Source organism: Canis aureus, chromosome 11 (genome assembly GCF_053574225.1).
Source record: "Canis aureus isolate CA01 chromosome 11, VMU_Caureus_v.1.0, whole genome shotgun sequence".
NCBI lineage: Eukaryota > Metazoa > Chordata > Mammalia > Carnivora > Canidae > Canis > Canis aureus.
Window position 1 is genome coordinate 22,847,446 of NC_135621.1, and position 138,890 is coordinate 22,986,335.

Below are 138,890 nucleotides of genomic sequence, written 5' to 3' on the forward strand. Positions count from 1 at the left end.
TGGATCGTCAAAGAAATAGGAAAGTGTGTCTCACAAAGGAAGCTGACAGATAGGAACTCTGAGTGGGTCCAGCTCTCAGATTTAGCAGGCACATACCTCAAAGCAGTTACTGTAAATATATTCAGACTATTAATGGAAACTATGTTCAGAGGAAAATAAGTTCAATGAATTAAAGGAAAATATGACCTCAATGAGTAAACAGATAGGGACTCTCCATGGGTGAATGGAAATTCTAGAGCTGAAAATACGAATAGCAGAAAGTTTAAAAATGCACAAGGTAGGCTCCAGTTCTATAGATGGCAGAAGAAAGGAGCAGTTAAACCTGAAGACAAGTCAGCAGAAAGTATTCATTTTTTTTAAAGATTTTATTTTTATTTATTCATGAGGACAAAGAGAGAGAGGCAGAGACACAGGCAAAGGGAGAAGCAGGCTCCATGCAAGGAGCCCGACATGGGACTTGATGGTGGGTCTCCAGGATCACGCCCCGGGCTGAAGGTGGCATTGAACTGCTGAGCCACCTGGGATGCCCAGCAGAAGGTGTTCAACCTGAAGAGAAAAGAGAATTAAGATTGGCCAAAAAAGAGGCACCTGGGTGGCTCAGTCGTTGAGTGTCGCCTTCAGCTCTAGGTGACATCCCCTGGGATCGAGTCCTGCCTCGGGCTCCCCACAGGGAGCCTGCTTCTCCCTCTGCCTGTGTCTCTGCCTCTCTCTGTGTGTCTCTCCTAAATAAATAAATAAAATCTTTAAAAACAATTGGCCAAAAAAGAGAATACATAGTACTTTGAAGGCCTGTGGGACCATAGCAGGTGGTCCAAATTCATGTAATTGGAGTCCCAGGGAGACAGGAGGGAGATGTAGGTGGTTAAAAATTTTGAGGAAATAATTTGTGAAAACATCTCAATATTAATAGAAAACATTAGCGTATAGATCCAAAAAAAAACCCTCAACAAAACCCAAGCAAAAGAAACCACTTCTGAAAGCCAGAGGAAAAGAGAAAAATCTCGAAAGGTTTAGAACAAAAAGACCAACTGGCTCTGTGAAGGAAAATCATGATGTCCTTGACATCTGGCATCTCATCGAGAAGGACAAATCCAGAGTTGTATTGTATATATCAGAAGAGTCCCATGAACAAATACAGGGAGAAGGGCAGGGAATTAATAGTCGTGTACTAAACAGGAATTCCCGACAACTGAAGGGAGATGCAAGAGCTTAGATTGGAAATGCCCGGTGAATGTCAAGCAGGATACATGAAAGAACACAAAGAAAAATCTCAAGATTCCACACACAAGTACATCATAAGGGGATTTCAGGTCATCCAGGACAGAGTGAGGAAAATTCTAAAATTATTTTAAAAAATCACAACTCTGGGGAGCCTGGGTGGCTCAGCAGCTGAGCGTTGCCCTCAGCTCAGGGTGATATCCCAGGGTCCTGGGATCGAGTCCCACATTGGGCTCCCTGCGAGGAGCCTGCTTCTCCCACTGCCTGTGTCTCTGCCTCTCTCTCTCTCTGTGTGTGTCTCATGAATAAATAAATAAAATCTTTAAAAAAAATCGCAAACTCACTATGCTAGCAGTTTTTTTTATTTTTTAATTAATTAATTTATTTTTTTAAAGATTTTATTTATTTATTCATGAGACACACACAGAGAGAGAGAGAGAGAGAGAGAGGCAGAGACACAGGGAGAGGGAGAAACAGGCTCCATGCAGGGAGCCCGACATGGGACTCAATCCCGGGACTCCAGGATCAGGCCCTGGGCCGAAGTTGGAGCTAAACCGCTGAGCCACCTGGGTTGCCTGGCAGTTTTTTATAATTATAAAAATACTATAATAGTCGTATGTAGTAGTATGTATTACAAAAAGTACCTATAAAAGTTTATGAGGACCAGCTCCTTCAGAGTAGATTGAGCAAAGGTGACTGTAAGGCAGGTAGGTGATTACTGTCCACGGCTCTGCAATGAATTCTGTATGGTAGAGACAGAGCCACCTGCCTACACAGCAGCGTCTCAGGGCGCCAGGGGTCCCATGGTCCGGGTCTCACAGAGGCCCACTCAATCTTCTCCACATGCCCCAGCCCCTCCTCCTCTCGGCCTGGCAGAAACACTGAGTGGGGCTTGGGGTTGGGGCAGGGCTGAAGATGTGGGTGCAGGAAACCTCAGAGAGCACCCAGCGGGCTCTGAGAGGCCCAACCACGGATAGAAGCTTCCAGAAGGAGGCATGTTGACTGCATCACAGGCCTTGGAGTTGGAATCAGAGGCAACCTTGGCTTTGGCGAGAAAGAGCTCATCACTGATGGGGGCCTTTCAGTGGAGAGTGGCCGAGTGGCCTGTTGGATGGGACGGGGGCTGACAGTGGTGGCGGGGGCGGGGGGTGGCAGCCTCTGGGGGCCGGTGTGGCATGGCTGGTGGTGTTCCCTGCAGAGAGCACCTAGAGCTGGAGGCAAGCGAGGGAGCGGTGGCAGATGTTGGCAGATAGGAGGCTGCCAAGGAGGCAGAGGGGACACGCCAGGGCCTGGACGAGCAGGTGGGGACGCGGAGGGGAGGGCGTGGACTCCCGCACCGCAGGTTTGGTGGCTGGAAGGTGAGAGAAGCCTTGGAGAAGCAGGTGGGCGAGGCAGCGCCTGGCCCCGGGTCAAGGGACTGCCTTTTACCACCACCGTCCCCCACCCCTGCACCTGGGAGGAGGACTTATCCGTGTGACGATCTGACGGGCTGTGGCAGCACCGTGGGAAGGTGGCTGGGAGGACGTCTAAGTTCGGAATCATACAAGTCCCAACACAGGGCCTTGCCGCGCGGCGGCTGGGGCTGCAGGGCTTGGCTGGCGCTGGGATGCCCGGCACGCACCCCCGGCCGGTGCCCCGCGGGAGGCAGGTGGGCGGCAGAAGCTGCTGCAGGTCCCAACTCAGCAGGGCTGCCACTGGGGACGAGTCCGGGGGGGTCCTGCAGGATCCGCGGGTATCACGAAGCTGCTCAGCCCTGCCCCTGAGAGCCCTTCTTTCCTGGGAATGTTCCAGAAGGCCTCTTAGTCCTAATCGGAGGTGGCTTCTTTCCTCCTCCCAGAGTTCAAAGACGTTTCCTGAGCTGGGCCATGGTCTCTGGCGTCCTGGGCCCTACAGGGAAGCTTCAGTGTGATACAGCTTGTCCACAGTCACCCCGAGGTCACTCAGTCGTTCATGACATTCTCTCTCCATCCCTCCTTCCTTCCCCGGGCTCACGGAGGGCCTGCTGTGCCCCAGGACCTGCTCCGGGCACGTGGAGGACGCAGGCAGGGCCTGTCCCAGAGCCCAGCTGTTACCCTGCCCACAGCAGCAGAGCCCGCAAGATGCTCAGGATGCTGATTTTGGGCCAAGGCCCGGGGAAGGCCTCCCAAGACCTCAGCTGTGGGCTACAGGGTGACTCTGGGAAAGGGCGAGGCAGGGTTTTAGGTGGCAAAGGTGGAGGTGAGCAGGATGCCTGGTGCCTGGAGCAGGGGGTCAGTGAGGGGACCAGGGACAGCATTTGGAAAGGTCACTTGGGCTGGGAGTGGAGGCTGGGTTTCGTGGGGTCAGGCCCGGAGGTAGGGGTGAGGGTGGACAGGAGGGGAAGAGGTGCTCAGTGCCAGGCTGGCACCTGGACCTGGGGCTTCTCCTGGGCTGGGAGCAGCGGGCAGGAGGAGCCTGGGGAAGGTGACGGGCTTAGCCGTGGGGGGGCTGCATGGGAGGGGCTGGTGGGAGGACGGGGCAGCTGGACAGGATGGAGGCCCCAAGTCAGCGCCGGTCTGTGGGTGCTCTGAGCCTCCCTTCCCCCACCGCCAGGCTCCCTCCAGCATGGAAGGCCCTGGGTGCTCGCCCCTTCGGGTCAGCTGCAGAGGCCTGCCTGGCTCAAGGTCACGGCCTCTCCGGGCCGGACACACCCAGGGATGGATGCGGGCAGGAGGAGCTTGGCCAGCGCAGCCAGCTCTAGTGGCCACTCTTGTTTGAGGGCTCCTGTGGGGTCAGTGCTCTGTCCATGCCTGCATCCTTACCCCACCTTCTGCTCCCTGGCCACAGGACTGACCCCAGACTCTTGTTGTTCTTCTTCTTCTTCTTTTTTTTTTTTTTCTAAAGATGTTTATTTATTCATGAAAGATACAGAGAGAGAGGCAGAGACAGGCAGAGGGAGAAGCAGGCTCCTTTCAGGGAGCCCGATGTGGGACTCCATCCCAGGTCTCCAGGATCACGCTCTGGGCTAAAGGCAGATAGATGCCCAACTGCTGAGCCACCCGGGTGTCCCGAGACCCAGGCTCTTCCTAACTGACCCCCTGCTCCCTAAAGCCTGCCTCCGAATGGCCTCCTGGAAGCCCCACTGCCACACAGGTGGAGTGGGGCACACCCACCCTTGTCAGCTGTGGGGGCTGAGATCTGAGCGGGTGAGGGCTGCAGGGAACCCCCAACCCCAGTGGAGGGCCATCAGGGGGTCCTATGGGCCAGAGTGCTGCTATTTGGGTGGACCTGTTGCTCTAAGCCCCTTCCACACCTCCTCAAACCCAAAACCCTTCCCTATAAGTGCGCCCCAGCATCAGGTGCTTGGCTGATGGCTTCAGGTGCTTCTGACCTCAAGGCCCTCCTTGCTGAGGGGCTTCCCACTGCCCTAAGATTCACCGCTACTGGGATAACATGGCATTGGCTTCCTCGGTCTCTGAGCTTCTGGGCAGCAGAAGCCCCCGTGAAGTGCACCCAGAGACCCTCTGGGAGCCCCTGGTCTGTCCGGGGTCTCCCCAGAAGCCACCCTGAAGCCCTGATGCATGTGAGCCCGGCCTCTTGGGAGGGGATCCCAGGGGACAGGAGGAGGGATCAGAGGGGGGTGGGAGGGAGGGGACACAGCCAACACAGAGTGGGCCACTGGCAAGTCACCTCTGAAGGTGGCTGGGACACCGTCCGTGGCTGAGGGGCAACTGAGGGGCCTTCGTCCACCTGCCCCACCCATCCCTGGGGTGGGGGGCTGCCTCCAGGGCCCCAGCACGGTGCCACTTTGGGTTTGCCTGGCTTGCGGCCAGAGACAGCGTCTGTCCACGGAGGAGCAGAAACACACTTCCCACATGGGCCCGCGTTGGGTCACCCTTCGGGGGTGCCCCTTGGACGGTGGGGGGAGGCCCACAGGTGTGTGGCTGCTGACACCCTGGTCTCTTGGCACGACTCTCAGAGATGGAGGGAGAAGTGCTGTTCCTGCATCCTAGGAGCTTCTGCAGCCTCAGTCTCCTGGGAGGCCTGGCAAGGAGGGAGCTGTGTGCCTGCCCCCCACCTGACCCCCTGGCCCCCCCCAGGCCCCCAGCTGCAGCCCGCTCCCCAGGGGCCCAAAGGACCGGCTGGGGGCCTGGCAGCTTAGCCATGCCGGCCTAGTCTAAACCCCTGTACGGCCAGGCGGGCCCAGCTGGCGGCCAGGAGTGCCTGAACAGCCCAGCCTTTGTCCTGGTGGTCACAGCCGCCGCTTGCTCAGTGCCCGGCTTGTTTTTTCCAGGCCAGGCTGGGCAGGCAGGGGCCCCGAAGCCATGGAAACGACACAGACCACCTGTCCCACCCGGGCTCTGCTTCCCTGTCCCCGCAGACCTCCTGGTGTGCTGGCCCCGCCCCAGTGGCCCTCGTCCTGCCGCCCGCCCAGAGAGCCCCAGAAGCTTCTAGCTGTCCAGGACTCCCCACATGCAGACTCTGAGGACCGGGGTACCACGGGCTCCTTCCTCTGCCAGTGCTCCCTCCCCCTGCTCAAGCCGCCTGCCGTGGGGCCCCAGGAAGGAGGCCGGCTCTGGGAGATGCTCTCCTGTCAGAGCTGCCCCAAGAAGAAATAGGCTGCCTGGAAAGGTGGTGAGCTCCCCGTCACATGAGACATGGGAGAGCAGACTGCTGGGAACCTATCGTGGGAGTGCAAAGTGGACGGCTTGAACAATTCTCCCACTCATTCCTTCACTCAGCAACTCATTCATTCATTCAGTAAACGGCAGTGGCATCCTTGTTTTGGGTGGAGGCCCATGCCGGGTGCTGAGCGTGAGCGGCGAGGTCCGGGCAGCGTCCCTGCCTCCTTGGGAAGCAGAGTCTGTGGATAAGGGGATGTGAAGGAGAGACACGCAAGTGAACAAATGCCCTGTTGGTCAGATTCACGGGCCAGAGAGACGGCAGAGAGTAGGAGTTCAGTGCCCTATGCCATGGGTGGGGAAGCTGAGGCAGAGGGCACCAGCCACGCCACAGGGAGCCTGGATAACCCCCCAGAGCTTCTGAACCCACCGTTATTCAAGCTGCAAAGGCCTGTGGGAGCTCCGAGGAAGGGAGACCCCCGCCAGGTTTGGGGAGGGACTCAGGAACAGCTCTGTGATGAGGCTGGGGCAAGGCCAGACATGATCCATCCATGTGATGAACCTTCCCCCGTATGGCTTACGTATGGGGCTGGGCTGCGAATGCCTGGGGCATCTGGGGACACTTCTCCCTGGGACCGACTGATCGAATTTCAGGCTCAGGCAATCTTGCTGCATGCCTGGCTTTAGGGGCTGCGTGGCCCAGTTAGCTAGTACCGCGTAACAAACCACCCCAGAAGGGCGACGTACAACCATAGCCATTTTATTCTGCCTGTGGAATCCGTGGGTCAGGTGTCCCGAAAGCCATAGTGGGGACAAGTGTCCTGTGCCCTATGACACCCCAAGCAGCTGGGGCTGGAAGGGCTACGGCTGCTGGAGTCCCTCTCCGTCCACACGTCCAGGCCCGGGTTCAGGTGACTCGCGGGCTGGAGCTGTTGGCCGGCACATCTCCCCGTGGGCTCTCCGTGCAGCGTGGGGGTCTCGGGGGCGTTGAACCTCCCCCTTACTCAGCAGCTCGGGGCTCCGGGGAGGAAGCCGTGCGGCCCTTTATGACTCAGCCTTGGACGTCATCCAGCAGCCTTGCGGCCACTCTCTGCCGGTTGAAGGAGTCACAAGCCTTCCCAGATGCAAGAGGGGAGCACACAGGCCCCGCCTTCAGCAGGAGGAGCACCGAGGAATTTGCAGCCATATTTGAAACCACCGCGCAACTTCCTATTCCTAGCCCGCAGCGTCCTCCTCTCCTCTTTGAAGAGTCAGCCATCTGCCAAGGCTGGGCTTAAACCCCAAGCCAGAGACCCTTCCTGCTCACTCCTACCCCAGGAGCACTTTCCGGGTCTCTCTCTAACTAATAACAAGGACAGCCATGAGTGTGACGTCCTCGCCTTGGAGCCAGGCCCGTGTATCCACACAAGTGTTCTCAGGGCAACTTTGAGACATCTCACAAAGGAGGGGGCCCCTCACCTGGAGTTTTGCAGGATGAGTAGGAGTTCTCTGGATGTACGGAGTTTGCAGAAAGCTCCGGTGAGCCTGGGCACATGCACAGTCAGTTGTGGCTGGAGGATGGAGCTTCGGCTACTCTAGGGCAAGGGCTTGTTCAGTCGGGAAGTGCACCAAACGGACTTGTGTTTTGGGAGGACCCCTCTGGCCCTGACAGTCTGAAGGCTGGAGCTGGCCCGGAGGAGCTGGTGCTCGCCCACAGGCCTCCCACAGGAGCCTGTCTGCCTGTGCCTCTTATTTTCTGTTTTGCATGGTTTCCGGGGTCCTTTCAACCATTCTCCAGGTCGTGGGGATTTTACAGATGAGAAACTGAGGCTGAGAGCTCTCTCTGGGATGTAAGCTGGGTGTGTGGGCCGGGACCAGTGTTAGGTGCCCCCTTTGTCTGCCACGGACCCTCACCCTCGGGACTCACCCCAGGCGGTCAGTGCGGGCAGCTCGTCCGCTCTCCCCGGCACCCCAGAGGCCCCCCCCAGCTCCCCACCCCTCTCGGCCCCCACCACATGGCCCAAAGAAGCCCATTCAGAGCCAGCTGCAGGCAGCCGGGCCTCTGGTTTACATCAGCAGGCAGCGGGGAGCGTGGTCACATGCTCACTTCGGCCCAGTACTCCCCGTGGCCGCAGGACGGGGGGGCAAGAACTCGGGGGATCGATGCTGGGCCGAGGGGAAGCCGAGGCCCAGAAGGGGCAACGGCCGGGCCTCTGCCATTAGCTCGACCCTGGGCGTTCGTTTCCGGCCCTTGAAATAAAGCCTGTGCCGGCCGGGTGGCCAGCCGGCCAGGGGACCGCCACGCTGCCTGCCTGCCCCAGCCTGGCCGGGTCACCCCGAAAAGCTGACAAAAGCCAGCTGCCGTCCCGGCGGCCGCTCGGCAGGCAGACACCCGGAGGCGTGACGCCCGGCCTCGTCTGGCACCCGGGGCTGCCAGGAGGGCCCTCGGAAAGCTCGGCTCCACTCCCACTCCCAGGGGCTTTCAGCTCCTTTCCGGAATGGCTTCCTGATGAGGTAATGCCGCTCGGAGCGCGGGAGGAGGCCACCGGGAGACGCTGCTGGCCGGGCCCCAGCTCGGCTGGAGGAGGCCCGAGGCCGCCCAAACGGGGACCGAGCGCCGCCGCCCAGGGGGGCGCGGGACCCCGGCCGGACCCCCGGCATGTGTCCCCGTGTCCCGGCCTCGGCGCGCAGCCTCACACTGACCCCCGAAGAGTCCCCACCCCCGGACCACGTCACCCCCCCCCCGCGGGATTCAGCGCACCCCTGGGGAGCGGGGGACCCCTGCGGTGTGGATCATCCGGGAGCCGCCCGGGGAGCATGCTCCGACCTGCCAGGCTGCATGTTCCTGGAACACGAGTCTCTTCCGGCCACGGAGCCGAGAGCTCGAGGCCGCCCGCCTCCCTGTGCCGGAGCCAGGAGGCCGCGAGGAGCTGGCGTGTGTGGAAGGCGGCCCAGGCCGGCCACCCGGTGTCCCCACGGCGCCTCCCTGGGCCCCTGGAAGGAGCGCCCAGCTCCCCTTGTTGGGGCGCCCTGCCGGGCAAGCCGGTGGGAGCCGGGAACTGAGCAGGGAGTGTCCTGAAGGGTGACTCACCTGCCTCCCCGGCGGCTCCCCCCTCCCTGCCAGGCCCTGTGCTGGGGGGCAGGGCTGGGGCGCTGGGGTCACAGGCCCAGCATGACCCGGAGGCCCCCACCCTCCCAGGTGGAGGAAGGGGCCAACAGCAGCCCCACGGAGGCCTCCTGGGAGACAGGGAAGGGCACCTCCTGGGGTGGGCCCATCGGGACCCCTGCTCTGCGGGAGTTTGGGGAGCTGCTGGGGTGCAGAGGGAGTGGGCGGGCCTTGGGTCTGCAGGCCCCTCCGGTCCTGGCCTCCCTGAATGTGGTGAGTGACGTAGGCCAAGCCCTGGGTCCTGGCTGGGCCTCAACTTCCCCATCTGCAGACGGGAGGCGCCTGGGGGTTGGGGTCGGAGAAGGGGCCTCCGCTGGATGCCAGGAGCCCCCGGGTCTGTCGGCCCAGGACTGCAGCTGCGTGGGGGAAGCCTCAGCCCGGGCCTCGCCCCGAATTTCCACATTGGAAGGGACCCAGGGACCACAGAGCAGCGCCGGGCACAGAGGAGGGCCAGGCGGGCCGAGCCGTGCGGGAAGTAGTGGCTGGGCCAGGAGCCGAGCCCAGACTCCTCTGCTGGCCCAGAGTGACCCCGCGGGGCCTCCTCCGGCTCCCTGCTGCTTTTCCTGCACAAAGCTGCAGGCTGGGGAGGGCGGACGCTGCGTCGGAGCCCAACCGCTCCCCTCTGCTGCCGCCTGGTGGCCATGGAGACACAGGCGGCCCAATCCCCAAGCCTCACCCATGGGCCCCAGGCGCCCACGAATAGGGCCCCCGTGGGTCCCAGGTACCCACAAATATGGACACCTGCAGGCCTCGGGCACCCACGAATAGGGCCCCTACAAATACGGGCACCCACAGGCTCCAGACACCCACAAATATGGGCCCCTGTTGTGCCAGGACGCCTACGGGGCTGGGGCACCCACAGACCCAGAGGTACCTACAACGCACCCACCAGGCGCCCTGGTGGAGACCACCACCCGCTTTGTTTCATGGAACCTTCTCCACCCCTGGAGGTGGGGTATTGTCATGTCTACCCCTTTACAGACCGGGTACAGAGGTTCGGAACGGTCAGCGGGACAGACAGGCGGGCCCCTCAGGGAGTGATTCATCAGGTGGCCTGTGACGTTTGCAGTCAGACACCTCACGTGGAAAGGTGCTCCACCCCAACCAGCGGCCACCTGGGGCTTGATGAGGACCTGAGGCCTCCTATTCCAGGGGGTGGGGTGGTCACCCAGCTGGAGAGGACAAAGGCCCCATTCATGGGAACAGGAAGGCGTGTGTTTGGGCCCTGGGTGCAGGGGTAGGGATGAGGTGCCACGATCCTGAGACCCGGGCAGAGGGGAGCCAAGGGCCCATGTCCGCCCCACGAGTCCCCAGAGCCACCCACTTCTCCAGCTTTTAGCCGCCAGGCCCAGGCCTGATCACCGACAGCTCTCCCACGAGAGGCACACGGGCTCAGAGGGGTCTAGCAACCTGCCCGAGGACGCATGGTGGCCACACCGTGGAATGCACTTCCAGGGACACGCATTTCCAGCAGCATCACGGGGGCCGAGGTGGGAGAACCAGCGGATCCCGTCTCCAGGTGCTTGCTCACGTGATGCCCTCCAGTCTCTAAAGTCTGACACCCTTCACCTCCCTGGTATCCACGACGCACCCTCAGGCTTTTCAACCAGACTGCACCACCCACCCGCTCCCTGGTTCCTGGCGCCCTGCCTGGGTACCCATCACAGTGGGCATGCTGCTGGCACTGGGCTGGGGATGACACGGGGATCCAGCAGAGCCATAGGGTTTTAGAGGTAGAAGGGACACCATCCAACTGAACCCAGGCGTCAACTGTTGCTGGTGCTGGAAACTGAGTTCCAGATAGAGGGAGGATTTGACCAGGTGTAGGATGGGCCCGACACCAAGTCTGGGTGGGGCCAGGGCCAGAATCCACAATGTCTGATCACTAGCCTCACATCTGTAGCCCTGAGTCTCAAGGGGGACGGGGCAGGTGGAGGGCAGGTGAGCATCTCCCAAGCACCTCCACATCTCCCCGGATTTCCCACCAGGAAGGAGACAAGAATGGGCACCATCCTATTTGTATGACTTATGGGCAGCAAGACTGGCAGGTGGGAGGCTTAGCCTGGTCCTGGCAGGGGGCTGGGGATAGGGACTGAGGCTCCAGGCTGTCCCTGCAGCACCCAGCTTCTGAGCCCAGGGCCTGAGGGCCCAGCCAGGCAGCCAGTCTTGCTATGACTTCTGATGTCATTTACGTGCCCTCAGCCCCCCTGTCCTGGGAGACTGGCCTCAGAAGATGCTGATGCTCAGGCAGAGAGGGTGTGAGGTGGGTCCACTGGGAGGGCAGGGGCGGGTCCACTGGGGGTCAAGACCCTGGATCAGATGCTCTGACATGGAAGAGGGAGTGCATGCAGGTAACCCAGGTGCAGCTGGCATGCTGTCCTGCGACCTAGGCCATCATGGCAAGCAGAGGAAACCAGGCCCAGGATGGTCCTGCCACAAACACACCAGGGCTGGGCCTAGCCCCTGGTCCTTCAGCTGCTGGTCTGGCATCCCGGGGCAGCCCCCACCCCCCATCTGGCTGTGGGTCGCTGGGCAGCTCACTCAGCCTCTCTGTGCCGTAGCGGAGTGATGACGGTGCTCACATCACAGAGCATGGTGAACGCACAGAAGACGCTGGAAGCCTGATGGGCAGGAAACACCACGTCGTCTCCAGCAATGTTGGTGGATGGAGACAAGGGATTTGGAAAGGAAGGAGATGTAGCCCTGCTCTTGGGTTCTCCCAGTCTGGGGGGCAGACAAGTGGCTGATGTCAATCCTCTCGGTTGGGCAGCCAGGAGCAGGAGGGAGGGACTCATTCCTGGGGATGTGGGGCTTGGCGGGGAGATCGTGGGAGGGACCAAAGTGGCCCTGAGGAGGAGGGTGGCATCACGGAAGGCTTGGGTGGGGGTGTCGGAGGCCAGGAGTGAAGGAGGGGTCATCGCTGGACCGGCAGGCTCCAGGAGGTCTGACCTTGCACTGCGAGTGGCCCCGGGGACAATGGCCGGGAAGGCCATCCATTCGTCCCCCCCATGGAAGGCCACAGTGTCCCCACGGGCCCGGCCAAGGTGAGCTTTGCCGCCCTGGGGCCTGGCACCCAGCTCTCATCACCCCCAGGTCCCAGAGTCTCCCAGGCCAGGGGTATCGAGGTGGGAGGGAAGCCACCATGAGGCCCGGCAGCCCTGCGCAGCTGGATGCAATTAGGAAAGCTGAGAAGTGATTATTTGGGGGTTAAATCAAAAGGAACCTTGTAAGGTGAGGGCCAGGCCTCCTCAAGAATGCATTCTCGCGACGCGGCCCCCGAGGCCCCGGGGAAGTGGGGGCCCTGAGCTCTAGGGATGTGAGGAAAGAGGACAGGAAGGGTGACACCCCCCACCAGGCCTAGCCTCCCCGAAACAGAGTGCTTGGGCGCCTCCCACTCCACTCTCCGAATCCCAGCTCCATCCTCCTCCCCCAGGTCCCCACCCGGTTCAGGCTGCACCCCCACCTGGCCTCCCCCCCACCCACAGCCTCCACAATCTGTCCCTCCGTCTGTCCTCTGTCCCTCCCTCTGGCTGCCCACGACAGCGCCTGCTGTGGGATGAGGAGCTGGGATGGATGTGGAGGGTCAGGGGGCTGCCCCCACCTCTACGAGGGATATTGCCCCGCTCTTGGCCTTGAGCGGCCTCCAGAGTGCGGGGCGGCCAGGCTGCAGGGCCTGCAAACGGGACCGACCGGGACGTGGCTGTTTATGCAGCTGAGTTGGCTGGCGCCGGCTCCCTCCCAGGCCTGGTCTTTCTGGAGTTAAAACGCTCAGCCTTGTCCCCACCCCTGGGCAGTGACCTCTGCAGAGCAGCCTCATCTGAAGGAGGCTGACCTGGCACCGTGGACAGCGGGGCCCCGGAGGTGGGGACACCTTCTCAGAGTGGACACCTCCTCTCTGCCTGCGGTTTATGCGTCGGGACAAGGTCCCTGTGCACAGGAAGCAGATGGCACCCTTGGGTTGGGTCACTTGAGGAGCATTTAACAAAGGGACACAGGTCTGGGCAGAGCTGAGGACAGCTGCAGGGAAGGAGGAGCTGGCTGGGGTGGCCACCGGGGTGTGTGGGTGGGGGGCAAGTGTCCCAAGCCTGGGGCCTCCAGCCAGCACCTTCCACCAGCGGAGCCCAACGTCAGGACGCGGGGAGCCTGCCCACATCCGTCCAGACCAGCCTCCAGGGCCGGCGGGAGTGGGTGCGCTGTGGGTCTGGCAACGTCAAGGGCAAGTGGCCCGCAAAGCCCCCGAGAAGCAGGACGGCAACTGCTGAGTGCCCCTTTCGAAAAACTGTCCAGAGCAGCCACGCGTATTCCTGGTGCGGAAGCCCAGAGGATACCGCCTAAAGCCAATGACCGGTGGGAGCGCTACAGCATTTCTTCTAGAACTTTGCCAGGCCTCGCTGGGGGCAGCATCTGGTTCCCCTCCTCTCTGTGGGTAGAAGGTGCTGGAAGGGCACCATGAGAGTTCAGGGCAGGGCTGGGCAGCCCCATGTTTCCACTGGCTCCATTTGGTGCTCACGCTTGGGAGCAGCCAGGCAGGAGCAGCCGTGTGCTAGGGTCTCGGCCTCGGCCGCCAGCGGGCAGTGGTCAGCCGACCCTCCTGCAGGTGGTTCCTGCTCCTGACCCCGAGCCGCCTCCAGCTAGGCCCCGACTCGGTGGAGCGGAGGGGAGGCGTTCCTGCTGTGCCTGCCAAATTCTGGACCCAGGGAGACCGTGAGCACAATGCAAAGGCTGTGCAAAGCCTCCGTCTTCCGGGGACACTCTGTTAGTGGCAAAGGCGGAAACTGGCACAGGTTGGCAGCCGGCATCTGTGAGCGGTGTGTCTGGACACCTACACTCTTGTCACAGTGAATGACACCTCCCGGCCTCCGTGGGCTCTGCACCTGCTGGCCTGCAAGGGCCCCGGACTGCGCAGTGGCTCGGGAAGGGCGGAGCGGGCAGTGCTGGGAGTCACGCGGAGGGCCACAGCCTCGGGCCTGCCCACAGGCACCTGGCTGGGATCATGAGGTGCCAAGGACATGGCCCAGGGCTCAGGGTGCCCGGGGCGGGCTCACGGGGTCGGTCAACGCTGGGAGAGGGCGCTCCAAGGACAGACGGACCGGCCGCAGCCCGAGGGTCAGCCTGCCTTTCTTCCCTTTCTGTACTTGCCCGGTTGAGGGAGTGGCAAAGCGGGGGCCAGGCCACCATAAGGACGCAGCTGGGTGTGGGGACCGGCATGTGCTGAGGGCCTGGTAAGCAGGAGGCCAGTATGTCCCCAGCGGCCTGATCTGGGGCTTCACCCAAAGCCCGGCCCAGCTCTGGCCCAAGCTGCTGCTCGGAATGTACACAGGATGGAAGGAAATTCCACACTGACCCCCAGTCCCCATGATACCTTCCCGGGGAGGGAAGCTTCAGGAGTAAAACTGGATGCCTTCAAACTTGGATAAATTGCCAAAGGCTTTCCCTTTTTGCCTTGACTGCCGGGGAGCTCTGACCCAGAGTGGTGAGCCGGTCTCTTGCTCCACTTAGATCCAGCTTCTTGCCTTGGCTTTCCGTCATTTTTTTTTTTTTTACCTCCACTTTTAATTACACGTTCTGTGGCATCTTTGTCATACCCCCAAATCTTTGCTGGGCAAGACCTGATGCCTTTCGGTCCTTTGACGTGACCTTGTGAGCTGGTACTACTGGGGCAGAGAGGCCCATGTTGGCAAAGACTGGGAGGCGGGGCTTCCCTGGGCCCAGGGAGTGGGGAGCAGGGAGCAGGGGGGGAGGCTCAGTGGGCCGAGCCTCTGGGGATGCAGTGCGGGGAGTGTGTGCCAGGCCCTCAGAAGCTCACACCGAGCACACAGGTCCGATCTGCTCAATCACCTGGACGCAACAGCTCATCTGACAAAGGGACATAGCCATCCTTGCCTGGCGCCGGGGTGCGTGGTGCCCGCCAACACGCAGCCAGGCAGCGGCAGGGAGAGGCAGACGTCTCATGGGGGAATCGCAGACACTCTTGCCAGCTTTAAACATTAAAATAGACTTGGGAAAGCACGGCTGAGACATTTTGAAAGAAACACAACAAAGGAAGCTTCTAGAAGCCAGAGCCCTGGCCAACATGAGTTCTTGTCTCCGACAGCGGCTCTGGGGAGATGATGAGCCCGTGACTCGAAGCCGGCGCCGCTGCAGGCTTGGCGGGGTGAGGGGTGGACCCGAGAAGGGTGGGTGACTCGAGGACAGGGCCGGGCTGGCCTCTGCCTGCTGTGGTGGCCCCGCAAGGGCAGGTCTGCACTTGAGGCTCCCCAAGGAGAGCATGCCTGCCTGGGTGCACGGTGTCAGAGGCAGGGCCTTCCTGGCTGTGTCCCTGAAGCCATGAGGCGCTGCTGGAGAAGAAGGACGCGGAGCTGACTCACTACCCTGCTGAGCAGCATCGCTGAGTCTGCAGGGCTCTGGATGCAAATTCAGCTCCGAAATCCATTTCCCTGGGCTGGATGTGCTCATCTTTCCTCCAGGATGCTCCAGGCACAGAGCGCTTGCGGGGAGGGTCAGGCTGACGTCCCAGCCCCTGCAGACCCCCACCCACCCCACAGTGGCCCATGGGACCAGCGGACGCCTAGAGGTTCCTGGGTTTGACCTGTGCACCCCCTTCCCCCCCGATCCGCACTGACTAGACTTGGAGCCTCAGATGCGAAGTCCCTCCCGTGGGGCCGGGACCTGAGGCTCCGTGGCCGCGCCGGCTGAGCGGAGCCTAAGAGCTGGACTGTTCTCCTTTGGGGAGGACGGGGTGGCCGGTCCCAGAGACATTTCTCTTGTAGCTTAGGTCTTGGCCGAGGAGGGACCGCCATGCGCAGTAAGGGCCACAGCGGGTCGGTCACCTGCCCGGTTGATGAGTGGGGGGCCCAGGGTGGGCGCAAGGCTCCGGCGGCATCCCGGCCTGGGTGGCTGTGCTAGGAGGCAGGAGCCAGCCTGCCACGTCCAGCTGGTCAGCCTCGGGCCCTGGGTGGGCCCGGGGGCCCTGGGTGGGTGACCCTCCCTCAGCCCCCGGGTCCAGGCCGGGCAGAGGGGTGCTGGTCACGGAGAGTGGCGCCGCCAGAGGCTTCTGGGCAGACAGGAGCCGGTCACTGGTTCACTGTCCCCAGGCCCCGCCCGCCTGGGCCAGGAGCTGCTTCCGGCTGCAGCACAGACAATGCGCCGCGGGGGAGGGGTGGCCCAGGGCCAGATTCCTACCCCCCCACCCCCATCGCAGCCACACAGGAAGGCAGCGTGTCCTGGAGTGAACCCGCAGCCAGGCGCTGTGACTTAGGGCGCCAGATTCCCAGAGGAGGCGTCTCCGTTGGACTCGAGCCTGATTCCTCTCAGCTTTAATATAATGAGGGGCTCTAAGCCCCTGCCTGGGGCGGTGGGGGGGCTTTAGAAAAATCTCACCCTCCTCATTTGTGCCTCTGAGGCAGTCCGCACCCTTGGGTTTTGCGGACCTTCTTTCTACCGCAGGGCCTTTGCACGAGCTGTGCCCGCCGTCCAGCAGGCTCTCCTCGGGGCCCCCCCCGCAGTGCTCCCCCTCGGCTTGCCTTCCTCTCTGCCCTGGCATAGGGTTCCTTCTGTCGCCAGGTTGCTGTTGTGTGGTCTGCCACCGCCACCCCCACCCCCATCGCCAGCTCTGGGCTGTGCCTGTCTTGGTTCCCGCCGTAGCCGCTGGGACTGTGTACGTTCTCCCCAGTGGCACACACCTTGCCGTCCCTGCCCGAGCCCCACCTGGCAGGGCACCTCCCTCTGCGCCCCGCCCGGCTTGGTGATCCTGACGCCCATACAGCACCCCAAGGTGTTGGTCTGCTGGCTGGTCTGCTCACCCTGGAGCCGCCCCCTGGCCCAGGCCCAGGGAAGCCCGCAGGGTCTCTGCAGAGCACCCTGAGCAGGGAGGCCGTGACCTGGCCGGGCCTGCGCTCCTCGCCACAGACCAGCCTCCCTTTGGGTGCAGCCAGCAGCCAGGTGAGGCCCCTGGCACCGGGGGCCCGGGTACTCCAGCGACCGTTCAGGGGCCCCTCCCTCCGAGACACCAGGGCTGGCCGCTGGGGACAGGATGATGGCCCGGCCGCCCGGCCTACAGTGCCCGCTGGGAGGGCCAGGGCCCCAGGGTGGCACAGGGAGCTGCCCTCGCCCCCAGAGGTGCAGCGACGGGGCCTTCCCAGCCTTCCTGCTCCCTGGTCCCTGGCCGTGGACACAGCTGCTGCCCAGGCCTCGGCCCCGCATGCAGGCCGCCATCCCCAGCCTGTGGCGCTCCCCCCAGGGCCCGGCCCAGCCACACCCGGGCCCGCGGGTCCTGTACCCTGTACCCTGTGCCGGCTGCACTCTGGCCTCTGCGCCTCCTCCCACAGGCTCGGCCAGGCCGCGCTGCCTCACGGAAGCCCTCCGAGGTCCGCTCTCCTGCAGCCCAAGCTCTTCCAGTGCCGAGAAGCGTGGCTTGAGCAACTCTGGGTTTCTCTCCTGCTAGACTCCGTTCTGCTGGGTTTTTGTTTTGTTTTCCCAAGGGGAAGGTGTTCGAGTTTTGGCTTATTTTGGAATCTCCAAAATCTCTCCGCATAAAGCTGGTGTACGGCAGGCTGCGAGAAGCCCTTGCTGGTGGGCATACCGCTGAGTGAGTGAGCTGTGACGGTGGCACGGTCCGCGGTCCTCGGAGACTGAGCGTGTGTGTGTACGTGTGCACATGCTCGTGTGTGCAGGATGTGTATGTGGGTGGGGTGTGTGTTTCCCTCTGTGGTGTGTGCACGTGCATGGGTGTGTAGTGCGTGGGGTGTGCACGCGTGTGCCGTGTGTATAGTGTCTGGGGCGTGCATGAGTGTAGTGCATATAAGGCATGTGCATGTGGGGTGTGCATGCGGGTGTGTGTGTAGCTCATGCCCCCTCCTCCCACCCTCTCCGCCACCATCAAGGAGGACCACCCATGCTCCACCCCTGCTCAGGTGTCTCCAGCCTGGAGCTCAGCAGACTCACACCTGCTCTGCTGGCCAACCCACCTCACTGCCTCCCACGCCTTCCAGAAACTCCCCTGAAGTGATGACTTCTCCCCAGCCTCGGCCCTACTGCTGCCCTGGCCACAGGGCATTAGGTTGGCTTCAGGGTCCCTCTCCCCCGCGACCACCAGGAAGAGCACAGGGTGTGTAAGTCAACCATAAAAGGACACGAAGTGCAAAGAGGCACCTCACATCCACGAGGAGGCTAAAACCATCATAATACACATAAAAACATGGGGGAAGTACCCAGAGGAGTGGACGCAGGGCCCCTCCCAGATGCAGGCCCCCCCCATGTGCACGGCCCAGGCCCGGGGAACACAGCTGGGCAGCTCCTCAAAGGGCGAAACAGAGGGGTGCCGGGGGCCCAGCTGGTTGAGCCTCTGGCTCTTGGCTTCAGCTCAGGTCACGGTCCCAGGGTCTCCCAGGGTCTCCCAGGGTCGTGGGATCAAGTCCCCGCATCGGGCGCTGCGCTCAGCGGGGCGTCTGCTGGAGGTTCCCGCAGCCCCTCCCCCTTTGCTCTCTCGCTAACAAATAAATCTTAAAAAATGGGGAAAAAAAAGCAAAACACAGTCTGTGGCCGACAACTCCACGCGTGGGTGAACCCCAGGGGAGCGCAGGGCAGGCAGGGGCCGGCACCCACATTCACAGCAGCTCGAGCCCCGGTGGTCGGGGGCCCACCGACGGGCGAAGGGACCTGCCCAGGGCCACCCAGGCCCCCCGCCCTCTGGGCGCCTGGCCCTCCCGCTGGGTCCTGAGCCCCGCCCCCCCGCCCCGTCCTTTCCCGGCTGCAGAGCGCCCTCTGGTGGGCACACTGCGCGTAGTCGGGGATCCGGAGGAGAAACCCCAAGGTCAAGGGGGGCCGCCTGGGGAGGGTCCGGAGGCACACAGGGCAGGGCGCGGGGGGCGACAGAAAAGTCGCATTTTGCAGGAGTGAGGGGTGTTACTGCCCCAAGGGGCTAAAGAGGCTGTGAGCCCAGGAAGGGGCGGTGTCACCAGGCTGGTCACCTTGGGTCCCCATCTCACAGGGACCCACTTCCTCCCAGTTGCCTCTGTCCCCACCCCCCACCGTGGGCCTCCGGCAGAGGAGAGGATGACCACACAGCGAAGAGGCCCAGCACTGGGTGGGGGGAGCTGGGAGGGGTGAGTAGTGATTTTTTTTAAAGAATTTATTATTTTTATTATTTTTTAAAGATTTTATTTATTTATTCATGAGAGAGAGAGAGAGAGAGAGGCGGAGACACAGGCAGAGGGAGAAGCAGGCTCCATGCAGGGAGCCCGACATGGGACTCCATCTCGGGGCTCCAGGATCACACCCTGGGCTGAAGGCAGACGCTAAACCGCTGGGCCACCCTGGGGTCCCCTTGAGTCATGATTAATAAGAACCATGGAGAGTGGAGCGGGTCCTCAGGCCACCTCTGCTGCAGAGCCCCCTGGGGGTTTCCTGAGTGTCCTCTGTCATGCTAACAAAGTGGCTTCTGGCCCACCCCTGAGGGTGGGGGCAAGTCCCCAGAAGAACCCACGAGGTGGCAGCGGGTTGGAATTCCCAGCGTCCTCCGCCTCCCCGCCCCCTTCCCCAACCCCTGGAGCAGAGGGGCTGGCATGCAGGTCGGGTGGGTCCCCAGTGGTCCCCAGTAATGTTATCCCTGGGCCTCAGGAAGGAAGTGGAGACCCCGGAGGACCTGCTGTGAGAGCATCCAGGCCCCTCCTCGCAGCCTGCCCTCCGCGCGCGCGTCATCCCCTGCAGGCCTGCGGCTGCTCCTGGATGCACCCCTGCCTGCAGCCCTTGCTTGGGACAGGGGCGTTTCTCTTTGAGCCTCGCTAGCAAATTCACGGAACCCAGGGAGGGGTCATGGGGAACCTCTGCTTTGTCACCGTCGGCCAGGAGCCAGGGGACGATGGGGACTTGTGTCTGCAGGGGGTGGGGGGGCAGATTTGTGAGACCGGGCCCTTAACTCAGTGGCACACTGAGTCCAACTGTAGGACGCCCAGCTGGTGTGCAAGGATTGCTTGGTTGGGGGAAAGAACCTCGTCAGAATTGGGTGCAGAACTTTTTAGAGGGTGACTGGGTCACCTAACACCTCTTCTTCCATGGAAAACTGAGGCAGAGGTGGGTGGCTCTTGTCCAGGGCCTGGAACATGCAGTGGAAGATCCAGGTTCAAAACAGGATCCAGTGGGTGGAGAGATTTTCCTTCTTGTTATATTTTAAAATCACCCCCACTGCGACACCCTCCCCCCGCCCCCAGCACACTTCACCATCACCACCACTCCCACCACCCCCTCTACCCCCACCCCCACCATCACTTGCCAAAGAAGCTGTCTGAGTGGTCATCACTGGGCAGCCCACAGTAGCCTCGGCCATAGGTCACGCTCGTGTCCCTCCTGCACACACCCCAGGCACCACTCTGGACTCAGGTTGCTGGGGGTAAGGCAGGGTGCAGGCAGCCATTAGTCCCAGATCTGCTCAGAGGCTTCTCTTGGAGGGACAAGTGACAGAAACAGCGCATGGGGCCCAGGCTGACATGGAGGCAAAGGGGCTGTACAGGCCACGGGCAGGGAGTGTCTCAGGCTGCCTGGGGCAACCCAGAGGGCTCCCTGGAGGAGGGGCCAGCCACCAAGGTGGGCTGAAAAAGATTTCAGGAGTCTTCCTGTGAAGAAGAGCTGGGACAGGATGCTCTGGGTGATGTGCCCAAAATGGACTGTGAGGGGGTCCCTGGGGACAGTCTGTGTGGTGGGGGGATGATGGGGGGCTGGAGGCTCTCGATGAGGATGGGGCGCAGGGACAGTGCTCCTGGGAAGCACAGGGAGGCGCCTGCAGGGACTTTGTGGGGACAGGCAGGCACCTACCCCATTTTACAGATCACAGCCCCGGAGCTGCTGAAGGGAAGCCACTGACCTCCCGCTGGGGGCCCCCCAACTCTGCTCAGCTGCCAAGCCTTATTCCCGCTCAGCTCCAAATTTTTATTCAAGCTGCTCCCTCGGCCCAGAAGACTGCTTCGTGGACTGTGCACTGGCTCATCCCTCAGGGCTCAGCCACCCCCCGAAGCCTTCCCTGGACACCCCTGCATCTACGGCTGTCCCCGGGGCCTGGGCTCTGGGCCACCGTCACACTCGGCGGGTGGTCTCCTCCCTCCTCTTGCTGCCACCAGGCCTCTGTCCCAAGTGACTGTGGACGCTGCGCCCCGAGAGGCTGCCGGCAGCCCCCCACCTCCCTGCTGGGCCGGGACAGCAGGCCCTCGGCCTGTCCGCAGCCCGGGGCGTCCACACTTGCCGTCCTGGGCCACAGGTCCTGGGGGATAGCGAAAGTCCCGGGGCACCCCTGTTTCTGGGCTCGTAGGAGCTCAGCCCGAAAGGGCACCTCCCTGGCCGGAGGACGATGCATCTGCCAGGTGGACCGCATCGACCAAGCCGGCCCAAAATACACTTGCTTTATGTGTTTACATATTTGCTGCCGCTGCCGTCCCCCTGTGAGGCGCGGAGATTCCACGTGACTCTTTTCTTTTTACAAGATTTTATTTATTCATGAGACACAGAGAGAGAGGCAGAGAGAGAGAGGCAGAGGGAGAAGCCGGCTCCCTGCGGGGACCCTGGTGTGGGACCCGATCCCAGGCCCTTGGGATCACGCCCTGAGCCGAAGGGAGATGCTCAACCGCTGAGCCACCCGGGGGGCCCTGATCTGATGTATTTCAATTACTGAGCCACCCAGCAGCGCCCCTGGGAACTGTCATTCCGTCCACACTGGCTCCGAGGGCCTGGGGCAGGATCAGTCCCCACCCCCCCCCCCACCCCGCCAGCTCTGAGGGTACTTTAACCAGCCAGGGATGCAGCGAGACGGTGTGTGTTTGAAAACACGTCAACGGGTGAGAGGGCAACTGTTCTGCGGGGGGCGGGGGCTCCTCTCCAGAAGAACTGTGCCCAAGGGAGGGAGCCGGTGGCTGACTCCCAGCCCTAGAATCTTCCCCACGCGGGGTCCAGTCTCTGGGGAGCAGGCCCTAAAAGCCCAGCCTTTATAAAGGGAAGGAGGAAGGGGATTGAACTTGACTTCCTGCGGCCAGGCCTCTGTTAGCCATCACTCACCTGCAGGGAGGGCAGGGCTCACCAGGTGGGGAGGGGAGGGTTCACCTTGCAGGGAGGGTAGGGCTCACCTGGCAGGGAGGGGAGGGCTCACCTGCAGGGAGGGGAGGGCTTACTAGGCAGGGAGGGCAGGGCTCACCAGTGGGGAGGGCAGAGCTCATCTGGCAGGGAGGGCAGCAGGGCTCACCTGGCAGGGAGGGGAGGGCTTACCAGACAGGGAGGGCTGGGTTCACCTGGCAGGGAGGGCAGGGCTCACCTGCAGGGAGGACCGGGCACAGTCACCACAAGCCCAGAGGAGGAGCCCAGCAGGCGGAGAAGTGAATGGTGCGAAATGCAGGCAGCATCCCCGTGGTCGGGGAGGGGGCAGCAAAGGGGCACCCTGGCCGGACCCACTTTCGCAGAGGTAGGGCTCTGTGCATGGCCCGGCCCGGATCCACCCCGGCCCTCCCCGGGGGACCCAGCTGCCCACCTGGCGCAGGAGGAGGAGGAGGATGTGGGCAGGCCTCCCAACCCCAAGAGCCACTGGCTCCCTCCCTTGGGCACAGTTCCTCTGAAGAGTGGCCCCCGCCCCCCGCAGAACAGTTGCCCTCTCACAGGCACCCGAAAGTGCCCCCGATTTGCGGGTATTGCCTTCTGCAGGGAAGCGGCCTCTAGTTCACTGGGCACCTAATGTGTGCCGGGCCCCTGCCTAAGGGCGTCGTGCTCACCCCAGAGAGAAGGCGGCCAGGGTGCCAGCAGACCCCCCTCCAGATCCCGCCTCTGGCCCCACCTCGTGGTCTCCCGTCCAGGGCCTGGGACCCAGCCCCCAGGAGCCCCCAGTGACGTGGGCGTTAGCGCCCTTCGGGTGAGGTGCCCCGGGGAGGAGTGGCGCCCCCAAGCCCCATGGGGAGCATGGGGGGCGGCCGGGTTCAAACCTACTCGAGCCTGGGACCCCAGGTGCCTTAGCAGCAGCTCCGAATGGGGTGTTTCCCTCAGTGAAACCCTGCTGGAGGCGAGTGGGGAGCAGAGGGAGAGCCCCCCAGGTGCCAAGGAGGGAAACAGGTTTTGATGAGCCAGGGCAGAGGCATCACTTCATTCATTCATTCATTAATTCATTCATTCTGCAGGGTGGGAATGCAGCCCAGATGAAGGGTCACAGGGCAGTAGGGCTGACCCGGGCCTTGGCCTTGGTGACAACCTCCCATTTCACAGCTGACCAACCTGAGGCCCAGAATTTGAGCTACAAAGGCATTTTCTGGGCCGAGGACTGGATCCCGCCCTGACACCCTGGCTGCTGCCTTCTGGTGGCCTGCGTGTGTCTTGGGCCGAGATAAGGAGCCCCCGTCATGGTGGGGGGACATGCTGAGGGGTGGGGTCAGTGTGCCCACCTCCTGGGGCCCTGAACTGGGGATGCACCCAGGCAAGGAAGTCTGTGTGGCCAGGCCGGGGACCCCAGCCCACGGGGAGGATGCTGGATCTGCTTGCTGCAGCTGGAGGAGAGGGTGCAAGAGCCCCCGGGGGCCCCCTTGGATGCTGGGGCCGCGGGGCAACCCTGGCAGCTTTCTCCCTTCCTGAGCTACTTTCTGCCCACCCCTAAAGCCAGGGCTCTGACCTGATAGTTGGACTATGAGTCACGTGGGGCGTGGATGTCGCCGCAGTCAGCGGTCAGCCCTGGTGCCAGGGTTCTTGGTATCTGAGGCAAAGAACAAACACTCCATTAATTTGGGGAGACCAACCTGGGAAATAGGATTACAGCTACAGCCGCAATGCCAGTGCAGACAGGTGACCCGGCTTCTTTAGGCCGTGGCCTGGTTCAGTTTCCCACTCCCTGAGGGCTTGGGGGCAGCTAGTGACTCAGCCCCGTTTTCTAAAGAAGACACCCGGTTTTGGAGACCCGGAGAGCACGTGAAGTTAAATATATGACCGAGGCCGTGACAAGGAGCAGAAAACAAAAGTGTCTGCATTAGCTAACGAACCCCTGTCCTGGGCCTCCCTGGCCCTGGGTCGGCCCACAGTGGGTCCTGCTCCACGCATTTCTTGTGAACAGGAAGCCAGCAGTCGGGGGGGGGGGGCGGGGCGGGGCGCCCACCTATTTCTTTATCCTTTGGCACAGAATTCCTGGACCTGGCTGCAGGCTGGGCTGAGCTGACCCCCCACCCCCTCCAAGGAGGAGGTCCGAATAGTCAGTTGCCCACAGGCTGGGTGGATCCAGGCCGGGGACATCTGAGTAGATCACAGGGTGGAGAGAGGTGGGCGATTCTGCGCCCCAATATCCATCACCCCACCTGCCTTCAGGACAGAGCTCCAATTTTAGCTGGGTGTATGCCGTTCAGCTGGAAGACTACATTTCCCAGCCTGCCTTGCTGCTGGAGATAGTCACATGACCCAGTCCTGGCCAGAGAGAAGGAAATGGGAGTGTCCAGGGATGGGGAGAGGCAGGCCCTTCTCTGGCGCTCCTTCCATCTTGCAGCCTGGAACGTAGACGTGATGGCAGCGCTCTAGCAGCCATATTGCACTCAGAGGGGAAGGGACACACACACACACACACACACACACACACACACATGCACGCGAGGAGGCAGAGCAATGAGCTGGCAGGAGCCTGGGGCCCTGATGACGTGTGTGTTTTTTTATTTTTAAGATTTTTATTTATTTATTCATGAGAGACACAGGGAGAGACAGACAGAGACAGAGACACAGGCAGAGGGAGAAGCAGGCTCTATTCAGGGAGCCTGACATGGGACTCGATCCCGGGACCCCAGGATCACGCTCTGGGCTGAAGGTGGCGCTAAACCGCTGTGCCACCCATGGGTCCCCATGTATGGCTTTTATACCTACTTTTCTTACATTGAGATTTCTTTTTATGAAAAATACACACGTATCTAGTTTAAGCAGAGCTGTTTGTTTTATTATAATATGCAGGCAAACCTAATCCGGACTGGTGGAGGGGGGAAGCATTTGAGGAGGAGAAGGGGTGAGAAAGCCAGAGGTGTGGTGAACGTGGGGCGGGGGGAGCACATAGGGTCCCAGTGCCAGTGGGATGACTGGGCAGGTCGGTGCAGGACCTGACCCTGGGTATAGGGTCTCCTGCACTAAGGCTAAGGAGCTGGGGGCCACACACTCCCTACCCGAAGCTGTGAAATCAAACGCCTACAAGGGGCCCATAGAAACATAATGAGCAGCCTGGGCCGTGTCGGGCAGGGGTGTGGACAGGGCCACGGTGTGACGGGAATCTAGAGGGCGAGGGACTGCCAGTTGTGCTCCAGAGTCCATCCTCCCCTTCTCCCCTGGTCAGACTCTGTGTGCCATCCTGTCCTGTGCAGCAGAGGCCAGTCCTGACCAGCAGCCCACCCCCACCAGGGCCCGCAGCCCCCCCACAAGGGCCCGCGGCCCCCACCCATTAAGGCTCACAGCCCCCATAACCTATCAGGGCCCCCAGCCTCCCCATCAGGACCTGGAGCCCCCCCAATCAGGACTTGTAGCCCTCATCCCCAATCAGGACCCGCAGCCCCCCCATCAGGACCCGCAGCCCCCCCATCAAGGCCTGCAGCCCCCCCATCAGGGCCCACAGTCCCCCCCATCAGGGCCTGGCCACAGCCCCGGCCCATGGTTGGAAGGTGGGCAGACACCACAGGGATGCTGCCTCATGGGCTTGAAAAGAAGTCTCTTGTTTGGGCCTCCTCGCTTCCCCAAGAGGCGGCTCCCATGTGTCTGCCACCCAGCTGGAGCCTGGGCCGTCCATGCTGCAGGATGGACAGACGGCATCCTCCACACTGGAAAGTGCGAGCCTCCTCAGCTGGTTCTGTCCCCAGCTCCCCCAGGGGATGCTGGCAATGACTGGAGACCCCTGTTGTCACCACTGGGGTGAGGGGTGCTCCATGGGTCTAGCAGGTGGGGCTACAGGGCGCAGCCCAGCCCCCACCGTAGAGAAGGATCCAGGCCCAAACGGCCACCGCGCCGCTGCTGAGGAATCCCAGCTCACTCAGGGCGCTCGGAGCCTGGCCTTGGCCTAGGGCAGGCTCCAAGGTCTCACCTGGCTCTCAGTGCCCTTCACGGCCGGACGGGCCTAACAGCCCGAGAGGTCAGGGGTCAGGGGTGTAAAATGTAGTGGAAAGAAGAAGGAAAGGAATTCCAGATGGGGAACAGCATGCAACAGCATGAAACAGCCGGGGAAAGGCCCAGAGGAGGACCGCACCGAGGCCCACAGACGACTGCCCCAGATTCCAGGCTGAATGGCATCAGGGGGGCACATCAAGAGCCCAGAACAAGCGGGGAGCAACTGTCTGGCCTTGGGGAGGGGGAGGCAGCACTAGTGAAGTTCAGGTATTTCCCATCCTGTGGGTGAGTCTCTGGTCCCAGGTTTCTATGTTTGTCGGTGGCCTGCTTGTTTTTTCTTTTTCTTTTTCTTTTTTAAAAAGATTTTATTTATTTATTCATGAGAGATGGAGAGAGAGAGAGAGGCCGAGACACAGGCAGAGGGAGAAGCAGGCTCCCTGTGGGGAGCCCAATGAGGGACTCGATCCCAGGACCCTGGAATCACGTCCTGAGCCAGAGGCAGACGCTCAACCACTGAGCCACCCATCCCCTTGCTTGTTTTTTCAAACCAGGAAAAGGCCTTGAATTTTTCTCAGGGCCTTGCTGGCGTCTCTGGAGATGCTCCTGTGGCCTTTCTTCTGTGGCCCTACTGATGGGACACATGCTGTGGCAAATTTCCTGCACTGCCCCCCCAGCCCTGAGCCCCAGCCCGTCCCCTCTGTGCCTCAGTTCCCTCCCCTGGATGGGGGGGCTGGCACCCAGGGCCATGCTGAGGTTGAAGGAACACATGACTGGAGCCTGTGCTGTGCACGTCCATTAAATGCAACATCTGTCGTGTGTCACAGACACTGGTTCTCTTCTTGCCTGGCACTCGCTCACCTGCTCTCACTTTCCTCCAGGGGCCACCGCCTGCCCTTTCTGAGGCTATGCCATCCAGATGAGAATGACCCCAACCTGAGCTCCAGAGCTGTAGGAGACCCAGGCCCGTGCTCCCCGCCCTAGCCCGGGGTACTCGGTTCAGGGACAGGCCTGTGACCCAAGCCAAGCACTCGCAGGCAGCAGCCGCCAATCTTGCAGCTTTGTGGGAAGGCGGAAGGGGCAGCTTGTGGAGCTGCAAGACAGACGCCTGGGCCAGGAGGGGCCGCTGCGTGGGGTGGAGAGGGCCGGCCTGACACCGAGGCTGACTTCTAGGTGAGCAGAACTGACCGCAGGAGAAACAGAAATCATTGGTGATTTCATCTGAGCCCTGAATTCAGCTGCCTGAAGCCACCCTGGCCTTGGGCGCTTGTTACAGGAATCAAAGGTTCTCCTTTTCCATTCGGTACAGCTTGGCCTCTGTTACCTGCCGTAGGAAAAGTCCCGGCTCATCGAGGGCTCAGCAAGCTCCAGCCCGGGGCCAAACGGCCAAGCTAAGAGTGGATTTGATATTATTAGAACAGGCTGTAGAGGAAATGAACAAAGTACAGAAGACTGCGGAAGCCGTGCAGAGCCAGAACCACTTGCTGCGTGGCCCTTCCTAGAAGTCTGCTCAATCCTGGATTAACACAGTTCTTACTCCCGGTACTTGTTCATCTTTCCTTTTCGCCCACCTTCTGCAAATGTGGCAGGTGCAGCAGGGGGACCCTCGCAGCGGTCTGCGCCTGCTCAAGCACCAGTGTGGGGACTTTTCCTTCCATACTCACTGGCCATCCCTGCTCCCGCCCTCTGTCCCGAAGGGCTTCTGAGTGTGTCGGGTCTTTGGAAAGAGGGAGGGGATGGTGTTTGCACAGGGACATCTGGTAGAGCGTGGAAATCCCTGGTTCCCAGACGTCTTTCCAATGGAAAATTCATGGATGATGCCAGCTGCCGAGAACCTGCTGGAAGGTTGAAGGTTGAAGAGGTGCTGTAGCTAGCTAGGGTGACCCAGGTGGCCCAGCTTTCCGGGGACTGTCTGGTTTCAGAATTGAAAGTCCCAGGATCCCTGGGTGGCGCAGCGGTTTAGCGCCTGCCTTTGGCCCAGGGCGCGATCCTGGAGACCCGGGATCGAATCCCACGTCAGACTCCCGGTGCATGGAGCCTGCTTCTCCCTCTGCCTGTGTCTCTGCCTCTCTCTCTCTGTGTGTTTGACTATCATAAATAAATTAAAAATTAAAAAAAAAGAATTGAAAGTCCCTCATCCTGGGGACCCCATCTGTCCTGGTGCGGTCACTGCTCAGAACCGTAGGTTGTCCACATGGTCGCACATGTGACCTTCTGATGGTGGCTTATCCTCAGGCACTGGCTGAGCCTCCGTGTGATGGATCATGTCCACGCAGCTCTTCAAAGACTGGTCCCCGCTGTCCCCAAATGTCCCCCCAGTGCTGGCTTGGGGAGACATTTGCCCCCTTCTGCCTTTCTGGCTCCAAATCCCTAGGGTCCCAGGTCCTTTCCTCTCCTGCTCACCCAGCCCAAGCAACCGTCCTCCATTAGGTGGCGCCTGTCCTCCCCCTATTGTATTGTTACCATCATTACACTATGTTGGCAAATGGAATTTATATAAACAATTAAAAAAATTTAAAAAACCCACTTTTTTAAAAATAAAAAAAGAAACTCCTGCCCTCGCTTTTTTAAAGACCCTCCCTTTGGGTTGCAGAAGCCTGGTTGGGAAGCCTCCAAATGAAGAGAGGTTTCCTCTCTTTTCTGTAACAATCCCACTTCCCGATGGGGCAGGTGCAGACTCCTGGCTACTGACCAGCCAAGGGGAAAGCAAGTCACTGGTGAGCACCTCACTACGGGGCTTTGCTCTGAGAGGCTCGTTGCAGGTCAGCGGAAGCTGGACATCTGAGCAAGGGCTGCTAGGCCACATCTCCCCACCCTGAAGCTGAGCCGTTGGTTCTGGGCCAAGGGCTCCCCCATCTGGGGGTTGGGGGAGTCAGCCCACCTGTCCAGGCAGGTGAGTGCTGCACCGCTCAGGGTACAGCATGTTAGCAGCTATAGCACATGACCTCCGGGTCACCAGGGAGGGGTACGGGCTATGGTAAAGGTGGGTCTCGCTCTTGAGTCACAGTTCAGCCGGGGCTGGTGGGGCTTCTCTCTCTGCTCTTCGGTCTAAGCAGCAGCTGTAAGTGGAGCTGATGACACTGATCCGATTGTTGAGACAGGTGGAGGAGACCAGGTCACCAGGGTCACAGTTGGTGATCTTCCCTCTGCAGGGCCCGACCTGGCTGCTGCTGCCACCTCTGAGCCAAAGAGCAAGGTGGCACTGAGCCTGCCCGGGAATGTCTCAGCTCCTGCCTCCAAAGCCCCCTCCCCCCAGAGGTCAGAGGTCAGAGGATAGCCTGCACATTTTATTCTTGGTGAACAGACACTGGCCCAGGATGCTCACTCCTTCTGGTTGCCCGGACCTCTGGGCACCCCATGCAACCTCTGGGACTTGCCCTGGGTGGGGTGGAGGGCGTCCTTGTTCTCCCCCCTGGGAAAGGGGAAGTTCCTCCTGCCCCTCTCCGGGGGAGCCCTGGGCAGGGCACAGAGGGTGGTCAGGAGGACGCCCTGCAAGGCTCGCTTGGCCTTCTGCTGGAACCCATCCGTCCCCCACAGCCTCTTCTCCCAGGTGGGCTCTGGTGCCCACTCATCAGAGGCGGCTCTGCCCCTCCCACAAATGGGGGGCTCCTCTGCCCACAGGAGCCCCGGAAAACCTTGTGCACAGAGAGGATCTGGGAAGTGGACTCAGAACATTCAACTGTTTATACGCTTGTCCAATAGGAGCATTTCCCAAACGTGCGTGTCTCCAGAGCCACCTCAGTGTTTACTAAACGTGCGGCATTCCCAGGTCCCTTCCCCAGGATGTCGGGAGAAGTAGGTCTAGAGTAACCCTAGGGGTGGCTGGTCAGGCCAGCTCGGGACACTCCATCCAGGGCCCACCTTGGATGGGCCTAGCTCCCTCACGAGTCTTCAATAGCTCTTCAGTGCGCATGAAATCGAGTCCATGTCCTGAGCCTGGCATTCGGGCCTCTCTGTGTCTGAGCCCCCGTCTCCTTCCGGTTTCATCTTTTGCTTTGCTCCACGACCTCCCAGGGCCCAGCCGCCCTTGTTCATAGGGTTCAATCATTTGGATTTCTGCTTCCCTATCGCTGCATGTCCAAATCGTACTGTATTGCCATGCGGTAGATTGTGCCCTGAGGAGTGGCTTAAAGCACCATGCATTTGTTACCTTACCGGTCTGTGGTCAGAAGTCCGGCAAGGTGTGGCCGGGTCTCTGCTTGGGTCCAACGTGGAAACACACGTGTGGGGGCACCTGAGAGGCTCAGGAGTTGAGTGTCTGCCTTTGGCTCAGGGCAGGATCCTGGAGTCCTGGGATCGAGTCCCACATCGGGCTCCCTGCAAGGAGCCTGCTTCTCCCTCTGCCTGTGTCTCTGCCTCTCTCTCTGTGTCTCTCATGAATAAATAAACAAAATCTTTAAACAAAATCGCAAACTCACTATGCTAGCAGTTTTTTTATCTTTTAATTAATTAATTTATTTTTTAAAGATTTTATTTATTTATTCATGAGAGACACACAGAGAGGGAGAGAAAGGCAGAGACACAGGCAGAGGGAGAAACAGGCTCCATGCAGGGAGCCCGACGTGGGACTCAATCCCGGGACTCCAGGATCAGGCCCTGGGCCGAAGTTGGAGCTAAACCGCTGAGCCACCTGGGTTGCCTGGCAGTTTTTTATAATTATAAAAATACTATAATAGTCATATGTAGTAGTATGTATTACAAAAAGTACCTATAAAAGTTTATGAGGACCAGCTCCTTCAGAGTAGATTGAGCAAAGGTGACTGTAAGGCAGGTAGGTGATTACTGTCCACGGCTCTGCAATGAATTCTGTACGGTAGAGACAGAGCCACCTGCCTACGCAGCAGCGTCTCAGGGCGCCAGGGGTCCCATGGTCCAGGTTTCACGGCGGCCCACTCAATCTTCTCCACATGCCCCAGCCCCTCCTCTCGGCCTGGCAGAAACACTGAGCGGGGCTTGGGGTTGGGGCAGGGCTGAAGATGTGGGTGCAGGAAACCTCAGAGAGCACCCAGCGGGCTCCAAGAGGCCCAACCATGGACAGAAGCTCAAGAGGAGGCTTCTCCCTCTGTCTATGTCTCTGCCTCTCTCTGTGTCTTAAATAAATAAATAAATAAATAAATAAATAAATAAATAAAATCTTGTAAAAAAAATAAAGAAACCCACATGTGGGCAAGGCAGGGGGTCACCTGTTGGCTCCGGGAACTTAGTGGCAAAATTCAGGACTGAGGTCCCCAGTCCCTCACAGCTGTCAGCTGAGGGCTGCTCTGAGAGCCTAGGAGCCACCAGGCCCTCTTCATCTTCAAAGCTAGCAAGGGCACATCAACTTTTCCCCATGCTTCAAATCTCCTGGGCTGCTCCTTGTGCCTCAAGCCAGAGAATATTCCTTCCCCGTTTGTAAAGGGGTGGTGTGATTAGGACAGGTGCACTGGGATGACCCCTTTTGATGAATTCAAAGTCAACTGATGAGGGCAGCCCTGGTGGCGCAGCGGTTTGGCGCTGCCTGCAGCCCGGGGTGTGATCCTGGAGACCCAGGATCGAGTCCCACATCGGGCTCCCTGCATGGAGCCTGCTTTTCCCTCTGCCTGCGTCTCTGCCTCTCTCTCTCTCTATGAATAAATGAATAAATAAAATCTTTAAAACAAAACAAAGTCAACTGATGAGTAGCCTCATTACACCTTTGCCCTGAACCGTAATGGGCACGATATCTTGTCTTATTCATGGTCCTTGGGATTAGGGCAGGACATTTTTGGGGGCCATTCAGAATTCTGCTACCATAAATCCACTCCTTTCCAGGTCCTTCTCATGTACCCTACTACCTGAGGGGTTTGCCCAGTGCCGGTGGCATCTTCCTCAAGGCCTCTGGTCCTCTGGCCTCTCACCACACCAGGTTCCCCCATTGAACTGGGGACTCCCAGCATCAGGATGTGGATGGTTGCCCTCTATCTTCCACTTCACCAAGCACAGGCCCCGTCTCCCTAGAGGCTGAGATGTGCAGCGGAAGGAGCCCAAGCTCCGGGCCTGACTGGCCTGGGTCTGAGTTCCAGTTTTACCAACTATGTGACCTTGGCCAAGCACTTCCTTCTCTATTTCAGTTCCTCATTTTGTGCAATGAGTCTGATGGCATCATTGCATAAGGCTGTGTGAGGTCCCGTAGTCGGGCACCTGCTCCTTGTCCAGACTGTGCCCAGCGCACACTCAGTGTAACCTGGGTCGGAGTTGTGGGGGTTCAGGAGACACTTGTCAGCGAAGCCAGCGGCAAGACGCAGAAGCAAGGCAGGAGCAAGGAGGCAAGAACGGGGTGTGGCCGATGCTGGAGATGTGCTTGAGCTCAATCTCAAGGTTTTGAGGGAGTCAAAGTCTTTGCCTTGTAACCTTACGGGTCGTGGACACCGGCTGCCTCCTGGAAAATCATTTGTTCATTTGACAATTGCTTATTGAGCACTTAACTGAGTGAGAACCAAAGCAGATGTGATGATGGTCCCCATGGAGCCCACGGGCTGGCGGGAGATAGCAAGCAAGTCATGGCATATTATCCTTAGTGTCACAAAGGGCACGCTAGATTGTTAGCATAGAGAATACCAGTGAATATGTTTGGGAGGGGGACGGTGTGGGCTCCTCCAACGTGAGATATTTACGCTGGGGTCACACAGAACCAGGGGCCGAGCAAGAAGATGGGGTGGCGAGCGGAAAGGCCTGGGGGTAGGTACTAGTTGGGGGGTTTGGAATGTGTTTGACCGTGGGCAAGCCCGCACACACAGGGAGGGGACTCATAGAGCTCTTCCCACCCCAGGTGTCCCCCAGCCTGGAAGCCATTCAGGGACTCCCCTGGAGTGGCGGCGGGGAGACCACACTCTGGAGGGAGAGACTTAAGGTCTTGAACCAGGCCCAGCGATGCCTGCTGCGCCCCTTTGTCTCCCGCGTCGCCTCCCCGCCACGGCCGGCAGGGGGCAGCACGACGCCGCGCCGCGGTCCCTCTGCATCTGGAGAAGCGCTACGTCCCGGTCCTCCCGGGGGAAACTGAGGCACAGAGCGACAGGTTGAGATCCAGAACGAACCCAGGCGCCCCGCCGCTCGTCCGCCGGGACCCTCGCCCCCCCGGGCAGCTTCGGAAGCCAACCCGGTGTGGGGCTTGGGAGGCCACCGGGGAGGGCGGCTGGGGGTTCGCGCAGACCCGAGCCGGGAAGCGCCATCCTCGCCCCTGAGACTCGGGCTGGCGGCGGTGTGGGGGGGGGCGGGGTGCGCCCCGGACTCCGCGACGGGTCGGGGACGCGGCTCACCTCGCAGCCCCGCCGGGCGTCCGCGCCGTGGCCGCCGGGTGGCAGCATTCGCCCGCGCGCCCGGCTCCTCGGGGCTCCCCACCCCCCGGGGCGGCTCCCGGCCCTCTGCCGCACTGACCCGGGCGACCAGGGCGCTGGGGCGCAGGGGACACCGTGAGGCAGGCTGCCACCCTTCACTGCTCTCTGTGCCTCAATTTCCCCGCCTGTGATTAATCTCCAACGTCCCTTTCATCTGGGGACCCTTCCCATCCGCAGGCTCCCAAGGCTGCACCCGCGGGCCTCCGATGGGGAGCCAAGGAATGGCCTGCCCACCCCTGTCCTGGCCAAGCTTTAGGGAACTGAGAAGGATTAAGGGGCAGTGAGTTGAGCGGGGACAGGGGACGAGGGTAGGTGGGTTCTGAGCTACTGTTCCCCGCCCTGGGCTTGGCTCTCTGGGACTCAGGGTGGCTGGAAGCAACTGCCCTCCCGGGGCGCCCTACACCCACCCCAGCGAGTCTCCGGTGGCCCCTGGTCCTCGGGAATTAAGTGCTTCCCGGTTCCATCCACTTGCCCAAGAGGGGCCAGCTTGAGGGCGTCCAGGGCTGTGACCCCGTGGAACAGGAGAGGAGCCTGGGCAGGACAGCCGTTAGGAGGCGGGTCACTGGCACACCCCAGGACAGACAGAGCAGGGCCCAGCAGGGTCTGCCGCCCGGCCACCGACTTGCAGGGGCTGTGCCAAACTGGACCGCTCTGGGTATGCAAGGCACCGCGGCCCAGAGAGCTCCTGTTCTGGGCTCTGAAGGTGAACACTGGGCCCCTTGCTGCGGAGGAGACTGAGCAGGCTGGGGGGACCAGAGGCAGTGGAGGGAAGCAGAGAACCCTGAGGGAAGGGGGGCCGCTCCTAGAGCCAAGGACGCCCCTTAACATCCTGCCATCCGTCCCCATCCTGGTGATTAGCCCAATGGCTTCTGCAGGAGGTACTCGAGCCATCTGCCTGCATTGGGCCAGGCCGTCTGTCCCTTCCCTGTCCCCTCTGAGTTAGTCTCTCTGGCAGCAGTGCTGACAGGTAGGGGTGACCCTGGGTGCTGGAGGAGGGCTCCGATGGAGGTCTGCAAGGGAGGCAGCGATACTTGGGCTAAGGGTGTGGCCTAGGGGGACCCCAAGTGCATAGTTGCTGCCGGGAGGGGAAGCACGCCAAGAACGGCTGTGGGGGTGGGTGGTCTCCACTCCACCTTCCCCACTAGAAATTGGAAGCCGAGTGGCCACCACGACCTGTACAGGACGTTCCCCTGTGCCCCACCCCCCCTTGCTGGGGGCAGAGGAGCGGCCAGCCCCACTGCAGGTGTCTCTTCCCAGCCGCACCCTCCCCGGCGGGCCACCCCCCCAACTCCGCGCACCCAATCCTCCTCCCCCCGCCCAGTCCCAGGAGGGCAATAGGAAGGGAGCGGGCCTGGGCAGGGGGGTGTGGATGGGGGGGTGGATGTGTTTGTGTGTCACGGGGGAGGGAGGAGAAAAGGGAGGGGAGAGCCCGCGAGCGAGGGAGAGAGAGCGCGCGGCGAGCGAGGAGGGCGGGCGGGAGGCGGATCCTCCTACCTGGGCCGCGCTCGTTCTCTCGCAGCTCGCTTGCAGGGGCCGCGAGTCACCTGGGGAGGCGGACAAGTGCGGACACATTGGCCGCCGCGGCGCTCGGCGAGGCGCGCACGGCCCCAGGCGGCTGCGCCCAGTGGAGGCAGCGCCCGCCCGCCCGCCCGCCCGCCCGCAGTGCTCGGGCCGCGGCCCCGCCGGCGCTCAGCGCGCCCAGCGACCTCTCAGCCCGGCTCCGAGGTCGCGCTTCCCGGCCCAGGTCACTGCCCAGGCGCACGCGGCGGGGGCGGCGGCGGCGGCGGCGGCGCCCAGCTCACCATGGTGGCAGCGCGCGCCCAGTGCCCGCGCGTCGCCGGCCGCCCGAGCCGCAGCGCTGGCTGAGAGCGCTCCGCCGGAGCCCCCCGCCCTTGCCAGCCCCCCGCCCGGCCCGCGCGTCCCCTCCGGCCGCCGCTGTCTATGGCGCAGCCCCCCTCCCTGGATCATGCACAGAAACTTTCGCAAGTGGATTTTCTACGTGTTTCTCTGCTTTGGCGTCCTCTACGTGAAGCTCGGGTGAGTATCCCCGTGGGCAGGGGCCACAGCCCCGCGTGGGGGCAGCGGCGAGGAGCGGGCTCCAGGGGCTCTCCGCGGACACGTAGGGCCTGAGGGGGCGCAGGCGGCTCCCGGGGACCCGAGGCTGGCCTGTGCGTGGGACGTCGGCCCCGACCCCGGAGCGCCGGGTCCTCGCGAAGCGCGCCGAGTCGGGGCCGCTCTAAGGAGGGCAGAGCGCGCAGGCGGCGGCGGCCGGGCTCGCGGGTAGCGGCGAGCGTGCCCGGCGCGTACTTTCACCTGTTTGGGCTCCAGGCCCCGGGGGTGGGACGCGCCTTCCCTCCCCCGGGCTGCGCTGGGCGCCGAGCCCGGGCCGAGCGCTCGCCGTCTGGAGGGCGCGCCGGGGCGGCAGCCGGGGGCGTCGGGCGGCCGGGAAGGCCCCGGCGGGCGGGGGGCGAGCGCCCCGGCCCCGAGCCTGCAGGCCGGGCACCTGCCTGGGCCCTTCGACCCTATCCATCACCCGGACGTGTTGAAATTGCCTTGACAACTTGTCCGGCTGGCTCGCGATGGGCCGCGCGGAGGGCCCGGCCGCCTGGGGCTCGGTCCTGGGCCCGCGCCCCCGCCCCCGCCCGCCCTGGGCCCTCGGCCGGCCCCCTCTCGCCGCGCTCCCCCTGTGCGGCCCGGCGGGCGGGCGGGCGGGCGGGCGCCCGGCGGGCCGCGCTCGCTGCTCGCTGCAGTAGCTGCTCCGAGTCGTATTTCCACATTCCTGAACCTAGCCGAGTCCTTACCTGTTGAGCCGCGATCTCCTTTAGACAGAATCTGTCTCGGCCTCGCTCGAAGTGGGGGTGGGGGGTCGATGTGACCGCGACGGGGGTGCGGTGCACCTCGCCCCGGGCGCCCGCACCCCGCGCCCCTACGGAGCAGTCGGGCTGGAGCACAGCCGGTGAACAGCCCCGCCGGAGGCGGAGACGCGGCTTCCCCGGCTGCCAGGTAGAAGCCCCACCTGAGACTCACCTCGCCTCTCACCCGCCCTTCTGTCGCCCCCTCCGCCATTTTACAGATGGAGAAACTGAGGCAGGGTGGGGGCTGCAGAGGCAGGGCTGGAAGACCCCGTCCTAGCCTCACTCTGCAGGCCTGGGCGCCTGGTTTATTGTGGGTCCCTATAGGCTGAGTCCCTCGGTGTTTGTTTATGGAGGTGAGGGTGCCAGGGGGTGGGGGCTGGGAGGGAGGCACGGCTTGGGATCTCCAGCAGTCCCTGCAGCTCCTCTCCCTGTTCCCCCAAGTACTGGGCAGCCCCTCCTGAGGCTCTCTCTGGTTTTCAGCACTTGTCCGCTCCTGGCAGTCCTAGAGTTCAGTTCCCGTTTTAAGGATCAGGAAACTGAGTGAGGGAGGCCAAGTCACTTGTCCCCAAGAGTAAAAGGCAGAGCCAACCACTCAGCCTAGCACCCTAGCACCCATTTCTCAACAGGAGTCACTGAAAAGAACTCCTCCCTCACCCCCCACAACTTGTGGGAAGCGCTCTATGACCTTTCCCTCCCCACCCAGGCAGCAAAAGGAGCTCCTGCTGGTGCCCAACCTGGTCTCCTGTGGCTGGTTGAGGGGCTCAGAGGCCTAGGGCCCCCCCCCCATCCTACAGACACAAGGCAGCTTCCCTGTCCCTTCTGTAAATGGGAGTGCAGCTCTGGCCATCGTGAACATGGTGGTGGCTGGTGTCTGCGTAGAGATCAGTGAGTGTGACCCAGCCTGTGTGCCCAGGCACTTGTACTCACTTCTCTGGGAGTGTGCAAGAGAGCCAGGCTCTGCTTTCTGCTTCCATTCAGGAACCCTGGTGTGGGCGATCCTTCCCCTGCTGTGCCCCCTAAAACACACACTCCTGGGGGGAGAGGAGAAAACCTAGTCTCCAAACACCCCTGCAGAACCACATCTGGGAAAAGCCAGGGAGCCGCCCTGGGATGTGCTCAGGCGATGGGTCTCAGCCTCTGCCACCACCACAGCCCCTGCCTGCCTGCCTGCTCACCTGCCCACCCTGGAGCAAGGGGCTTGCCTTCTTTGCAAGCCATCTTGGCTGCACAGGGCAGGGAGGATCAGGAGCGGAGCCCAGATGTGACCTGAGGGGTTAAAGACTTAGGGGCCCAGTGCGTTAAGGATGAGGTTTGGGACTCATTCCTCCCCCTCACTCCTTATTGGTGGCTTTGGGTGGGTGCTCCCATTCTGCCTCTCTCATGCAAAAAGTGGGGTCACAGCATCTCATCCTTCATCGGGTACTGTGAAGATTTGTTCTGGGTGACTGTGCCCTGGGGGGAGAGGTGGGGCTCCCATAAACACCTGCATGCACCAGACAAGCTTTTCTCACTGTTAATGACTCTAGCATCACCACCCCAGTGACTCCTCCAGATAGTGGATTTTAGGGCCATAGCAGTTCCAACCAATGTCAGGGATTGCATGTATTGGGGAGATATTCTGGGGTCATGCCCCCCGCAGCCAACACCTGTGTGTGCACTTTTGTGAATGTACACCAGGAACCTCCCTCACTGGTGCACATGCAGCCACCACACAGATGTGAAGCCCCTGGGGGGAGCTCCCAGACCAGCAGCGATGGTGAACTCAGACCTCACAATCCCTTTGGGGGATCAGGGCCCCCAAGAGTAGGCTTGCCTTAAATTTTGAGCAATTTCAAAACAAATGACTTTGGGGAGTCACAGTTCCTCACTTTTGGACTGAGCAGCCTCCAGGCTGTGGCCCTCGGGAAGAGGCTAAGCCAGGGCAGGAACAAGCCATTGGGATCTGGGCACCCTCTACCCACAGGAAATGGGGTCAAGAAGTCCCAGGATCAGCCCTGCTCCATTCCTGCCCTGGGAGAGGCAGAGGGCCCAGCGGGATGAAGGTGAAGCAGGCAGCTCCTTCCTTCTGGATGCCGAGCATGAGTCTCCATGCCAGATCTAGAAGCTGGGAAACACCTCACCCCTGGGCCACTGGCCATATCATATGGACCTCTCTTGTCATCATCCCTGCCTTGTGCTTTCCCCCCAGCTGAGAGGGTCTACACTGCATCTGGAAGATCATTCATAGGTAGACAGGCTTGGCAGACAATAGGAAGTGGGTTTCTGGCCTTAAAAAAAAAAATCACTGGAAGAAGAAGGATTGTTTAGAATTGTGTCTTTGAGGATCTGCTCCTCCCTACACCTATCCCAACCAACCCCTCAAAGGAGAGCAAAAGAAGTGCGATGGGGAAGCCAAAGCTGGGGACCTCTGTGAACCAATTAGGGGTGCCTTCTCGCTGCCTCCTCCAAAGAGGCCCTGAGGCAGGACCCTACAGAGACACCAGTGCGCATGTGCACAGGTGAGCCCTGCCTGGCAGGGCCTGGTCGGCTAAGGTGAGAGCGTGCGACTCACAGCCAACCTAACCAAACCCAGGGGCGCACGCAGGCAAAGGTGCAGCACACACAGTGCATCTGTGCGCACACACCTGCGCCCTCGCAGACGCGCCCACGCTCCCGCGGGCACACACAAGCACATGCAGGCACATGCAGGCGAACAGAACAGACTCCCCAGCACAGCCCCCCAAGAGGAGCGAACGCCCCGCGTGCTTGCGCCGCGGTGCCTCCCCCCAGGTGCACCCTCCAGAGCAGGCCAGAGCTGTGTGGTTCCCCGAAGTTGGGCGGGTGTGTGTGTGTGTGTGGAGGGGTGCGGGCCGAGGCGGTTCGGGCAAGCCCTGGGGGCGGCTCCTGTCGCACGCTCCGGTCAGCCTCCCCTTTAAAAAACCCGCCCGCAGAGGAGGCGGATGTAGGGGCGGCCCGTCCAATGGCAGCTGCGCGCCTCGAGAGACTTGGAGACTCGAGCCAGAGCGAGCGACAGAGCCGGTTCCGACCGATCGACGGACGGAGGGCTAGACGGCCGCCGAGGCGCACCCGCTGCCCCCGGCCGTGCCCTCGCCCCGCACTCCGGCCCCAGCGCCCGCCGCGGCCCCAGCCCCAGCCCCATCGCGATGCTCGGCCCTGGCGGCGGGGCACCGACGAGAACCGCGCCGGGGCCCGCGCGCCCGGGTCCCTAGCACCTGGTGTCGCCGCCCCGCCGCGGGGAGGGCCGCGGAGACCCCGGCCGCAGCTGGCCCAGGAGCCCTGCCCGCCGGCCCACCATGCTCCTGCTGTCGCCGCGCGGCGCGCTCCTCTCCGTGTACTGCCCGCAGATCTTTCTCATCCTGTCCAGCGGCAGCTACCTGTGAGTGCGGCGGCCGCTCGCGGGGCCCGGGGTGGGGGGCGCTCCTCGGCCTCCAGCGCAGGGGCCGCGCGGGCAGGAGACTCAGCGGAGTCCCTGGGCGGGGCACCGGGCGCCCGACGCGCTCGGTGGGCTGGGGACGTTGCGTGTCCTCATCTGCCCAAGGCACCGAGGTGGAGGACTTGGGGGGCGGCTGCGTTAGTGAGAAGCGACGGCTTTGGGGTCCGAGAGCGCGTGGCCCGCGAGAGGCCCTGCTGCCCGGGTGGGTCGGACTGCGCGCACCGAGCGAGCGCCACGAGGGGAGGGCGCGCGGCGGCGCGGGGATTCCCTGCGCATCCCACCCGCGTCTCGGACGAGCGGGATCCCCCGCCCTGTAGACGTCCGTGGGGCCCGCCGGTCGTGCAGCCCTCGAGAGAGCCGCCCGTGCACACCCGCTCCCCGCGCACACACCGGCGCACACGTGCACACTGCGCCCCACCGGACAGTGCCCAAGCGGCCCCGGGGTGGCCGCTGCCTGTCGCGCCTTCCCGCTGCGCTGAGCCGCCCGGCCCCGCGGCTGCCCACTCCTCACCTGGGGGCGAGGGGGCCGCGCAGCGCGGGGGCGGCTGGCCGGGGTGCGCCCCTATCCAGGCCGAGGCAGCCCGGAGGGAGCGTGGGCGCGCGTGTGCGCAGGGTCGGGCAGCGCCCCCCGGGCTCGGGCAGCTCCCGGCAGGGCCCGGCCGGGCCCAGGGAGCCGAGGGGCGCGTCGGCGCTGCAGTGGCTTCTCCTGATTCCTAATGGGACGCATATGCTCTGGCCTCCGATTTAAAAAGAAGTTTGATTTATGGAACCGCCGTTTGGGGGAATTTAAGCTGGATGCTACTGATTAAACCTCAGAGCTCGCTCTCCCTCCCCTCTCGCCTCCCCTCCTCCTCCCCCTCCTTTACACGCGGGCCACGTCCGGGGTCGCCTCACGCGGCCAGAGGGGGCAGGCGCTGCCTCCCGCTCCCCGCGCCACCCCCACCTCCCGCGCGGCCGCAGTCCTAATAAATCGCCGCCCCCCCCCCCTTTTAATAGGGGCGCAGCCAATTTCTCCTCCAGCTCCTAGGAAATTACTATCCTACCAGTTTTCCTTCTATAAATAGTCGCGCATCTTGAAACAAAAGTTCGCAACCGCAGCCAGATGCTGCGAGGCCCGCGGTTTCCCGGGCTGTGGGACATAATTACAAGGTCCAGGCGCAGAGAGTGCTCCAGGCCCGGCGGGCAGCCCCGGCAGCAGAGGCTTCGCCTGGGGAAGGGGAGGGGGGAAAGGCCGCCCCAGGCAGCGCAGGGGCCGGATTGGGCCGGCCCCATCAGTTGGGGAATCAGGCTAGGGAAGTGCCGGGCCAGAGAGTCCTGCTTCTGGCATCCCTCCTGGGAAATGGATCGAGCTAGGGGGGCCTTGGAATCCCAGCCTCCAGTTCTCAGAGGTCAGAGGTCAGGAAGCCTCCCCCTCCCCTGAAAACTGCGCATTTCAATGTTAAGCTAGAGAATCCACCGCTACTATGGCTTACGAAATCCTTCTTGGAGCTAGGTGGCTGAGGTTTGGCATCAATGGGGAGGAGTCCAAGGGTAGGAAACCGGGAGCCCTCCGGGGGTTGCCTGGAGTAAGAATCTGAGAGCAGGAGGTGGGCAAGGTGCTGGAGGGCTGGAGAGGACAGAGGACGGCCCAAGGCAGCAGTGAGGGGCTCTGGGGCAGGTGGTGGCCAGGATGCTTGTGTAGACCTACAGAGCTGGCCTGCAGTAACTACCATCTGCGCCCACACAGGCTCGCTCCTTGCATATTCACTGCCAGCTTTGTTGGGAAAAATTCTCTGAGGGCGATAGTTTTCCAAACGTTCCTGGGCCAGCGTGGAGTCCCAGGGTGGCGGTGGGGGGCAGCAAAGCGCATTGTGCCCCAGCACCAGCCCAGCCTGACCTTCAGCCCCCCACCCCTTCCTGCCCCTGGGGTCGGGGGAGAAAGTGCTGATGCCAGGCTGTCCTGAGCAGACTATATTAGCTGTTCCCCTGAGCAAGAGAGGGAGGCTCTGGGGTTTCCCTGGCCCTGTCTGGTGGGTACAGGGCTGGTGGGGTGTGGAGGATGCCGTGGGTGGAAGCAGGGCCCTGGTGATGCAGATGACAGTGAGAATGGTGGGAAGACCCTCGTGGGTGGCTATCTGCCCAGGCTCGGGATGCAGGTGAGGCGGCCTGTGCAAAAGTGCTTTGTGAGCAGTTGGGAATCAACAGTAAGCCCACCTCACGTCCGCAGGAATACTTAGGAAGGTCGGCCCTGTGGGATCTGAGGATGCCAGGGGCAGGAGGGGCCCTGGGCGGAGGCTTCTTTCTGCTCCAGAGAACTTTCCAGAAGGCATCCCACTGCTGGGATCACAGACACTGGTGGACAATTGATCCTGCCCTTTCCATCTGGGCTGCTCTCCCAGCTCCTTGTCTTGGGCTGTGGTCCGTGCATAGCGAATCCCAGATGCATGCCTGGGCCCCTGCCACTGATTGGGTCGGACGGGTGTGCTGGCCTGGAAGGGCCTCGAGCCCCCGCCTGATGCTGAGCTTGGCTGGCTGGGTGAGGCAGCTCTGGCCAGCCTTGCCCTTCTCTGCGCCACTGTTGTCAGAGCAGAAGCTTCCAGGGCCAGTGGGGGGGTCAGTGAGGGCCCAAGGGAGAGCAGGTGGGGGCCCGCAGGCCATGACGAGGCTGCGGTGCTGGTCAGCTGGCACGGGGGCCTCGTGCCAGGACCGGGCTGGCCTACTGTCCAGGGCAGGTCCCTTCCGGTCTTGTTTCCTTCTCCCAGATGTGGAGGTTGGCTGCAATGATCCCCCCAGGTCTTCCGGTACGAGCTCTCATGGTGACCGCCCGCTCTGGGTTGCTGAGTGAGTCATGGGTGACGGGGTGGTTACTCACCGACCACCTGGCTGCGGGGGGGTGGGGGTGGGGGGCGCTCACCACTGTCCTGCCGAGGCTGGGCCTCTTCCCGGCTCCGCCGCTGTGGCTTTATTGGTGGTGCCAACCGCAGTCCCAGAAACCCTGTGGGCATGACCCCGGAGGGCGGGCGTTGCTGAATCAGGCCCCCTCCCCTGGCACCGAGGCCTGAGTGGCAGCAGAACGGGGCCACCCAGTTTAGCGTGGATTGGTTTCCCCTTGGGAGCGGCAGCTGCCAGCCTGCAGGCTGTGGCCGTCCAGGTGCGGGAGCTCTGCTGTGTGGCCTGGAGGCTTCTCTGGGCCACAGTCCCCTCGTCCATCGCTGGGGGATGGAGATTCTTCCTTTCTGCAGGTGCAGGTTGGACCCGCAAGACACTGGGATTCCAGGGCGTGCGTGGCTCGGTGCAGCGGTGTGCACACGGGGGCAGTGTGGCGTGCACATAGGGAGTTAGCGCCGGAGCTGCCCAGGGACCCCTGGCCTGGCTGCACGAATCCTTATTCGAATCACAAAGTGCTCCCAGAGCCTTTGCCACATGGTGGGTCCGACTAATCAAAGCAGGGATGGTGCGCTCTGGGGATGACTTCTTCCCACCGTGTAAGGGAGGAAGGGCCAGGAGGGGAAGGCGGGTCCTCAAGTGCTTCCTCCTGGCCCTGGGGTGCTCCACAGCCGCGTTAAGGCCCGCAGCGGAATGGCTTGTTTTCAGACCGAGTTTCCCTGGAGTCCTCGCTGATCAAGGGTTCCCATCCCTGCCCCTTCTCCTGCTGCCTGGGTGCCACCAGGGCCAGTGGGACTCAAACTTCTGGAGTGGCCGTGGGGATTCGGCGAGCAAATGCGGAGACGTGCCCAGCTGGGTGCTTGTTGTACAGTAGGTGCTCGAGCGATGGGGTCACTCTCAGCCATTGGGAGCGGGGAGGCTGGCCACCTGTAATGCAGAGGGAGGGCTGGCGGCTGTATTTGTTCAGGGGTGAGTGTTGAATTCCCCGGAGGTGTCTCAGAGGGCTTCCGGGAGGAAGTGGCCCCTAGATAAGCAGAGAGGCTCTCTCGAGGTCACACAGGACCCAGCGTACTAGGCAGGTATGAGATGCTCTGCGGGAAGGAGACCACCACCAAGAGAGATGGTGTTTGAGACCCTGACCACTCATTGTTTCCACACTGGGCTCCTTTGGGGATGCCGTGGACACAGACCTAGCAAATTGCATTCCCCGCCCCTCATGCCAGCCTCGGGGGTCAGGGGGCCAGGGCTGCATCGCCTGTGGGGCACCCAGAACTCCTCCTGGGGGGTCTGGGCCATGGCTCTATGGTCAGACCTGAGGGTGGTGGCAGGGGAGGGAATGGGATGGGATGGAAGTCTTGATTGGAGACCCAGGCCCTCCCTCCACTCAGGTTTGGGGGGCACCCAGAATAGGGCCCCTTTTTGTGCGGCCCATGGCCAGTCACCTAACCTCTGGGGGCCTTTCTCCCCCCAGGACAGACGGAGGGGCTCAGCTAGTTGCCCTGGAGCCTCCATTCTGCATGGCCGGGGGTCGGGCTCAGATGGGGCTCAGTCCCCCCCCCCCCCACTCCCCCAACAAGGGACAAGAGGCCGGGAGCTCTCTCTTGTCAGATGAAACCTCGACCCAGGGCTCCCTCAGCCTGATGAAAGGGTCATTGTGTGGTGTGGGCCGCCCGCTGGCCAAGGACAAAACCTCCGTTTGTCCTCCTTCCCTGGCGCGGGGCTGGGGCCTCCCCTTGGGCTGGCTAGCAGGGTGGGGGTGGGCACAGGTGCGCTCCTTCCTCCCTTTCTCCATCTTCCCGTCTCCATCACAGAGCTGCTCAGCCTGCCTGGGGCCCCTCCCGGTCCTGCCCTCAACGCAGGGTGTCCTCGCCCTCCTCCCTCCCTCTGAGTGGGGAGCCCCAGGCCTGGGCCAGCCCAGTGGTTGGTAGGGAAGCGGTGAGCTCTCCAGCCCTGGAAGCATACAAACAGGTGCAGGAGCGAGGGCCAGGGATGCCAGGCCAGGGCCCTGGCTGGAAGGGAGCCAGCACTCCCGGGGCCTCCGTGCAGCGCGGCCATGCGGTGTGGTTGGCCCTCTGTGACTGAGGGCACGCAGGCCCCGCGCAGGCCATCCGGCAGCCAGCCGTAGCGGCGAGCTCGAGCTCGAGCTCGGTGCAAGCCTCTCCCAGCCTCAGCCTCACGCCACAGCAGGTGGCTCCTGAGCTCTGAAGATGCCACGAAGCATTTGGTCTGAGGATGTGAGTGGAACACACTAGAATTGTGCAGCCCAAGTGGCCATCCTCTGCGGACCCTGAAGCCCACTAGGTGCCCAGAGCAGGTTGGATAGGACACCACCCTGGCCACAAGCGGCTCCCCGGGCATCAGCCGCAGCCTCCAAGCCAGCATCCCCTTGCAGTCCCGTCCCGGTAACGCGGTGGGCCTCCAGAGCTTTTCAGACCTCATCCCCCCAAGGCCACCCCCGTTCCCGACCCTCCTCCATGGCCTCCCAGATGGGAGGTGCTTCCTGTGCTGGGCCCAGCGGGAGCTGTGCAGGAAGCAGCCTTGGGACAAGCATGGGTGGTGTCTCGGCTGCCCTCCCCGAGGCAGGCGTTGGTGCCGCCAGGGTGCCAGGGGCCAGCATGCCCGGGGGTCTGGAGCTGAGACCTAGGCCCTCGCTTCCCAAGTGGCAAACAGACTACAAGCCCCTTTGAATGGGAGTGCCTCTAGAAGGAACTGGCCGCTCACCAGACCCCTGCCTGGGGGCACAGGGCTCTGCGTTCCACTCTGGAAGACTCCGGTGGCCTTGGAGAGGCCTTCTGTCGCAGGATGGATGGGTGCGCGCCAGCTGGGGTCTGCTCCGGGTTTGTTTCCTCCCTGGATGCTGGAAAAGCTCCCCGAAGAAGGGCCACCTCGGGTAAGGGGTGAAGTGAGGAGTATGGGGGGCAGAGCGCCGAGTAACTCCCTGGGTCACGCTCGAGGTGGCTGAGCTCGGACTCGAACCCGGGTCTGTCTGGCTCCCGGGCCCCTGCTGCTGCCGCCTTCTCATTGGCTATAAGCTCATGGGGGATGAAACCAACTTCTCCCGCCGGTTAGAATTGTCTGGTGCCCAGGAGTCGTGAGGCTCTGAGTGAGGGCTCTCTCTCTCTCTCTCTCTCTCTCTCTCTCTCCCTCTCTCCCTCTGTCTCTCTCTGTCTCTGCCCCCCGCCCCCAAATTTAGACTTGGAGCCAGACAGGCAGCTTTCCCTCCAGGCGTGTGAGGGGACCAGGCACCCCTCAGGTTTCTGCTCCTGGGTGCCCCCTAACTTGGGCCCTAACCCAAGGGCCCTAACCTGCTGACACTGGCTCAGTGGAGAGCGAGGAGGTGGTCCCAGCAGGCCAGCTCATGACCCTCTAGGTTGGGTCTGCGTGTGTGGGGCTGCCTGTGCCGTGGACCTCAGGGCTCCCTGTCCTGCCGTGGGCTGTCTCTGTGGGTGATGGGTCTGGATGCTTCTGGCCCCTCCTCCCCCCATTCCTGCCCAGCCTCGTCACTACCCTGAGCTCGCTCTTCCCAGCAGCTCCTGAAGCCTCCATGCCAGTGACGGGGGCTGGCCACGTGTACAGGGGTACCTGGGAGACCCCCTCCTTCCCCGTCACGTCCGCAAAGCCCTGTGGTGTCCTCCGGGGCAGGGGCCCCTCACGCATCGGCAGTGAGGGTGGATCGATTGGGGAGGCCTCTCACAGAAGGTGGCCTCCGGCCTGGGAACCCCGGGAGAGTGGTGTTCTTGGCCGGGGGACAGTTATGGGGCAGGCAGGGGGCTTGGGGAGTGGGCAGCAGCCGTCAGGGTGGGGTGGGCCCGTGGGAGGGGAGGTCAGAGGGGTGGCAGGGAGCCCCGGGAGGGAAGGTCTCAGGTAGAGCAGGGTTGAGTGGCTTCATTGCCACCTGAGGAAGGATGCTGGATGGGATGGGGCCCTGCAGGGGAGACGGGGAGAGGGCGGGTCCTGGCCCCCCACCAACATGGGGGGATTTCCCTGAGGCAGGACCCACAGGGTGCACAGGGGGCAGAACGTGGGTGAGGGGGGCTATCAGCACAAAGCCCTTGGGGGCCAGGCTGTGGTAGTGGTCGCGGGATGGCCCAGCTCCCTGCCCCCAGTCTGGCGCCCGGCACAGCACTTGGTGCTAACTTGGTGCCCAGTAAACACCTCTCGAGTGGGCAGTTGGCTGCCCCTGCATCTGGGCCCCTGTGAGGCCTGTTGACCTGGTGGGGCCCGCCTGCCCCATGGATGCCAGAGGCCGCCAGGGCAGGGGGTGGGCACAAGGCTGGGCTGGGGGCTGGATGGCTTCTTGGCCCCTGGACTCCGGTCTTCCTGGGGTGACTTCACGGCTGGCGGGGGAGCACCGGGAATTTCCAGGTGCGGCTGACAAGCCCGCCCCCTTCCCCCATCCCTTCTTCCCTGGGGGCCCATCCTGTGGACCGTCCACCCGTGTCAGGGCCCGTGGGGGGCTCAGGTGGCACACGGATAGACCCGGCCCCCATCCCACCCCAGTAGGGTTGTCCCTCTCCCGCCTTGGTGGCACTGCCCCAGGGTGGAGCACGATGCCGCGGCCCACGACATAGGCTAGGGTGCCAGCACCCTGTGGGGGGCACCAGGGCTGGCAGGGAGCACAGGACAGGGAGTTAGCAGCCCGGCCCTGGTTGCTCATTCTGTCTCCAGGAGCTCAGAGCACGGGGTGTGGGAGACCCCAAGGGCACACGCCCTGGAAGTGCCAGGTCAGGGCTGCTGTTGGCTGATGGCTGACGGCTGAGAGCTGCCCCAGGCGCCTGTGGGTCTAATGTCTCAGACCCTGGCCGGCTGTGTAACCCAGCGGGGCTTCACTCCAGGCTGTGGAGCCCGGAGGTGTGTGGGACGGAACCCCTCCCTCACCCCTCTCCCGTGATTTCCTTTCCAGCAGCTCTAAGAGCCACGAGGCCAGGAGGGAGGTGTGGCGATTGCACTTGTTGGGACATCATCTTTGCTGTCCAGAGTCTGCCCCGGGAGCAGGGGGGGCAAGGGGAGGCTCCTGCTGCCCCAGGGGACCTCAGCCACACATTGTTTCCAGTCCCTTCTAGAGAGGTGGGCAGAGTGGATGCTTCCAGGCGAGTCTGAGTATGAGTTCGGAGGGACCCTGGCTCCCCCTCCCTGCCTCCCTTCGGAGGTAGAAATTCCTGCAGGGGGGCGAGGAAAAAGGGAGGCTGAGGAGACAGGTCCTTAGGGCCTGGAGCAGGGAGCCCAGGAGTGGGGAAGAAAGGCCGCGGGGCTGGTCCTGCTCCTGGCCCTGATTCCCAGTCTCTGCCTTGTGTCTGTGTGGCCTTGGACGGGAGGTGGAAGCCCGGCTATGGAAGGCAAGGGCGGCGCTCAGGACTCCAGGCCGCTGAGGCAAGGCTTGGGGTGGGAGGGGGGTTGCTGGGTCCTGTGGGTCACCGCAGCCAGCCTGGTGAGGGCTGGAGTGGGCTGCTCCTGGGGGGGAGTGAGCACCCTGTCCCATAAAGCATCCAAGCTGAGGCAGCTGGCTGGGGCACCCTGGTGGCCCAGGAATTCTCAGGGGGTGCAGTGCGACGCACGGTGAAGGAGTTGTGCCCGGGCTGTTCTCACCCCAGCTTTGGTTAGGGCACATGGCAGGGCCGCAGAGCTGGGGAGAGCCTGGGTGGGGGTGGACTCGAACTCTGCTCTGAGAGGCCCTGTGGCCCAGGCAGGCCCCCTGCCATCCGTCATCCTTTCCTGGAAGCCCTCCCCCTACCCCCCCAGGACGCCAGCCTGGGGCACGGTCTCAGGACCCAGAGCGCTCTGCTCAGAGGTGACGACTCAGTGTCCCTTGCCTACGGGGACGTGGCCCCCGAACCCACTGCTCACACCGTGTCCGGAGTAGCCCGGAAGGCTGAGGTCCTGCCCGGCACATCAGGCGCCCAGACTCCCAGCCTGGCCGCGGGCCAGACTCCCTGCCAGCTTCTTCCCACCTGTTCCCCTTGCCTGTCTGTCTGTCCATCTGCCCTGAGGTTTCAGGCTGACGTCCTGGTCACCCAGGCCTGCAAGGTGGCCCAGTGGCTGGCAGATCTGGGGCACGAGGGCCTAGGCCCAGGCCAGGGCTAGGTGCTCTCATCCCTGCTTGGGCCTCAGCTCAGCATGTGGCCTCAGCTGCCACGCACCTTGAGGTGTCAGTGTCCCTACCTGTCCCATGGGCAGTGGTGGGAAGGCTCAGGGGTAAGGGCTGGGAAGGTCCCGAGTATAGCGGAAGGGGCGGGAGTATGTCCATGGCCTGGCCAGACAGGATTGTGGCCTCCTCAGGAGGCTGGCTTAGCTGTGACCGCGCCGGGAGTGGGGACAGAGGGGAGACCGGGGAAGGCTTCTCGGAGGAAGAAGCACCAAGCTGGGCCTGGGATCTCGCCCAACTGCCAGACGGGTCTGGGGCCTTTGTCTTTGCTGGTCAGTGCATCTCGAACCCAGGAGTGTCCCGACGGGCCCCGGATGCCCAACCAAAGTCTGGAAGTGGCTGCGGTCGGAGGTCAATGACCCGGGGCTCTGCGGTCACAGTGACTGGATGAGGTGCCGATTTCACTGACCCACCAGATGTGGGGGCCGATGGGCCCTCCCGGCCCCGGGCGCCCCTCATCCACGGGGGAGAGCCCCCGGCCGCGCTCGCCCCTCTCCAGCAGCCCCAGCCGAGCCCCAGCCCCCTGTGCACTGCCTGCTCGCTCCCAGGACTGCCTGGTTTCCCTCCAGGGTGGGGTCCCAGAATGCCAGGCCAGGAATGCCAGCTATGTGGGGAGGGCGGGCGGCGAGCACCCGCCGGGGGCGCGAGGGAGCAAGCGGACGCTGTGCTCTCTTCCCCGGGAACGCTGCGGGCAGTGAGCTGAGCGGGGCAGTGGGCTGGAAAGATTGCAGCAGGCGGCCCCACGGTGGAGGGAGCCGGCCCGCAGGAGCCCCCCCGCGGGCAGGGGCTGCTCTCCCCACTGGACAGATGGGCAAACAGAGGCCCACGAGAGTCCGCAGCCGCGCAGACCTCGAGCTCAGGACCCCAAGCCCTGGGAACACTGTTTAGGAAACAGACACAGGTAATGCTTCGGTCCCTCACTACCTGCAGGTGGGGGGCGGGTCTGGGGGGAGCAGAGGGATGGCTTCATTTCCCAGCAGGGCCCCTTCCCGCCCCCGCCCTCTCTCTGCACCTGCACCTGCGCTGGGGACGGCCTTTTTGCCACCCCCGCGGCTCCCTGTCTGTCAGTTAGGCTGGCCAGGCCAGCCCCGAGGAGCCGCAGCGGGGACGGGGTGGGATGGGGCAGGGGGTGCCACTCGGGAAGGGTGGTCATCCTCCTCCTTCCAACTTCTTCCGGCCCAGGCCAGGAGGGGAGATGCCATTTGCCCAAACACGGCTCATGCTCCCTGTTTGCAGATGGGAAGATTGAGGCTCAGAACAGACCCTGAGGGTGGCCTTCCCGAGGTCCAGGGGTGTCCCTGGGCCCCACGTGGCATGCTGAGCAGGGCCGAGGGCCCCAGCAGAGGCAGGAGACGGACAGACTGAAGGAACCACCAGGAGGCCAGGTGGGCCCAACGCCCCCCAGGGCTTTGTGTAGCTATGTCTGGCTCTGTCCCACCTGTTACCCTGTCCCTCCCCACAGAGGAGGCCTGCGGGGACCCCGCCGGTGCCAAGCTCCGGCACCGTGCTGGTGGCTTGGTGGGGGACGGTCTGCAGAGTGACCCCAGACCTGGAAGACATCCTTATGCCCATTTGACAGGCAGGAGCAGTGAGGCCACCACCAGCTGCGGCCCCGCGAGGCCGGGGGACAGCCCCTTCCGGCCCACCTGTGGCTGGGAAGCTCTGGCCCCCCGCCCACCTGACGGAGAAGCTGGTGGGACGTGGGGCGTGGGGCGGGGTGGGTGGGCGTGGGGGCCAGCTGCCATCTTCCCAGGTATTTGCCCAGTTACTTCCTGGACGAGTGGACCCAGGCCCGCCTCCCTGGCTGATCGCAGATAATTAGAACATTCTTCAAATATTTTGCCGGAGGATGCCCGAGAAGGAAGAATTATAAAGCGCCCGGGGCCAGGAGCGTGGGCTGCAGGAGCTGTGGGCAGCTGGGCAGCCGGGGCCAGGGCCAGGGATGGGGCCCCAGAGAGAGACCGGGGATCTGGCCCGAGCCCCACCAGCCTGCCCCCACCTCCCAGGGAGCTGGGGCCGGGTGGGTGCTGGGCCGTGTTGGGGATCCCTGCCCTGGGGAGCTCACAGCTCGTGAGGGTGGATAAAGCTTACCCCAGACGGCCTAGGAAAGGCCCGAGGGGGTCAAGCACAGAGTCCTGGCCCCCCTGGGGGGCGGGCGGGTGAAAAGGCCTTGGAGGATGGGCTCTGCCATGGGGAGGTAAGCGGGGCTGGGAGGAGCACAAAGGTGCAGGGGTGGGGTGCTGTGGGAGGATGGTGAGCGATAAGGGGGGCCTGGGGCCAACCTCATGGCTGGAGGCCTGGCTCAGGTCCGAGGCTGCCATCCTGCTGTGTCGGGCAGGGACGTGGGTGCTCCAGGGGGCAGAGGGGGCACAGAGGGCTGCCCAGGGGGAAAACCTCTGTCATCACTGCCGACCTCCCTAAAAGTGGTACGTGCCACCTGAGCAGTGGGGGTGGGGGGGCAGGGAGGGGCACATGTCCCCGCCCCCCGCCCGTGGCCCCCTCTGGTTCCTGTGGCTTGTGGGGGAGGGGGTCTGGGATGCTGAGGTCCAGTAGGCTCAGTCATGAGGTCTGAGTTCTGGGAAGTACTTGGATGCTGCGTCTGCCCCATGGAGTGCTGCCCTGGTCCTAGCCTAGGGAACATTCCCAGGATTCTGTGGTTGGTTCGGGGCAGGGGCTGCTCCTGCCCAGAAGCCTGGGAGTGGGGGCGTCTGCATCACGGCTGGTGCTCGGCCCAGAGGGTGGGTGCAGAAGGAGAGCTCGGGCCGGGCTGGGTCGGGGTCCCGCTGCCGTGGGGCCATTTCCCCCCTGCTGGGACGTGTCGATCCTGGGCTGTGGTTTGTGGGGTCGGTTGCTGGGGAGTTGGTAAGAGAAACGGGATCCTGAGGTGGAGGTGGCTCCTAGGACACACGGCCACATCAGTGCCCATGGTTTTAGGGCCCTGTGCACAGATCAGATGGCTCGAGGCTTCCTTGGGGGCTGAGAGGCATATGTGCCACGTGGGCCTGGGCCTGCAATGACGCCCTTTCTCTCTGGCTCTTAAATTAAAAAGGCACAGCTTGTGCCGTCACTGGTGATGCCAGTGGAGCAAAGCCCTTTGGAGGTCCACTTCGGGGTGGCCTTACCCCACGGGCCCCAGCCCCACTCTGCCCACCTCCCACAGCTTGATGTGCTGGTCCTTCACTGGGAAGGCTGACATTTCCACGATCGTATGTAAAGTAGGAATAAAAGCTAATTTTCATTCATTTATTTATTTCCTAAAGATTTTATTTATTTATTCATGAGAGACACAGAGAGAGAGGCAGAGACACAGGCAGAGGGAGAAGCAGGCTCCCTGCGGGGAGCCCTATGTGGGACTCAATCCCGGGACCCGGGGGTCACGCCCTGGGCCAAATGCAGACATTAAACCGCTGAGCCACCCAGCATGCCCCCCCAAAACTAATTTTTAATCAACCTGTAGAAGTCTAAGTGAAGGTGGGGGCCTGCCACGAGTGTCCGCGGCCACCTGCCTCACTGAGGACGTCCCCGCGGCGTTGTGCTCCCCGTGCGAGCTGGGGTCTCTGTCCCTGGAAGGGCCCCTCAGTGGGTGTGAACGATTCCATTCCTACATTGTACTCATTCGCTCTGTCCTTCATTCATTCCCGTGTTCCATGCTGACCGCGGAGGGTCGGCCGTGCCTGGCCTGGTGCCGCATGCGCTGGGGAATAAGACAAGGCCCCAGCCACCCTGGTGCCAGCAGCAGGGACTGGGGGTTGGCCTGCTGGAGAGAGTTTGTGACTCAGCCCCTGGCACGAGTTGGGGTCCTCCAAATGCAGCCTTCTGCCCCCTGGGGACCAGCAGGGGAGGATGGCCCTCCAGGTAGACGAGTGACCACCCCCCAGCTGTCTCTGAGGGGCAGGGACAGGGATGATGAGGCACGGGCCAGTCTGGGGGCAGAAGTGTGGGTCCCAGCCCCTGTCCCCTACTTTCCTTCCCTGAGCGACTCAGCAGGTGGCTGGACCTTTCTGGACCTCTGGTTCCTATTCCGAGAGAATAATAATAATGATAATAATAATAAAACACCTTCCCACTGAGGGGAAGAATCCAGCACATGCCAGGTGCTCGCTCTGCCCTGAGGCGCTAATTCTGAACAGCTTGGGGGTCTACGTTAGACTCTTGGCTGCTGGGACGGGATTTGGAGGCTCGTTACCTCCTGAGTGACGCAGGGGTGTCCTGTGTGGGACGAGGGAGGGCAGGATGGCTCTAGTCCTAGGCGTAAATGAGATGCTGGCTCCCCCATTGGACTCCTCTCTGGGTCTTGGGGTCCCTGATCATGAGGTGACCTGGATGCTATTCTTCAAGGAAGTTGATAGAAGGAGGCTGCCCCAAGGAGCCCCTGGGCTGGGCCTCGGCAGGAGGGGGGGCTTGACCTACACGGGGTCTTAGCCAGAGTGGCCGCGGCCCTGCACTCTGTCCTCTCCCAGCCTCGGACAGCCCTGGGAGGCTGCCTGGCAGGGCCTGGCCCCGCTGGTGGCCCGGCTCCTCTGGGCACAGGGACGGCGGCAGGTGCGCAGCTCTGCACACGGGCCTCCAGGGCTGGGAGGGTGCAGGCTGAGAGCGGGAGGGCACCGTCTGGCACAGGCCCAATTATGAAGCCCGCCACCCCCACGCCAGCCCCCAGGGGGTCCTGTCCACCCTCCTCGTTGCCCCAGGAACCGCTGAAACAGCCTGTCTCTCTCCTCTTTTTTAAAAAAATTAATTATTTTATTTATTTGAGAGAGCGTGGGGGGAGGGGCAGAGGGAGAGAATCTCAAACAGACTCCCAGCTGAGCACGGAGTGGGATGATGATGACTGATGATGACGATGACGATGACTGGGCTCCATCCCAGGGCCCTTGAGATCATGACCTGCATGGAAACCAAGATTCGGATGCTTAACCCATGGAGCCACCCCAGTGCTCCAGCGTGTCTCCTTTGGGGAGGGGGGTTCACAAAGGCTGAGGGCCCAGTGGGGACAGGCTGGCTGCATCTGTGGGTGGAGCCTGGCCGGGATGGGGGTGGGGAACTGGGCAGGTGGGCAACCCGCAGAGGATCTAGGCTGTGAATGCCCTTTGGCTTTTTGTTTGTTTGTTTTTTAGATTTTATTTATTTTCTTTTTACTTATTTGAGTGAGAGAAAGAAAGCAAAGAGGATGCAGCAGAGGGAGAGGGACAAGCAGACTCTGTGCTGAGCGCAGAGCCCAATGTGGGGCTCAAACTCATGACCAAGATCATGACCTGAGCTGAGATCAAGAGCCAGACGCTTAACCCACTGAGCCACCCAGGTGCCCCCTGAATGACCTTTGATCCTGGGGCCTCTGTGAGCCTGGATTTGGGCTGCACCCTGGCCTATCTGGCTCTGCTTGGAGCCGGGGCGGGGGGAGGTGGTGGTGGGGGGCTGGCCCAACCCCGCAGAGGCCTCCCCAAGGACCTGCTGCTGCAGGAGGGGCCAGCACCCCAAGGCCGGGCGCACACCGACAAGGCGCAAGGGGATGACTGTTAACGTTCCTATTGAATTTCTTAAATGTGCTTTCCTTAATTTATTGTAAGAAAACTTTTCCTTCTGATTTTGCCAGCCCTACAAAGTTCTGGATTGCTATATTTTGCTTTTTGTTGAGATATAACTTACGTAAAGTGCAGAAGTCTCCAGTGAGCTCAATGAGTTCAGGTCAGTAATGAGTCCTCCGTGAGGGTTAATAGTGGCCAACCGTGACAACCGTGACACCCGCTCCTCATAGGCCCAGCATCATGTGCTCTCCCTGCAGCCTGACAGACCGGGGGGCTGTCACTACTCCCACTTGGCAGATGTGGAAGCCGAGGCACAAAAAGGTTAAGGAGCTTACCTAAGGTCTCACAGCCAGGAGGAGGCAGGGCCAGGGTTCCAACCAAGCTGGCTGGCTCCAGTGCTCACATGCCGACCCTCCACGGGGCTGCCGCATGGGTGACGGGGAACCCGGCTAATGCCATAGCAAGTGTCCCACCCTCGTGGCCACTTCTTTGCCATCTCTCACCGGGTGGTGGTCACCTGGCCCCTCACTCTCTGGCATCCCCTAGTCTGAGAGGCAGCCCTGACCCCTTGGGACCTCTGGCAGGTGGGAAGAGCTTCCTGTTGTCCCTGGTAGCCCCTGATGGCACCCAGTGACCAGTGCCAGGACGCAGCAGGAAAGCACATCCCCATCCCCTGCTGCCTTCAACACCTCTGCTCTCACATTGGACACCCGTCTGGTCAGCAGTCCCAGGCTTCCTGCTCCTCCCTCTCCTGCAAGCTCCCTTCGTGACGCTGGTCCAGGCCAGGGGTGAGGAACATTTCCAGATTTTTGGCTTTGCCCACGCCTCCTGGCATCTTGCCTTTGTTGCCAGGCCCCTGAATAGCACGAGGAGATGAGCCTGGAGCAGAATCTTCCGTGGACAAAGTTGGCTTCTCTGTGCTCAGGGCCACTCCGAACCTCCTTGCTGGCTCTCCCGGGGCACCTGGGTGGGCAGCTGGAGGCTCAGAAGCCACCCGGGGGGCCCTTGCTGCTTGGGGTTGAGAGCCAGGCCCACCCTGTGGGCAGCTTGCGGAGGAATAAGACTGCCACTTATTCCAGGATGCGGCCTGCGCTCCCCCTCCTCCCCCTCCTCCCTCCTCCCCTCTCCTCTCCTTGCCCTCTTCCTCCCACCCTCTTCTCCTCTCCTGAGGTAACCAATTTCTAGTTCTCAGGTATATTTGCCTCTTTCCACTCTGGCAGATTCCCTAACAGGGCTGGTGGCCCACAGCTGCTGCCTCCGCCCTCCCAGTGGGAGAAGCAGGGTGGCCAAGGCCTGGGGAGTGGCCGGCCGAGGCCTCTCGGAGGGCAGTGGTCAGACTCGCTGTGAACGCAGGCTGCGGGCGAGGGAAGGGGCCGGTGGCTGAGACCTCACCCTCCAGCAGTGGAAGCTGTCCATAAAGCTGGAATGAATTAATGAGTGACCTTGGGGGATTTTAAGCAAGAGAGGCATTTAAAGCTGTGTTTCGAGACTCGAAAGTGGGCATAGCATCTGCTCTAGGCCGTCCTCTGGTACTTGTTATGCACCTGCTGTGTGCGGTGCACTGGACCACAGCGCTGCCTCCGCCTGAGTTCTGGAAGCGGAGACCGGGCTCTGAGCCTGGCTGTGCAGCCTCAGGCCCATGCCCTGGCCTCTCTAGGCTGCAGTCTGCACGGCTGTAACCTGGGGCTGTAAGGAGAGAGGATTGAGACCCAGCAGCGGCCCGTGTTGTCCACGCCCAGTGCTCAGAATGGGCGCATTTAATATTGTGAGTGGAGAGATCCCCCCATTGTAAGGCAGACGATTCCGAAATGATTTCTGAATTAGCGGCTGTATCCGGTTATTTATGCTCCTGGTGCAAAATACCGTGTGACTGTATTCCCTGATGCCTTTACTTCACCTTTGACCCACACACTGGCTGCAGGGGGCTGGCGGGCGGCTCTTGGGCATCCCACTCCATCAGCCCCACACGTCCTGGGATGCCTACAAGCCAGGATCAGTCCCTTTCTACCTGTCCCCCCCCGATGTCCAAGCGTGCAGAAGTCCCATGTATTGACAGAATTTTATTTTATTTTTTAAGATTTTAAAAAAAGATTTATTTATTTATTTATTCATGATAGACATAGAGAGAGAGAGAGAGAGAGAGAGAGGCAGAGACACAGGCAGAGGGAGAAGCAGGCTCCATGCCAGGAGCCGGACGCGGGACTCGATCCCGGGACTCCAGGATCGCCCCCTGGGTCAAAGGCAGCTGCCAAACCACTGAGCCACCCGGGGATCCCTTTTTAAAGATTTTTAAAAAATTATTTATTCATGATAGTCATAGAGAGATGAGAGAGAGGAGAGACACAGGCAGAGGGAGAAGCAGGCTCCATGCCGGGAGCCCGATGCGGGACTCAATCCCGGGTCTCCAGGATCACGACCTGGGCCAAAGGCAGACGCTCAACCGCTGAGCCACGCAGGCTCGACAGAATTTTAAAAAATTGTGCTTACTTGACGGGATGAGCACTGGTGATATGCTATATGTTGGCAAATTGAACTCCAATAAAAAAATAATAATAAATAAAAAAATAAAAAATTGTGCTTAAAAGATGCATCACATACAGTTTGCCCTTTTAACCGTTTTGAAGTGTGTCCTTCGGAGGCGCATCAGTGCACTCCCCCTGCTGGGGGCTCCGTAATAGTCACTGTCGTCACCCCCATGAGGCTGGTGCTCCCCATGCCTCCTCTCTGTGGCCCCAGGCGACCATGGGTCCACTTTCTGCCTCTCCGGTGGTGCCTTTGCTGGACACTTCATGTGAATGCGACCACACGATGTGCAGTGTTTGTGTCTGACTTCTTTCATGTAAAATACTCCCGGGGAGCCACGCTTCATCCCCGTTTCTGACCAAATAGCATTCCATGGCGCAGATGGAGCACACCTGTCTGCCCATTCAGCCACTGGTGGGGACGTGGGTTCTTTCTGACCCTGGGCTCTGCGGATAGTGCTGCTGTGAACATGCACGCGTGCACAAGCTCTTGCTTGAACACCTGTCTTCAGTCCTTCAGGGCACAGACCAAAGAGTGGAATTGCTGGGTTCTAGAATTCTATGTTCCGTTTTCTGAGGAACTTCCCGACCGTCGTCCACAGCGGCTGCCCCATTGTCCCCTCCCGCTGGCGATGCGCGAGGGTTCCGGTTTCCCCACGGCCTGCCAACACCTGGTGTTTTCTGTTGTTTTGACCTGTAGGCATCTTAGTGGGTGTGAGGTGGCACCGCACTGGTTTTGATTTGCCTTTCCCTCGTGAGCAATATTCAGAGTCTTTTCACTCGCTTGTGGGCCGTTTCCTGCTCTTCTCTGGAGAAATGCCTGTTCAAGTCCTCTGACTGTTTTTTAAATTGGATTGTCCTCTTGTTGTGAAGATGTAGGAGCTCTTTCGGATGTGATCTTTGAGTATTTACTCATTTGTCCGGCCATTCACAGCTACAGGGGGTGGGCAGCCCCCGGAACCCCGCATTTAGCCCAGACCTGGTCCTGTGCTCAGGTGCTTGTGGTCTGCTGGGGAGGCTGGATGTGGAAAGAGCCACGGTGAGAGCCCACGGGTGAGGTTGGGACTCGCGGGACAGGTGCCCACCGTGTGCTTCCTCGGTGCCTGGGGGCCAAGAGGTTTGAGCTCGGGGGACTTGCACGTGGGCTCATGACATGTAGAGTTTGCCAGACAGAAAAAGGGAGAAGGAGCGGCATCCCAGGCAGGGGACCCGCATAAGCGAAGGTGGCTGGGTGGTGGGAGGCCAGATCCCGGGAAGCCTCCGATTCTACGCCAAGGAGCCTGGGGAGCTATGGATGGGCTTTGAGCAGGGGAGTGACATGGTCAGACCTGGGTGCCGACAGGGGACTGCCTGGAGGCGAGAGACCAGGGCTGCAGTGATCTGTTTCGGCCCCTGGGGTCCATCCTCAGTCCAATGGGGTCCCTTTGCCCAACTCCTCCCCCAGCAGGGTTCTTACCCCAGGCAGCAGGGGCTCTGCAGCCTGGAGACTGCTGCAAGAATTTGGGTCTGGGGAGCTTGCTTTCAGCGTCCAGGATCCCAAGCGGGCTCCTTCCCGAGGCGTGGAGGCTGGTTCCCATCCATCTCAGTTCCCCGGGTCGGTTTTCTGAGCATCTACAATTACTTTGGGCTGAATTCCCCAGATTCCAGCCCGCTCCCAGCCCAACCCGCCCAGATGCTCTTCCTCCATGCCAGCCTCGGGCATTTCTGCCATTGTGCCCGTGGGAGACCCAGGGGGGTCTTGGCCAGATTAGCGAGTGGGGCGGGCAGGCCGTGGGGATTGAGTGTCGCCGGGGCTCACGCCACACGGGGACTTTCCCAGCTGGCTGTGGGTGCTTGGCTGCCCTGGAAAAACACTGACTTGTTTCTCTCCAGAAAGGGGCTGGCAGCCAGCGGGCAGGAACAGGGAACTCAGTGCGCCAGGAGGCCAGGGCAGTGGGCATCAGCTTTGGGGAGCTCCTCGTGGTCTCCCTCATTCCCACACTCTGTCCCTCACCCAGCCAGCCTGGCCTCTTGTTTGGGAGCCAGATGCCACTCTGAAACTCAGCTGTTGCCCACGGGTGTGCCCAAGCCAGCCCCCCCACCCCTTCCAGCACAGTGTCTGCCCTCGTCTGGGTGCTCAAAACCAAATAACTGGTACAGCTTCTGAGGGACACAGTTTGGTGGTTCCTCAAAAAGCTGAAAAAATGATCTTATGACCCAGCAATTCCACTCCTGGGAATATGCACCCCCCCCCAAATTGAAAACAGGGACTCAAACAAAAACTCACACACCCGTGTTCGTAGCAGCACCATTCACAATTGCCGAGAGGCGGAGCAAGCCAGTGCCCCGCCACCGGGGGAGTAGATACACAGGAGGTGGTCCCTCCACAAAATGGAATATTATTCAGCCATAAAAAGGATGGAAGCACCGACACCTGCTACAATGTGGCTGAGCCTGGGAAGCATGATGCTGAGCGAAAGGACCCAGGCAGGAAAGGTCACCTACTATGTGATTGCATCTCTGCGGAATGTCTAGGACAGGCGAATCCACAGGGACAGAAAGCAGATTTGTGGTTGCAGGGCCTGGTACGGGGGGCGGGGGTGCGGAGAAGGGGGTAGGGAGTACCTGCTGAGAGGCATGGGGTTTTCATTTTGGGGGTGGTGACAACATCCTGGAATGTGGTAGAGGTGGTGGTTGCATGTCTATGAGCCACAGAACTGAACGCTTTAAAAATGGTTAGCTGCATGATCTTTTTTTTTTTTTTTTAAAGATTTTATTTATTTATTCATGAGAGACACAGAGAGGCAGAGATACAGGCAGAGGGAGAAGCAGGCTCCCTGCAGGGAGCCCAGTATGGGACTTGATCCCAGGACTCCAGGATCACACCCTGAGCCGAAGGCAGGTCCTAAACCCCTGAGCCACCTAGGGATCCCCTAGCTGCATGATCTGCGAATGTCACCTTGTGACATGAACATGCTGACGCCACCTCTGTGCACAGAAAGTGAGTCTGGCGGGTGCCTTCCTGTCTCTGGCCAGGGCCCGGAGGGCAGAGGGTGCCAGATTAATTATACGGCACCCCCCTGGGGACCACTCTGAGGATACAGTGTTGCAGGGAGGACCCTGCCCAGCCCAGCGCAGGGTGGGCACTCCGTGCACGCCAGCGGCTGCTTCCTCCCCGAGTCCACCTGGTCGTCCAGAAGCGAGTGACTGACAGCAGCAGCTGTCCCCATGGGTGCAGCCTTTCTCCCCGAGATTGTCTGGTCTGAGCTTACGTCGTGGTGGTGGTGGTGGTGGTAGGGGTGGAGGTCAGATGTTTTACACTCCCATTTCACGGATGTGAATACTGAGGCTCAGAGAGGCAGAGCGCCTTCCCCAAGATTACAAGACGGGCTGCAAATGGATTCAGGACCCTGTGGGCTCGGCTCCCAGCCAGCTCAGCAGCCTGCCGGGCCCAGGAACCCCCAGCGGAGCCCAGGAGCTACAAGAGATGGGGAAGTTCAGTGGTCAGGATTTGGGGGCTGGCTGTGGACAGTTTGGAGCTGATGGTTGATGAATCCCAGGCGTGAGGTTGGGTGACCCGACGGGTCTGTGTGTCTGACTCAGAGGCATGCGGGGCTGTGGTTCTCGCATCCCATGGGACGGCGGTTGATTCCCGGGATGCGTGACCCATGGTTCTTGGCCCCCCGGGCCGAGGAGGCACGGGCGCCAGTGCCTTTTCAAGCTAGGATCGTGCCTCTTGGCCAACGGGAAATGGATTCTCGAGGGCGGGAGCTGTTTGGTGGCCCGGCGGCAGCAGAACTCGGCAGGAGGGGGGCCCGCGGAAGCCCCTGGCGGACTGGGGGCCTGGGCAGGGGAGGGCGGCAGGTGGAGGGCAGGGGTCTCGGGCGCAGCCACTCACCTCCCCATGTCCCCTCGCCTCTCCACAGAGCGCTGTCATCCGTCGTGGCCCTGGGAGCCAACATCATCTGCAACAAGATTCCCGGCTTGGCCCCGCGGCAGCGCGCCATCTGCCAGAGCCGGCCCGATGCCATCATCGTGATCGGGGAGGGGGCGCAGATGGGCATCAACGAGTGCCAGTACCAGTTCCGCTTCGGACGCTGGAACTGCTCCGCCCTCGGCGAGAAGACTGTCTTCGGGCAAGAGCTCCGAGTAGGTAAGGGCACCTCTGGGCTCGCAGGGACCCACCACCAGGGCTTCAGGGGCCAGGCCACCCCCCGCCCACCCCCCACTGCCCCCCGCTCCAGGGCTGCACCGTCCCCAGTGCCTCCGCCAGAGCGGCTTGCCCTGTGCCCACCTCCAGGCCTGGCCTGCTGGGGGCCTGGCACCCCAGGGAGACCCAACCGTGTGAGTGGATGAGGGGCATCTCGCCGGGCCATGGGGCTGGAGGACGTCGCTCGGGCGAGGTTGTGAGGCCCGGGCAGCAAGGTGCAGTGGCTAGAGGCACGCCCTGCTCGGCAGCTGCGTGGACCTCGGCGCCACTTCATCTCTCCTGCCTCAGTTCTCTAGCTGGAAATGGGATGAGAGCAGGAGCTCCTACATGGGGTTCTGGGGCGAGGGCTCGAGGCGGATGGTGTCGTTGATGTGGAAGGAATTCCAGGCCGAGGGCAGGCGCAAGCAGAGACGAATGGGATGCTGTGCACACGTGTATGGGAGCGCGGAGGAGCCTGACGGGCTGGAGGGCACGGTGGTGGGGGACGGGTGTGCAGGTGGAATCCGGCCGGGGAAGGGGCTGGGGCTCCAATTCTGTGAGCAGTGGCAGCTCCCGAGGTCTGGCAAGCAGAGGTGGCCAGGTGCCTGCTGGCCGAGCCCCACTGCATGGCCGTGCACAGTCCCCAGGCCACATGCTCCATCTCTGTGTCTTCCCAGCCCTGAGGGAGGCCTCGTGGTGCCCATTTTACAGGGGTGGGGAGCTTGAAGGGAGAAGTGGGGCTTCCAGAGCCCCATCTAGGTTGGGATCTTGGAATCCAGCTGCGTGTCCCTGGGGCATGGCACTTGGGGCTGCCCAGGCCTTTCTGTCCTCGGTCCTGATGAGCTCTGAGCATCGGGGGCCCTCATCTGGGTTCCTCCAGCCTCTCTCGGGCCTGCACGCAGTAGGTACTCACTAAACTGCCGCTGAACCGGTGACGGTGGGGAGGTGATGCAACCTGCCCTTCCAGGAGGGTCAGATGGGGGAGTGATAACTTGGGGGCACAGCGCCAGGTGTGCAGGGGGTACCCTGTTACTTCAGACCCCAGCCTGTAGGCACAACACGTCCTTCCGATTCCAGTGGGCTGAGGAGCCACAGCTGCCGGGACCCAGGCCAGAGCCAAGCTCTGCGAGGTTTGGAACGCCTGGCATAGGGCTGGGGGTGGTGCAGGGGAAAGCCCCCAGGGCCCCTTTGCGGTGAGCAGGCTGTGGGTGGCACCTGGCACAGGCGGGAGGGTGGCACCGCCCCCTCCCTGGGGCCCCACCACCCAAGTGCAGCTCCCTCCCTGCAGGTGCCAGCTGGGGAGGGTGGGGCTGCCCGCCCCGTCCTCTGCAGTCGGGAGGGCGTCGGCACCGGGGCCTGCTTCGTGCCAGGTGTCCGCTTGCCTGCCTGGCCTCTCACCCCCGAGACTCCGGGCTCTGGGGGCAGCAGTGAGCACCCCCACGGCGCAGCTGCATTGCAAGGTCACCTGCGGCCACAGGGTTTGCACACGGAGGAGCTTGGGTTCAGATCCAGATCCCCATCTGCCACCATGTCTGTTAGTCCTTGCTTCCTCCCTGTGTAGAGAGATGGGCAGTGGAGATGGTCCCGTGGCTTGACAGAGGGTCCCATGGCTTCGGGACCACGAGACACAGGCAGTGAGGGAGACGGGGCCACTCTGAGCCTCTTCTCAGGGTCAGGTCCCAGGCAGGGGGTCACCAGTGGTGCACAATAAATGCCAATAAAGAGCCTGAGAGGAGTGGCGTTGGCCCCACCGATGACCTGCTCCCCCCATAGTGGACCCTACCAGGGCCCACCCAGATTACCTGCACTGACCGTTGGGGAGCCCCGGGGTCCCAGATAACGGCTCACAGCTGTTCCTTCTGGACACTAGCCCAGCAGGGAGGGGCCTGGGGGGTCTGCAGCTTGGCCCACGGGGAGGGTCGGCCACGACCAAGGAGGCACTGATGCAGGGGTGAGGCTGGGGGGTGCTCCGCACTGCTTTCAGGCTCCGATTCCCGGGAGCCCACCCGAGGCACCTCCTCTCACCTCCATGAGCATTTCAGAGGCAAACCTTCCAGCGGAGCTGTCGGCACCCAACACCCCCACCCCTCACCTTCCTGCTCCCGCAGCCCCTGACCCGGCCGTCAGTGACCCTCATGTGGCCGACCCATCCCCTCTTCCCCTTATCTCCCCGGCTGCTCCTCTGAGCCCTGAGCCCTAGCCCCAGTCTGCTCTCCATGGGGCCACACCCAGTGTGGCCGCTCCCCGGGGACCGCTCAGCGAGGTTGGCCCATGGGAACCTCTGACTCAACATGCTCAGCATCTTGTTGCTGGAATCTGCCATCCCTGACCTTCCTCCCCAGACCTGAGCACCTGTCGTCTCAGCAGAAGCCTGGTGTCGTTGTTCCCGTCCCTCCCTCCACCCTGCCCCACGGCCACGCAGGACCTGCCTCTCTGGTCCTCCCCTGGCAGCTGCCTCCCCTCCAGCTCTGGCCAGGCTGTGTCACTCCCTCCCTCCCTCCAGGACCTGCAGCAGCTCCCCTATTGCCCCAGGATAAAGGGAGCTCCCCAGCCTGGAGCCTGAGTAATCCCTGCCGTACATCACCCCGGCCCCTCTTCATCCCTTCTGGGAACCAGGGCTTCTGCCTGGCTGACACCCTCTTCCCAGAGCAAGCCGTCCCTTTTCTCCTCCGGGACTTTTCCCCCCCCCGCTGCCTATAGCCCGGGGAGGCCCTCCCCTCGGCTCTGCTTATTCGCGTCTGATTTCCCTGGAGAAGACCCCCTGAGCCCCTGTGCCCTTGCTGGCTCCTCCTGCCCACCGCAGCCGGGCTCGTCCTGGTGCTCCGTTCTCAGGCTCTCTCAGCCCCAGGCCAGCTGGGCACCTGCCTCTGCTCTGCCCCCGGGGGGCTTCCTGCCACCTGGCTGAGGCCTCCTGCCCTCCCTGGCCCCGGCCTGGCCCCCATTTGAGCCGGGAGGGTGGTCTCGGCAGGTACCTGCTCCTCCCAGAACTCGGCGCTGGGAGTCGTGAGCAGGAAGTGGGGCCGAGCGGCGAAGCCAGGCCGTGGCAGAGGCATGCGGCTGCCCCGGGCACGAGACGGGAGATGGGCCATGAGCTGGCAGGCAGCCGGGGGCACTCGTGGGAGCGGCCACTCAAGCGGTGCCAATTAATGATTGGCCCCAAGTGGGGGGATGGCCTGGGTAGGTGGGGACGGCCCCCTTTAGGCCTTGCCTGTGACCTTGGGCCATGTCTAAATCTTGAGAACTGACGGGAAAACCTTTCAAGGGGCAAACGAACCCCCGTGCAAAGTTCCATCCCCTTTTCCAGCACCTGGTGCTGTTGCTTGCATACCTCCAGGGACGAGGAGCTCACTACTCCAGATGAGCTAGATCTTTCTTATGATGCTGCTGCACTGGCTTTGCTCTGAGGCCCCACCCCCTCCAGGTGCTAGTTGTCCAGCTCCCTTCAGGGAGTCAGGACCCCCCCCCCCACAGTGTCACCTCATGTCTGGTGGCCTCCATTCTCTGGAGCCCACCCTGGGGCCTATTTCCTCATTTAGCGAGGGCTGCTTGTAGCCAGGTTCCTCCTGGCCCGTCTCTCCTGTTAGCTGGCAGTGAGCTCGGGGAGGGAGGGTGAATGTGTCCCCAGCTCAGCTGTCTTCTGCCCTGGGGCGGGCAGGGGCATGACACGAGAGTTGGGGGGTGCACTTGTATTCCAGGGATGCTTGTTAAAAGCCTGGGCCCCCCATGACCCCAAGCAAAGCAGAGCGTTTCTTACAGGCACCGTATTCGAGTCGGGACTGTGGGAAGGGCTCCCCTGACAGGGTGATATATGTAAGCTGAGACCCGAGAATCAGAGTGACCCAGACCAGCCTGGGGTGAGCACAGGGAAGGGGGTTCCAGACAGAGGGAACAGCAAGGCCAAGGCCCAGAGGCCAGAAAGCGGATGGTACTTTCCAGGAACTGCAGGAGGCTGCACCAGAGGGCCGGGAGATCTGGGCCCAGAGCAGGGGCGGAGCTGGGGTGCAGCGACCCCGAGGGCCCCGCGGAAGGTGGGGAAGGTTCTGAGCAGGAGAGGGACTTCCCTAGAACGCTGGCACCCTCCAGCGGCTGCCCCACCCCCTGCCCGGGCCCTGAGCCCTGTGGGACCCACTGGCACGGGCACAGGGGGTACAGCTCTGTGCACTCCAGCACCCCCCCTCCCTGAGCTGCCATGGAACACCGAGTCCCGCCCATCATGTGCAGCCTCGGACATGACCAGGCATAGGGGCCGCCCCTAATCCCGGCTCATGTGGCTGCCTGGGGCTGGCGGCTTGCTTTGCGGCAGGGGCTCGGCAGAGGCCCTGGGCTCTGGGACAATCCGAGGGCGCAGAGTGACTTACCTCCGAGTGTCTGAGACAGGAGGGAAGGTCTTGGGGCTTCAGGCAGGAACCTCAGAGGGGAGGCCTGACTCCGGGGTCTTCCGTGACGGCCGTGTGCCGGGGCGCCTTGCCTGGGGTTTTGCCGGCCAGGCTCAGGTGACGTGTGACATTGGTGCCCGGGGGGAGGAGGGCAAGCTGACATGCGCCGTGAGTGTAAGACACGCAACAGGCTCTGGAGCCATCCAAAGGCAAAATCTTTTGTCCAAGCAAAATCTCTCTTAAATCATCTTCGCAACGAGCACATGCTGCAGGGGTCCCGTTGGACACATTGGGCAAATAAACCATGTCGTGAAGATGAAGTCCACCTGGTTATTCTCGGTTCCCTTCAGTGACACACGTGGCGCCCGTGAGACTTCTTGAGTCAGCCTGGGCAGGCCGGGCGCGGACCCTTGGACCCAGATCTGACTCCGGCTCTGGCGGGACGGCGCAGGGTGAGGGCAGAGGGTCCCTCGCTGGCTGCTTCCCCGGGGCAGCGCTGGAGTGTGCGGGCGACTGCCCTGGCGCTCCCTGGTGTTCGGCCTGCATGCACTGAGTGTCCGCTGTGTGTGGGTCCTGGGGGCCGGGCGCCGGCGGGTCGAGTGAAGGCCACCGGCCCTGCCCTTGGAACCTCGTGCGCAGGGTGTCCTGGTCACACACGGGACCTGGACACGGGCTCGTGCCCTCCCGCACCGGGGGCTGAGGCTGGGGCCAGGGCTCTGCCGGGACGTGGGGTCTCTCCTGGGGATGGCGGGCAGGAAAATCCTCCACTTCCTCAGTGCCCACACTGGGGTTCTGCCCAAGGGGTCCAGGGCTCTGGGCTCTGGGCCTCTGAGTGTGGGTGGGCCTTCACCCTTGGCCTCTGAGAGCCAATGCCTGGCCGACCTCAGCTGGTCTCCAAGCCCCACTCCTCCTGCTTCCCTGCTGAGAGGATCAGTCCTTTTTTTTTTTTAAAGATTTTATTTATTTATTCATATGAAAGACACAGAGAGAGAGGCAGAGGGAGAAGCAGGCTCCATGCAGGGAGCCCAATGTGGGACTCGATCCCCGGTCTCCAGGATCACGGCCTGAGCCAAAGGCAGGCGCCAAACTGCTGAGCCACCCAGGGATCCCCGGATCGTTCCTTTCTGCTGTGGCTGCAGCCCCCCCAGAAGGCCAGCTGCGGGTGGACCCTTCCATAGAGCTCATCCAGGTTTTGCTGTCCGTGCACCATAGGTGGGAGATGGAGGCTCGGGGGTGGGTGTGGGGGGCTGATGACTCCCCCAAGGTCACAGACTGCTAGGGCCTAGGGATTTGAACCCAGCAGTCCAGCACTGTGTCCCGGCAGGACTCCGGTGCCTGGAGGCCATAGGATCACCTGGGGGAGGAAGGGTTCTGATGCCACCAGTTCCCCACACAAGCAGTTGCTGATTTGCCACGAGCCAGGACGAGGGCACGTTCGCGAGGGCGGGCTGTGGGAGGCTGACCTCCCCAACAAGAGGGGCTGCCAGAAGCCAGGGCTGCAGGAGAGGCTTTCCCAGGCTCCCCAGAGCTCTGGGGACGGGGGAAAGCTCCTGGAAGACCGTCCCAGCTGGGGACACAGAGCCTGAGGCTCAGGCGCATGCTGCCCCTCACCGTGTGGCCCTAAGCCAGGCTCTGCGCACTCTGGGCCTGGTGACCCTGTGCCCCAGGGGAGCACGGCCCACCGGGAGGCCCGCTGCGTGGCCTGTGAGGGCCTCACTGGGTCAGAACAAAGGCCTCGGGCGTTCGGGGGTGCCGGCGTGTTTGGACCTGGCGTGGCTTTTTCTAGTGCTGTGTTTATGACAAGAGCAGGAAAGAGCTTAGTGTGGAGACACTGACTCAGCCACAAGTGAGCTGGGGTGGGGGCCGGGGCAGGGCAGGCGGAGGAGAGGCAGAGGGACAGATGGGGACAGCGGGAAAGGGAGGCAGAGAACCCAAGAAAGAGGGACAGACAGAGGGACAGAGGACAACACACACACACAGGCACGCCCAGAGCACCCAGTCAGCCTCGGCGCACCCACGTGCACCTGCGCCAAGCCCAGGGTCTCAGCCGGTTCTGAGATGGGGGGTGAGAGCCGCCCACGCGCTTGGAGTACCTGCTGCGAGCTGTCCCCCTGTGCTAACTCACTCATGCGCATGGGCCCCTGCGAGGAGGATACTTCACTACCCCCCACCCCAGGCAGGTGCAGACACAGGTGTGTTGGGGGGCAGCCTGCCCGCCTGTCACGGGGCAGAGCCTGCATCGGACCCCAGTGGTCCAGGCCAGGCCCCCAGGGGAACCACAGGCCAGGCTGGGGCAGGGGGAGGGGGCTGGCGGGCCGGGACTCTGGGCTTCCCACTCCTCATCACCACAAATAGGGATTTGGGACCTTGCCCGGCTTAGCAGCATCTCTGAGGCGGCCCCTGCCATCCCTCCTGGCGCTGGAGCCCCTGAGCCTGAGCCGCCTGTGTGCTGGGGTATAGCTCAGGCGGGGAGTTACATGCCCCTGGCGGCTCGCTGGCCCCACCCTGAGTCCCTGGACCTCTGCCCCCAGCTCCCATGCCCCCTAAAACCCAGACGTGGGCACTGCACCTGCTTGCCTGGGTGACACCTGCGTGGCCTGGGGTGTCCCCTGGCCTCCCTCGCCTCAGTCTCTCCACTCACATGCTGAGTGTGGAGGGTGGTACTCTCGCATCTGCTTCTGAGCTTGGGAGGGGCTGGGGGCTGCGTGGGGCAGGAGTGGGGGCTCAGATGCACTCACCAGCCGGCAGCGTCCCACCGGCCAGGCCTCAGGCCTTCATCCCATGTCCCTGCCGGATCTCAGCCGGCGCCCCTGTTCTGACCTGCTTCTCAGGGAGATCCAAAGCTCCCTGCTAAGGATGTTTGGAACCCACTGCACTGGCTTCACATGTTATGGGGGGACACTGAGGCTCAGGGGAGTGAGGGGCCAGGGAGGGTCACCCAGGAGCCCTGGTTCCATCTGGGTTGGCCCCTGTGATGGTGATGAACATCCCCCTTGGGCGCCCAGCTTCCCCGGCCTCCCTTCTGCTGTACCCTGGGGCCCCCCAGCCTGTGGTTCTGAGGCAGCTCCCGATTTCCCCCAAACCTGGTCCTCTGCCCCACTCTCCAAGTGACAGCCCGCCAGCTGCCCAGGCCCCATGTCGGGAGACTTCCAGACACGTCTTTCCCTGAACCCTAACCCAGCCCAACTGTTGATCTCGTTGCTTCCAGCCTCAAGACTGCATCCCAAGCCCAGCCGTCCTCACCTCCACCTGGCAGGCCACCTGTGTTTCTTACCCAGACCCTGGTGCCCTGTGCCCACTGTGCCACCCACAGTCAGAGGAAGGGACTTTTCAATGTCCCCTGTCCTCCTCTTCTTAAAGTCCAGCCCCCTCCCATGGGCTCCCCAAGTCAATGCGGTGGGGCCCACTTCATGTTTGACCCTGTCTGCGGGGTCCGACCGCTCATGCCCATCCCGTTCCCTCCTGGAGGCCTTAGCATGGCAGTGCCCTCTGCCCACACACCGTTCCCTGCACCTGTGCATGGCTCGTGTCTCTCATCATACGGGGTCTCCCCCTCCCTGGCCTGCCTCAGTCACCTGTCCTGCTGACCCTCCCTGTTTTTGACTGAGGCCTGCTGCCTATGCTCTCGGGGGACCCCCTCCCAGCCGCTGGCGCCCCGGCTGGGTGCTCAGCCCTGAGCTGGGGCCTCACCCCTGGGGCTCTGGGGGTTTGGCCAGGAGGGCAGGCTGTGCTCGGTGTTGGGGCCAGACGGTAACACAGAGGAGGGCAGGGGCTGACGCCGGCCAGCCGGGGTGGGAGGCAGGACAGTGCGCCTTCCCCGTCTGGCTGGTGGGGAACAGTCTGAGTGTGACTCTGGGGTCCTGGCCCAGATCCCAGTTCCATGGCTGGCCTGCAGGTGACCTTGGGCCAGTCACCTGCCTCCTCTGAGCCCAGCATCCTAACTGTGAGTGTCTAAATAGAGGACAGGTCATGTGCAACCCCTAAAAACCACTAAGGGCTGTGTGTCTTCCTGACAGCTTGTGGGACCACAATCCATGTACCCCACAATTCATCAGTGTCAGTGTCCGATTCCGTGGTTTCTAGTCTCTTGATGGAATTGCATACCCATCGCCGCCTTCAGTTTTAGAACGTTTTCATCACCCCAAAAAGAAACCCTGTGCCCCTCGGCTATCATCTTCCAAGCCCCCAGCCTTTGGCAACACTAATCTGCTTCCTGTCCCCGAGGGATGGACCTGTTCTGGAAACTTCACGCCAGTGGGATCCTACACCAGATGGTCTTTGGCGACTGGCGTCTTTCACTCCGTGCTACAGCGTGTGTCCGTGTTTGAGTCCCTTCCATGGCTGGGGGTTCCTCTGTTTGGGGGCCAGCCCACCTCTTGGTTATCTGTTCGTTGCTGATGGACGCTGGGGCGTAGTTACGTAGAAGTTTCTGCGTGGACACACCTGTTCATTTCCCTCAGGGCTGCACCTGAGTTTCTGAGTTTCTGAGTCCTGTAGCGATTCTATGATTAACCCTTTGAGGAGCTGCCTATGTGTTTCCACAGGGGCTATGGCATTTGTCATCTGTCACCCCCCGGGGCCCCGACCCCGGCAGCGCATGAGGGTTCAGGTGTCCCTGCGTCCGCGCTGACACTATTGTCGTCTGTCTTATTTCATCCCCACCCCAGGTGGGGGTGGAGTGACATCTCACTGTGGGTCCTTGATGGCTCGTGACGTTGAGCATCTTCCGCGAGCTTACTGGGGTTTGTTTACCGTCTGGAGGAACATCTTTTTGCATCCTCGGCCCATTTTTCATAGGTTATTTGCCTTTTTATTATTGAGTTATGGAGAATGCCGTATTTAAGGGGGGGCCAGTACAGGTTGGCAGAGGGGCAAGGGGAACTGAACGGTGTTGGCCACAAGCACGGGATGTGCGTGGAGGCACGCACTCGCTCACACTCACGGGAGCTATGGTGGTGTGCAAGCCCAGATGTACGCCCGGGGCCACACGTGTGTGCAGATGGGCAGAGGTACATCCACGGAGATCCTGGTGTGGCGTATCACTTGTGGGGGGCAGGCCTGTCCCCGGGGCCCTCTGGCACGGCCGCTTGGCTGTATCTGAGCATTATCTTCATTTGGCAGGTGGGGAGACTGAGGCACGAAGGGCCCCTTGACTGGTCCGAGGTCTCCCAACTGGCCTGTTTGGGGGTCTAGACGTGAACTTGAGGTGTCAGGCTCTGACCTCTTTTCTGGGAGTGTGAGCTGCTCCCAGGTGGGGACAGAGAGGACGGCGCTGGATGGTCCTCAGCTCGGGGGGGCCCAGAGTCTCGGCTCACATTCCAAGAGTGATCCCAGTGCCGTCCACACCCTCCCTCCCAGACCTGCAGTTAATCAGGTCACCCTGAGCTCAGTTACGGCCTTCTAAACATAGAACGCCACACCTCGAAGTGGCAGCAACTTTGAGTGGACAGAGGGGAACATCTGCGGCCTGGGGGGGGGGGTGGCTCGGCCCTCAGCTCTGCCTCGGGAGGGCGCGGGAGCTCAGGTCTGCCCCGCTCTGCTCAGGAGGCATGTCTGTCCCCTCCAGGAGCTGCTCCTAGAGATCCGCCTAGCCCTGAGTGTCCTCCCGTGGGTCAGGCGAGGGGCTGACAGGGTGGTCTAGGTCCTGCTGTCCTGGGCAGGCCCCTCACCCTGGGTGTCAAGGCATGGCTGGCATCGTGAGGGCATGAAGCGGGTGGGGGGCTGCATCTCCCCCCTCTCTGAGCCTGGTCCCCAGCAGGGTCCGTGGGGGCCTGACTTTGAACAATCCATGCAAAAGAAAGAATAGTGCTGGGTGGTCCCCGAGGGGGTGGTGGTGGCCCGGTGCCTCAGTTTACCCACATGGCAGTGATTTCTGAAGGTTCTACTGCTCTAGATATTTTGGATTTTTCTAGAATATGCGTGGAGGGGGAAGCTGGGCAGGGCTGACAGGCTCTGGGACGGAGTGGAGTGATGTCCAGGCTTGTCCTGGAAGTCTTGGGCTTTACAGAGGGGGACACAGGCTCAGAGAGGGTGTGTGACTTGCCTGGAGCCACACAGCAGGTACGGCTCTCCTGCCTGTCTCACCCTGGGTGTCCCGCTATTCTCTCTGCTTTGTTGGAACTTTGGGCCTCACAGGGCTTCTGGTTCTTGCCTTGACCTGCCGAACAAGGAAATGGAAAGAAAAGCAGCCTGTCTCAGGACCGGCATGTGCAGGGACCCGCCCCCCCCGCCCCCCCCCCCCCCCGGGGACTCATGAGGCTACGAGGCAAGGGGCGGGGGGCAGCCAATGTGAGGCCTGCCTGCTCCTAGTATTTTCCAGGGATCCTACTGGATACTGCTGCTGGCTCCAGTGTCCGAGGGTGCAGATCCATGCAGACGTGGGCTCTGGATCTCAGGAGGGGCCTCTGGGCCTCCCGGGACTAAGGGGCGCCCCTCCAGGACACCTGCTGGACCCAGAGACCACCCGTGCAGCCTCTACCCGGCTCCCCATCACCAGACACACCTGAAGCAGCTGCTGAGCTCTGATGGCCGCTGCCCCTGTCACCTGGAGCAAAACGCTTCCCTCCTTGAGGCTGGCTCCGTGTTCCCCTCCTTGAGATGGTCTGAGCGACTGGACTGATTTCAGGGGATGGCTGTGGAGATAAAGGAGGCAAAGCGTGTAAAGCGCCCAGCCCCAGACCTGCCTGAGTGCGGGACTTGCGGACAATGTGGGGGGCACGCAAAGTAATCAGACATGGGTCCTGCCCACCACCCTTACAGCCCGAGGGCAAGGGCCTGGCAAGCGGCCAGAGGAGGATGCCTCATGCTGACAGGGCTCCCGGGAGCAGGTGCGTCCCTGCTGCGTCCAGAGCACAGGGTGGTATAGACACGTGGACCTGGGCAGGTGTTCCGGGTAGCGGCGGGCCAGCGTCCACCTCAGGGGGGCCTCCTGCACTCAGGCACAGTGGCGTGTGCTGTGGGCAGCTGCATCTGCCCCCTGGGGGGGCCTGGCCCAGCTAGACTGCAGGGGGTGGGGTAGGTGGGGAATGGGTGGGGCCGGGCTTCAAGGGGCTTGAGGTCACCTCAGAGGCCTGGAGCCACCAGCGGTCACTGAGCAAGGACCACAGGTTGGAGGGGCTTTTCCTAAACCCAGTGCCCACTTGTTCTCCTCTGGAGGAGGATGCCAGGCGGCGCCCCTGGGGCTGGCCAGGAGGCCCCAGGCAGGACTGCGGGAGGGGACGGTCCCCAGGCCCCCAAACCGGCACACGCTGCGAGCCCGCATCCAGGTCTGTGGAAGGGCTCAGTGGCCCCCACCCCAGGGGGCTGTCGTGTGAAGGACATGAAGTGTGTGTGGAGAGTGCAGGGACCGTGAAACCCCCGTCCTAAGGCCTAACGTCACCTTCCGTGATTCTCGGCAAACTACCCCTGGCTCCCCGATCACCTCCGCCTTTGTCTTCACAGCGAGACAGAGGGTTTGGCTCATTAAAACCAAATAAAAAAGGAATTAGTAGGAGTGGCAGCCCTGTGAGTAACTGATGAGTAACCGGGAGTCTGTGCCGGGCATGGGTACAAGCCGGGGGACGCCAGGAACTCGCACAGAGGGTGCAAGGGCGGCTTTCGAGAAACATCCTCCGAGCACTGCCTGCCTGCCCGGGGGGCTTCGGGACAGCAGGACGTGGGAGTTTGGGGCAGAGGCAGGCTGGGTGGCAGGTCCAGCACCTCGGAGGGAACGCCCACAGCGTCCTAGCTGTGGGTCCTGGGACTTGTGGCTCCATCGGCCAGGCCTCTTGGTGTGATTGCACAACCTTTGAGGTTTCCACCCCACCTTTTGGGCCCCAAGCTTGTGACCTGCCCTCTGTGAGGCCCGCATCCACCTGCCGGCGGGTCGCTGAGCCCCAAGGTCCACAGGTGGTCCAAAGGCAGCATCTCCTCCCCAGGGGCGCCTGTTTGCGTCTCTTCTCCTGTCTCTTCTGCCCAAAGTCGCTTCACTGCAGAGAGGCCACGCCGGACAGAAAGTACCATCTGCTTCAGGGGATGTCTCTGGCCGCCCACGACACTGACCCTGACCCCCAGATCTCGGCGGCCTCTTTCCTTATTACTCTCAAGCTCATCGCTCTGGAACCAGATCAGCAAACTGTTTCACACCTGCACCTTTGCTCCTGCCATGCCCACCGCCAGGAGGGCACGCACCCACTGCCCACAGCCACACGCCACGTGGACAGTCCCCATACACATGCCACATGCACACATGCTCACATACAACACACACGCACTCATACACACTCCCAGGGAGTTAACTCTAACTTCCTGTGAAGACTCGCTTTAGTTAAGGTGTCATCCTTTCCAGAAAGCCTTCCCTGACTAGCCCCCTCCTAGAGGCAGCTGGGGACATCCTTTGAGGTTCCATGGCCCCTGCGCCCCTTCTCGCAGAGCCCTGTGGTCACCTCCTCTCCTGGATCCCCCGACATAGTTGACCGCACGCCCTCCTGGCCCGCATGCCTCATGCGCCCGTGTTGGCAGGCCCCGCTGGGCTTGAGCAACACCAACAGCAGGGAGCTCTATAGCCAGAAGCCCTTCCCTTCAGATCGCCTTGGCCTAATCTAGAGCTGGGGAGGACAAGCCCCAGATTGTCCCTGTCTTCGACCCTATGTCTGCCTGGAAGCCCCCAACCGGCCTGACGGTGCAGAGGTTGGTGCCCCCTCCCCAAGGGGCAACTATACCTGAGAGGTTTCTCCCAGAGCTGAGCCCCAGGCCATCGGCTGGCAGGTGCCGGGTGGCTGTGCACTGACCCCAGGCGGGGCAGGGGGCAGGTGCGGGCAGGGCCCAGAGAGGAGGCGAGGCTGGGCAGGAGGCCATGGCGGCCTGTGTCCTTTGCAGAGCCCAGTCTTGCTGGGGCAGAAGGAACGCCTGACACCAGACTCCCTGAGCTCTTGTCAGAGGAGGGACGTTTCCAGGAGGCTGGGGCCCCTCCTGGCGGCGGAGGTCAACCAAAGCCTCCTCTGCACTGGCCTCTGAGACCAGCAAGTCCTACCCTGGTCCTCAGCCCAGGAGGGAGAGCCCCCCAGGGACAGAAGGAGAGCCCCCCAGGGGAACGGGAGGTTGTGGGTGAGTTCCCCCAGCAGACTGGCAGGTGAGCAAGTGGACCCCAGAACACACACTAAGGCCACTCCCAGCAGGCATGCAGGTGGTGCCTCATGGATGTTCATGGAAGGGATATGGTTTGACCTTCAGCCCTCTCTCAGTCTGGGGCGATCACTCTAGCCCCAGTAACAGGGACAGCGGCCAGCCTGGGCCCAACACACTGGGCAGCGTGTTGGGGCCTCCAGGTCACAGGTGCGGGGTCTGTCCCATCACAGGGACATCACTGAGCTCCATGCCCACAGTGCCACCTGCTGAGGGCCACTCAGACCTGCCTGTGGCCTGCCAGGAACCTCGGGGATTGTGGGCAAGAGAGGCCAGGCTGGGGTGACGGGGTGCCCAGGAGAATCAGCCCTGGACCCATCCACCTAGGAGGCCAGGGGCCCCCATGGAACCAGGAGGGCTGAGCAGCGGGGTATTGGGGTGGGCAGCATCACTCGCAGCAAGAGTCAGATCTGTGACTGAGGGAGGGTGCCACCCAGGGCCCGCTTCTGGTTGGCAGTCTGCAAAGCCTGCCTGGAAGAGGAGGCATTGAACCAGCCTTGGAAGCTCAGTAGGATTTGGGAAGGGAAGGAAGTTCCATTATGAAGACCAGGAGACCCCCCAGGAGCGCAGGAACAGCACCAGAAGGGAAGGGTGGTTGTTGGGAGCAGAGGACGGGGAGAGAGGGAGGGAAAGGCAGCTGGGCGGGGGACTGAGGGCCTTCCCTCCCCAGCTCAGGTGCCCACCTGTGCTCTGCACCCCCTGGCTGGGGATGGAGCATGAGGGAGCCGGGGAGGACTAGTGCCCAAGTCTAGGCAGCTGGGGAGGGGGGGACCTCTGCACTGGGCAGGGGTGCTGGAGGAGAGGAGGACATGAGGTGTGTGTGCAGAGTGCAGGGACCGTGAAACCCCCCTCTCCTAAGGCCTAATGGCACCTTCTGTGACAGCTGGGGCCTGGTGATGACAGGGTGACAGTGGGTGGTGGTCAGACACGGGGAGGCCGCAGCGAAGAGCCTGGAGGTGGGGTGCTCTGAGTGGTGTGGGTTCTGCTGGTTCTGCTGATTCTGGGCAGGTGGGTGAGTGCCCTTCGGAGATGAGCACAAGAGGCTGTTCCCGTGGGGCAGCGCCCGGAGGCTGGCAGGGGCAAGGGAGCAGGAGTCAGGGGGGCAGAGGACAGGGGGGCAGGGGGCAGAGGACAGGGGGGCAGGGGGCAGAGGAGCAGGGGGCAGGGGAGCAAAGGGCAGAGGGGCAAGGGGCGGGAGGAACAGGGCACACACCCACCTGCCCCCTCCCAGGGTTGGGGGCACTGCGCCTCTCCAGCCCGGCGTGCGGTGAGCGCCCTCTGTACACAGCAGGCAGCGTCCTCACCGCTGCCCATCGGCCAGCATCCGCATCCTTGGGCCCCGCGTTGGGGCGCCAGCGGCTCAGGGAGGGCCAGCGGCGAGGCCGGGGTCCCACCACAGGGCCTGACGGCGCCCCCTCTGCCCCGCAGGGAGCCGCGAGGCGGCCTTCACCTACGCCATCACCGCGGCCGGGGTGGCCCACGCCGTGACGGCCGCCTGCAGCCAGGGTAACCTGAGCAACTGCGGCTGTGACCGCGAGAAGCAGGGCTACTACAACCAGGCCGAGGGCTGGAAGTGGGGTGGCTGCTCCGCCGACGTGCGCTACGGCATCGACTTCTCCCGGCGCTTCGTGGACGCCCGTGAGATCAAGAAGAACGCGCGGCGCCTCATGAACCTGCACAACAACGAGGCCGGCAGGAAGGTAGGGCGGGCGTGGGGCGCGGGACGCGGGGCGCAGCGCGTGGGGGGGGCGGCCTGGCCTGGGCTCTCTCCCCGTCCGGAGCCTCTCCCAGGGCTCCCTGGGGGCCTGAACCCCAGAGATGTGTGCGGGCGCTGGGCATGGCGTCCCTCTGACGCTCCCAGCAGCCCTAGGACCCGGCCTGACCCTTCCCACTCGAGACTGGGAGCAGGGAGGTGACACGCATGCGGCCCTCAGAGGCTGGGCCGCAGGGCTGAGACCAGGAGCCAGTGTGGGGTGTGGGGAAGGCCCCCGGGGCCACGTGTCCCCGCCCTGGGAGCAGACGGGTTGTACCAGCAGGCCCGGAAAGCTTCCTGGAGGAGGTGGCCTCTGGCTCCAAGTGCGCTGACGGACTGGAGGAAGGGGTGTTCTCAGTGGGGTGGGAAGTACCGGCCAGGGGGTTCCCGAGGAGCAGCCAGCGTCCCCCGGGGGGTGGGGCAGCACCGCACTGGGGCAGATGTCGGGGCGAGCCCGGCCCCGCCTCGGGGAGATGAGGGCCCCAGATACTGGGCGGGGAGGCGCGGCCACCGTGGCGGCAAGATGGCCCGAGATAGGGCGCCAGCCGAGCGGAACGCCTCTCCGGGCCTGGCTCCCCAGCCCGGGGACCGCGCCCACGACCCCAGGGCCTGTGGGTCTCTGCAGGCGGGGGATACTCCTGCCTGCCCTCTGCCCCGGGGACCCGAGCCGAGGCCACCAGCTGCTCACTCGGTCACTCGACAAATGCTCCTGGGCCCCGGGTTGTGCCAGGCGTTGGCCGGGCTGGGACCCCGGTGGGAGCACCTGCTGGGCGGCACCCATGATGGGCGGTGGGGGATGGGGGCTGGAGACCCCGGGGAGGGAGCAGGGGTTCTGGGGTGCTGCCGTCGGCGCAGAGCCTCGAAGGATGAGCGGGTGCCGACAGGAGCACAGGCCGAGGGAGCCGGCCCTTGGAGCCGGGGTGGGCTACTTAAGGGGTCCGCACAGGTTGGCCCTGAGCGGGCCTTGAACGCCAGGCCAGGGCATCGACTTCATCCTCTGGATGCAGAGCAGTCAGTGGTTATTAAACTCTTGCCGAAGGAAGGAGTGGATGGCGGACGAGTAAAGGAAGGCCTGACGCAGCCTCCAAGGGGCTCACACACCGCGGGTAGGCGAGGCTCATTTCCCCGGAGGTGTGGGGAGGGCTCCCTGGAGGAGGAGGTGCGCCGAAGCCCTGGACGGAACCACTGCCCTTGAGCCTCTGTGGCAGCTGAGGTCCCGGGGGGGGGGGCTCTCCAGCACCCCTGGGAGGAGGGGCTCGCGGTCTCCCTTTCACAGGAGAGGCCCCCAGAGGCCTGAGCTCCTGGAGGCATTGGTGGGGGAGCGTCCCGTGGGCAGCAGAGATGTGGGGAGGGACCCTGCGGGCGGTGGAGGGACCAGCGCAGCAGGGGCAGGGCTGCGGGCAGGGCCTCAGGTCACATGTGTTGTGCAGGGAGGCCTCTGGCCCAGCTCAGGGTGGGCGGGCAGGCGGGGAGGCTGGCGCGCTGGATGGGCCTCTGGGCGTCAGGTGTCACGGCAGGTCCCCGAGGCAGTGACGCTTGCTAGTGGCTCGAGGGCTGGGGGGCCTGAGTGTAGCAGGATCAGCACGTCGGCGTTTCTTTTTTTAAAATTAATTTATTTTTTACATTTGTTTTTATTTAAGTTCGATTTGCCAACATACAGTGTAGCACGTCAGGTTTTGAACCGTGACGCTGTAAAGTGAGATGGCGAGTAGGGGAGCAGCCAGGTAGGGGGTCAGGGCCCATCAGGGCAGGGGGGCTGTAGGGAAGGGCTGTACCCGGGTCCGAGGATGGGATTCTGGTGCTGGCGCTGCCCCTGTCTGCGAGGCCCCTTCCGAGCCTCCTCTGCTCATGTGCATAGTGATGTACCTCGCACCCCCCCACCCCCTGTCCTCCAACAGCCCCCCACTATCCTCCCAGAGCCCTGGGGCACACATGTGGCCTGAGGCCTTGGCAGGGATCACTGGTGGTGGCAGCAGTGACCCTGGGGGGTAGGGGTCCTTCTGCCCCCAGAGGCACTGATCATGGTGGTTGGGGTGGGCTGGAGGGCCCGGCTTTTGAGGTTTCTGGAAGAACTGAGTCCAGATCCTCACTGGGCACCTGGGTGCTGGGAGCCCTGGTCCCCATCATAGTTGGTCCAGGCCCCCCTGCCCCTCCAGAGTCCCAGAGTTCAGCAAGTTGAGTGGGAAGCCAGCCCTCTGGTGCCACAGGAAGTCTCACAGCCTAGATGACTCAAAGCCCCAGAGATTTATTCTCATAGCTCTGGGGCCAGAAGCCCTAGATCCAGGTGTCAGCAGGGCCGGGCTCCCTCTGATGCTCCAGGGAAGCACCCTGCTGGCCTCATGGGGGCTCCAGGGGCTCCCCGGCTTGTGTGTGGCCTCAGCATCCTGTCTGCCTCCACCTGTACAAGGTCTCCACTTCTGAGTGATTTCTCCTCTGTTCCTCACAAGGACATGTGTCCTTGGGGTTAGGACGCCCTGGGGCCCAGGATGACCTAATCTCGAGCCTCAGATACTCCTGCAAAGACCTATTTTCAGATGAGGTCACATCCTGAGGTTCCGAATGGGGAGACACTGTTCAGCCCACCACATGCCCGGTGGGCCAGGGTCAGATGGGCTGAGCAGGAGACCTGCTCACACCGGCTTCTGCGAGATCGAGGCCTTGGCCGCGCTGGCCAGCTCCGCTGTGGGCAGCGTGGCCTTTACGGAGCAGCTGCCCTGCTGTGTGGGCCTGAGTGGAGGGGCGAGAGATGACGTCTGAGCAGATCTTCCTATGGACCGACCCCGTAAGGCAGGAGCCTGTCCAGCTGGGAAGGCCTGGGCTGTGGTCGGCATGGCTCTGGGCTCCTCTCGCGGGGGATGGAGGTCTCAAACCGTCGCTGATGTGGGCCCCTAGCATCGGGAGCTAGGGCAGGACCCCCGTCAGGTGGGCACAGGCCCCACCTGACATCTAGGCTCCAGGCTGGTCCTGCCCCAGGGGGCACATCATTCCCATTGTCCCAATGAGCACCCAGGGTCCGAGGAGGGGTCACTTGTGCAAAGTCCTCAGCTAAGAAGCCGCTGGCCCCCTGGGCCCCCACGGCCCGGGTGCTTCACCTGAGGCCCACGCCCATCTCACACTGCGGCCGGGGTGAGAGGGTGAAGCCGGCGTGGGCCTTGCCCCCAGGGCCCCACACACCCACGGAGGGCCAGGCCACCACCTAGAAACAAGGGTGTGAGGCGGGCCACGGCACAGGGTGTGCGCCACCACCCTCCGTGGCCTGAGGCTGCTGCCCGAGTTGGGTGTGAAGTGCCCTCCGTGGGCGCCAGGATGCCGTGACCCCCCAGCCTGGCCGGCAACTGAGCACTGTTCTCAGGGCACGGACCACGCTCTTATTCCAGAAAGAACACCAGGTTGGCCTTTCCCTGGAGGCCCCCACCCCACCCCCACACGACCTGGGTCTGGGGGAAACGAAGGCCCCACTCCTCTGGGCGAGGCCGGGTCACTCTGCACCCTCCCAGGTGGTCTCCTGGGGCAGCAGGGCTGGCGCCACCATCGCTGTCACTCTTATCTCGAGGGCGCTGGAGACGGAAATGGCACATTCTTGAATCCTGTGATCACTTCCCAGGAGAGGCTCGGGCCCAGGGGGACCCAGCCAAGCGAGGATGCGGCTCCTTGCTCTGCAGACAGCTGCCCAATCGGCTTCACCTGCCGGCTGTCCCGGGCCTGGCTGTGCGGGGTCTGGTTGTGCCTGGGTGGGTGGGCAGGAGGCAGGTGGTGGGGGCGCGGGGACCACCCGGCCTGGACAGCTCTGGCGGGTCTCAGGCCATCATGGCCCGTCTGGGCCAGCAGCCTGGGGTGGGGTGCTCTGCTCCCCACGCGGGGACTCTGAGAGGGGCATCCCTCTGGTCAGCTCTCGGCCTGAGGGGCGGACAAGGCAGGCAGTGTGGCCAGGGCGAGAGAAGCTTCCTGAAGGGGCTGTTGGTGGGGGAGGGTCTTGCTGGCGATGGGGGAGGGTGAAGCAAAATGAACGTGGGGTAAGGGGGAGGGAGGAGCAAGAGAGGTCTGACCCAGATGGACAGGACTGCGGGGAGAGCGGCAGGAGGCTTTCCCTTGGAGGGAGGCCCCACCCTTCACCTAGACCCCCCACCCCAGAGTGGGCTTCTGGTCCATGCTCCCCACCCAGACACCCCTGTAATTCCAGCTCTGAATGTTCCTTCCTAGGGGTGCTGGGGCCCTCCCCAGCTTGGCCCTCCCCTGGTGGACCACCAGCCTCCCCCTCCTCCTCCCCATCCCCATCCCAGCCTCCCGGGTCTCCCCACCTGCCCCAGGACATCACCCACAGGACGCTGGAGCAGAGAATCCCAGCCAGTCCCCATATCCAGGACACCCGACTGAGCCCACCAGCACCCACATGATGCTCAGGTGGGCTGCACCTGTCCTCTGCAGACCTTGCTTGCCCTGGACCCTCTGGGAACACCCTCCTCTCTGCCTCATGAACTCCCCCTTCTCCATCCACACCCCATGCAGGCACCCCTCTTCCAGGAAGCCCCCATCCCATGGCAGGGGCGGCCCCCAGGGCCCCCACACTTGCTGGTGTGCATGGGCTTCCCTTTCTGTTCCCCGTGCTAGGCTGTGGGTCCCCGAGGTCCTTGCTGAGGATCAGAGCCCCATGCGGCCAGGGGGAGGTTCCTTTCATTCATTCACTCTTCATCCATTCATTCATTGTGGGGCTGCTAGTCCGGGCTGGGCTGGGGTTCTGGCCCAGGGGGCAGGGGGTGGCCGAGATCCCCCAGGGCTGGACACCCCAAGTGAGGCCAGCGGAGCCCGGACAGCTGACAAATGGCCCTTCTGCAGCCGTGGGGCGGCAGCTAATGATTCCCCATCTTTAATCAGACTGGCTGGCAGGGCTCTTTCGATCCAGGTAAATGAGTACCTGGGGTCAGGGCTGGCTCTGGGAATCGGCCTTCCGGGAGCATGGAGGGAGGCCCAAGGAAAACACTCGGCTGCGCCCATGGCGGGCCCTTGGGGAGCTGGGGAGAAAGAACAACAGTGTCGGGGGCCGGCTTCCCAGCAGGTGGCACACCTGGGCCTCGCTGACCCGTGCCCTCAGCCCCTGCTCGTCCACCCCCTCTGTCCTTCTGCAGACACGCACAGAGCTCCGTGCAAACCCCAGGCTTTCACTGAAGAGCCGTATATTAAGCACCAGCTACATGCCAGGCCCCACCCCAGGCACGAGGGCAGGGGGTACAGATATGGAGAGGAGGAGATCTGCAATTAGTAAGCACCCACTGTTGCCAGGCCTGGATCACCGTCCGGCCCCTCCTCCCCACCTGGCTGGTGCAGCACCAGCTTCGCCATGTGCTGCCCTGTGAGCTGCAGCGCGCCGGGGCTCCCCAGCCTCAGCCTCCCTTTCAGTGCATCGACGGGAAGGATTCTGAGAATTTAGTGAACCAGGTTTGGTAAACATGTGCTGTGATCTGCCAAGTTCTGGACATTCTCACTGGACCCTCACAGGGTCCTCTGCAGTAGGGACTTGTGGTCAGCAGCCTTGTTACACGGAGGAGACGGAGGCTCAGGAAGGGGAGGCACTCAGTGTGGCCCTGCAGCTGGAAGTCGGGGAGCCAGCTCCGGGCCAGGTGGAGGCTAGGGCAGGTGGGGGCCGCCCAGGCACCCTGAGCTCCTGCCCTGTCCCTGCAGGTCCTGGAGAGGTAGGGGTGGGGCACCTAGGTGGGAATTGGGGGGCAGTTCACACACCCTGAGCCCTGCCGCCCGCAGGTCCTGGAGGGGTGGGAGTGGGGCATCCAGGTGGGAGATGGGGGGTCTGCACACCCTGAACCCTGCCTCCCGCAGGTCCTGGAGGAGCGCATGAAGCTGGAGTGCAAGTGCCATGGCGTTTCGGGCTCGTGCACCACCAAGACGTGCTGGACCACGCTGCCCAAGTTCCGTGAGGTGGGCCACATGCTCAAGGAGAAGTACAACGCGGCGGTGCAGGTGGAGGTGGTGCGAGCCAGCCGCCTGCGGCAGCCCACCTTCCTGCGCATCAAGCAGCTGCGCAGCTACCAGAAGCCCATGGAGACGGACCTGGTGTACATCGAGAAGTCGCCCAACTACTGCGAGGAGGACGCGGCCACGGGCAGCGTGGGCACGCAGGGCCGCCTGTGCAACCGCACGTCGCCGGGCGCGGACGGCTGCGACACCATGTGCTGCGGCCGAGGCTACAACACGCACCAGTACACCAAGGTGTGGCAGTGCAACTGCAAGTTCCACTGGTGCTGCTTCGTCAAGTGTAACACCTGCAGCGAGCGCACCGAGGTCTTCACCTGCAAGTGAGCGCCCTGCTCGGCTCGGCACACGGCTCAGGGTGCCCCCTCGCTGGCCCCCGCCCCCCGGGGCTCCCTCCCACCCTTCTCGTCGTCGCTTCCCCAGGCAGAGCTGTCCCCGAGACCCGGTCAGCCGAGAGGGCAACGCCGATGGCACTGCTGTCCCTTGGGGCCCAGTGAGTTCTGTTCTTTTCTCCGGGGAAGTGAACCCTCCTGGAAAGCCAAGTGGCAAGACTCCGAGCGTCCCCTTCCCCCACCTGGTGGCACCGATGGCTCGAGGGACCTGGAAATGCCAAGCCGGCCGACCCCACACGGGACTGTTTCTCCGGCCGTGGCAGCCGCCGGGCCTCCGGGTGGTCTGGGCGGATGTTGACAAGGTTTATTTATGTTCTCTTAGTATCGGAAAAGAATTCTTAGCACTAAGGCATAGCCAGTCCTGACTGTACTCCGTGTTAGTGCACCCCGTGGCCCTCTGCTTCCTGTCCCTGCGTCTGACCCGAGGGAGCAGCCCTGTGCACAGCACCCTCTGGCCCTGCCCCCGAGAGGGCCTCCGAGGAGAGCCATGGACAGGGACCCTTCTTTCTGAAAACCCTATCAAATCCAAATGTCACCCACGTCAGGTTCCAGGAGTGCCCTGTCTCCTAAGGCTGTCACCCTCCCCGCACCCCCGCCAGCCTGGCGCCCTCAGTTTACAGAGCCCACTCCCGGCCCGGAGCCAGCCAGAGCCCTAGGACAGCTCTGTGCTGGCAGTGGGCTGTCAGTGGGGGCAGCTCAGGGGTGTCCACCCGCACCAAGGCCTGAGATGGCTCGAGAATCAGCCAGAGACCCCGAAGTTATGAGCGGAGGCTCCTGCCTTGGCTCAGATGTCCTGACCTCCTGGCCAGGGCTCCTGACCCTGGAAGATGTGCTCTGGGGACACCCATGGTGGTATGAGACTGTGCCCATGTTTTGAAGAATCTGGCTGTGCCCCTCCTCCCCTGCTGCCAGCTGCACGGGGAGCCTGCACCCCCAGAGGCGCCTGCCGGGGTTTCTCTAGTGGCCTCCCTGTCCAGGCCTGTTCCTTTGGCCCTGACTCCAGTGCTGAGAAGGCTGGATCCAGGGTGTCACTCGGCCAGGGCCCCGCCTGCTGTCCCAGCAGGTGTCTGCCCCCCAGGCACCTCCCCCAGGTGAACACCACCCCCCTGAGAACATTCCCACCCTCCCTTGGGGAGTCTGAGGCATAAGGAGGTGACTTGCCAGCAAGGATGATGTGCCACCGGCTTCTGGTGTGCCCTCCACTGCTTGTGGGCCCCTCCCACCCCGCCCTGCATTTCGGGTATTTTCTTGCAGAAACCTGTGGAAATGTGTCCTCAGGCAGCTGACAAGCCAGGTGGGCTAGACCTTAGCCTGGGGTGAGTGACACCGTCTGGGCCCTGGCCCTGGCATCTACCCCGCGTGCCCCCGATGATGCCAGGATGCTCCACCAGCTGCTGTTCCGGGCACTTCCAGGCCACCGTGAAGGTCCCGCCCCCGGCCCCGCGTCCCCGGGTCCCCGGACACTCCCGAGTCCACAGGCCCGGTACCCTCTGCTAAGGAACCTGGTTAACTTATATTGTTATATAGCGTTGAAGTGTCTATCGTGTCTTTTAAATTATTGTGACCTACACTGGGTACTGGAGGGAGGGGACAGCCCCGTGCAGTCCCCCGAGCCAGGCTCCTCCTTCTGCTTGAAACGGACTCTTGGGGCCCCTGATGCCATCGAGTCAAGCGCACTGTCCAGGTGCCTCCGCCGAGACCCTCCTCCTTCTTCCCTCGGGCGAAGGGGGGGTGAGCGCTGCCCGGGTGGGCCGGCGGCGGTCGGGACACTGCGTGTCCCTGGAGCGCTCCCATCCCGGGAGAGAGGGGGGGTTTCCGATGCGCTGTGTCCCGCCTTCCCTGGAGGGGAGCGCCCGGCTCCAATAAAGCTGGAATCAGAAGCGAGTGTGTGTGGAGCCCACGCGACGCCCCTGCGGTTCTTCCCTCTGGGGGTGGGGATGTTGGTGCCGTGCAGTGAGGTCGAGCCCTGAGCCCCAAGCCCCCTTGGCCCCCAGCCTCCTGCCTTCCCTACCCCCTGCAGGCTGCGCAGGTACCGTGCACATGGACCTCCATCCTCACACCTCGCCCAGGTCCCAAGTGATGCCTTGAGTCATACAAGTGTCCAGGCACCTTTAGGGCCACCGCACCCAGCAAGGGCCACTGGTGGTGGCTGGACGCACACCCTGAGGACTCTCTGGACAGGCTGGGCTCAGGGCATGGGGACAGGAGGCCATGGCTGTGGTGCCAGAGCCAGCTCATGGGGTTGGGTGGGGCCTGTTCTTAGGAAAACAGGGGCTTGGCGGGGAGGACCCACAGCCAGGAGGCCCTGGTCCCATCCGTCACCTTCTGTGTCTCTCTTCTGCTTCTGACCCCAGCTGGTCTCGGGATCCCTGTGGGTCTGGTGGGCTTTTGCCCAGGTGCCCCCCTTGGGGTGCCCCTGGCCCTCTCCGGGCGTGGGAAGGCAGCCCGAGGCCCCTGGGAGCCGGGCAGCCTCTGGCTGGCCATCAGGCCTTGCTGCTTCTCCCTGGACGCCCGGGTGCCACCAGCCCTCCGCACTTGTGGTAACCGTGTGAGCACAGGGGGATGAATGGCATTCCTGCTGAGGGCCGGAAGGCATGTGGCGGGGCCGGTTTGGCCACTGCCCGCTGTCCCGGCAGCCTGGCATCGGGTGCTGATCAAACAAGCCCCTGTCCACACTGTGCCTGCCGGGGCACCCACGGAGCCTGGCCCCGGACCCAGATCCCGCTGGAGGGGCCACCAGGTGGGCTTTCGGAGGAGGATGTGTCCCCGTAGGGTGTGGAGATGGGGAGATGGATGCAAAAAGTCCTGACGTTGGAGCCCAAGCCCATCCCGTCTTACACTCAGGCCTGGACAAACTCTGGGGTGGCCCTACCAACTATCTGGCCTCAGTTTCCCCCTCTGGGAGCAGGAGGTGGCCTGGGCCAGCACTTGGTGGCTAGTGGGGCCTGTGGGGCCCAGGCCTGGGTTGGGCCGTTTGGCAGGAGGCCCCGGTTCCCTGCGAGACGGTAAGCAAATCCGCGGTGGTGGCTGCAGCGGGACGCCGGGGTCCAGCTACTCCCACAGGGCCAGGAATGAGGAAGGAGCTCCAAGAATGCCATGGCCCCGGTGCCCAGACTGTACTTACCTCTTGGCCATGGTTCAACCCCGGCCCTGGCCTCCCAGGGCCGCCCGGCACATCCTCCGAGGGGCCCTGCCCGAGGCGTGGAGCCCACACCACCCAGCCTGCCTGGGGGCCCACCTGACCCCCCCGCCCTGGGCTCCGCCTCTGAGGCTAAGATTTCAGGAGCATCCCCGGGAGCCTCCACCCCCCAAGTGGCTCATTCCCACCCGGGCGCCCACCCCCCTCGGCTCCGGCCACCCTGCCCCGAGCTGCCCCCCCCACCCCCGTCCTGCCTCTCCACCTTTGCCAGGGATGCTCCTTCTCCAGACTCGCCTGCCCGCGGTGCTCCAGGAGGCAGGCAGCGGGCTGGGGCCGCCTGTGGGAGACGAACACCCATCCATCCACTTCTCGCTCACCCGCTTGTTCCGCGGCGCTGGAGGCTAGGCCCGCCCTGAGCTGGGCCCTGAGAACACCGGTGGCTCACGCCTGGCCTTGACCTCCGGGGCCCTGGCTCTGCACTTGGCTCTCCTGCCCTGAGACAGCCCTGTGACAGCCCAGAGGCGGCTTTGGACAGGTGCTTCCTCTCTGGAGCGGGTCTAGGGGAGCAAGCGGCGCCCGCCAGGCCTGCCTCCCTCTTTCTGCGTGGCCTGCCCACACTTTGCTCACGAGCTGAGCTTTAGCACCAGGACCGTCCCCCCCAACCTGCCGCCCCCTCCCCGAGGCTCCCTGGGCTGTAAACCCAGTGCTGCGTCTGTGGTCAGACCTCACGGGGTCCTGTGGCCCCGGAAGCTAGAAGTTCACTCCTTGGTGTGGCCTTCAGAGTCCCTCCTCATCCTCTTCATCTCCTGCAGCCCATCTGCACCCTGCTCACCCGGACCCTGCCCTGAGCCCCCACCCTGCTCACCCCGGACCCTGCCCCCGCCCAGCGTCTGCTCCAGCAGTGCCCTCAGGCAGGAAGGCCTTTCTGCTACCATCTCCCTTGCCCACACCCCTCCTGCCCATAGTACTCACCTTCCAGCAAGCTTGTTGGGGTCCTGCTCTCTCCTTCACCCCCCTCCCCTGCCCCCCACCACACACACACACACACCAGCTTTTACCCTGACAGAGATGGGTGTCACTGCTGATTGTCCCTGCACCCTGGCCGGCCCAGGGGCCTGAAAGGTGAGAGGTTCCATGGAACGCAGAACACCCCCCCCCCCACCTGTCATTGTAGACACAGGGTCTGGTTCACAAGTATTCATAACACCCCTTCCCTACATGGGTCAGCGCTGGCTCTACTTTGCAGATGGGAAAACCCAGGCATAGAGAACAAAGTGGTCTGCCCGAGGTCACACAGCCCAGAGTCAGAATCAGGATTCGAACTCCTGTCCTCCAGGGTCTTCCTTCTACCCAACTCACATACCTCCTCCCACGAGGGGAAACTGAGGCCCTGAGACCTCGCCCAAGGGTGTACAGAGGCAAGTGGGAAGAGAATGGTTGAGGCAAGTCCTGGGGAGGAGGCAATAGCAATGCCCTCTCTTCACCGAGGAGAGAACAGGAAAGGGCAGGTTGAAGGCAGCAGGCAGGTCTGGGTTAGACATCTGGGTGAACTTCACAACTCCCACAGCAGGGAGGCAGGCGGGCTGGGGAAGGGAGGCGAGTGGAGGCTGGAGCTCCTTGCGCTTGGGCAAACCGGACAAGTGTGAGTTCCCTGGAGTGGAGCAGCAGCCCGGAACAGGGCTGCCAGGAGCCAGGAAGTTCAGCTGGATGGCAGCCTGGAGCTCGCCTACTGCTGGCCTGGCCTCTTTCCCTCCTCTGGGTCTGAGCAGCGCCCACCTTCCTTCTCGGGATGCCGCCTGCCCACCCATCATGTCCTTAGCCTTGCAGGGCCCAGGGACTCAGCAGTCTGGCTTGTGAGTCCCAGGCCCTTGTGGGTCCAGGACGCCCAAGAGGGCTGCAGGCTTGGCAGTCGCCACAGTGCCCAGCAGAGGCCTGGGGGGTGGGCAGGTGGTTGGAGAAGTCACCGGGGCCCAGGGCTCATGGATGGCCTGCCGCAGGCAAGCACTGCTCCCAGGACCCCAGGGGTGAGCCGTACCCCGGCCCAAGCTGCCTGGCCAGCTCCCCCACCTGGCCCTTCGCCTTATGACCTGGGCCTCGCGCCTCTCTGGACGTAGCTGGAATGCTACAGCCATCTGGGACGATGTAGAAAAGAAAGCCCTCACGGCCTTGCAGGGAAGCAGCCCAGATGCTGGCTGAGGAGGTCCAGGATCAGGGGTCTGCTTACTTGCCTGCAGGCAGAGGCCAGTGGCTGGCGGGGCAGGGCTGGGACCCTCCAGATGCTGGACACAGGTGGCCTTCCTGGGGCCGCTGGTGTCCTGTGGGTGGCCAGCCCACCCACCTCAAGGCCTGAGGGTAGTCCTTCCAGGACTGAGCCAGTGGGGGGCCAGGGCTGGCACTTGTGAGCAGGACACCTGGGGACGCCTTTCCAGGGGTCTGCAGCTCCAGAAGTCCTTTGCCTGAGCTGCTGGGGCTGGGCCACAGCTGGGGCCATTCTGCTGGCTTGGCCTGTGTACCCCACCCCGTGCTCCTATATGGGCTTTGCCCCAGGTGGGTCCCCTGGTTTCTGGCTCAAACCCTCACTTCTGGTTCCTGAACCTCTGGCTCTTCCACCAAACATGACAGGATGTGGCATCCATTCACTCACACCATTCTTGTGTCCACTCGTCCATCCTGGCTGAGCTCCTCGGTGCCCAGAGCTTGGCACGGCATCGGGGGCTTCCAGAGCTGAATGTGAAATGAATTCTTCTCTGACATAGCCCCCGGCGAGGATGGGGAGACAGAACGGTGAACAAATAGGTCCCTTCAGCCACCATTCCACCATACCCAGCCCTGCAATGGAGAGTAGTAGGGTCTGGGAGTGCAGAGGCGTGTGGAATCCGCCTTGGGTGAACACAGAGGGTAGTCAGTGAAGGCTTCCTGGAGGAGGAGCTGGCATCCAGGCTGAGGCTCAGAAGAAAAGGGAAGAAAGAAAGGAGGTGGAAGAGACGCTTTGGGCATGGGACTGGAGAAAGAGGCTCCCACGTGGCCTGGGGGTAACGGTGCAGACAGTGAAGCACGGGGCTTGGGGAGCTGGGCAGCAGGGAGCACAGAGCTTGAAGAGCTGCCTCACTCCCGAAGGGTTCCAGAAAGCTCTGGAAGGTCATAGGGAACCTTGCATTTGAACCTCATGGTTTCCAGCATCTGGTGGGGACACTCTGGACCCCCCGACCTCTTGTGGCCAACATAGTCCCATGCCTTCTGGACAAAGGGCCTGTTTGCCAACTGGTTCGCTGACACCCAGGCTGCTGTCTGGACCCCCTGTTTTCCAGTAGAAAAGTATCACAAATAAGAGTCCTCGGGCTGTGAAGGGTGTGGGGAGCGAGGTCCCTCCTGAGGCCACTCCCAGTCCATCCTGGCCCCTCTGCTGGGATAGGGACCGGGGCTGTTGGCTACCAATAGTTTGCCAGCTTTGGGCTGCTTTATGAGATCTCATCAGCTCAATGAAAATATTCGAGGAGGGGCCTCCGTGGGCCTCCTCTGGGCCTCCGTTGCTCTATCCGTCTGTACTGGCTGACCCCAGGGTCCCCATCAGAGCCGGGATGGGTGTGGCCTGGGTGAGCCCTGAGCTGGCCACCGCCAACCTGTCCTCTTTCGGGGTAACAAGGCCACGCCAGGACTTGGAGCTTCTCCTTGTTAACCAACCTGGGAGGGGCACCCTGCCTGCTCAGAGAGTGGCGATGGCCTTGTCGCTGTGTCCTGACATGGGCAGGGTGAGTAACGCCCACTTCCCCTTCTGGGTTTCCAGGAAAGAGGGATTGATTAGATCTCAGAGATAAGCACTCTGGTCTGGGAGAGGCAGGGAAGTTGGTGGCAGCATATCTGAGTCACCGAGACTCTCCCTGGGAGCTAGGGGAGTGCCCACAGCAGGGTGAGGTGCTCCCTTAACTCAAAGAGCCACTCTCCAGTGGAGGGGCCTGCAGGCCATCAGTACGCCAGTGCCTCATTGAGGAGACTGTGGGGCAGCCCTAGGAGGCCCAGCAGAGGGTGGGCCTCAGGCCGGATGAGGAGAACTTTCTTGTGGCCAGAGCTATAAGAAGGAGTTCATGGCAGTGACTAGAGGAATGCAAGCATGGTTTGATCCCCATGGAAGAGAGAGCGGGGTGTGCTGCTTTATGCTGTTCTGATTACACGATTCTTAGATGTGGAGAGTCTGTGCCATGATAGCTGGGGTTCATGGACTCTGGGTTCTGTGGTTGGGAGGTGTCACAGTCCTGGGCGGGGGGTAGAGTGCGGCCTGTGGCAGGTTCAAGGAAGGCTGCCCTCCCCTCCTGTCCTGACACTGGAGTTCCCTCTGGAGGTGAGCATCTCTTTGCCTCACCTTTGTGCATTCATTCCCCAAATACTGTACACCCCTCTTATGCCAGGTGCCGGGGAAGCCGCCAAGGAGAGCCGACAGTCTGGAGGGGGCATGCGACAATAAGCGTCTACGAAGAATGGGAGAAGCATCATGAGCCGTGAAGTATTCAGCATGGCAGGAGGAAAAATCCAGGGCAGGTTAGGCAGGATGCGTGGCGTCAGAGTGGGCCACGTGGATGGGCCAGGCGGGAGAGGGGAGGACGGGGAGGGAGGCCCAGGTGGGGGGCAGCCAGGCCAGAGGTGTGGAGGAGAGACGATCAGGCCCGGGGCAGGGGAGCTGGGGGGGGCAAGTGGCTGGAACAGAGTAAGGGAGGGGAGAGCACAGAAGCAGCAGCGCCGGGCCATGGCGCACGTGAGGTCTTGAGCTTTTCCTCCCCGAAGGTTTCCGGCAGGCGGGGCTGTGGTCTACCTGCAGCTCCAAGGGGATCCTCTGTTGGGAAAGTCTGAGGGGCTCCTCCCTGCAGCCAGAAGCCAGGAGATGGGGTGAGGGGGCAGCTGAGGCAGCCCAGGTGGCATATGCCAAGGGAGAAGCAGGGGATTCTGGGGGCATTTTGCAGGCAGAGCAGCGGCATGGCCTGAGGGGAGCTCAGGCCTTGGCGGGAATCCTCAGAAAGGGGAAGGCCAGGGAAGGCCAGTGGCATGCTAAGCCCAGGCTGGACACCCCAGCTGTCCCTCGAAGACAGTGGTGGGATCACTTACCCCGGGACACCCAGGGCACCCGGAGGAACCAGGACTCGGGCCAGCCTGCTGCTCACGGGGAGGTTGGAGGAGCACCTGCCCCTTCTTCGCCTGTGTAGCCTGTGGATCAAAGGAGCGGCCAGGACAGCTGGGCCCGGGAGCCCGCTGGTGCTCGGGGTCCCCTACTTCCTGCCCAGGTGACCTTGGGCCCCACTCTGCCTCAGTTTCCCCTCTGTAAGATAGGATGGGAGTGCTTGCCTAGGGACTGTGAGGAGGGTCCGGGGAATGGCCAGTGATGAGGAGCAGAAGTCGGCAGTCGTCCCCTCGCCCAGCACCCCCTCCTCACCATCCAGGCCAACCTGAGAAGCAGAGGGCACACGTGCCCCCCGAGCCGGCAGGCCAGCATTAGTGCCGGGAAGCCCTCTACTAGCCCCTGCTCCGTGTCCCCTCCCCTGCGCAGGTTCACAAGTGGAGGGGGGTGTAGGGACCCGCAGCCCCTCCTGTCCTTCCCTGACGGGAAAGCCGGGCTGTCCGACTGGGGAGGTTGGCCTGGGGACAGACGCCTTGCAGGGGCAGGCACCGGAGCCGGCCTTGGGGCTGCTGAGAGATCCGGGGCAGCCCCCTGCCCTCCTGTGTTCACTGCCCTTTACAGTTTACAGATTTCCCTAGGACTATCTCCTGGCTCAGAGCCTGGGAGCCCCAGGCCCCAGCCTGTCCCTGGTCTATAAGGTTTCTGTCCAGCGGCCGCCCCTCCCTCTCCAGCTCCTCCTGGGGCCCCCTGATGAGGCCGGGCCTCAGGGACCCCAGGCCCCCCCTCCTGTCCCCGTTGGCACCCGGCACATCTCCTAGCTGCGTCTGTCCCTCTGGGGCTCCCTGGGTTGCCCTGGACTCCTCCTTGGCAGACCCCACCACCCCCAACGCGAGGATCCCAGGTCCCAACTGCAGCCCTGGAACGCTGCCTCATGTAGCTGGGTCCCCGAGGCCTGAGGCGTGCCCCCAACCCGCTCAGAGCCCTTGAACGGGCCGATCGCGCTCTGCATTCCCCCCTAGCCCCCACGGGCCTGCAGATCTTCCACAGATCCCTCCTGGGAACCCTGCAGCCTCCCTCCTGGACACCCTGACGTCACTTCTCCTGGGGCGCCCTGGGGTGCACCAGGTGCCCCGTGCTACCCTCCTCAGCCTGTGCTGTTGTTTCCTTTACTCTGAAATGCGAGTGGGTTATTACTCTTACTGTCGGGTGATGACTGGGTGCCCCTGGCCCCGCCACCTGCCCACCTGGGTGCGGCCGGCCAGCGAGGACGTGCCTCCTGCGCAGCCGTAGTGGGCACCTTCATCCCATAATCATCTTCTGATACCTGCATACCCCGTCACCGGCAGTTAAGTCAAAACTTGGCACGAGCCCCAGAGCGCCAGGCCAGGCCTTGCACGGCACGGGGTGGGGCGCCGGTGGGGGCAGGGGGTGGAATCCCCGCAGGGACGCAGAGATGAACCTATTTTTAGCCTCCAGAAGAAAACTAAACCCCAACACACACAACATGCAACACAAATATTTGTTTTTATTCTTAACAGGGCTCAGGTGGCGGGTTTGGGGCCTGCAGCACACGCTTGGTTGAGCCACGCTGGCTGGGAGGAAGCCTGGCCTGCCCCATGCGCCCCACCCTGCTCTCCCTCCCGGAGACCCCACCCTGAGGCTCCAGGAGCCTCCCCGGGGCCCCACCCACCCTGGCTGTCCTTCACCGAACTAGCCAGGCAACTTCCCGCTTCCCGCCTTGCTCAGCCTGGTGTCCCTTCTGCCCTGACAGCCTGCCCCTCCGTATGGGGCGGCCAGCATGGAAGTCCGGCCTTCTAGAAAGTCCTGCTCTGTGGAAGCCTTCCCCTGTTCTGGACTCCCCGTAGCCTCCGATTGGCCCTTCGTTAGCCACCTCGGAGCGGGGGTGGGAGTGGGGGGACAGATGGCCCTATGCAGGGGCACCATTGTCACTGCTCCATGTCACCTTCCCAGCCGGGTCCCAGGAGAGCGGCCATAGGCAGCCATCCCCAAGGTGCTCCCCGCCTCAGGGAGAGGCATGGGGATGTTTGAGATGCCCTATGAGGATGGCAACTCGCTCCCTTGGGAGGCTTTCCCAGGGCCGCCTCGACGAACGGCAGCAACCCAGGCAGCTTTGAACCTCAGACACTTACTTCTTCGTGGTTCTGAAACCAGAGTCCAAAGTCAGGTGCGCCTCCCTCTGAGACTAGAGGGGAGGACTGGTGCAGCTCCTGGTGGCCGTGTCACTCGGGAGCCCTCCAAGATCAGCATCTGCCCATGTCTCTGTGCTCCTCTTCGGTGGCCTGCTCCTCCGCGACAGCAGAGCTCCCTTTTCAGAAGGTCCCCCCTGGGATCACACTTGGGGGCCAGGACAATCAGGGTAATCCTCCCTCTCAAGACCGTTCCTTAATCACATGGACCAGGGACGCCTGGGTGGCTCAGCAGTTGAGCATCTGCTTTCAGCCCAGGGCATATCCTAGGGTCCTGGGATCGAATCCTGCATCACGTTCCCCCCAGGGAGCCTGCTTCTCCCTCTGCCCGTGTCTCTACCTCTCTCTGTGTCTCTCATGAATAAATAAATAAAATCTTTAAAAAAAAATTGCGTGGACCATAGAGAGAAATGTTTACAGACTGTGGGATTGGGACCTGGATGTCCCTGAGGCCGATAGGCCCCGTGAAGTGTCTGTGAGGACAGACTCTCCCAGAGGAGAAGAGGGCAGAGCAGGGCAGGATCCACCAAGGCAGATGGCAGACCAGAAGCTGCTGCATCCAGAATTTGGGTTTGGGGAGAAACGCAAGCTCCTGGCTGCATCCCAGACTGCCCGGCACACGAGGTCCCTCCGGAGTGGCGCATCCTGGGTTAGCGCCGCTCACAGTCCCGCAAGAAGCCGGCGGGGGTGCCACGGTCCGTGGCTCCGAGGCCCCCCTCTCCAGGTGTCCTGGTAAATATTCAGGGAGCGGTGGCTCTTACCATCCCCGTGGTCGCTCTGTCCCCACCCATCCCTCCCGCCCGGGACTGTCTGGTTCACCTCCTACATGGTTAGGGCCTGCCCAGGACCCTTGGAATTCCTCCTGTCTCCCGACCTGTCTGTGGGGTAGGTGGGGTGTCCTCTGGCTGGGGTGCTCTTTTTAAAGGCCCCTGTGTGGCCGCCTTCCTGCTCCTCAGGCCTCAGCTTGGTGGTCACCGACTCGGAGACCTCTCTAGTCTCCAAACCTAGAAGCGGTCTGTCCCCCAGGCCTCTCACAGAGCTCATGGCTCGGGCTTCCGGTACGTTCCATCAGCACATGTGCCCTTGGATGGGACTGCTGCTGGCTTTTCACCATCGTGTCCCAGTGACAGGACCTGGGGTGCAGCAGAAGCACAGCCATGTTTTGTTGACCCAATGGATGGAAACGTCCCCAACATTGGTTCGACGACGAGAAAATGCCACCAATACACAAAACAATGTAAAGATGAAACCGTGGAGCCTGGCAGAGTGAATGCAGGAGCCACCAGACTGCCTGGTGGGCCCAGTGAGGCCTCCCCACCAATCCCTCCGTGCTGGGGGGCAGGGCTGGGAGGGTGGGTTGGGCCTGAGGCCCTGGCTGGACTCAGGTTACGAGATCAGGAGCTTGGGTAGAGCCTTGGTCCAATGAGTGCATTTATTAAGCACCCGCTGTATGCCAAGACTATCCAGTGAACCGTGTGTACCAAGTGCCAGATCCAGGGACGCTCCTGGGTTGGGGGCTGCACCAGGCCCTAAGCCCACCCTCAGGGTCCAGGAGGTCGTTCTGGAGAAGAACGGGAGGCTGGACGTCTTCCCGAGGTCCTCTCCTGGAGCTGGGCGTGCTGTCAGGCTCAGGGACCTCTGCACCAGGCCAGGCAGGACAACTGAGGCAGGGGTGTCGCCATCCTTGGGCACAAGCCAGGTGGGCCTCCGAGGAGTGTTCTTCACCTCACAGGACATGTGTTTGGAGGGAAGAGGAGTCCGAGGCCTGAATCACCAGCAGCTCTTTGGGGCTCGCCCGTCTTTTCGGGGATGTTGGCACATGGAGGTGTGCCTCAGGCGGCTGTTCTCATGTGCTTCGGGAGCCTAGGGCTCCAAGCAGGTGTCCAGGGACTGCTAGGGGCAGGGGCTCTGGCCCTTGACCACCTCCACTGAGCGCCTCTGCTGTGGCTGGTTTTGCCAGTCGGGGTTCCACAGAAGGGTTAGTTTGACAATGGAGCTCCACTGTTATAAACATCAGAAAACCTGGTTGCCGGGGTGGCACAGTCGGTCAAGCATCTGACTCCTGGTTTCAGCTCAGGTTGTGAGATTGAGCCCTGCATCTTTGCACAGAACCTGCTTAAGACTCTCTCTCCCTCTCCCTCCCCCCTCCTCCTGCAAATAAATAAAAATAAATCTTCAAAAAAAAGTCAGAAGAGCACAAAGGGAGTCCATCCCTGTAGTTTTATGGAAGGTACGCAGGGCTCAGAGAGGGAGGGACCCTGTCTGCCCGAGGCCACCCCGTCTGCACCGGTCCCCGGCTCCACCCCAGACAAAGGCTCCCTGAAGCTGGACTTCTCGAACTCCCGGGTGCTGGCCGGGAACGGAGCAGCCGGGCTCTAATCCCATCGCCCTGCACTTGGCTGCAGGTCCAGAGGGAAGGTTCCAGTGGAAAGAAAAAGCCAGGAGACTCTGCGCTCGAATGTTCCTGAGTGAAACCATCACACAAAAAACAAGTTCCAGAAATGCTTCGAGAACTTTGTAGGCATGCTAATTGGTCACTGAGGTCTTTGCTAGGGGGTGCAGGCTGGCTTCCCTGGGAGTACGGTCAATGACACACCTGCCATCTCCCGGGAGGTCTGGCTGCCGCTGTCCACTGCTGGGTGTCGTCCCATGGAGAGGGGAGCTTGGCCACCTGGACCCGCGACTTGGGGCGGGCTCAATGCTGTCTCATGAGGCGACAGTGGAGCCGCTCACCCAACAGCCCTGAGACCCCAGGCCCCCTGTTTGGACCCCGTGGAGTGAGAAAGGCTTGGCACTGCCGGAAGTAGCTGCCAGCGAGAGACCAAGATCCAGGGCCCAGAGAGAGGCGTCTGGGGAGAGGGGCTCAGACAAGGAGAACCACCCCCTGCTTTCAAAGCCGAATTCAACCCTTGATATCTGCCTGCAGTGATGGGGCAAGGACTTCCCGAGCTAAGGATGAGGACAGGAAAGCCCGGAGAGCTCAAGGGCCTGATGTGGGAGTCCTGGGTGTCCCCAGGGAACGAGAGCCCCGGGAGGCCCCAGGGTCCCTAGGCCAGCAGGGGTCTGGCTCTAAGTGTGCAGGGCCTTGAACATCAAGCCTGGGCTGCTTCCCCTGCTTCTACCCCTGGTGACCGTGGCCGTGGCCTGGTGACCTGGGGGTTAAATCAGTGGATGCTTTCAGCCACTGCTGATGGTCAACCTCGTCAGGAAGGCCTCTTCTCCGTGGACCCCATGCCCAGCACCTGCCCCCAGGCCTCCCAAGGGTGATGAGTGAAAGAATAAAATATTGAAGGATGAGTCAAAGGAGGAGCGAGTGAATCAATGAGGGAATGAATGAATCAGTGAATGAATGAGCCCTCCAGCACCAGGGGCCAGGCAGGGCTCAGCCCAGGCTCCAATCTGCAGGGCCTCGCTGACTGCTGGGTTCCAGCAGGTTCCCTGCAGGGCCTGTGAATACAGCTGGAAGAGCCCCTACTCAAACCCGCAGGACCTCAAGCTCCTTCCTTCTCTGCCCCCCCTGCTCCCCTGGGCCCGCTGGCTCACTTGCCTAGGGTGACCTTCCAGTCTTCTCTGTTGGGCAAACCCCTACATTTCCTTCAAGGCCCGTTCATGCATCACCTCCTCCAGGAAGTCTCCTGTGCTGTGGCAACAAGGGCAAGAGCAGGGTCTCCACAGTCTGCCAGCATCAGCCCCAGGCACCACGCAGGCCCGGAGCAGAGTCTGGGGGCCTCGCTCCTGATGGGAGAGACTCTTGCACACGAGGCACCACGGGGCGGACCAGGGCGAGGGCCTGGCATGGCGAGGAGGTGTGGCCTCTCCGTCCGTGTGTGGCCTTCTACGTCTGCACAGGCCCCGGGCTGGGCGGCCTCACCTCTGCAAGCCGCAGCTTCCTCGTCTGCCGAGTGGGGACCTAAGCTCCGTTCCGTGAGGCCTAGATGGCCCGGGTGACGAAGAGTGCCAGGCGCAGCAGCTGTGAAGGAGGCACTTCCCAAAGAGGGGGCACTCAAACCCCAAGGACACATGGAACTTGAGAGTGTGAGCGATGCATGGCAGCCCCCGGGTCTCCCCATGGGAGGCCGTTCCCCCCTGCACCTGATCCTGCCGCCCCCGGCCCTGTGGCCCCCAGCCCCAGCAGCCCTGAGCCCCTTGGGGCGCCAGGTCCCCCGTCAGCCTGGGGTCTGTGCATACCCCAAGGGGAAGCCCCTGGTGACACAGAACAATGAGCCTGACCCGGCCATTCCTTCACACCCACCGGCCTGTTTCTTCATCTGCAAATGGGGCTTGTGGCCACCCTGCAGGGTCACATCAGGGTTGCATGAGGTCTTAGGGGCCCCGCGCGGAAGGCGGCTATTGGAACAGGCCATGTGGCCTCTGTGGCCTCCCATCTTTCCTCTTGACGCAGTGAACGTTCTCTGAGCCTTCTGGGTGCCCAGTAGGGCTGGGGGCTAGGTGTATGTGTGGGGGTCTCGCAGGCTGGACCCGACTCCTGCCTCGTGCCCCTCGGGTCTGGTGGGTCCAGGAAGTGGCCCTGTCGTCACAGGCCTGGGAGAGTCCCAGGTCCTCTCTGCAAGGCCTCACAGCCAGACATCCCCGCTCCCGTGAGCTGGAAGGGCCTCCCGCCTTCTCCTGGGGATGCCTCGGAGCTCGGAGGGGCGGGCAGGCAGGAGGACCAGTGCTGGTGGGCCTCCGGCCCCAGGACAGAAGCTCCCCTCTGGGGCCTTGGCCTCCTCCTCCTCGCCAGGCGGATAATCCCCACCAGCATTGTGGGAGCTGGAGCCAGGCCCTGGGAAGGTGCCCCAGAGCCTCTGCTTGGGCCTGGGAGGGCGACCTCTGGGGTTTTCACTGGTTGCCCCACCCTTGGGGTAATTGAGAAAGCGGCTTCCTTTTAATTAAAGCTCTGCAAAGGGTCTGAGCTCCCTAGGAAAGGGAAAGTGTAGATGCAGAATAATTAGCCAGACAAAAGGCAAATCCCCTTAGCATCTCCCCGGGCGATTGCAGGTTAATTGGTTGAGGCTCTAGCTGGCCTGCCCCGGCCAGACACCCGGGCTTTCCCCAGCCTCCCGCCGTGCGCTGACCCTGAGGCCACACCTGCCCCACTGTCCGGTGTGGGAACCCAGCAGGGCCTCCGGTTGCCCTCTGATCCGCCCCTGCCCCTCCAGGCCCCTCTGCTCAGCCCCCCGGCCCCTCCCTCGTCATACCCCAGAGCAAGGGTGAGCCTCCAGGCCGCGGGGCCTCCTGGAGCCCCTGCAGCCCTGGGCAGGCACGCTTTCCCCGGCCCATTCCAGCCACAACACACTTGTGAACCTGTGCCTGGGCCGACGCCTCTGGCTGGCAGGCTCCCCTCGCCATCCACACCCCAGCCTCAGGATAAGTCCTCCCGGCAGAGCCTCCCCGAGACAAGTGTCCCCTGAGACAAGCTGCGCCTGAAACAAGCCTCTCATGTGAGATCCCGGCCCACACGGCTCTCACAGTGGTGCTTGGGCTACAAACCTCCTCTCTCCAGCTCATGTCTGTCCCCATCTGTCCCCAGGCAGGTTGGAAGCATCTCCAAGGACTCAGGGCCCAGCCCAGGCACAGCACAGGGGACCACTTCGGGACTGCCAGGCCCCAGGCAAGGCTTTAGTGCAGGCTGTAAATGAGGAGCTGGGGAGGGCCCAGAGCGCCCCTCACCTGCCTGGAGCACCCCTCACCTGCCTGGAGCACCCCTCACCTGCCTGGAGCACTCCTCACCTGCCTGGAGTATCCCTCACCTGCCTGGAGCACCTCTCACCTGTCTGGAGCATCCCTTACCTGCCTGGAGTATCCCTCACCTGCCTGGAATGTCCTTCACCTGCCCAAAGCATCCCTCCCATGCCCGGAGCATCCCTCCCCTACCCAGAGCATGTCTCCCCTGCCCAGAGTATCCCTCACCTGCCCAAAGCACCCCTCTGCTTCCTGGAGCACCCCTCACCTGCCTGGAGCACCTCTCACCTGCCTGGACCATCTCTCACCTGCCTGGAGCATCCCTTACCTGCCTGGAATGCCCTTCACCTGCCCGAAGCATCCCTCCCATGCCTGGAGCATCCCTCCCCTGCCCAGAGCATGCCTCCCCTGCCCAGAGTATCCCTCACCTGCCCGGAGCACCCCTCCCCTGCCTGGAGTGCCCCTTACCAGCCCCAAGTGTCCCTCATCAGCTGGAGCGTCCCTCCCCTGCCCAAAACACCCCTCCCCTGCCTGGAGCATCCCTCACTGGCCCAGAGTATTCCTCCCCTGCCTGGAGCACCCTTTACCAGCCTGGTGTGTCCCTCATCAGCTGGAGTGCCCTTCCCTTGCCCGGAGTGCCCGTCACCGGCCCGAACGCTGGCCAGGGAGAATGGGCTGCTCCTGCCCGTGCCGTCCGTCCATAGAAGGCAGCTGGCTTGGAGACATTGAAAGGTTTTCTGTGAGAAAGGGATAGGAGGGAGAAAGCAGGAAGGAAGGAGGGAGAAAGGGAGAGGAGACGCAGACGGGAGGGAAAGCCCTGAGGACTGGACCACGGCCCCCTTCAGGCCTCAGACCCTGGACCAGGCCGGGGGGCCTAGGATCATTCTGAACCGCCTGCTTCCTGCCCTGCTCCATGGGGCCTTCCCCTGGCGGTGACCTGGGTGGACCCCCGACCGCAGCCACCACCATCACTGTCCACAACCATGATCAGAGCAGGAGGTGCCTGGGGCCCATGTCTGGTGTGGGCAACGAGGCCACCAAGGTCAGGAGAGGTCAGGGCCAAAGGTCACAGGCTGAGTTGCAGGGGGGAGCAGGGGTGCCGCAGGACAGGCATGTCCTCCGTCCTCTCCTGGCTCGGGGCACAGAGTGGGGCCTGGAGGGGGGTGGGCCTGGCCCGAGGTGGCCACGGGGCTCCTTGGGGCAGCCCCGAGCCCCTTCCCAGTGCCCCCGCCCTGGCGGCCGGTGAGTCAGCCCCACGGCTTGGTCTGAGGCCTCGGGCAGCGGTGGTGTTTCCAGTTGCGGAGGGAGGGGACAGCTGTTTATTTTTCTTGCAGTTAAGGGGGGTGGGGGCGGGGACGGAGGAAGCTGACCCTGCTGGTTCTCACACTGTGCAGGCTTCCCGGGAGCCCCTGCAGGAGAGGGGGCCCCAGGGACTGGCCGCTGGGGGGGCGCGTGGGGCCTCCCCGCCACACTCCTGGGGCAGCCAGCCAAAGCCAATTCCACAGGCCAGTTCCTGGAGCGGGATGTTGGGGTTTCCGAGGTCGAGAAGGAACTGGCAAAGCTCAGTTCATGATGTCACCGGTCCAGCCCCGGGCCTGGCCCAGGCCCCCGCCCTGCCACCGCCTCCCGAGGACGAGGGGCACCCTCGGGATTGGAGCCGCCGCAGTGAGGTGCCCGGGGAGGGCTCAGGTGCCTGTCCCGGAGCAGCGCTCGGCATCCCCGCCCCTCGGCGCCCACATCCCGCCTGCAGGGCCACCAGCCTGGGGAGCCCCTCGGAGGCAGGGCCCGGGTCTCCTGGCTTCTGGGGCGGGCCAAGGTGGCATGGAGGGGGTGTTTCCTGAAACAAGAGAACATTTTTCCAAGATGCAGTGATTCACCCGTGCTGGGAGGCGCTCCCGAGAACTGCTGACCCTCCTCCTGGCAGGCGCGCGGCTCAGCCCCCAGTGAGGACGGAGACCCCTGCCCAGCCGGGACCCAGGGTGGGGGTCGGAAGGGGGTGGGAGGAGCATGTCATCTGCAGCCTGGAGTTGAGGACCCCTCCCCGGGGAAGAGCACGGATGAGAGGGGCCATCTTCCTTCCCCTTTTCTGGGATTTCCAGTTTTCTGCCGCAAACACTATTTTTTCTGGAACTTTTTAATGAAGTATAACCCACAGGAAAGTGGACACAGAAGTATACAGCTCGACGAATTTTCACAAACCAAAGCCTGCACGTAACCGGCACAAGATCAGAAACAGAACATGGCCAGCTCCCAGAAGCCTTTCTGTCCCCGTCTGGCTGCTGTCCCACCCTGACTCCCGCGGCCATGGATTCGTGGTGCCTCTTGTATGCCTCCCATGGACGGGTCACTCAGCCTGTCCTCCCATGGGTGGGTTGCACAAAGCCTGTCTGGCTTCTTTATTCAACATTTGTGTTTGTGGAAAAAAAAAAAAAAGAAGGAAAAAAAAAGAAACTCCCAAACCAAAGAAGACTATGTGCAGGGGTATGTCCCTTAGCCTGATGGCAATAATCCTAAAATCCTAAATACGTACACATTTTATATGTCAGTTCTACCTCAGAGAAGCTGGGGAAAAGGAATGCATCCTCAAACAAAAATTGTGTCTGTGAGGTTCACCCACACTATTGTGTGTCGTTGTAGCACACGTAATACACTTAAAAAAATAGACTATTTTTTTAGAGCAATCTGGTTTTACCAAAAAAAAAAAAAAAAAAAATTGAGGGGAAAGGACTGAGTTCCCATATGCTAACCTCCCCACCCCTACTGGTGACATCTCCTATTTGTCATAGCTGATGAGAGGAGGGCAGCACGGTGAGCTTCATGAAGTCCACAGTCGGCCTTGGGGTTGGCTCTTGGGGTGCATTCTATGGGTTTGGGCACATGTGCAATGACACCTCGCCACCATCACAGCTTCGTACAGAGTATTTTCACTGCCCTAAAATCCCTGGTGATCCACCTCTGTACCCAGCCCTGGCGACCACTGGTCATTTTCCCGTCTCCGTACTTTGGGGCCTCCCCGGAACGCACCAGAGTCAGAATCTCGCACGATGGAGCCTTGTCACGCGGCTTCTTTCACTTAGGGATGTGCATTTAAGATTCCTCTCCGTCTCTTCAGGGCTCGATAGCTCGTTTCTTTTTAGCACTGGATAATGTTCTGTTGTCGGGGGGACCATAGTCTATCAATCCACCTGCGGGGGGACATCTTGGTTGCTTCCAAGTTTGGGTGATTACAAGTAAAGCTGCTAGAAACATCTGTGCGCAGGTTTTCACGTGGACATGAACTTTTCATTCTTTTGAGTAAATACGAAGGGGAGCAAAGGATGGATCATAGGAAAAGAAGATGATTAGTTTTGTAAGATTAAAAGTAAGATTTGTTTTGGGGTGCCCGGCGGTGCAGTCGGTTAAGTGCCCAATTCTTGATTTTGGCTCAGGTCAGGATCTCAGGGTGGGGGATCGAGCCCCGTGTCGGGCTCCAAGCTCAAGCGTGGAGTCTGCTTGAGATTCTCTGTCTCCCTCTGCCCCTCTCCATCTTCTGTCTCTCTAAATAAATTAAAAAAATTTTTTAAATATATTTTATTTTATTTATTTATTTTTTAAGATTTTATTTATTCATGAGATACACAGAGAGAGTGAGAGAGGCAGAGACACAGGCAGAGGGAGAAGCAGGCTCCATGGAGGGAGCCCGATGTGGGACTCGATCCCAGGGCTCCAGGATCAGGCCCCGGGCCGAAGGCAGGCGCAAACCACTGAGCCACCCAGGGATCCCCCCCCAAAATTTTTTTTTTAAGTAAGATTAGTTTCTTCCTCACAGCAGCTGCACCCTTCTGCGTGCCCACTGGCCACAAAAGCGCCATCCTGCTGCTCCTGCGTTCTGGATTTCGCTCCTTCCTTATAGGTGTACAGAGGCGTCTTATTCTAATTTACAACCCCCCTGAGGTATGGACTGGAGCATCTTTTCATATGCTTATTTCTCATCTTTGCTAAGTTCTCTTTTCAGATCTTTTGCCCACTTTTTTTAGTTTGTTTTCTTCTCCTGGAGTTTTAGGAGTTCTCGTATAGGTAGGACAGCAGCCCCTTATCAGCTATGTTTTGCGATGGTTTTTCCCCATCTGTGGCTTGTCTTCTCACTCTCTTGACAGTGCCTTCCACAGAGCAGAAGTTTCCTTGTTTTTAAAATCTTTTTTTCTAACCTTATTTATTTGAGAGAAAGATTGCACGCACAAGCAGGGGGAGAGGGAGAGAGAGGAGAGGAAAGAGAATCTCTGGCAGATTCCTCGCTGAGCAGGGGGGCCCGGAGCAGGACTCGATCTTGGGACCCTGGGATGATGACCTGAACCGAAGGCAGACGTTTCACCAACTGAGCCACCCAGGGGCCCCAGAGCAGAAGTTTCTAATTATAATGCATCCGGCTTATCCATTATTTGCTTCACGGACCATATGCCTTTGGTGTTGAGCCTAAAACGTCACCACCAAACCCAAGGTCATCTAGGTTTTGATCTACTTCAGGAGTTTTATATAAAGTTTTGCATTTTACATGGAGCTCTCTGACCCATTTTGAGCCAATTCTCGTGAAGACCATAAGGTCTGTGTCTAGATTCGCTGCTCTGCTGCCATGCCTGGTGTTCCAGCGCCATTTGCGGAAGAGCTGGTCCTTGCTCCGACGTGTCGTCTCTGCTCCCTTGTCAAGATCAGCGACGACATTCACGTGGGTCTGTTTCTGAGCTGCCCATTCAGCTCCATTGCTCTGTTTGTTCTTTGACCAACACCACCGTGTCTTGATCACTGTAGCTTTACAGTATATTCTGTATAGCTCTGTCGGAGTCTTTGTGCGCTATTCTTTTTTTTTTTTTGATTTTATTTATTTATTCATGAGAGACACAGAGAGAGGGAGAAGCACATGGAGCCCAATGTGGGTCTCGATCCCAGGACCCCAGGATCACGACCTGAGCGGAAGGCAGATGCTCAACCACTGAGCCCCCCAAGTGCCCCTGCGTAATACTCTTTTTAATCAAGAAAAATGACCTGTGGTATTTCTAAGAGTTGCTGTGGCAGGAAGAGCTCTGCCTGCAGCTAACCTGCTGTGTGGGTGTCTTCTCTGCTGGCCCTAGGGTCCCTGAAAGTGACTTCTGGGCCCCAGCAGGTCTCTGGGTGGCAGGGTGCGGGGTGGGAGGCATTGGTTTCCAGGCTTCAAGTGAGTGAGTGTGTGTCTGAGCAGGGAGGGCAGGTGGGAAAGTCTTGCTATCTGACTGTTAAGCATTTCATCAGCCAACCAGGCCTGGTGGCAGCTGAGGGGGGGACAGCCCCACTCCCCAGAGGTGGACCTCTCCCACTGTTGGCTTCCTATAGCCATTCTAGAAGGAAGTCCCCATCAAAGCTTCTGTGGCTGGGGTGGAGGAGGGAGCCCTGTCCCCCCAAGACCTTGGGCAGGTCATTCCCTTCTCTGAGCTCTTGTTTGCAAATTGGGCCCCTGAGGGACACAAACCCCCTGGTGGGTGAGCAATCACCATGGCTCCATGGCTCCCAGAGAGGGAGGAGGCCCCTTGCAAACTGTAAAGTGCCAGGCAGACCTGTGAATGTTAGGATCACCTGGAACACAAGCACCACCGGTTGCCTGGGGCTCCACGGGGTGGTCCCAGAAGGCGGTGGAGCTGGGCCGGGAGGGGAGCTTACCAGACAGCCCGGCCCCTTGTTTACAGGCCACCGCAGCCGGGCTCCCAAGGACTGGGAGGTGCACAGGACATAGGAGGTAGTGAGGACCTCAGACCCAGTTCCTCCTGCCCCTCCTCCTCCGGGGGACCAGCTTGCTCCCCAGCCATCCTCCTGGGGAGCAGCCCTTGCTGACCACCCAGCAGCTGCAGAAAGCTCCACACAGACGCTGGCTCTGCAGGCCCGCGGGCAGGCCTGTGGGTCGCCCTTGGTGTAGGTATAAATGAGAAGCAAGGTGCTGAAGCAGGGTGCCCATTGGCCACCTGCCCCATCCCTGCTCCCCCCCCCCCCCCCCCCCCCCCCCCGCCTCCAGCGAGCGTCAGGCAGCCAGAGATGAAGGCCGGCCTCCCTGTCGCGGGCAGGCCCTGTGCCAAGCGCTCCGGGTCATTGCTCCCTGGACCCTGTCCACAGGGCGGGCCCCCCCGTAACCCCTATGGGGCAGATGGAGCCTGAGTCACGGGGAGGCTGGGAATGAGTGCAGGGCTGACCTCCTGACCCCGTGACCCACACCGTGCCAAGAGCACGTGGCTCCGATGGCACCTGGGCAGCTGGATTCCCGGGTTGACAGGACCACTGCTTCTTGTCTGCCTCCCAGGGACGCTTTCCTTAGTTATACTAATTCGTTTCATTTCAGAACATCCAGCAGGCCTGCGGGGGCCTGGGGTGCTCTCCCCAACGTCTGGAGAAGGAACCTGAGGCCCAGAGCTCTGGGGGGCCTGGCTGGAGCCACTTGGCCAGAGAAAGGCAGTGAAGGCTGAGCTTAGAGCCCTCAACTCCAGGACCTGGCTCGCTCTGCCTGATGACCCTGGCCCTGACCCTGTCGGGGGCTGCTGGAGCCTTCCCCCAAGTGGGGCCTGTGCTTCCCCTCTCAGGCCTGGACCTCTCATCAGCCTGCGAGCCCCTTGCCCCTGCTCAATCTCTAGATAGTTATCCACCCCCAGCAGATGCACCTGGACCTCTTGCCCTCAGTCCAGCCCGAGTGACTCCCGAGGCACACGCTCCCACCCCCCTAGTGGGAGCCCAGGCTGCGTAGAGCCTGGTGGATGCTCCATCAGGGACATTTGAGGGGATAAGGTTGGAAAAGGAGGAAGGTCCTGACAGCTCTGGAACTCCAGGCCTGGGAGTTGGGCCTCTGTTCTCTGGGTTATTTAGGAACCATGGAAGGTTCTGGAGCTTGGAGGAGGGGGTTGGAGGGAGATCACCCGGTAGGTCCATCAGATTCTCTGTAAGATTGGGACACCTGGGTGGCTCAGTCGGTTGAGCATCTGCCTTCAGCTCAGGTCATGACCCTGGGGTCCCAGAATCGAGTCCCGCATCATGCTCCCTGCAGGGACCCTGCTTCTCCCTCTGCCTGTGTCTCTGCCTCTCTCTGTGTGTCTCTCATGAATAAATAAATAAAATCTTTAAAATAAATAAATATATACAATCTTAAAAAAAATAAGATTATAATTTACAAGCCCCTCTTGGGACACCTGTTCCCTTGACTGGAGGCAGGAGGGACACGCCCCCTCCAGGGTGCTGGACACTGTAGGCGAACAGTGTCCGTGGCCCCTTCTGAGGATGTGGTGCCCGCTGTGTCCCAGACGTTGGGACCGGGGCGCTCTTGGTGACGGGACCGCTCCGCACGTGACAGAGGCCCGGGCCTCCCACCCCAGTGGGCGGCACCGCACACAGCAGGCTGGACGGAATCACTTGGATTGAAGAAGCCAACCCAGGTTCCCAAGAAGGACGTTTCCCAAACTGGCCAAGCTAGTTGCAGGTACGAGGTCGCCGGCCAGGCGGCTGTTCCATTGGACTTTACCAGGAGCTGCGCCGTCCCTGCCTCCTGATCCTCCAAGGCCTGGTGGCCAGGCCCGGCGGAGCCCGTGGACAGCAGCCTGCAGCGGCCTAGTCAGGTGTGGGCCTTCCTCGGTGGGAGGGAGACCTGGCCTCACGTCCCTGCTCACTCCATCTCCTGGTCCCCCGCCACCCACCCCTTGGCACGGGGCCCCCCAGGCCTCCTCCCAGGCGGGTGGTCTGCAGAGACCTGGGTGCGGCCTGGTTAAGCTGCTGCCCTCCTGGGTCTCTGACAAGCCAGTTGCTTCTCTCTGGGTCTCAGTTTTTCCCTCTGTGGGAGGAAGCAGCTCCTCCTAGAATCTAGCTGGACAGGATCCTGCGATTCCCCTCGCCCTGGCCAGTAACCACCAGTGTCCCCTTGTGCTCCCGGAACTGGTGGGGTAAGGAGGCAGCCCCAGGGTGAAGGACAGAGCCCCAGAGGACAGGGTGCTCTCTCCCCCAACCTGTGGCCTCCAGGGGCTACTTGGGACCTGCTGCCTGGCTTCGGAGGCCCGTCTGTAAGAGGAGAGTGTGCGGACCAGCCCTGACTCGGCCTGCCCTGGCCTGACAGCTGTGGGGCCCTGGGTCCTGCACCCCGGCTGGCCTTCTCCAGAACCTGGCTCTGGAAACCTTCTCTGGGCCTTAGGAGCTAAACTCAGCATCCCAGGGGAGAAACTGCAGGCAGGGTGGAGGCCAGTAGGATGGCGGGGGTCCTCTGGTGCCCAGTGGCTTCTCCCCTGAGTCCTTCAGAGGGATCCCCCTCCCAGGCCTGAGTAGGGAGGGGTGCTACACAGGCCACAGCTCTGTGCCCCCACCAAGCCCCTGGCCCTCCACTGACCTGCCTGGCCTCAGACCCCACCTGGGCCCTCGCCTCTTTGGTCTGCCAGGCTGACTCCTACTCACCCTCCAAGAAAAAGCTTCAGAGCTCCTCTTCCAGGAAGCTCTCCCTCCTTCCTCTCTGCCAAAGCCTCGGATGAGGGAGGCCCAGGGGCCAAGGGAGCCTGGCCCAGGGGTCAGGGAGGCTTCGGATAGGAGGTGATGATGGAACAGAGTTTAGGTGAAGAGTTGGGGGAAGGAGCTGAAGGAGGAAGGCCAGGTGGGGATGTCAGGACTCTTGCCGCTCTGCGTTTACTCTGGGTTTACTGGGTTACACCGCGCAGGTGGGCCTGACCTGGCCTCTCGCATTTCTTTGGTAACCACGGGGTAGTGTAGTGGTTGAGAAGAGGGTTCTGGAGCACCCCCGGCCCAGATCCTGACTGCACGCCTTCCTCCCCCTGTGCCTGGGCTCCCTCGAGCATCCTGTGCTCTGCAGGAGGATGGGGAACCCCGGCCCAGGCTGCGGGGGCTAACGAGTCAACAGTGCAGAGCCGTAGGATCATGGCAAGTGCTGGTGGCGTGGAGCTGGGAAGACAAGCTGTTGGATGGCATCGCCGGGGACTCACACAAGCCGTGGGGCTGGGTGGCTTCACCACAGTGACGTTCAGGGGATTATGTGACTCCGGGGGGCCGGTTCTGGGGCGGTGCCCGAGGCAGGCCCAGATGGCGTAGTGCAGTGGCCAGCCTGGACCCAGGCTCTACTCCCCTCACACCTGGGTGCTGCCCCAGGGCGGGGACAGAAGCCCCGGAGGAGGGGGAACCCCAAGGGGAGCAACAGAGACAGACCCCAGGGCCAGCAGGAGGGGACAGAGCGACTGGCTGGCCCCTGGGCACGGAGGTCAGAGAAAGGGAAACTTACTGTCCGAACAAGGTCGCTTTTGCAGAGTAAAGGGGCGGAGACAGTAAAGACCATTTAAATTATCTGTTGCTCGAATATTTATTTATTGACCAACGAATCAGTTTTATCATATGAGTGGACCCGCAAAATAGTGATGCTCAAAACCTTTTTAATTTTTATTTAATTTTTTAAAGATTTATTTATTTATTTTGGGGGGGAGGGAAGGAGCAGAGGGAGAGAGAGGGAGAGAGGATCTCCAGCAGACTCCCCACTGAGCATGGAGCCCAATGTGGGGCTCGATCCCGTGACACTGAGATTATGACCCGAGGGGAAACCAGGAGTCGGAGGCTCAACCAACTGAACCCCCCAGGTGCCCCTATATTCAAAACCTTTTTAAAAACAGTACAACTATTTCTGAAATCGTTTATCCAAATTACACGAGTGCATGGTAAGATACATTGGAAAAGCAAGCCGGTCGGTCCCTTGCGTTGATTACCCGGACATGCAAACACAACGTGTGCAGAATGTGGATTCTCAATCGCACCACGTCTTTGAGCCCCATCTGTCCATTTGTCCCGGTTTCTCTCTGCACAGTGTGTGTGTGTGTGTGTGTGTGTGTGTGTGTGTGTGTGTTTAACAAGGCCTAATTATTTTTAGGGCTGATTTCCATCAGATTCCCTGTAACCTTCAGAGTTGCTTATAATGACCCCTCAAGGTGAATGTGTTGGCACCTTCAACCCAATGCTTCTCACAGATGATGGTATTTTAATCGACGGGGTCTTCTCCTTGCAGGCCGGGGGCGTCCGGTGAGCCCAGAGCCAACCCTGTGAACGGAAGGAGATCTCAGTTCTAATATTTTGCAATGAAATGTGAAAACAACTGGAGGGTATTATGCTGAGTGAAATAAGTCAATCAGAGAAGGACAAACATTATTTGGTCTCATTCATTTGGGGAATATAAAAAATAGTGAAAGGGAATAAAGGGGAAAGGAGAAAAAATGAGTGGGAAATATCAGAAAGGGAGACAGAACATAAAGACTCCTAACTCTGGGAAACGAACTAGGGGTGGTAGAAGGGGAGGTGGGCAGGGGGTAGGGGTGACTGGGTGACGGGCACTGAGGGGGGCACTTGACGGGATGAGCACTGGGTGATATTCTGTATGTTGGCAAATTGAACACCAATAAAAAGATAAATTTATATAAAAAATAAAATAAAAATAAAATAAAATAAATAAAATGAAATGTGGAAACATGTCCCCCAAGTGTTCTCACAGCCACTGTCTTTGGGCCTCCGTCCAGGGGGCCAATATTCCACAATAAAAGACAAACAGTACAAGACGAGCCTCATCTGAAAAAGTGATCTCTGTTTATGATGCTCCTCAACGAGTCTTCACATTTTCATGCTGTAGATCTGTGGGCCTCCTCCATTCTATCCCATTTCAATCCAGAACAGAAATTCACCGGGTCGGATGCAAACTCCACCTGCAGTGCTTCCCGCCACCCAGCAGTTCCAGCAACAACCATCGGCTCCAGGGTCTCGTGGCCGCGGCCTCTCACCAGCTGCTGGGACCGCTCTCGCTCCTCCTCGCTCCTCCTCGCTCGTTTCCATAGGGATGAATTTTGATGCCTTCTGGTTTGCAAGCCGCATTTCCCATCTTTGTGGTCCCAGAAAGATCTCGAACGCTGAACTTTCTTGACGCTCCTTTTGCTGAAATATCTGCTGAAAGATTTCTAGCTGATTTCTGAATGAACTGCAAGCAAAAGTTAGAGAGCCCCTTTCCCTGAACAATCGAACACCGTAGGCCTCCTGGGTTGACTCAGGAAGCAGTGCTCCCAACTAAACCGAAGGGCCAGGGGGGGACAGTGGGCGGCACGTGCTCCGCTGGCAGGGACACTTCTTCGTGTGCGACACCCTGTCACTGCAGGAATGTGGCCGTTTGGGCTCTGACCCCGGCTGAAAACCGGCGGTATCAGCGGATTAGCACAGCTCCTGACGTGCAGCTTTGCGATTATGGATTCTGCATGCGTCACAACCAAGCACACCCTTGCTCCATCGGCTCCCGGGTGTGACAGGAACACGGCTTTTACTGGCAGAGTCCGTACCACTGTCATCCTACAGGAACAAATGATTTTGTCTTCATGCTGACCTCCTAGCTGTGCTTACAAGCACACTCGCGCTCACGCCCCCCGGGGCCTCTTGGCAGGATGGACTCCTGAAAGCTTTACCTGAATTGCACGTAAGAGGTGCTGTTGGACTTGTCTGGGTGATTCGTTGGCCGTGTCCTGGGAGCGGGGATGGTCAGCCCCCCACGTGTCCGGAGTCAATGGGACTGCAGCCCCCACCCCAGGATTTCTCCCAGAATTGTCCCGACTTCTGGACTTGTGGGCTGCTGCTGAGGGTCCTGGATGCCCCGCCAATGCCGGGGGGACCAGACTGGGGTGGGGGATGTGCAGATCCCTGGGCTTCCTTCAGTGGCTCATAGCGCCTACCGTCCTGGGACTCTGCAGAGCAGGGACTGAGCCCAGGCTGGCCACACTACCCTGGTGGGGCGAGACCAAGGACATGTGTGGGGAAGCGGCCAGCAGGGCCCCGGCAGGAGGTGGTGGCTCCTAGGGGTGTCCCAGCACCAATGCCACCTCTCCCACAGCCTGACATGCCAGCTGCATGGCTCCACACCCACGGCTGGGCCCCCTGCAGCACTTCCTGGACCCCATGACCCCTGAGCCCACTGTGATCCAGGTTTCATGCATCATGAGGTTCCAGGGAACACAGTTTGGGAATCATTAGGGAATACTCGCATTAAGCACTTTGCAGTGAGAGCTCCTTGTGGAACTGGTGGGGCGGAGACTAGGGACACAGCCCTGCCCAAGGGGCAGCTACCGAATTTCTCAGCCACGAAGTGCTATCAGTCCCCTGTTCAACCTCGGGCTGGTGCCTCCCCGTGCCTCAGTTTCTCCACTTGTACAGTCGGCAGGCTGCTCTCTCTCTCTCCTGCTGTGGCAGCTGATTCCCTGGAGCCTCAGACAGAAAAGGACCGATGAGGTCCCTGACACAGGCCCACCCGGGTCTGCCAGCCGGGTGCTGCTCACACCACCTCCAGCTCCCTGCCAGGCTTTCCCTGGCAGAGCCCAAGTCCAGCTCCCTGCAGCCCTCAAACCACAGCTGCCAGGCCAGGCCCCGACGGGGAGGCCCACAGCGGGGCAGGGGAACCAGGCCCGTGCTACCTAGCGAGGCTGCCCAAGCACCAAGGAGCTCCAGGCAGCTGCTGCCAAGGGGCAGAGGGCCACCCAGAGGGCCGACCGGGGCTATCTTGGGACTTCTTAGTGTGGCTGAGGGAATCTCTGGGGGCTCAGACCATGGGACCCCAGGCAAGCCCTTCCTTTCTCTGGGCTTCAGTCTGTCTGTCCAGAGATGGGAGCCTCCAAGGGCTATCTGGAGAGCCCCAAGGATGGGACGACCACACGGCAGGGGTGCAGTGACAGGGGACTCAGAGGGGCCAGTGCCCACATTACAGAGCAAGGGAGGGGCCTGGAGGCTCTCACGTGTCGCGGGGTACCCCCGCTGGAGGAGGCGCTTACTCCTCAACATCCCTCAGCTGCAGGCTGCGTGCTGGCGTTCCTGGCCCTGTGGGCATAGCGTGAGCAAGACAGGCCAGTGAGCAGGTGCCTTGTAGAACGGCTGCTCCAGCGCAATGGGAACAAAGTTAAGGGGAGCACGGATGAAGTAGGGGCGAGGGCTGTGAGCCTTGCCTACGGGCGGAGGCTGCGGGGCTGCAGGGCTGCAGGTGCCAAGAAGCCAGGAGCCACCGGAGAGGAGCCAGGAGAGGGAGAGTGGTGGCTGAGACCAGGGGACGGAGAGTAAGGCCAGGAGTGTCCCATGCTAGACATCTCTTGAGGGTAGAGCCAACGGGATTTTGCTAATGGATGAGGTGTGGGATCAAGAGGAAAAGGAGGGAAGGGAGGTCTAGGGTTTTGGCCTGAGCTTTTGGAAGGAAGTAGGGCTTCCTTCCCGAGACAGGGAAGACCGGGGTCAGAGTGGGGGAGGATGGTGTGCTCTGGGACAAGGTCCTCGAAGGAGACACTGGAGTGGTCTTGGGCTGGCAGTTGGTCTTAGCCTGATGGGATCACAGTTGAGGGAGTGGAGGATCCAACCCTCTGGGGCCTAGTGGGTGTCTCCCTTTCTCTCTACAGCAGCCTGATTACTGCACATGTCCCAACACGTCTGCTCTGCTCCCACGCACACTTGCCCGGCACTCTCATGCTGTCTACTGGGTGCGGGGAGCCCTGTGGGTGGGGGAGGATGGGGAATGGAGGTTCGGAGTGGTGGTAATGTGCCCCAGGCCTCAGAGCCAGCGCTGGGATTTGGACAGGGGGTGTCAGAGGCCAAAGCTGCTGTTATTCCAGGGCTCACGCCGGCCTTGGGGCCTGTGGGAACTTTCTCTCCGGGGCGGGGGCGCTGAGTCCAGCTGATGGAGGCGAAAGGGCCACATGCTTTTTGTGGTTGAATTATCCAAACAGTGAATTGCTCCGTCCGCCCGGGTGGCTGTGGACGGGCCGGCTTTGTCCAGTCCTGAGAACAGCGGTGGCGGGCAGGGCCAGACAAAGGCGGGCGCTGACACGGACTTTTCCATGGTCCGGCACAGAAAGAAAGGCCTGATGGACAAAGCCCGGCAGAGTCAATGGGGCGGGGCGGGGGCTCAGGCGTTAGTCACGGTGGGGCTGGCGGGAGGGCCGAGGGGCGAGGGGCGAGGGGCGAGGGGCCCCCACCCAGCTGCCCGCCAGGCGGCCGGAGCGGTCAGGGTGGGAACGGGCGGCAGAGGCTGACTTGCCGATGGCCCTGCTCCTGGGGCAGCTCTGGGGGCCGCGAGGTGCCTCCACCTCCCCACGGAACCCCCCAGAGGAGGCCCCCAGGGACGCCAGGACACCACCCAGGTTCCTGTCGCTATCGGCACCCGCACTGTGTGCTCCCCATCCCCTCCTGGCCTGGTCCTGCATCCTGGGTGTGCGAGGGCTCCCCAGCCCAGCGGCCAGGGGCTCCTCAGAGATGCCCCGAGACTGGCTAGAAAGTGTGTGCGATGGGGGCCGAGTGACACACACGGCGGGGCTGGGCCGGGGGCTGCCTTGCCCTCACCCCTGTGTTCTCGGGGCCCACGAAGCAGCCGCAGGCTGTTGGGCAAACCTGCGGGGCGCAGCACAAGGACTGAGGTGCAGGGAGTGCCCAGGGCACAGCTGGTCCCTCGGCCACTGGAGCTGGGCCCCACAGGCTGCCCTCATGCGGCCCCTGGATGGGGGTCTGAGGGCCCAGAAGGTGGTTCCTCCTCAGGCCGTGGATCTTGGGGGGTGGAGGTGAGCAGACATGGATGGAGGGGAGGAGGGGGTTCTTGGCGGTGGAGCTGCGTGGGCCCCGCATGGGGTGGGGGTGCCCCACAAGCATCGGGGTCACGGACAGGGGAGGGTGACGTTTTTCCCAGAAAGGAGCACACAGGGGCGAGGGGCTCCTTCCTGTATCTTAGAGCACTGTCTGGAGGCTGCATCGAGGGTGAGCTGAAGAGGCGGAGGCCAAGCCCTAGTCAGGGGGGCAGTGGGGGCGGCTGGGGATGGTTCGAGACTGCGTTTAGCCCAGGTGAGGGATGGCTGCGGCCACAGCGGGCAGCAGCGTCCCCGGGGGAGCCGGACAATCGGGCCTGAGACGTGGGAGGAGCAAGCCCTGGAAGTGAGCGCCTGAACCGCCAGGCCTGGCACAGCCTCTTCACACACGATAATTTCATCGTTTAATCCTGAAAACTGCTGGGTGGGTGTTGCCCCAGGGAAGCTGAGGCCTGGGCCCCGGAGAAGCAGAGCCAGGCCCAGGACGGGGCGGCCTCCACCCCCGGCCCGGCGGCCGCCTTGGTGCTCCGGGCCCCGGCTGAGCCCCAGGCCCCTCGGCCACCCCGGGGGGCGGGCCTCCGTCCCCGCAGGTAAGGCTGGCTCGGCCCAGGAGGGTGCCTGGGACCTGCGGGCACACCCGGACCCCTGTGCGAGGCCTGCTGGGAAGGCACCTGGGCCATGGCCAGGGTCGGCGTCATCCTCCCTCGGGCAGAGCGGGGCCCCTAAGCCAGGAGGTGGAACCCCCAGCCTCACCGCGGCCCGCACCGCCCTCTGAGGCCTGCCCCAGCTCCCATCTGGGTCCCATCAGCTTCGCCCTCGGCCAAGAGCGTGTGGCGTCCGTGGGAGTATGAAAAACAGCCGCAGGGGCCCGGCCTGCTGCCGACAGGCCTGGCTTTGCCCCAGCAGGGAGGGCGCATTTCTGATGAGGAAGCAACTTGGCGGATCCGTCCCCCATCAGGTGGTGCCCGGGGAGGCTGCCCAGGCCCCCGCCCGGCCCTGGCCACCAGGCTCCGGCCACGATCTTCCGCCAGGATGTGACTAAAGGCCTGGCCGAGGCTGTGGGCCGCCTGGAGGACAGCCGCAGGGGCCCGGCGGGCACTCAGAGGGTCGGGAGTGGGTGCGTGCGCACATGCGTGTGTGCACACGTGTGTCAGTGGCTCTGCGCTCAGGCCCTGGGGTGGGGGAATGGGGCCCAACCAGCTGTGTCCACCGTAGGACGGGCCCTGCGAGGGCTCTCTGGGCCTCAGCCCCTCTGGCCCCCGGCCCCTCGACCTCAGACGGCCCTGCAGTCCTCCCAGCAAACCCCTACCCCGGCTGAGCCTCTGTTTCCCCACCTGTCGTGAACAGCAGGGAGTGAGGTCACTTACACACACACCTTAGCACAGCCCTTGGCATGTAGCAGGTGCTCAGTGCATGGACTTGGCTGAACAGCCCAGAGCCCTCAGGGACCTGGCCGAGGGTGGTAGAGAGACCGATGCGGGGACAGGGGCACAACCTCAGCAGGCACCATGGCCTCCGTCCAGGCTACGGATACCCTGTGGGACTCCGCAAACATGCACCAAGCTCCTGAGACCCACCGGGCCCTGGGTCCAGGGGTAAGAATCCTGAGGTGACGAGCGGGCTCCCTGCCCCGGGGGAGCCCAGACCAGTGAGGGAGCTAGACACTGCCCCTGAGGCATGGCTGTGGGACCCCGGCCTCAGAGCCTGGCCGGCCCGCAGCCCCTGCCTTGCTGGCCTGGGGTACAGTCAGGGAGGGCTTCATGGAAGAGGGAGCGTTTGAGCTCAATGTGTAGAATGGACACGTCTGGCTGGCTGATGGATGGGAGAGCATGCCAGGAGCAGGACCCGCGCGAGCAAGGGCCAGGGAAGGGACGTGGCAGGTCGTGTCCAGTGTGGGATGGTGTGCCATGGGGCAGGTGGCAGGAAGGATGGTGGAGGTGTGGGTGGAGCAGGGGCACGGACCACCTGAGGCCCGCGGGGGAGGTGGGCTCTGGGGTCCTCTGCGCCCACTGCCTCCCTTCCAGCCCTGGGTGCTCTGTGCAGAGGGTCTGGCATGGACCCCCAGCCTGGCACGGGGCTGCCCCAGCTCTGTCCCTGGGAGGCGTGGGAGGGCGTGTTGGTCCACGCAGGTCGGGGGCAGCTGGCCTGCGGGCCTCTCCGTGAGTCCAGGGCTCTCTGTGGCCTCCGACATGGGGGGCGGCTCTTGCCTGCTGCCGGGGAGGGGGGACCCACTGCACCAGGCACTCAGCTCAGCCTGGGAAGCCACCTGGGAATGGCATTTGCATCGTGAGTAAGGGGGGAGGAGGGTGTAAATCTCCAGAAAGCCCTCTGATGTGTTTGGAGAGCGCAAGCAAGCGTCTGGGAATGCTCAGTCACCGCTGGTCACTGCTGGGCTGGCCTTTGTTCGCTGGCCTCTGGGCGCTGGGGTCTGGGAGCCTCAGTCAGCACAATCAGGCAGGTCCTGCTCAGCCCCAGGCGGGGGTCACCGCAGGCTCCCCTCCACGCCCCGGTAGGCCTCCCTGAGCACAGGGCAGGGGAGGGAGCACCTGCTCCAACCCTCCCCCCGACCCCTGAGCTCAAGTTGGGTGCAGGCAGGTGGGCAGAGACACCCCTGCAGTGGCCACGAGGCAGGTGATGGCACTGGGGACAGTGGGGACATCCTAAAAGATGAGCATGAGGAGCAGGAGGCTGTTTGGGGAGCAGGGCTGTGGGTGGTGGCACCTGGCCCTCTGCCTGATGCTGCCCTCGGCTGTGTCCCCAGAAGCCTCTCTCCCTGGGGACCAGGGGTCCTACTCCTCCCCTCATGGAAGGGGGCTCCAGAGGGCTCACTCAGAGAAGTGGACCCCAAGCAGATACCCTCCCCTGCTCCAGGGGGGCATGTGGGGGTGGATTGGAGGCGGCAGGTCGCAGGAGCCTCCTGACCTCTGCTGGTCCCCAGGGGCTCCCTTGTCCTGACCATCGGTGCCCACAGGACCCACTGAGTAGATGGGGCCCGCACAGTACCCTGGGGCAGGCAGAGCCACGGGGGAGGGGGTGCTTGGACTCAACTCCAATGAGACCTAAGGTTGGGACAGAGGGAGAACCAAGGCCAGGTGCCCCGGGAGAGGGGGTGATATTGGGAGGGGAGGCTTACACATCACCACGGCTGGAGCTGGGCCAGGACCGAAGGTCAGGTCCTGACCCCCAAGCAGGGCTTCTTGGCATTAAATGCCTTTCCAGAGGTGGCCAACCACCCACTGCCCTGCTCACAGCCAGGCCATTGTGTCCAGAGTGTCCATGACAAGGAGGGGTGGTGGCAGCCACCCCCAGTGGCTTCTCAGGGATGGCCCTGTGCCTCTCTCCTGGCTCCAGGCGGCACCCACCTCGCCCTTGCTGCTGTTCCTGTGAATGAGCACCACCCCATTGCCCATCGCAACGGCTTGGAGCTGACACCACCCTGCCGTGGAGTGAGCCAAGTGATAACATCGAGGCCCTGTGGCTTGCCCAGGGTCTTCCGGGTGAGGGGCAATCTGCCTCAGAAGCCATGGCTGTGACCCCAAACGCACATGATAAGGGTAGGAACATGCTTGCAAGCTGCTAGGATTTATAGATGTTTGCACTTTTCCTAAAATACATCCTGCTCCCTCAGACTCCTCCCATATCTCCCCATTGCCCACAGAATGCAGCTGGCATGAGTGCCTGTGTCCCCACATTGTTTTTGTGGCGTGGGGTCTTTCCACCGTGTCCCCCCACCAGGACCCCAAGTTCTCTCTAAGGCCTCTTTCAGAGTGAAGGTGTCCCCAGCACTACGGCATCTCCCCTGCTGCACTCCTCAGAGCCTTGAATGGTGCAGGCCACCAGGCATCACCCTCCTCCAGGCTCACTGAGGACAGAGGTGCCCTTCACCTGCATCGAGCTTCTGGCTCTGGTGACCCAGCTGTGACCCGTGACCAGGCCCTGCTCTGAAAGTTACGCCTTGGGAGTCCCGCCGGACCCTGCTATAAAGAGGCGTGGGCTGGACCGGGAGCCAGACAGGCGCTTGCTCGCATCAGGGACTCCCTCCCGACAGATGTCGATGCCGTCAAACCCAGGGACACGGAGGGCCCGGTTAGCGGTCGTCAGGCCACGCTCCCACTCCGCCCCGAGTGATGCCTCCAAGCTTCGAATTATGGTTCCCAAATATGTACTTACTTGGGTTTGCTTTTGAAAAGGTTAGGATTTAAGTATCACCCGATAACACACACATGCCCAGCGACATCTGAAATTACAGAGCAGCCCGGCCCGGGACCTGGCACGTGCCCACGGCTCGCTGAGGAAGTGCTCTGCGGCTGTTGGCTGTGCCTGGGGAGGGGTGACCCCGAGCGGAGCCTCATACCTGGGGCCTCACAGGGGGGGGGGTGCTCCAGGGTGTCTGTCCAGGGAGGGCAGTGCGTTGGCCAGAGGAGGCCCCTGCCTGTTTGTGCCTGGGGGCAGGCACGGTGCCCAGTGCCCCACCCCGCTGCCTGGAGCAGCAGGTGTCTCTCTCGGAGTGTGACCTCTGACCCTGGCTGGCCCTGGGCCCTGGGCAAGTGTCTTACCTTCCCTGGGGTGCCCTGGTTAATCACCTGCAAAACAGGGATAGAGCTGTTGCAAGTAGAGAAGATGTGTGCACAGACTGACCCCAGGGCCTACGGGGAGCGAACAACACCCGGGAGCTCTGGGGGTGCAGCGGGCCCAGGTGTACACATCCCAGCACAGGGGCCAGTGTGTCCTGCCCGCCCAGGGATGGTGGCGATGGTGACGTCAGTATTCTCGACCACGGGAAGCTCATCGGTGGCAGCAGGGAGGCAGGGGGAGGTAGGACAGCGTGCAGAGGTCAGGGGAGCTCTCTGCAGGTGCTGAGAGCAGATCCCCCGCCCCCTGCGGGAGTGAGGAGTGGGGGGGGCGTGCATAAGCAGGCCCTGGAGAACACGTGGGTGCCCTGAGTCAGGCCTCCTGAGGGCAAGCGTGGGGAACAGGGCTCAGGACGGCTCTCCCGGTGCCCCCTGGCTCTCCCAGTGCCCCCCTCACTCTCCCGGTGCCCCCTCACTCTCCTGGTGGCTCCTGCCTCTCCCGGTGCCCCTCTAACTCTCCTATTGCCCCCCTAGCTCTCCTGGTGCCCCCCTCACTCTCCCGGTGCCCCCCTCGCTATCCCGGTGCCCCCCTCACTCTCCCGGTGCCCCCCTAGCTCTCCCGGTACCCTCCTCATTCTCCAGCTGCCCCCACCGGCTCTCCCTGACCATCCCCCACCCAGGCAGGCCCCTCCCCCAGGCTCCCTGGCTCCACCAGTGCGAGGCACACCTGACCTCCCTCCGCACCTGCCCCTGCCCGCACCTGCCCCTGCCCGTCTCACTCACCCTGAGGCCTCGGGGGCAGGGCTGGCCCAGGGGACAGCAGCCTTCTCGCTGGAACCTGCTGCTTTGCTCTGTACCTGTGGGTTTGGAGCAGGGTGATGCCACCTGGAGAAGGAGCCACGGCCCAGCCTCACTGGCAGCCCACGTGGAGCCTAAGTGTCCTGAAAGGGGCCTGAGTTCTGGAGCTGGGAAGTCCAACGTGCAGCTTGAGGGCCTGGGGCCCCCATATTGGCTCCTACACCCACACGAAGCCGCCGCCGTCCTCTGAGCTCCGGGCCCTTCCACCCTCGTCCCCGGGCATCCACGGCCCCTTCATCCACCTGCTGCAGGGAGCCTGGCAAGTGGGTGCAGTCTGCTCTTTCCCTTACAGCCCCGTGACTCTGGGCAAGTGACCAAACCTCTCTGTTCCTAGGTCCCTCTCCATCAATGCTGCCCCCACCCTGGACCCAGGGGCAGGGGCTCATTGGACATCATAGGTGCTCAGCCTAGAGCCAACAAACACCAGTCAGATGGACACTGGGGACAGTGCCTGACCCCAGGCCCAAGTTGGGGGACCTGATCTGCCGCCGTACAGGCTCCCAGGGCTGCCTTCGTCTCCTGGCTTAACACAGGTACATACGTGAGCTACATACTGAGGGCCTGTGGGTCCCTGGGCTGCGAGCCGCCCCAGCACAGGGACCCACATGGTGCTTGGGTGCTTCCCTATTAACAGCCAGAGCAGGGTGGGGTCCTCCTGGGATCAGGAACATGGCCTACACCTGCCTGCTCGCAGGGTGCGACGGCTCCTCACGTTCATGAGACCTCAGGCTGTGGCAGGACCAGGAGGCCAGGGGGACAGGCAGCGTGGGGGACAGCAGATCCCAGGCACCCAGTGTCTGCAGGCCTGACCGTCTACTTGTCAAGGCCACAAATCACCATGCAGGTACTGTTCACTCTCCCATCGAGCAATTTTGGCCACAGAAAGTCTTCAGTGTGTCCATCCCCATAAAGTGTCACAAACTCCAGGGAGGTCTGGTGGGGGGTCCCAGGAGGGGGACGGGTCCGCTGAGCACCCCGTCCCAGGGGAGGTGCCAGTGTAGGGCTGGGCACAGGGACACGAAGGAGACGGAGTGAGGGGAGGGGTGGTACATGGGGCTGCGGGGGGGGGGGGCTGCGTTCAAATCCCGGCCCAGACCCCATGGGGCTAGGTGAACCTGGAAGCCAGTGGCTCAGCCCCACCGCCGAGCCTCAGTTTCCTCGTGTGTAGCGGGATTGAGCAAACGCCTCCCAGAGCCACTGGGAGGAGGCTGTTGCTGTCACAATGGGGTCAACATCACGCCCACCGCTGTAGTTGGCAGAGGCACAAGAGGCTCACTGGGCTTCCCTCCAGACCTCTGGGGCCCGGCCACTGAGGGGTCACTCCGAGTGGCCAGGAGGTCAAGTTTAAGCAGAGGCCTCCTTCGCTTCGCCAGCTTCTGCACGAGAAGCTCAACCCCAGACAAAACGCAGCGCCGGCCCCCACCGGGCCTGTGTCTGTGGAAACGTCCACCCCTGTGACATCTGCCCCAGCAGGGGACGCGGAGAAAACAATCCGACCAGGTTCGGGGGCATCTGCATTCAGCAGAGTCCATGAGTGACAGCACAGCTTCCTCCGGGAGCCCCCCCACCCCACCGCCGGGGGACCCTGGGCTGCCGCCAGCGCTCTGTCCCCAGGGTGGTCTCCGGCCCTCCCCATCTCCAGCACCTGCCGCTGCCCCCCGAAAGGGTGCCCAGGGGCCGGTGGGTATTGTCCCGGGGCCACCTGTCCTGTCCCAGGCAGGCCCACGGGGTCAGGACAGGCTCCGCTCATTCACATGAGCCTGAAAGGCCGCCTTCCAGGCGACTGGCCTCCTCCTCCTCCTCCTCAGCCCGCAGAGCTGCGCGGGGGGAGGGGCCGGGCAGAGTCAAACAGTATTTTTTCTGTTCTCTCCTGCACAGATGGAATTCAATTAGGAAAGAAGAAACCCAAGCCCAGCCAAATTCTGCTTTAAAAAAAAAAAATCTTGCAGGAGAGAAACATCTTGCCACATCCTCAACAAATCCCCGAACCCAACAGCTCCTGTCCAGTGTCTTCCTCTAACGCATAGGATGCAGCCAGAACCTTCTCCCGCACACCCCAGGCCGACAGGGCGGGAGGGAACCTGGTGAACACACACGGAGCTCACGCTGGGCCCTGAGCCCCGGTCCTGCCCCACAAACCGGACTGTCCCCGAGAGCAGGGGCGGCCAGCGAACCAGGCCAGCTCCTCTGTCTCTTGTGCCGGAGCCGGGGTGGGGTCAAAGCTCGTCCCTGGGCTCTGAGGGGAGGAAGCTTCTCTCCACCGTCCTCCCCCTCAGGGACCCGACCTCTAGCCCAGGGCAGCCGGAGGCCATGTGGCCTCCACCATGGGGTCCCCTCTAGCCTGTCCCCAACCTCCAGAAGCCCCTACGCGGTGACAACAGGGGCCGGTCATGGCTGCATCTGTCCCCCCGCTTCCTGAGGAGCAGCCCGACCCCAAGGAACCGACCCGGGGCCTTCCCCCAGCTGCCCTGATGGCCCGGCCCCGCCCTGGCCTGCGTGCGGCCTTCTTTGGAAGAGGATCGAAGGCTCATTGAGCTGTCCCGTCTGATCTCTGGATGCTTCGCTGGCTGCGACACAGACTCTGCCTGCAGAGCCACCTCTTTGCAGGTTAGCCGTCCGAAACCAGAAGGGAAACGCAGGGCCTTGCAGAAGCTGGGGCTGGGCACCCTCTGGTCCCCGGCGGTGAGTGGCCTGCTCGGCAGGAAGGCCACGGAGCCGGACAGGTGTCCGGGCTCTGCTCACACCCCTCCCCGGCCCCCCGTGCCCCGCGATTCAAGAAGATACTAGCTACCAACTGGGAAATGGGTGGGTTGGGCACAGGACCCGGAGCTTGGGGCGGGGGGGGGGGGGGGGGGGGGGGGGGGAAGGGAGGGAGGTGGGGAGACGCCCCTTGCTGACCTGCGATGGCAGAGTGACGGCCTCTGGCCGCACCTTCCTCCACCTGTGCCGCTCCCCAGCCCACCCCGGCTTGCTCTGCTGTGCCCCGAACCCCTGGCGCCCGGACCCCCCCACCCTGGGCCAGAGGCCCCTGGGACTGCTCGTGGGCTCCCGGCCCCGGCGCACAAGCAGCCCCGGGAAGGGATTGCATGGAATGGCCCCTGCCCTCTGGAGGTGGCTCCTGGGCCGAGGCGGGAGCGTCGTCGGGAGGGACCCCCGGCCTCGCCTACGGGAGCCTTTGCCACGCGCCTGTGGGCGCCGCTCACGTGGGGCCCCTCAGGAAGAGCGGCAGGGGGGACAGTGGCCTGGGGGCCAGGACGCGGGGGCAGTGCCACCTCCCACTGAGTCCCAACAGCCCGGTTCTGTGGGTGTGAGCGGGGCCAAGGCCACACGGGGAAGGGGCGCCAAACACCCGTGGATTTCGGGGGGCGCCAGCCGCGGCTGAGCCCTCCCGCGCTCCGCACCAACGGGAGCCATTTCAATTCCGTAGAGGGTGACTTGTCTCACAGATTGCCGTGGCGCTAATTAGTGCTAATTAGAATCCGATCGACTCGCCAAGGCAATCTGTCCTGCTGGGGCAGGCGGGATCCCAGAAGCACGTCTGATCTCGAAGGGAGTGGGGCCTTTTATGAAAAAAAAAAACACACAACAAAAACCCGTGGGTAGCTTGGGGGGCGGGGTGTCTTCATGCCTCGCTGGCCCGGCTGTGAGGACGCCCCTGTTAGAGGCGAGTCTGTTCAAACGTGTTTGACACATTCCAGGGGCAGAAGAGACAAACGCACGCCTTTGAGCGATGGCTGCGCAGGGACAGCGGCCAGGCGGGCCGAGTGTCATCCTCGGCGGGCTGCGCGGAGGGACCGGTGAGGCCCCAGTGGGGTCGCCATGGAACGTTCTCCCCTTGGCAGGGGAAAGCTGGACCCCGGACGGTCCCTCTCTCTTTCCGCACGGGACCCACTCCAGAGCGGGGTGGCCACGGACACCTGCCTGGGCCCCGGCAAGGCCTGGAGACGGAAGCGGAGCAGCAGAGCGAGGTGCGGGTGGGGAGCAGCCAGGGTTTAGGCGAGGGCTACCGTAACAGGTGATGGTCGTGCAGGACCCCATCCAACTGGTCACGATGGGTCCTGGAGAGCAGCACTTTCGTGTCAATTTGACAGATAGGGAAACTGAGTCCAAGAGCTTAAGGAAATGTGCTCAGAGTCACAGGTGGGCTAGGAAGAGGCAGGGCTAGTGACAAGCCAGTGAGAGGGGCTCACACACCCCTCCGGAGCCCAGGGCCGCATCCAGTCACTGCGGGTGAGCGGAGGGGAGCCCCAAAGTCACGGGGTCTGAGGACGGGTCGGGAATGGCCACGGCTCTCAGCCTCCATCACTGAGGCGGGCTCTCTCCAGGGTCTTGGAGTCCAGCGCCTGCCCCATTGCACAGGTGGGGGCCGGTGGGGGGGAATGGAGGGCCTGCCCTCGGGCTTGCGGCTGCGGTTGAACCCAAGCATTCAGATCCTGGGGTTTCTGTAGAAAACACCCACGTGCACATGTCCCACGTTCTCCACCGACAGGGAGGTGAGCACCTTGGCCAGGGGCATGGAGCCCCCAGACTGCAGGTCCAGTGCCAAAGGTGGGGAGCATTCATCCCATTGAGCAGAAGCCCGAGGGGGCCCAGGGCGCATCTGTTAACGGGGTCTCTGTCGGCACACGGATGGGCAGATGGGCAGCAGCTCCTCCAGAGATGCTTCTCTAGAACATTCTCTCTCCCTGGCCCCCGGTGCTCCGTGCGGGTACGTAGCGTGGAGGTGGGGGGCCTGTTGTGTTGCCCTCACCGGCCGTGGGCAGACCCTCCGGAGGTCAGATGAGATGCCACCTGACAGATCCCCGACCGAGGACAATTTGTGGGAGGAGGGTGGTGAGAGGTCAGAGCCCCTGGGTTTCCAACGAGCCCCAGGACGGGGTTCAGATTCTGGGTGGCTCTCTGCTATCAAGTACCTCCGCACTGAGGCCGTGGGCAGGCAGGGGCCTCACTTCTGGAACATTCCTCTTGCCCCCCCCCCTTTTTTTTCCTCAAAGCAGCCTTATCGAGGTATAGTTCTCAACAGCACATGTTTAAAACGTGCCATTTGATAAGTTCTGACATATGTACCCATCTGTGAAACCGCCACCGCAAAATCAAGATAATGAACCAGTCCATTATCCCCCAAAATGCCTCTTTGCCATCAATCCCTCCCTCCTGCCCCTTCTTGCCCTACCTTTTCCCAGACATCCACTGATGTGCTTTCTGCCACTATAAATTAGTTTGTATTTCCTGGGATTTTACATAAAGGGACTCCTGCAGTATGTTCTCTGCGCGCTTGCCCTCAGCGGAATGACTGAGATCCGTCCCTGTTGTAGGGCGTGTTGAAGGCACGTTCCTTTTTATTGCTCAGTGTGTAGATCCTGCAACTTGGTTTTTTGTTGTTTATTTTTTAATTCTCTTGCTGATACACATTTAGGTTGTGTCCAATTTGGGGTTAGAAATAAAGTTGCTGGGCAGCTCGGTTTAGCGCTGCCTTCAGCCCAGGGCCTGATTCCGGGATCGAGTCCCACGGCGGGCTCGCTGCATGGAGCCTGCTTCTCCCTCTGCCTGTGTCTCTGCCTCTCTCTCTCTCTCTCTCTCTCTCTCTGTGTCTCTCATGAATAAATAAATAAAATCTTAAAAAAAAAGAAATAAAGTTGCTATGACTACTCATACACAAAGCTCTGTATGGATGTATGTTTTCAGTATATGTTTAACTTTTTAAGAAGTTGCCCAAGTGTTTTTCCGAAAGTGCTTGCTTGTGGCATTTTACAGGCCTTGCCACCCGCAGTGGGTGGGTCCTTCTACATCCTTGACAGCATGCTGTCAGCTTTTCTCATTTTAGTCATTCAAATAGATGGAGAGGGTCTCTTGCTGGGATCTTACTGTGCATTTCCCTCCCCCTCCCCGAATGAATAAAGATACGCGTCTTTCTGTGTGCTTATTTGCTCTTCATGTATCTTCTTTGGCACATGTTGTTCAAATCTTTTGTGCATTAAAAAACGGTGGGTTGTTTGTTCTCTTACGTTGGGTGTTGGGAATTCTTTGTATATTCTGGATGCAAGTCCCTTATCAGGTATATGCTTTGAAATTATTTTCTCCCAGTCTGGCTTGTCTCTTTATTCTCTTGACAGCATCTTTCAAAGAGCAAAAAAAGGCTTTAATTTTTATAAAGCCCAATGACCAATGTGTCCCTTTATGGATCATGCTTTGGGTGTCGTAGCCAAGAAATTGGTGTCAAGACCACAACATTCTTTTAAAGTTTTTATAGTTTTAGGCTTTCCATTTAGGCCTATGGCCCAATTTTAAGTTAATTTTTGTATACGGGGCCAGATAGACATTTAAATTTGCTCTTCAGGATTTTTTTTGTTTTGTTTTGTTTTGTTTTTGCAGATAAATATTCGAATGTTCTAATGCCACCTGTTAAAAGGACTATCATATGACCATTTCTCCACTAAATCAACTTTACACTTTGTCAAAAATAAGTTGCCTCTCTATGCATGTGTCTCTATCTCGTTCCATCGACCCACTTCTCTTCACATGAGTATTACACGCTCTTGATTACAGTAGCTGTATATTAAGTCTTAAAATGATATAGTATGGATTTTCCACTTCTGTTCTTATTTATAAAGGTTCTATACACTTCCATGTGAGTGTGAGAGTCTGTCAGTCTCTCCAAGAAGCATGCATGAGTGGTGTGGCATTAAATCTACACATCGATTTTGGGAGAAAGCAACATTTTCACAATATTGAGTCTAGCTCGCAAACACAGTCTACGTCTCCATTTATGAAGATCTGTAATTTCTTTTGGCAATATTATGTGATTTTCAGGGTCTTTCATATCTTTTGTCAGGTGTACTCTTAAATATGTCATACTTTTTGATACTATTATAAATGAATTTTAAAGTCTTCATTTCTGATTTTGTGTCACTAGTATATAGAAATACAAATGATTTACGGATACTGATCTTGTTTCTGCAAGCTCATTAAACTCTTTATTGTAAATTCGTTGGATTTTCCACATAGAAGATCATGTTGTCTCTGAATACACGCAGTTTTACTTCTTTTTTTCCAATCTAGATATCTTTTATTTATTTTTCCTGCCTGATTTGCCAGGAAGAACCTCCAGTTCAGGCTGAATAAAAGTGACGACAGCAGACGTCATGTCTCATTGCTGATCTTAGGGGAAGAAAATTCAGTCTTCCATCATTAATATGATGTTAGTTGTAGCTTTTTTTTAGATGTCTTTTCTCAAATGGAGAAAGTTCCCTTCTATTTCCAGTTTACTGAATTTTTGATCAAGAATGGATACAGTTTTTTTTCCTGCATCAATTAAGGTGATCATATGTTTATTTTTTCAAGCATGTTAATGTGGTGAATTACACCGATTAGTTTTCTAATATTAAACCAATTTTGCAATGCTTAGATAAAAGCTCACTTGGTCATGCTGTGTTGTCCTTTTCATATGTTGTTAGTTGGGAAACACATCCCTTCTTTAATATTCTGAGAGTTTGTGGAGAATTCCCAAAATTCACTCATAGAATTCATGAGTGAAGGCATCTGGACCTGGAGTTTTGTTTGTGCAATGTCAGTTTCTTTAATAGATATAGGGAGGGGCAGCACAGGTGGCTCAGTGGTTCAGCGCCGCCTTCAGCCCAGGGCATGATCCTGGAGACCCAGGATCAAGTCCCACGTCAGACTCCCTGCATGGAGCCTGCTTCTCCCTCTGCCTGTGTCTCTGCCTCTCTTTCTGTCTCTGTGTCTCTCATGAATAAAGAAATAAAATCTAAAAAAAAAAAAAGATATAGGGGTATTCAGGCTATCTATTTCCTTTTTTTTTTTCTATTTACTTTTGAGTGAGCTTTGGAAATTCATCTCTTCCCAAGAATTTGGCTGTTTAAGCTGTCCGATTTATAGGCATAACATTGTTCATAATATTCTCTGATTATCTTCTTACTATCTATAAAGTCTGTAGTGACTTTTCTCGTTTCTAATTTTAGTAATTAGGATCTTTTTTATTTTTCCTTATTAGTTTAATTGGAGTTTTATCAGTTTTATTAAGCTTCCTGAACAGACAGCCTTTGGTTTCATTTTCCCCTTTATTATTTTTCTCTCTCTATTTCACCGATTTTAGCTTTGCTCTTCATTATTTCTTTTGCTTACTTTGGGTTAAATTTGCTCTTTTTCTATTAAGGTAGAACTGAGGTCACGGATTTGAGATTTTGAGATCCTTCTTCTTTTCTAATATAGGCATTTAATATATCTAAGGTGAAGCTAATCTCTGCTTTAGCATCATCTCACAAATTCTGATATGTTGTGTTTTCATCATTCAGTTTAAAATACTTTCTAATTTCACTTTTGATTCCTTCTTTGACTCATGGGAGTATAATATAATTTGTTTAGTTCCCAAATATTTGAGGATTGCCCAAATATCTTTATATTACTGATTTCAATTATGGTAAGAGAACATAATTTGTGTAACCTGAATCCTTTTAAATTTCATGAGCCAGAATATACCATATCTTGGTAATATGCTCTATCCTTGTGCACTTCAGAAGAGTGTTTATTCTGCTGTTGTTGAGTGTAACATTCTATGAATTATAATTAGGACAAGTTGACTAATAGTATGGCTCAGATCTTCTATATCCTTGATGATTTTCTGCCTCTTGTTCTATCAGTAATTGAGAGAGGAGTGTTGAAATCTCTCTCCATAATTGTGATTTAGTTCCCTCTTCAGCTTATCAGCTTTTGCTTCACGTATTCTGAAGCTCTATATATTTAAGATTGTTATATCCTCTTGGGGCACCTAGGTGACTCAGTTGGTTATGTGTCTAACTTCGGCTCAGGTCATGATCTCAGGGTCCTGGGATCAAGCCTTGAGGCAGGATCCCCATTCAGTGGGGAGACTGCTTGTCTCTCTCTCTCTGCCCCTCTGTCTTTATGCTCTGTTTCTCTCTCTCCAATAAAATAAATAAAATCTTTTAAAAAATTGCTATGTTCTCTTGGTTAACTGACACCTTTATAATTATGAAATTGCTTTATCTCTGGTAATATTCTGTCCTCTGAAATTTACTTTGATGTATAGCTAGTCCAGCATTGTTTGGATTACCATTGTAGTGGTAAGTCTTTTCTTTTTTTAAAGATGTTATTTATTTATTCATGAGAGACACACACACACAGAGGCAGAGACATAGGCAGAGGGAGAAGCAGGCTCCCCATAGGGAACCCAATATGGGACTTGATCCCATGATCATGCCCTGAGCCAAAGGCAGACACTCTACTGATGAGCCATCTAGGCATCCCTGTGTCTATATATTTAAGGTTCATTTCTTGTATGTAATATTATAGTTGGACCTTGATTTTTTTTTAGAGTTTATGTATTTATTTAAGTAATCTCTACACTCAATGTGGGGCTTGAACTCATGACCCCAGTATCAAGAGTCGCATGCTTTTCTGACTGAGCCAACCAGGCGCCCCAGACCTTGATTATTTTATGCAATCTTGTAATCTCTGATCTCCCATTGGGGTGCTTAGATAATTTACATTTAATGTGATTATTGATATATTAGGTCTCTTTGTTTTGTGATAGTTTTATTGTTGTTGTTGTTGGTCTCATCTGCTCCTTGTTTTTTTTTCTTTTATTGCCTTATTTTGGATTGAGTACTTTTTATTTTTCCATTTTACCTCCTTAGTTATGTTTCTTTGTTAAATTATTTTAGTGATTGCTTTAGGGTTTATCCTACAGTCTTGAACTTATCAGAGTCTACTTTCAAGTGATATTATGTCACTTCACCTCGTATAGTGTAAAAACCTTATAATAGCATTTCCATTTCCCCCTTCTGACCTTTATCCTATTGCCATACATTTTACTTATTTTATAAATATATGTGAACAATCAATCATTTCTTTAAAAATTGAGGTGAAATTCACATAGCAAAATTAATTATTTTAAAGTGATTAATCCAGTGGCATTTAGCACATTCACAAAGTTGTGTAACCACCACCTCTACTGATGTTCAAAAACATTTCCATCCTTCCAAAATAAAGCCCCACACTCATTAAGAAGTTACACCCCATTCCCCCTGGACTCTCGACAACCACTCATCTTCATTCAGTTTCTACGGACTTACCTATTCTGGGTATTTTGTGTAATTGGAATCATTTAATAGGTGACCTTTGTGTCTGATTTCTTTCACTTAGCATAATGTTGTCAAGGTTCATCCATACTGTAGCATGTATCAGTGCTTTGTTCCTTTTTATGATTGAGTAGCATTCTATTGTATGGATGGACCCCAATTTGTTTATCCACTCATCCATTGATGGACATTTGGGTCATTTTTACCCTTTAGCTGCTGTGAATATTGTTGCTATGAGCACTGGTGTGTAAGGATTTAAAGACTTGTTTTCAATTTTTTGGAAGAAATGCTGGTTTCTATGGTCATTCTATGTTTAACTTTATGAGGAACAGCCAAATTGTTTTCCACAGCAGCTGAACCATTTTATATTTTTACTGACTACGTCTGAGGATTCCAGTTTCTCTACCACCTTGCCTATGCTTATTTCCTTTGTTTGAAACAATGTTTGACACTATGTTTTACATAGTCCTGTCAAAACATATAAAATGGTATTTCACCGTGATGTTTGTATTTTTCTCTCATAGCTAATGATATTGAACATCTCTTTATGTGCTTGTTGGCCATGTGTATATTCTTTGGAGAAGTCCTTTGCCCACTTTAAAATTGGATTCTTTTTGGTGTTGTCAGAGTCTTTTATATCTTCTGGAAGCTACACCCTTATGAGATATTTGATTTATAAATATTTTCTCCCACTCTGTAGGTTGCCTTTTCACTGTCTTGGTAATGTCTTTTAATACACAGAAGTTTTTAATTTTGATGAAGTTTTACTTATTTGTTCATCATGCTTTTGGTGTCATATCTAAGAATCCATTGCCAAATCCAAGGCCATGAAGATTAATTCATATGTTATCTTTTAAGAGTTTATAGTAGGGGAGCCTGGGCGGCTCAGTCGGTTAAGCATCTGCCTTTGGCTCAAGTCATGATCCCGGGGTCCTGGCAATGAGCCCCACATCGGACTACCTGCTTCTCCCTCTCTCCCACACTTGTGCTCTCTCAGTCTCTGTCTCTTTCTCAAATAAATAAATAAAATCTTTTAAAAAAAAGAGTTTATAGTAGCTATGATACTTAGGTTGTTGTTGGTCTACTTCAAGTTAATTTTTGTATATGGTGTGAGGTAGGGGTGCAACTTCATTCTTTTGCTTGTGGATATGCAGTTGTCTCAGCACTTGTTAAAGAGAGACTTCTTTCCCTCATTGAATGATATTGGCAACCTTGTTGAAAATCAATTGGCCATAGACATATAGGTTTATTTCTGGATTCTTAAATTTGTTCCACTGGTCAAGATGTCTATCCTCACGCCTGCACTATACTCTTTTGATTACTTTAGCTTTATAGTATATTATGGAGTTGAGAAATGTGAGTCTTCCAACTTTGTTCTTCCTTTTCAAATTGCCTTGGCTATTTGGGATCCCTTGCAATTTCATATGAAACAGAGGGTTGCCTTTTCTATTTCTGTGAAAAAGGCTATTGGAATTTGGATAGGGGTTGTACTTAGTCTGTAGATTACTTTGAATAGTATTTCCATTTTAACAACAGTAAGACTTCCAACCCATGAACATGGAATATTGTTCCATTTATTTAGATCTTTTCAATTGTTTTTTGAAGCGATTTAAATTTTAGAAAATGTTATATATTTACCCATATAGGTACCACTTACAATGTTCTTAATATCTTTGTATAGATCTGTATTTCCAGCTGGCATCATTTTTCCTCTGCAAGAAGGACTGTAACATTTCTTTTTTCTTTCTTTCTTTTTTTTTTTTTTAAAGATTTTATTTATTCATGAAAGACACACAGAGAGAGGCAGAGACACAGGCAAAGGGAGAAGCAGGCTCCCTGTGGGAAGCCCAATGTGGGACTCAATCCCAGGACCCCAGGATAACACCCTGAGCCGAAGGCAGACATTCAACCACTGAGCCACCCAGGAGCCCCAGGGCTCTAACATTTCTTGTAGTGCAAGTGCGCTGCTGATGAATTTTTTCCTGCTTCTGTGTGTTTGAAAAAATGTCATTACTCACTTTTCCTTTTCAAAGATATTTTACTGTGTATATATTTGCTGGAATTATATTTTAAATGATACCCTTCTTTTAAAGATAGGTACAGATGACAGTTTTTCTTCTGGTACTTTAAAAAATATCGTTGCTTTACTTGCATTGCTTTTGACAAGAAATCTGCTGTCATTCTCATTTTCTTCCTTTGTGGAATGTCTTTCTCCATGGCTACTTTTAAGATTTCCTCTTTATCACTGTTTTTGAGCAGTTCAATTATGATGTGCCTTCATGTAATTTTCCTCATGCTTCTCATGCTTGCAGTTTGTTGAACCCTTGGATCTGTGGGTTTGTAGCTTTCATCATTTTGGAAAAATCTGATCATTACTTCTTCAAATCTCTTTTTTTCTGTTCCCTGCCTCCTCTCCTTCAGGGACTCCAATTACACATATATTAGGCTGATTGAAGTTGACCCGCAGCTCACTGGAACTCTTTTCTTTGGGGGGGATTCTTTTTCCTCTGTGTGTTTCATTATGGATAGTTTCCAACAGTATGTCTTGAAGTTCACCAATCTTTTTTTTTTTCATAATGCTAATTTTCTGTTATTCTGTCTGCTATGTTTTCTATCTTGTGCATTGTAGTTTTCAACAAAGTTTGATTTGGGTCTTTTTTATCCCCCATATCTCTACTTTATCATTTGGACTTGTGGAATACAGTCAGGATGTCTTGCTCTGCGAATTCTTTGGATTGTTCCTGGTGGAAGTAACACAAAACTGTTATTCATCTTGGTCAGAAGCAGAAGGACTCTCTTTTTAACCCAAGTATTGGCAACCTCCTTCTCACTGGGTGCGTGAGCCCATGGACAAAAGGAAATGCCAGTCTTCTTCTGAAAACAAGTCCTCCCCACAGCCTCCCAAGGTGGGCGTGGTGTGGTTTCAGCAGAAACAGAGATTGAAATGTGATTTGACCCATGTTATTGGGTACCTGGGCTTGTCAGGGCAGCATGTATTACCTGGACAGAGCCAAGCCAGCCAGAAACAGCCTCCTGGTAGGTGTGCTCAGAGGCTTTGTTCCTGCAGACAGAAGAGCCAAGTGTTCATTATCTTAGCACTGAGAGGACCTAGACCCTTTGGATACAGTTCAGGTTGGTGTTCAGAGGGCATTTCCCCCTAAGTTGGATAAGCAGACTGATGACCCAGCAAGACAGCTCTGAGGTATGACAGGCCAGAATGAAGGGTGAGAAGCAATCTACCCAAGTGGGGACAAAATAAAATAAGAGCCAGCTGAGATGCTTCTTGCAATTCAGGCTACATCAAGGTGAGCCTAGAAGCATGGTAACAATGACCACAGTCATCACCACCCTGGTTCTCAAGAGCCACAATATTTGGGGCATTGCTTGTTGGTTATCTCCTTTGGCTCACTCAGTGACTGGTGGGGCCAACTTTATTCATCCCCATTTGGGGTTGGTGATCATTGAGCCTAGTGTGTGTCCAGAGAGGTGGCACTGTCCCTTACCATGTCCACGCATGGCCTGATGGGGTAACTCTGCCCCTGGAATAGGGAGCTAAAGGTGACATAAACCATATCCTGTCTCTGAACAGGGTCCCTGCCTGTGAAATAAGATGATAAACAAGATGGTATTGCCAGGAAGGCCTGAGCACTGAGTCTCTGGGGTCCCGTGTGATTCTAGGACTGTAATCAATCATTAGCGACATTGAGAACCCCTGGCTCCCTAGCCAGTGGCAGTGTCAACAAGTGTGTGCATGTGTTCATTTATGTATGTGCATGTGCGCCTGCATGTGTGCATGTGGCAGTGAGGACTCCCAGAGGTCTGAGTCCAAGTGCGAGACTGGGGCTACTGAATCGTTCTAGCCCACAACTCTCACAAGAATGTGACAGCTGGGGTTAAGCTGGGGGTTAATCTGGCTTTGATGCTGACCCACTGAGCATCCAGGGCACTAGGGTCAGGACCACCCACTCTGGCCCTGGGTGAAACACCATGTATGAATCTAGACCACTAACCTGACTCAGAGCCCCTTGGAGGCCGAAGGGAGGGGGCCGGGGCTGCCCTGGAGCTGGGGAGAACTTGCCCCTGCAGCTTCCTATTGGGACTCTTGGTTCTGAGTCAGGTTAAGTCCTTGTGCTATTCGCTTGGTGGATGTTTACTGGGCAACCACCACGTGCCAGTGCTGTTTGGGGCACAGGGGATGCAGTGTTGAGCAGAGAGGTCGAAATCCCTGCCCTTGAGAACCAGACAATGCATGAGATCGGCCCGGCAGGAGACAAGTAGGAGGCAGGGAAAGGAGGAAAGGGCAGAGCTGCAGAGAGAGGAGGCAGGAGGCTGCAGGTGCAATGTCACTGAGGAAGTGACATTTCAGTGAAGACCACAAGGAGGTAAGGGAACGAGCCGGCAGAGATCTGACAGGAAAGTGTTTAGGCAAAGAGAATGTCATATGCAAAGGCCCTGGGGCAGGACACAGTCTCACTTGCTTAAGGAGCATCTAGGAGTCCGTGGGGCAATGGGTGCAAGAAGAGAAGCCCGAGCAGGTGACCCCGTCAGCCCTGGGAATGCTGGGCGGCGTTGTGAGCCTTTGGAGGGCTGTTGGCAGAAAAAGAACAAGAGGAAGCAATTGTAACAACCTCAAACAACCTCAAAAAACACAATGGTTCACGGTGGCTTAGGCTAGGCAGTGATGGGAGGTGGCCGACTCTGGGACATACAATGTAAAACCAGAGGATGTGCTGACGGGGGTGGGGTCTGAGGAAGAGGGGGGCCCAGAAAGGTCATAAAGATTTTGGTCTGAGCAACTGGAAGGCTGTCCTTTTGTGGTTTGGGAAGACCGGCGGGAGCAGACCCGAGGCGGGGGTCAGGAGCTGTGGCCCATGTTGCCTGCGAGGGGGAGCTGCACCCAGGGCCTGGGGCCCCGGTGTGTTGCTGGGCGATGTGGGGGCAGCGGAGAAACATCACAGTGTTCCAGCTTCCACTCTGGGTACGGAGCAGAGGTGGGGGAAGAGAAAGTGAGTCGCCGGGAGCCACGCCCGCCCAGGGAGGTCCAAGTGCCGACCCCACAATGAGGGACCCGGGGTCCTTGGTGGCCTTTGGACCCATTGGGGGGGGAGCGCTGGCAAGGCTCACGGGACCAGAGGAACAATTGGAGACTCTTTTGAGGGGCTTTGCTTTCGGGAAGAGCAGAGAAATGATTTTCTGCTTGATGTTGGATGGAGTCCACAGAGGGATTCTTAGGATGGGAGGAACCCCAGTGCGGGCTGCTGGGGGGGAAGGGGCACAGCCTGGGGGGAAGGGGCACAGCTGGGGGGAAGGGGGCACCACTCGGGAGGGGGCTGATGGCTGTTTCCTGGCTCTTGCTGCTTCCAGGGCTGGAGGAAGGCCAGGCTGGGCTTCGGGTGGGTGAGAGTGCCCAGGGGGCGGCCCAGGAGCCGAGGGCATCAGGTGGCCACAGCCGTCCCTGCCTGTAGCAGCCAGCAGCGTGGGGAGCGCCTCGTCCAGGTGAGCTGCAGCCACGGAGGGGGATTCAACCCACAGGATCCCATGGCCTGGGGGCCGGGGGAGCTCCATGAACAGACAACGCTGAGTCCCGTATGGCCAGAGCAGCGGGCGAGAGGCCGCGGAAGGTCCCGGGTGGGCTGGAGGGCTGGGGATGCTGGGGGCTTCGGGGCACTGGACAGGGCGGGCGGAAGGCCGAGCGAGCGCCAGCGGAGCGGCCTCTGCCTCCGTGTCCTTGTCTGGGGCGTGGAGACCAGAGCAGGGCCTGGGGTCATGAGCTCGGGTCACCGCCTCCCGAGTGCCAAGAAGGGGGGGGAGCGCTGCCGGGAGCACGGCCTGTGGAGCCAGAGGCTGGAGGGGGGAGGGCGCGGGAGGGCGCGGGAGGCCGGGGCTGCGCCGGGGCTGCGGGCTGCCCTCCTCCCGCCGGGCCATCCCCCAGAGGGCAGTGCAGGATCACCTCTCGGCCACACGCAGTCTCCCCGCAGCCGGGAAGCGGCTCTCTCTGGAATCCTTGCAAACGGGCCAACCTGCCAGGGTCGGATGTTCCTCCCTCCTCGGCCATGGGCCCGGGCGTGTCCTCCGGGCTCTGTGCGCTATGTCACGGCGCCTTCCCCAGGGCGCCCGGCGCAGTGACTGTGGCCCCCCCCACTTCATGCAGAAGGAAGCCAAAGCCAGAGAGGTCAGGGCCCGCCCTGCCGAGGACCGTGTGTCGGGGCTGCAGGGCGCGGGTGGTGGGTCATCACGGGAAGGGTCCCCGACCCCATGTATGGCCACCTGGTAACTTCTCTGGGTCCACAGAGTGGGGACCGGTCTGGCTGCACAGGCCTGGCACCCACCGCACACTCAGCGCTGCTCACCATGGTCGGGATTCAGACCCAGGGCTGTCGGTGTTTCCAGGAGGAAAGGCAGGAAGAGGGGAGAGCCCCCCGACCCGGGGCACCTGCACAGCACACCGGCTGTCTCGTCTCCCTGCATCCCAGCTCTCGGACCTGCCCCCTTGCCCTGAGGCTGCAGCCCCCACAAGTGGGCGGGTGGCCCGGCAGCTGTGGGTCACCCCCTCCACCACACAACTCCCCACTGGGCCCACACCCTGCACCCTGCACCCCGCAGGGAGGCCCAGCGCACCAGCCTGGTGGGGAGGGCAGGCAGAGGTAGGGACTTGTCCGAAGACAAGACGCAGAAGCGAAGAGAGGGGGACAAGGGAGGAGCAGGAGGGAGGGTGGGGAAGCAGAGGCCGCAGGAGCTCGGCCAGCGGATGGTAACTCCTGGGAACAGACTGCAGCTGGAAGGCCTCAGAGAAAACCCTATCTGTTAGGACTCTGGGAACAAAGGCTCCACGTAAACATCTCCCGAGGTGTGGAATCTCCGGGTGACTCAAGGACCTCACATCCAGACACCAGAGTTGTGAAACCCGAATGCCTGAGCAGGCTGGTTAGCCGGCTCCGGGGCTGATGACAGCGGGAGGCTGCCTTAGGAGCATGAGTCATCGGCAGCGGCACCCAGGAGAATACCCAGGTCACCCCAATTACAGCATTATCGATCGCTGCCATCGCTCCGTAACCCAACCCAATGAAACTGGAGAAAATGCCAGCTGGGCCGGGCCGGGCAGGAGGAAGCCAGCCCTTGGCGAAGCCTGCCTTCCTGGCAGCAGCCTGTGTGGCCGGGCCAAGCCACAGCCCTGTGTGGTCGATGTGTGCGGAGGGACCGGCCCCATTTCGCAGACGTGGGGACCAAGGCCCACCAGGCAGGGCTGGTGCTGCAGCTCAAGCCCGGGGCAGAGAACCCGGATGGGGAGAGGCTACTCTGAGGAGGTGGCGGGGCCTGGGGGCCGAGGGGAAGGGGAGGCATCGGGGAGCGTGGGCCGCCGCCCAGGCCACTGGCCTGGTTTCCGCTCCCCGAGCATCTGTGCTGCGCCGGCACGTGCTCTCTCTTGGCCTCGACCAAGTAGGTGCCCTCGGCCCCGTTTTCCAGAATAAGCCTCTGAGAGCTCATCTCTTGCTCAGGGGTCACTCGGGGGATGTGCGCTGCCCTGGGTTACACAGGCCCTGCCAACTCCAAGGCCACCCTGTTTCCATGGCGACTCGTCTTTCTGTCAGCGGCTGAAAGCGAGCGGACTAAGTGCGTGTGCACATGAGCACGCACTCGCGGCTGTGCCCGCCAGCAGAGACGTGCGCCGTGTGGCACCGCGGGGCGTTCGCACCACCCCCGGCCTGGGCAGAGCGGGGAGGCAGCTACCGCTGGCCCACCCACGAGCCCGTACCTCACCATGCTCTTAATCAGTAAGATATGTTTCTGGAATAAAAACCACATCAGCATTTTTATTTTCAAGTTCAGACAAGGTTTTTTTTTTTTTTTTTTTTTCTTCCCAATTTTCCCTTCACATGGGTGAGGCTAATCCTCTCGCCTTGACTGACAGGTCTTTAGACTCAGCTGTACATGGAAAGAAGCAGAGAACCAATGACAACAGCACAGGGGAGGCTTCTCTTCCTCGAGTTTTTCAGATTTCAGTAAGTCCACAACCCGTAATTACCGATGCAAAATGTTTAAAAAGTGATATGAGACCTATGGCTGGGCCGTCCTGGCAAACACCAGGAGGGAGAGTGTTGCAGGACGGCTCTTGCCCTCGCCTTGTTTATCATACAGGTTCTTACCTTTCTTCCTGGGGATCTGCCCTAGAGGGTGGGATGGTCCCCTGTAGACACCCCAGCCTGGCCTGGAGCGGGCGGGGGCAGAGCTCTGAGGGAAGGGGAGTGAGGGGCCTCCGGGGAAGGCCCAGGTATGAGCCAGAGCTCCCAGGAAAACCACTTAAATCCAGGACAATGAAGAGCAGGAAAAAGCCTCTGTGTTGGGAGTGGGGAGGCTTCTCCATAGCTACAGAGTAAATAGTAGAACTTCCCCTTCTCTTTCTTAGAGTTTTCCAGAGCACAGTCAGACCAGACCTCTGCTTCCTGCATCCAACAGACCTTGATTTAATAAGAGGGGAGTGGGAGTCGGGGGCAAATTCAGTGCCGTAAGTGTTGGGTGTGTGTTTGGGAAGGTCTCCAAGAAGCAACGTTTAAAGCCGAGCCCCCAAAGGCTGAGAGAGAAGTAGACCCGTGAGGAAGGGGTGAGAGGCGGTTACAGGGAGAGCAAGGAGCAAGGCTCATTCCCAGGTGAGACTCTGAGGGGTCCTTCTGGCATTCTTGACAGGGTAAGTCCTCACTGTGGGACCTAGTCCAGGCACTGCTGGACATTTGACACCCGGGGTCCCTGCCCACTAAATGTCAGTGATGGGGACATATTTGGGGGGGGGGGGACTGTGACAAGTCACACTTCTACACATTCCTAAATGCCCCCTGGTGGGGGCAGGGGGTACTGCCGCCAGGGGAGGACAGGTAGAAATGAGGTGTGCGGGCACTCCAGTGTGGGGTGGGGGGGCACGGAGTGGAGAGGGATGGGCGTTGGAGATGATGCTGTCAGGGGCGGGTGACTCGACTGTCACATGGCGGCAATCAGCCCCTGAAGAAGGTAGGGGAAGGACATGACGAGTCTGTGCTCTAGAAGGGTCACTGGCTGCCAGGTTAGGCATGCTTCTGAGGGCATTAAGATTGAAGATGTAGAGGCCTAGGATTTTCTTGGTGCGAAGACGAATCATAGATTCAATTTCTTTAATAGATAACAGGGCTATTTGGATTTTCTATTTCTTTTTGCAACTGTTCGTGTCAATTCGTGTCTTTCATAGAAATGGCTCACGTTTTAAAAAAAATTTTTTTGGCATCAAGTTGTTCATATTCCCCTCATTTTCCTTTTGGTGTCTGTAGGATTTGTAGTGATGTCCCATCCTTCATTCCTGATAATTTGTGGGGTTATTTTTTTCTCTTGAGCAGTCTCACTGGGGATTCATCAACATTGTTGATCTTTTCAAAGAACCAGGTGCTTTTGATTTTATTGGTTTTCTCTACTATTTCCTGATTTTCTATTTCATTGGCTCCTGCTTTTATCGGTACTGCTTATGTTAGTTACCATGTCATGTGCTCTTCCTCTCCTAGCTTGTGGTGGAACCTTAGATCATTGATTTTTAAGTTGCTCTTCTAAGAAAGTATTTTAAAGCTCTATGTTTCCCTTAAACATCACTTTACCTGCATTTCAAGAGTTTTCATACATTGTTTTCCTTATCACTCAGATAAATCTTTTAACTTTTGTGATTTCCTTTTTGAACCACAGGTTGTTTAGAAGTGTGCTTCTTAACTTCCAAATATTCAGATATTTTCCAGATATCTTTTTGTTACAGATTTTAATTCCGTGATGGCCAGTGCTTAATTCGGTCTATGAGAGCATACAAAATTTGTGTGATTTCAAGCATAAAGATGCTGCATGAAAATAAAAGGAAATGCAGGAGTAAAAGTAAGAATAATTTTTCCAAGCATTTTTAAAAACAAGTACATTCATTTTTAAAATGGATTAAGGAAAAAAAAAATAAAAAATAAAATGGATTAAGGTTGGGGGGCACATTTTTCTATATCTTAGTTCTACTGAAATCATTGAAAGGAGTAATATAATATTTTATTTATTTATTTTTGCTATTTATTTATTTATTTATTTATTTATTTA

General features: G+C 60.4%; 1 protein-coding gene and 1 long non-coding RNA gene across 7 annotated transcripts; one reads left to right on the top strand and one right to left on the bottom strand.

Moving 5' to 3' along the window:
* Nucleotides 1–35,045: 35,045 nt before the first annotated feature.
* WNT7B (Wnt family member 7B) lies at nucleotides 35,046–84,414 on the top strand. 6 transcript variants are annotated; one of them, XM_077914107.1, is made up of 5 exons: nucleotides 35,046–35,399; nucleotides 60,607–60,833; nucleotides 75,836–76,107; nucleotides 81,990–82,465; nucleotides 82,566–84,414. In XM_077914107.1, the coding sequence occupies exons 1-5, from the start codon at nucleotides 35,329–35,331 to the stop codon at nucleotides 82,897–82,899; spliced, it is 1,380 nt and encodes a 459-aa protein (XP_077770233.1). In that variant the 5' UTR covers nucleotides 35,046–35,328; the 3' UTR covers nucleotides 82,900–84,414. The 6 variants fall into 6 exon arrangements, with proteins under 6 accessions (XP_077770233.1, XP_077770234.1, XP_077770235.1 ...); XM_077914109.1 differs by having other exon boundaries at nucleotides 35,219–35,399; nucleotides 60,607–60,829; XM_077914110.1 differs by lacking the exon at nucleotides 35,046–35,399 and adding an exon at nucleotides 39,438–39,593.
* Nucleotides 84,415–124,059: 39,645 nt separating this feature from the next.
* LOC144323534 (uncharacterized) lies at nucleotides 124,060–133,646 on the bottom strand. The gene is made up of 3 exons (XR_013388938.1): nucleotides 133,282–133,646; nucleotides 131,808–131,868; nucleotides 124,060–131,548 (listed from the first exon to the last, which is right to left on the bottom strand). It is a non-coding gene; the product is annotated as an uncharacterized LOC144323534 (long non-coding RNA).
* Nucleotides 133,647–138,890: the final 5,244 nt, after the last annotated feature.

Bases quoted from the DNA above. Each gene is read 5' to 3' on its own strand.
- WNT7B (XM_077914109.1), top strand. From the start codon at position 35,304: ATGGCGCAGCCCCCCTCCCTGGATCATGCACAGAAACTTTCGCAAGTG. The intron at 35,400-60,606 runs GTGAGTATCCCC...GCCTCTCCACAG, and splicing joins GTCCTCTACGTGAAGCTCGG to AGCGCTGTCATCCGTCGTGG. The intron at 60,830-75,835 runs GTAGGTAAGGGC...TCTGCCCCGCAG, and splicing joins TCTTCGGGCAAGAGCTCCGA to GGAGCCGCGAGGCGGCCTTC.